Genomic DNA, 121,896 nt, shown 5'->3' with positions numbered 1-121,896 from the left:
TGTATGCGCACTTACTTGAGAGTATGGGGTGTGTTACTTAGCACAGACAGCAGTTAAAACCAGTTATGTAGATCCCATTAAAAACTTGTCCTAGTTTTTGAAGAAAACACGGCTCATAAAAGTTACTTGTGATGTAACATTGATGCTATTATTTTAGGGATAAGGTTGTATAGTTATGAGATTTTGCATGCATCTAGATTGTGTAGCTGCTGCACACATTTCTTCTATAATATAATATGGCTTATATATTGGCTTAACTTTTATGGTTTAATTTTGATGTGGTTTAAACACTGGAAAACATATAAGCAGTCTTTAATCTTAACACTTGCATTGCAACATGTAAGGTTACTAAGAAGACTATATTTAAGTGCCCTCAACCATAACTGATATACCACTTTTATTTCCGGAAAAATGCCAAATGTTGAGAATTAGGACTTGTTTTCTTCATACTGCACACTACATTACAGGTCACGTTCTGCAGAGATTACTATTTTTTAAAGAATCTACTGCATCAATTTTAATTGTACAGCATAGCACTTGAGCCACTGTAGCAAGCGTTGTGCTTGCTACAGTGGGTAAAGGTAAAGTAAGGTAAAGGTAAAGGTACCCCTGCCCGTACGGGCCAGTCTTGACAGACTCTAGGGTTGTGCACCCATCTCACTTAAAAGGCCGGGGGCCAGCGCTGTCCGAAGACACTTCCGGGTCACGTGGCCAGCTTGACAAAGCTGCATCTGGCGAGCCAACGCAGCACTCGGAAACGCCGTTTACCTTCCCGCCAGTAAGCGGTCCCTATTTATCTGCTTGCACCCGGGGGTGCTTTCGAACTGCTAGGTTGGCAGGCGCTGGGACCGAGCAAGGGGAGCGCACCCCGCCGCAGGGATTCGAACCGCCGACCTTTCGATCGGCAAGCCCTAGGCGCTGAGACTTTTACCCACAGCGCCACCTGCGTCCCTTACTTACAAGTAGGCCCCATCTATTTATCTACTTCCATTTTATTTGTTCTTTAAAAACATTACTATAACCTGTAAGCAGCACTAAATAATTAGGAGCACATGTCTCTCATCATAATACATTTTTCCAAAATCATCCAAGTAGCCTTTCAGAAGAGCCACAATACCACCAGCTAGCCACTGTAAGATTTTTTTTAAACAAAACAAGCAAAACAATGTATTGTTTTACTGTGGTGACATCTCATTAGAATCCCAATTCTGACACTTTTCATGCCTGCAGAGATGCAATATTTTACATATGTGCAATGGAGTAACAAAGTCTCTGTCTCAGTGCCAAGTACAAACCCATTTTTAAATTGTTATATTAATTGCAGCCTTTTACCAAACTTGTTGTAAGAGTTCTTCAAGCCAGGTTGACATAGAGTAACTGCAGGCATGGAGCTAGTCCCTGGGAATGAAAAATTGCCAACTCTTTGTACATATAGAAGCTCTTTGTCACCACAGATGCATATAATAGGCATGGAAATGAGCAAAGAGGGAGGCTGTGGAAGAGAAGGGTGTTGGACTGGCATGCTAATGAGGATTTTCATTCCTTCATTTAGGAAACTCTCATTTGTACTTCACATCTGATCAGCTAGTAAATAAATACTGTGGTCAAGATCCTTTATGTTTGCCCAGCAACTTGTACAGCGTTTCTCTCTTTGCTTTTATCTGCAGCCCCTTCTGAAAGTCTCCAGGGGCTCAAAAACAGTTTCCTTAAGGCAGGATACATGGAGCACATCATGTGACTCTTTGGATTGGGACTTGCATCAACAAAGTTTTGGTCAGGCCAAGCAACAGTTGAAAATGCATTTGGGCAGCATTTTCCATGGGCAAAGTATTCTCTAGTCACCAATGTCAAGTTAAGCACACTTGAGACTACAGTGGTACCTTGGGTTACAGACGCTTCAGGTTACAGACACTTCAGGTTACAGACTCTGCTAACCCAGAAATAGTACCTCGGGTTAAGAACTTTCCTTCAGGATGAGAACAGAAATCGTGCAGTGGCAGCAGGAGGCCTCATTAGCTAAAGTGGTACCCAGTGGCGTAGCGTGGGTTATCAGCACCCGGGGCAAGGCAAGTAATTTGCGCCCCCTAACCCATGGATTTGCGCCCCCTAACCCGTGGATTTCCCTAACCCCCAGATGTTGCGCCCGGTGCGGCCGGCCCCCCCTGCACTCCCACGCTACGCCACTGGTGGTACCTCAGGTTAAGAACAGTTTCAGGTTAAGAACGGACCTCCAGAACGAAGTTCTTAATCCGAGGTACCACTGTATTACTTTTGATAGGCTTTAAACATGTTGAATTTTGGCCCGTTATGTTGTAACTCCTCGCACATCCTGTGCACTTTACTGGAGACAAGGAGTGGATGTTGATATTTATACAGTTTCAGCCACACAATGCAGTAAACCGTGACAGTAAAAAACAGTGGAAAACAAGGACACACTAGTTGGCATTACGGTACAAGCCGATTGCAAACCGATTTAACAGTTGTGGTTGTCCCTAAGGAACTTAGGGCACTATAGTTTTGTAGAGGTTAAACATCTGTTGGACATCCCAGGGCCTCACATATAATAGTGATTAAACTGCTTTAAATATGCAGTGTATTCAGGTTCTTACAGAGTAAACAGGGTCATTATTGTAAATGAAGAAAAGCAGTGTGTGGGAGGAGCAATATTCATCATGATGCTTTAAATTTTAAATGTTGGACTGCAGTTATCAATTCACAAATCCAGGAAGGATCTATTGAATTTTGAATTTAATGGGGCAAGCCTGAATTACTTAAGTTTGAGGATTATCCTTTAGTTTCTAGCCTTCATGGATCTAGAAAAAAGTGCTGACCCATAACCTAAAAACTAGGTTAATGATCCTGTGGGGGTTTTTTTGGTAGCACTAGTTTGAAATAGTACAACTTTAAAGTGGGAGAGAATCTAGGACAGTCTTAAGACAATTTAGATCCTTTACGAATAAAGAAGAATGTGTTCCTAATTGGACTGCTCCTGTGATAGTGGATTTAGGATAAATTGGTTGTTCTGGCAGCTGTGGCCAGGCTGCTTATATATTCAATGTGGCCTTTTGATGTATCCTGTTTTAATCACTATGGCAGACCATAGCTATGTATTACAGTTCAGTTAAATATGTGCTAATGTGGCTTGTATTATATGTATTATATGAGCCCCAAAGTAACTAAAAGTGTGAATAGTTACAGATAGGTAGCCGTGTTGGTCTGCCATAGTCAAAACAAAAAAAATTCCTTCCAGTAGCACCTTAAAGACCAACTAAGTCAGTTCTTGGTATGAGCTTTCGTGTGCATGATACACTGAAACAGAAGTTTCCAGACCCTTCTGTTTCAGATACACTGAAACAGAAGTTTCCAGACCCTTCTATATAGTGAGAAGGTGGGGAGGGGTGTTACTCAGAAGGGTGGTGGGAATGGGTGATTGGCAGATAGCTGTGATGAGCCTGTTGACGACTCTTAACGACTGCAATAGGTCTTACAGGAAAAAGCTAGCTGTTTTACTACAAAGGAATTTCAGAAATAGACTGGAAAGAGAAGCTGCTGAATTGCAACTTATCACCAAACTTAAAACCATGGAGAGACCTGGTCTGAACAAAGACATTGGATTCTTATCTCATTATACATGACAAAGCCATTTTTCACCTTCTCACTCCTTGCTTTTTCCTGTAAGACCTATTGCAGTCGTTAAGAGTCGTCAACAGGCTCATCACAGCTATCTGCCAATCACCCATTCCCACCACCCTTCTGAGTAATACCCCTCCCCACCTTCTCACTATATAGAAGGGTCTGGAAACTTCTGTTTCAGTGTATCTGAAGAAGTGTGCATGCACACGAAAGCTCATACCAAGAACTGACTTAGTTGGTCTTTAAGGTGCTACTGGAAGGAATTTTTTTTTTGTTTTAAAAGTGTGAAGTTCAGAAATTTAAGGGGCATCATCAATAAGGAACAGCAGCGGGACACGGTGCTGGGATAAGGGAGTTTCCCGCCAAATAAGGGACGGTTGACAGCTATGCACCTTGGGCAAAAAGATTCCTGCATTGCACGGGGTCGGACTGGATGACTCTCGTGGTCCTTTCCCAACTTCACATTGTGAGCCGCCTCGAGCATGCTCTGAGCAGTGGAAAGGCGGCAAACGAAAGGAAACCATGCGCGTATGTTCTTAAGCGACTGCTTTCAAGAAACGAGGGCTGCCAACTTTTGCTCACTCAGCCCACGTGTTCAGGCCCACCAGCAACAGAAGCAGCGCTGGTTTAAGAATAAGCCAGCAGCGAGCGGCCGCCAACGCCTTTGCAAGGCGGGGGGAAGGAAACCTCGGGGTTCCCAAATAATTGGCCATCACTAAATTGGATTAGAATTTGATGATAAGGGAGATTAAGAGAAACAAAATTTGTAGGAGAATTATTTTATTGTATTTAAATAAGTGGTTATAAAATTGAAAATAAGATGATAATTTGCTTGACAAAAACTTATTCATGATGTAAGTGGGAGCGGGGGATGTGAGGAAGTCTAAAGATGTTATGAAATTTTGTGAAAACAAAGTAACGCTGTTAATTATTTCTGTATTTCTTTTATTAAAAACTCCAATAAATATTTATAAAAAAAAAAAAGGAAACCTCGGGGTTCCCTCACCTGCCGCCATCTCTAGGCCTCCCTCCGGTTGCCTAGCGACCATCCCCCTCCGGCTCCCCGCCCAACTGCGCATGTGCGCCGAGTCCGGGAGCTCCTGCTCCTCAGCCGGCGCCCGCTGTCGAGGCCGGCGAGGAGCAGCAGCGGGGCCGATGTGCCGTGAGGCGCTGGGCGCGGCGGCCCCACGACGACGGCGGCGGCGGTGTCCTCGGCGATGAGCTCCCGGAGAGGTACCGTGGGCGGGCGGTCGTCGTCCCCAGAGGACTTGGGGGGGGGGGGTTGGCGGGGTCTCCCCGTCCTTCTCCTCACGGGGAGCGTGAGGCGCCGCCGCCGCCTCTCCCCTCACCAGCCTCTCTCTCTCGCCCAGCAGTGCTGGCCCTGCAGGCCCGGAGGCGCCGCGCCAAGCACCCTGCGCCGCCCGGCAGGAAAGAGAAGCACCCGCCGCCGCCGCCGCCACACAAAAAGTGAGTTTCTTCTCCCTGCGGGGGGAGCGCGCCTTTTGCGCGGCCCCGACGCCTCCTCCGGGAAGCGCACCTGGGCAAACTCTTCTCCCGCCTCGCGGTGTCAAGTCGCGCCTGCTGGGAGCCCGTCCTTTTTTTTATTATTATTTTCTGCCGCCTCGTTGACACGCGTTTTCTTTTTGCTGGGGATCTTTGCGTGTTTGCAGCAGGGCGGGCACGGAGGATTTTCTGTGTTTGTGGGTCAGGCTCGCAAGACGAGTTGGTGCTGGGATTTCCAGGACAAACCCTTCTCCCTCTTCTATACATATTGCAAATTGTGCATACATGTTGCTTTCCTGCCTTGGACGACAACTACTTTTCTCATGCTGCTCCATGCAATCGGATGCTACCCTTCCTGATGTTCTTGCATGTATGCATTAAGGATTGATGCGTATGCCACCCTGCATCTGAAATCCTAGGGTGGTTCGTAGCACAAAGTACAAAATGGGAAAACAAAAATACATAATAAAACAAAAACAAAGCAATAACACCCCCCTTCGGACATCATGCTATACTTATACCCAGCCTTAAGGCTGATGACCGGTTATAGCACTTCCTTATTTCAGTCTGAAAACAATTCTATGAATTAGGTCACTGTTTTTGTGGTGAACTAAGATGGAGCAAGAATGGCTAGCCTTCCAAAACAATCTGTTGTTGTGCTTGAGACTTCTCAGTTTTGAAGTCTAGCTCTATATCCATTGGGCCATCAGTCAAGTGGTACCAAAACTTATTTCCCATGGACCACTGTGTGAGCTGTGTTAGATGCTGTATAATTTTTAATTATATTTTTACTCCTTTTGGTGTATATGTATTTTATTGCATTGCATTTATTGCATTACAACTTGAATTCTGTAGAATAAATATTTTAATAAATAAAATAGAAGACACAGAAGAAGCAATAAAATACAATTGAAATCAGTATAGATAGATAGATAGATAGATAGATAGATAGATAGATAGATAGATAGATAGCATTAGATGTGCTGTTTTCAAGCAGAATTAAACTTGTGGAGCATTTGAAACCAGTTTAGGAACTCCTTTTCAAGTGCATGTTTACCGCACAGCTGAATGTACCGGACAATTTTTTCTTAGTCTGCTTTAATTTTTGTATCTTTTGTATTTGAATAGAGGTGTTTCATAGTTCTTTTCAGTAGTATGTATTTATACACTAATTGCTACATTATCTATGCACCTTTCAGTCAAATAATTCAAATAAGATACTCATATTACTAATAGGATAACTTTTCATATTTCTGTGGCCTAGTTCTTGCTGAAGTTGTCAAGTTGTATCCCGGCTGCACAACTTCAGACACTATTGAAGGGATTCAATTACTGATTGCTTTTCCTCCACAGAGGGAGAGGTGGTGTAGCCTAGTCTTCTCGTTGACATTATAGCTTTCGAGATCAATCTTTCTTTTGTCTAGAGAAGCATTCAGTAACATCACCCCTTTCCTGCAGTTTTTGTTTATTTCCTGATGGTGCTGGTAGAATTTCTTTTTTGATACTGGCTGTTGCATCTTGGTATCCCATCTTGTTGTTTCAGGCAAGTCAACATTTGCATGAAGCTTCTGTCTCTCCTGTGCATCTCAATCCAGGGAGATTGTTGTAATTGTGTGCCTGGAGCTGGTAATGGACTGGATGAGAGCAAACAAACTGAAGTTTATCCAGACTACCAGAACTTTGAAATCTTCCATATAGGCCTTTCTCTGACCTGCCAAAAACATGAAAGGGCCTTTTCAGTGGCTGCACCTGATATTTTAAACTTTCGTCTTTCAATAGGTTATTTAAGCTCTCTCTCTTTTGTTGATTCCCAACCGAGCAAGGTCATTTTTATACAGACAAGCCTATGGCCTAAGGTTAGAATGGTAGAGTTGGAAGGGACTCCAAGGGTCATCTAGTCCAGTGTTTCCCAACCTTGGGCCTCCAGCTGTTTTTGGACTACAATTCCCATCATCCCTTGCCACTGGTCTTGCTAGTCAGAGTTGTAGTTCAAAAACAGCTGGAGGCCCAAGGTTGGGAAACACTGATCTAGTCTAACCAGGTTAATCTGCCAGCTGTACTGTTCAAATTTTAGCTGCTGTTTTATGTCTTGATTTTTAATGTTTTGACTTTTTGGATGCGCTTATGTTTAATTTTATTCTTTTAAGCTTTGTACACCCAGTTAATATGTACATAGTGTACTTTCATCCCTGGTTGGGGGAGTGGTGTATACACATTAGGCACAATCCATGTCTATCCTGTGTCATTTCTATTTGTTTCTTATGAAATATGGCATTCTTATGCTTCCCCCTCAGCTTCAATCTGAATTGAGAAATAGAACAATTTATGTGCATTTTAAGCTAGTAATGTGTACAGAGCTTTTTTATACTGTTGAGTGCTATTTCCAAAAATCAGAATAAATAAATCTCTGTCTTATTTTATAAGGAAACTTTATTTTACATAGATGCCTGATGTACCATTTCGCCTTCTGGTTCTTCTTTACCATCTCCACTGTTCTATCCCTTGTCTCTTGGGTTCTTTTGAGATATTTCTATATTTGTATGAAATATATTGTCTCCCTCTTAATAGAGTACTTCTGCTTTTAGGAAAGAGTCATTCCTCTTGAGTGCGTCATTTTTACATGATTGATGTTTTTGTTAATTTATAATTCTCCACTACTCCATATCAGAATGTTTACAACTTGTTCTTTGGGGAAATTTGCTTGTCCTCAATGTAACTGTGTTTTCCCAGGACAAATTCTGCTGAGTTTGTGTTGTCACCTTTCCTGCTGGATTGACCACTGCTTAATTCTTCTTTTTTAGATGTTCCACAAGATTTGGAATCCATTGGGTGGTCACCTTATAGATTAATGCAACATGTTATCACAAAATTTGTATTCTCGACAGTTGCATTTTGCTTTTTGAAGTTGTAGTTATTATCCGTTATGCTATAAACAGTACACCTATTCTCTTGGATTTCTTTACTTTTTCTCATTGTCCCAGTACATAGCATTTGTTTTTATTGTCTTAGAGTACCATATCTGGCTATACTACCCTTGCCAGTGCAACTGTGGCATAGAATTGGCCCTAAATGTTTCGCTCAGCATAAGTTACAAGAAGGCTGACTCCCATCTTCTAGTGAGTATTGCTGCTGAACTAAAGAGGCTTTGCAAAACACATTTTTTCCTGAGAAACAAATGTATTGATGTTTAGAGAAAGACTCTTGCTATTGAATACACAGGACTAGCTTATTTCTTGCAAACAAAATATAGTTGTTGTCTAGAGGTCCCTGTCACAAGATCCATAGTAGGTTTTTTGCTTGTATTACATTTTCATTTAAGAGATTCCCTCTACATGATCCTTAGTTTGAAAAATAACATTAGCAGATTGAATCTGACCCAGTATTATACCAGTATAAATGTTTTGACCACAAAGCAAAATAATAGCAACACTAATGTCTAAAACAAGTTTCCTTGTGCAGTTTTGTTACCATGTGTCTTCCTCAACATGTTCCATTAATAATGCCTCTCAGCTTCTGTGACCATGCCAGAGAATGTATAATTCTAAGGCTCTCTCATATAATGCTAAATTATGGCAGTACATGTGAACATGGCTATTAAATATCTGTGCATTGTCAATTAATTTTATACATTTGCCCACTCATTTAATACATTTAGTTGTGTAATTTGTTTTTTTGGATGCCTTTCTATGGAATGTTATGAGGTTTCATCGGAATACTTACAATGTTGATTTTTAAAAATTCTTTTATTTTAATGCAATAACTCCCTTTATGAAAATTAATATACCGCTTTTAATATGAACTATCTTAATAATGTTTGCCATGTTTTGAGATAAATTATTATTCTCGATAATCAGTTCCATTTTATTGACTGAAAATCACTTTAAATTATTTTCTTGTATTTCAAGAACTGAATTGTACTTTGTCACTGCTTTGTTCAACCAGTTAGGTTCCTAGGGCTTGTTCATGTGTTCTGTTTTGCAGAAGGGGAAAGCATGTACATGCAGGTCCTGCTATCTGCACACTCTCTATCAGAAAATTCATTTATTCATACTTATAGATTTCTGCCCAAACTTCGCTATAAACTCCACAGATTCACTTATCTGAACAGCTGATTTCCTTGCTCCCTTTTTTGTGCTTTGCTAGTTGGCAGCAGCCATTTTTGGACAGAAACCACAGAGTGGGGGAGCAGGATTGGACAAATCAGAGAGCAGGAAAAATCAAACAAATCAGGGAGCAGTAGAGAGAGGACAAATCCGTTTCCCCCTCTGTTGCCTCTCTTTTGCTGATTTGCTGCAGCCATTTCAGGAAGGAACCATGGAGACGGGGGGAAAGAGAACAGACAAATCCCCGATTAGAAATATTTTCATAGGAAATAATGGAAATCGCAGACTTGTTATGTGAACGCTTGCCTAACAAAATCATTTCCAGGGAACACATTGCATTTGGTAAACTGGATCTATGTGTATTAGCAATAGAAAACTTTGCAGTTTTTCTGCAGTGTTGGCAGGTATTACTGTGCGTGTTTGTGGTTCAGGGCTCAGCATGCCTACAATCCTTAAACATTCATCAGAGGCAATCATACATTACGTGTATATTGAGCTCCCATGTGATATATATCAAGCAATAGTGAACATAAATTGAGATACATGTGATCAAATCCTTTTCTCCCACAACGGTGCCTTGCTCCAAATGTTGTGAGAGTGCATAGAAAATGAGGCAAGGATTAGTGCTGAGGTTTCCTGCTGGGTGTATTAGTGGAAGGATTAAACTGCAAATGACTTGATTCAACATATATTAGTATTTTTTCTTCTTGCCTCATCTGCACAAAAGGTGCTGCCTGTCTGCTGGAAAACTGTTCTCCATAGGTTTGACCTTGGTATCTCCATCTGAATTCTAATGCTGTGTGTAAACAGAAAAGTCACTTTCTATGTTTGTTTACACCACTGTTTGAATAATGCTGGATGTCTCAATTTTGTGGTATTGCTCTGTAGAGACTGAGAAGATTCTGGGTCTTGGACAATGCTTAAATAAATTTCTGGTTTAAACACTAGAAATTCAAAGTAATAAAAGTCTGAAGAGACATAATTTTTAACATGCATATATATAATTGTTGCTTGCATCTTGAAATCTTGTTGAATCACTTTGATTGCTTTGTATTACCTAACAAGTTTAAATTAAAATTCTGATTAAATGGGTTGAGCAGCAGACATTAAGGAAATAAGTGTTTTAGTTACATGAGGAAAGATTGAATGGGTCTTTTCTTAATGGAATGAGAGTGAGCTCTGTTGGCCCAGTTTACACTACAAGGTTGGTGAACTGCTGTTAAGTATATTTTTCTTGAACTATGCCAAAATAGTTTTATTCAGCATGAAACAATGTTTTTATGTATTTGTTAGCTATTTAGAAGCCAAGTGGAATACTCTGATATATTCAGTAATAAAAAGAAACAGCTTTCTGTAGCTGTAGCTGTAGCTCTTTTAATATGAATTTATTTTTAAATATCCTATTCCTTTCACATTACAGTTTGAGTTTTACAGCGAAACCTGTTATTTATAACATTGGCTTACTCCTGCTGAGTACTGGCACATTTCTTAGAGTGCATTTGAATTAATGCACTTTTCTTGTTTCACATTATCTCATTACTAATAATGCTATGGCTTCTGTGTAGGATTGAAGATTTATTCTTAATAAATACTGCATTTGGGCAAATACCCACAGGCATTCTAGAAGTCTAGAAGTTTGAGCAGATCAAGTTTCCACTGTCTATGCTACTATCTGTATAAATGATCTAACTCTGTGGCATTTCTCCTCTAATGCAGGTCAACATTTTAAATAATTAGGCAGTTATACATCCTCTCTCCTGTTTACTCCCATTCTCTTATACAACACTACTGGAGATTCAACTTCTCTGTTTACTGACCTTTAAAAAACAAAGAGGGAAGGAGTTAAAAAGTGGGTCTGATGCACTTTGTGCTTCTGTGGAATATAGTAATCCAGCTTTCTAGTACCTCTTTAAAGCTAGAAAAGAGAATGAAAGGGTGCTGTGTGCCACTTTTATTTAATACAGGTCAACCGTAAAGAGCAGCGCCATAGGTGTGAGTGTGTACATTTAACACTTCCTACTGCCTATGGGGTCAATAGGGCTGCCTTGTCATTTGCGGGGTAAGTGACTAGTTGAGTGTTACATTAAAGTAATATTTTTTTAGAAACCTGCAAGGTAATTCAAACTTCAGCTGACTATCTTGAGTTGTATTTGCTTTAAAAGCAGTTATGGTCCTCTTCCAGCCATTTTATTGAGTCAAGTAGTATCAAGAAGTCCACTGAATTTTCTCTCTCTCTCAATAGTTCTAACATTAAGGTTATATTTTAATTTAGATTATGATAGTTTAAGCAAGTTCACATTCTGTTTAGACCTGTTTATGTATGGAGTAAATAATGCATTTATTGTCATTGCATATACTTTTGGAACCTCTTCTAGGAGTGTAAATGTGGTTTTTCTTTTGAAAGGCAGTAAAGTGAGAAATTTAGGACATACATGCTGGAACTGGATTGCCTTTAAGCTACTAAAGCATTGGTCTTAGAATTCCAAGTGTTGGACCAGAATGTTCGAATTATGATTATTAAAAAACCCTATCCATTTATCAATACCTATCAGTCAGTCAATATATCCATATATTGTTGAAGTCAGGCTGGAAAAATGAATCCCTCTTTGGTACTTCATAAAATGCTGCAGTTTCCTGTTTTCACAATTTGGTTTATGGTTCTGACAACAATGAAGGCAACTGAGGCCTGTTGGGCTAATTTAAATATTTTATCCAATTAGTATAGGAGGTGTTCAGCAAAGTGCTTTTTCTTCTGCAAGGATTTCCACTTGCATAGTGGAACTTCCCCTTCCTCTCTTCTCTTCATGTGTCCCACCCCCTGGCACCTCCCCAAATTTGCTTCATAGGATTGGGGAAAACCTCAGAACAGATTTAGGGGATGCATGAGGAGGGGGAAGGGAAATTCCGTCACTCAGCTAAAAGTCCTTGCACTAGTTGAAACACTTCATTGGATACTGCCCAATATTTATCTTCATCTTCCCTGTTTGGCATACAGATTAACAACTTTTGTTAACAACAACAACTTTATCAACAACAACAACAATTTTATTTGTACCCTACCTAGTTGTCATATACTCTGTCATATACAGAAACATAATAAAATATCAAACATTAAAAACTTCTCTATACAGGGCCACCTTCAAAAGTCTTCTAAAGGCTGTATAGTTACCTATCTCCTTGACTTCTGATGGGAGGGCATTCCACAGGGTGGGTGCCACTACCGAGAAAGTTTGTGAAGTTGATTATGTGTAATCAAATGAAGTAAATATATTGATACTTGCAAATGAAATACTTGTGGCAAGAGAATCTGCTTATAAGAAGAGTTATTTCCTGATATGCTTTTGTTTTAAAGAATAATGAGCAGCTTAATCTGAATATTTCTCGTTTAAAATAATACACTATATAAAAGTGGTTCTGAAAACTATTCTTTCACTGCAACTACCGTACAGATTCATATCCCATTCAGGTAAGTAAAGAAAGCCAATATTTCACTTGTATTAGGAATCTCTGGTGGCAGTATGTGAAAAACTCTTTGGTGCATATGTAATGGATCACCACCATGGTGCTTTTGGATACACAGACACCCACAAAGTTTTTTCCTGGCGTCCGCAGGGTCCCATTTTCCCCACCCCTCCCCACTCTGAAATTAGGCTTGGACATAAGCCTTGTGCTGTTTCCACTAGAAGTCTTTTTTCAAACTTAATTGTTGTGATGTGGGCTGATCTTCATAGAGATTGCAACTGGGAGGGAAGGTTAACTCTTGCCTCTCCAGCTGCATTCTCTAGGAATATTTCCCTGTGTCCCAAAATTAGGCCTGAAAAAGCAATTAGAGAGAAAGAGAGAGAGAGGAAAAAACAACAACATTTGCTGGTGGGGTGAAAATGTGTGCATATGTATGGTTGTGGTAAGTGTGTGCATAGTTGCAGAGAGTGCAGGATACTCACAGCCGTTTCCCCAGGTTTCAAATGAGCCCATTGGCTCCAACAGGTTGGCAGCTTCCGGCATATTAGCATGTTTGCGAGCATAGGAGCCACCTTCCGAAGAAGAATGGGCGGCTGGAAGCGCGTGGCATGCGATGTTGTGTGCATGATGTCCTGACGTGTGTCCTGACATCAGGGCATCTGAGGAGCTGGGCGGCGGAGCCGAATGTGGCAACAGCACAGCAGCAGCATGGCTTTAAAGGCCGTGGCTCCGCCTCCTTTTGCTGCTTCCCCTCTGGGGCAGTAGGAGGAGGAAAAGGAGCCTTTGCTCAGCTTGGCCTCCTCTGGAGGATCGAGCCCTTCAGCAGCCCCATGCCACCTCCTCCTTCTTCCCCTGGCCTGGGGCTGCTTTCACCACCATTTAACTTTTTTGTGGGGACGGCTCCTCCCAGAAACTATTGGGGCCCCCAAAAGGGCCAGCCCCTAGGAGATGGTGCCCCTGTTTGGAAGAAAGGTTTAGCAACCAACATGTTGCTGTTGTCCCCACCCCCTCTAATATGTTGTAGTGTGCAATTGGATTTAAGTACTTATTTTTCTTGCTTTAATTTATTTTTAACTGGGATTCAGGGAAGGCTTGCTGTCTGGAACACTTGTGATGGATCTGGTAGTAAAACTGGCAAGCTTTTTTCCTGTGGTGATTATTTAAATCTGGGAAACAAGCTCAAGTGTCAAGTATTGATTATATTGGTCATACTGTCTTAGTGATGCTTTTGATTTGCTAACTTACATATTAGCCTTCCTTATGAGCTACTGTTTTTCATTCAAGACCTTAGAAAGAAGGTAATCCCCAAGTGCTTAATGTTATTTGAAATCTATATGCTATCACATATTGGGTTTTTTTTTAAATGCTAGGTTTAAAGACACTTATTTAATCTCCACATTGGTCTGATGCAGCAGAACCAAAAATAAATTGATTTGAGGAGTAGCAGTGTAAAGATTTGAAGACTTCGAATAGGCATTCTGTCTGTAAATAGGCACTGTCCTGCTTGTTTGGAGAGCAGATGTCAAAACAAGCCACTAGGTGGCAACATATTAATTTGAAAGTCGCTGAATGAGATTGAAAAACTATTAAATAAAACTAAGCAAAACCCTCTTGGAATGTATATCAAATCCCTGGTCACAACAAGACATTTGCAGCATGTTCCTGTATAACCAAATCTCTGTCTGAGAGGGGTTTTTTTGGGGGGGGATTAGCATTAGGTTACCAGACTTTTTTCAGTGAATCCGGGGGACACTTTAAATACATACATACATACTACACATTTGTTCTGTGGCAGAGGGGCGGCCACCGCCTTGACCTCAACCGCCACATTTCCCCTTCCTCCGAGGCTTCTATCTCCTTTCTCCATGAGCCTGGGCAGTCTCTGAGTTGTTGGTTCTTCGGTGGTGGTGGTGGGGAAGCGGTTCGGTGGGCCAGGCATGGAAGGTAGAGAAGGAAGGCCGAGAGTGGCGGCAGCGGTGAGGCTTGGGCAGTGCAATGCCTCCCTTCCCATTGGAGCAGCCCCAATCCCATTCTTATTTGTGTGCAAGCAGGAGGGGGCAGGGATCCCATATCTGGGAAAGGAGGCTTCCCCTTGCCTAACTGAGACATCCCCGCCCTGCTTGCACGCAAGTAGGAGTTGGGAGGCTGCTCCGATAGGCAGCATGAAGCCTCCCTTCACAGCTTAGCTGCTGGGGTCAGGGAAAGTGGAGGCAGCCCAGAAGCTGCGTCTTAGAGTCCCTGCGCCACCATCATATGAGGACTTCCGAGCAGCTTCTGAAGCCAGCCAGAGCCGACTGCTCTGGGCTGCTGAGACTGCTGCTGCATTTCCCCGGGACATTAGATGAAATCCGGGGACATTTTGGGGATGGAATTTGTCCAGGGACTTATTCGCAAATCTGGAGACTGTCCCTGGTAAACGGGAACGTCTGGTAACCCTAAATTATCATCAGTGTTCTAATTTGGTTATTCATATGCAAAGTTTTTTTGTTTTTTTTTTAAATAGTGCATCCCTCTGCATGTATGTTAATGAGCAATCAGTCTTCTGAGTGCAATTGAGGGATTGATTTGGTCTAGGAGGAGGTCTGATGGGTCACTTTGAGTGAATTGACCTTTGCTGCAACCTGAAAAGCATGAGGGATATTTTATAATCCAAACTAGCCTCAGCCTCACCTCTAACCTGCAAAATTAACAGTGGCATGTGCTGCAAGGCTACTTTCTCTCAGTAAAAGGCAAAGGGACCCCTGACCATTAGGTCCAGTCGTGACTGACTCTGGGGTTGCGGCGCTCATCTCGCTTTATTGGCCGAGGGAGCCAGCGTACAGCTTCCGGGTCATGTGGGCAGCATGACTAAGCCGCTTCTGGCGAACCAGAGCAGCCCACGGAAACACCGTTTACCTTCCCGCCAGAGCGGTACCTCTTTATCTATTTACCTATTTATCTACTTGCACTTTCATGTGCTTTCGAACTGCTAGGTTGGCAGGAGCTGGGACTGAGCAACAGGAGCTCACCCCGTCACAGGGATTCGAACCGCCAACCTTCTGATTGGCAAGCCCTAGGCTCTGTGGTTTAACCCACAGCGCCACCCGCGTCCCTGCTTTCTCTCAGTACAACCCTCCAAATTTCAATAGGGGTATAATACTGATTAACACTACAGGAGTGTTGTGGACTACTGTACTCTCATCCCAGCATTGCAGGCTGGGCTAAAAGCAATGGATAATATCGCAGGGTTGTTGTACTCCCTAATCTTCAGGCCATTCCCCATTGTAATAGGAGTTCGATACCATTGAACAAAAACAAAGTGCTGTAAACTACCCAGAGCCAGACTTGCAGTATTCACTGTAACTTATACTACACGGCTGCCTGAAGACACTCTTTCTGAAGCCACAGTGTCTTTCAGCCCGCTGTTCAGGGACAATTAATTGCACTTGCTTTAAAATTAGCAGTATTTCATTTTCAGATGTTTCACACCAAAAAGATAATTGAGTTAGAAGGAGCAAGAACTCTTCTCTTTGCTTGCTACCTTTTAGGGTCCTCCACCCTGGGGTACTCAATTCCAGCAACATTAAAATATTGGATTTCTTTATTGGTGTCTCTAGACAGCTCTCGCTATTGTCTCTAGGGATATATTAGGAACTGACCTGTACAGACAATGGTTCTTTCAGCTCTGAGTGCTGCTCTCTTGTTCCAATCCAACCACTTGTTCTCATTCATTCTCTCTCTTCTCTCTGTCTCCCCCCATTCAAGTTGTCAGTTTTCTCCCCACTTGGCCTCACACCTCATGGCGCAGAGATCTTAATTGGGGTATTTATGCTTTTTTGTAAGACGCTTTGTACCCTTGCAAACTTTGGGGTTCCCTCCAGTTTAACGGTCCCTCCCTGTTCTGGGCTGGTGCTGCCATTTTGGCTACATAATGGGAGGCATTACCTCCTGAAGTTCAGAAAAGTGAACAGTGAAGGATTTTTCGGGGAAGACTTTAATCACATTAAATTCATGACCAGGTAGTTAAGATGACAAAGAAATATGCTCTCTTAATGTGTAGTAGTGAGTCTAAACACAGTTGAAAGAGCTTGATAATGCCATCAAATATATGTTCGGGGTGGTATTCAACTAAATAGTTGCACTAGCACAAGGATTAGTGCTAGCATAATGGGGCTCCCCCCTTTTGCATGCATCGCTTGCTGTCTCTAAATCAGTTTCAGAGGGTTGGGAGAATCCTAGAACAGATTTAGGGGGTGCATGGGAGAGGAGAAATCCTTGTGTTGGAAGAATGATCTGCTTAACCCTACATTTAATATAACTCTCAGTTTATACAAAGTTATTTCTTAGTATAACATTAATGTGCCTTATGATAAAAAGACATAGGGCAGGAAACTGATTATACTAAAACACACACACACACACACACACACACACACAGAGAGAGAGAGAGAGAGAGAGAGAGAGAGAGAGAGAGAGAATATTACATTACATGATATTATGGCAGTGGACAAAGCTGTATTGTAACTTTTGAATAAATGATTAAAAAAATATTATTATTATTTTTACAATAGGTTATCTGTTTTCAGTCCAGTTCAAGACAGAAAAAAGAACCATTTCAAAATATATTGAGTGCAATAGCTAACCTCAAATCCATAGATATTATAACCTTACCTAATTTTTTACTAGCATTCTTGTCAAAACATGCCAGTATTAGTCATTTGCAGACTTTAAACAACAAAAAAAGTCCTGCTTTCTGTAAATTTTCTTTTGCTGATCATCTGGAAGTCACTGGATAGGCTTATCTCTTGAACAGATAAATAGTCTATAAAATGTAAAGTGATTTTAATTCTTATTAGTGCCTGAAAGCTGGACTTGATTGGGTGATATTTATTATAGATTTCTGAATATGTAAAGACTAGAGAATTATCTCAAAATGCTGCCCCATAGAGAGTGTGTACCTCTGATTACAGCAGTCCTTACAGTGTTCTACAGTGTGATCCTCCACATGTCTTCTCAGAAGTAAGCCCCCAAGTTGAATGGGACATGCTCTTGGATTGCTGTATATAGGATTGCAATAATAAGCTTGGTTTTCCTTAACTAACTGGAGCTTCATTTGTGCTGCTTATAACTGGTATTTCCATTGAAACATTTCTTTAAGCCTTTATGGTTTCTGCTTGTGCTGCAGAAGAAAGTGAGGGTCGGTATTTCTTGTCAACCTGGGAAGGCAGCCATCTGATTCTAAACCTCTGCCGTCTTTTGGGAAATCACCAGGAGTAGTAGTGTAGGTATCAAGTGGTACAAAATAGCACCTGTTCCAATGTGTGATCTCTCATCATTGTTCAAAATACAGTGGTACCTTGGGTTACATATGCTTCAGGTCACATGCGCTTCAGGTTACAGACTCCGCTAACCCAGAAATCGTACCTCGGGTTAAGAACTTTGCTTCAGGATGAGAACAGAAATCATGCAGTGGCGGCGCGGCAGCAGCAGGAGGCCCCATTAGCTAAAGTGGTCTACAGGTTAAGAACAGTTTCAGGTTAAGAATGGACCTCTGGAACGAATTAAGTACTTAACCCGAGGTTCCACTGTATAATAATAAAAATAAAAATAATAAAAATAAAAATAAATTTTATTTATATCCCGCCCTCCCCAGCCGAAGCCGGGTTCAGGGCGGCTAACAACAATAAAACAGTACAACACAACACAACACTCTAAAATCATTCATTATAAAATTAATTCAAAACAAACCACTGGCAACCATTGGGCCAGAGCTCCGCGAAGACTGCCGAGGGAGGGAGTCAGGCTGCGCCCTGACCAAAGGCCTGGTGGAACAGCTCTGTCTTGCAGGCCCTGCGGAAAGATGTCAAGTCCCGCAGGGCCGTGGTCTCTTGTGACAGAGTGTTCCACCAGATCGGAGCCGCAGCCGAAAAAGCCCTGGCTCTAGTTGAGGCCAGCCTAACCTCTCTGTGGTCTGGGACCTTCAAGATGTTTTTATTTGAAGACCGTAAGTTTCTCTGTGGGGCATACCAGGAGAGGCGGTCCCGTAGGTATGAGGGTCCTAGGCCGTATAGGGCTTTAAAGGTTAAAACCAGCACCTTAAACCTGATCCTGTACTCCACCGGGAGCCAGTGCAGCTGGTATAGCACCGGGTGAATGTGATCTTGCAGCGAGGGCCCCGTAAGGAGTCTCGCTGCAGCATTCTGCACCCGCTGGAGTTTCTGGGTCAGTCTCAAGGGCAGCCCCACGTAGAGCGAGTTACAATAATCCAGTCTGGAGGTGACTGTCGTGGGGATCACAGTGGCTAGGTCAGGGCAAAATTTCATTTCTTTCTTTCTTCAGACTGTAATCTGTCTCATTCCTACTTTATTAAGCTTCACAGTAAAGGAGGAAATGCTAGATTTTGTGCTCTTGCTTTAAAGTAAATGCACAGTATGGGGTTTTTTTTGGGCGTGTTCTGTTTGTTTCTCCCCTATTTGAAATACAAAGGGGGTGAGGTTTTGCTGATTTCATTATCTTGAAGGACCAGTTTGATGACTCAGATGTGAGATTAACTGAAATATGAACTTAAAAATAGCTGCAGAAAAGCCAGGGCAAGAAACCTCTCCCCTCCATACTTTTGTGATTTACAAAAGCCCATGTTTTGATTTAATTATTTGTAAATGTTTGATTCAGAACTCATTCCAGTATTATGTTTGGTAAAATGTTTATCTGTTTGCCACTTTGCCATGTTTCTCTGTGAAAACATGCCTTGGCTGTTTTTGAAATGGGGTTTTCTACGAGAGAAGCCTCAGAGCTGGCCTATGCATTACTTCCCTGATAGGTTATCACAATATGTCATTTTGGGGCTTATCCTAGCATTTTCTAGTGGGAGATAATATCCAAGGTTTTTACCTGAGACTTCTTGCATCTCAGACTTGTGGTATTCTACAGATCTAGGGTCTCTTGTGGAAATCACTTATGATCTAAGTGACACAGTGCTTGTCTGTCTGCTATCATGGCTGAAGGGTTAGAAATCTATGTGAAGTGTGGGTTCTAGGCCTGCTTGCCCATCCTCTTCTGACTCAGACATTGATGTTGCTTGTCAGGTAGTGAAGTGGGACAGAACATTTTCTGTTTATAAAAATGCATTGTTTCAGTAAATTAATTAGTAACAATAGATAAAATACCACTCAGATTGGGCTGTTTCAAAGTTGTAATTACACGTTTTCAGGTAAATTACCTGTATTAAACATGCAATACTAGTTGAGTGAATTGTGGGAGTGGTAAATGCCTCCTTATGAGAAGGTGAGGTCTTAGCAAGTTTGAAAGAGGTTATGATGATAAATTTATTGTAGAAACTCCCTGAATTCCACTGTAATGGAGAATTTCTGGCCTGTCTCTTAACATTCTATTTTTGGGCAAGGTCTTTGAATATGTCGTGGTCTTTGAACTGCAGGTTTTTTTTGAATGATATGAACTATATATCAATTTCAATCTACAGGTGACTCCCTGTTTATGCGGGGGTTCCGTTCTGAGCCACTGTGCGCATACGTGAAATTTCAAAAAATGGGGAGCACCCTGGAGAGTCTTTCTTAACCAAGCCCTGCTCTCCCTTCAGCTCCTGGGATGGAAATGCAAGCAGATATACGCCTTTATGCAGTGGGACATGTTCCAGAAGGGAATGACAGGCAGGCAAGCATTTGCACACCAAAATGCACTAAAGAAGCAGCAGGAGGGAGTAGCATGGCCATTCCTACTATAGTGATGGGAAACCTGTGCCCCCACCAGATTCTGTTGGACTTTAGTTCCCAGCAGCCTCTGACAACATGACCGGTAGTCAGGAATGATGGGAGTGGTAGTTCAGTAACATCTGGATGGTCACAGCTTCCCCAACCTTCCAGTAAGGGAACCTGCCCTTCTGCTTCCTCCTGTTGCTTCTTTAGTTGCTGGGCTAAAGAGCAGAATTTCCCTCCTAACCTGACCCCATCCTATTTGCATACTGAGAAAACACCTCCCCCCTCCCCCCACCGCTTAAAAAAAGATTACCCTGCCTACTTCCACCCCTTGCTTCCTTTGCTGGAGCATTAAGAAGCAGAATAACACACACACACACACACACACACACACACACACACACACCCGCTTTCTATATGCACAGCAAATTGTTCCATTTGAGGTCTCTCTATCTCTGTTCATCTTCTCCCTGTTACTGCCTTGGGAAGCACAGCTTCCTTCTCAGTGCACTGTTCAGGCTGTTTTTGCTGCTGTGGTAGCAGCTGATAGTATGAATAATTAGGTGTGCCAAGAGAGTTTAGGCATATCTGACTTTGTATGGGATCTGGCTGCAAGTCTTGCAAAATATAAGCCATCTGATCACCAGGCATTTTTACTTGCTTGGACGAAAGACATTCTCTGCCATCAGAGACTGCGGAAGGTTGGTTAGAGGGCACTATGGTATATCACAGCCTGGCAGTTTGTTCTTTGTGTGGCTGCCCAGAGCAATTCAGAGGTTTTTTCCCTATCGCCATATGTGAATTGTCTCTCTCTATGCTAATGTGGGGGTGCTATCAGCATGGTGCTGTATCATTGGTGGGAGTTTTAAAATAAGTAGGCCAGAGGAGCATAAATGTCTCCCTAGAGATTACCATGGCAGTGCAGTGACATCATGCAGTGTCCCATGGCAACTACAACCTTTACTTATCTTAGCTAATCTGTTGTTATTTGAGATTAAGTTGTTGGTTCAGACTTTCTCTTCGCAAATTTTATGCAACACAGATGGCAGGTTTATTTAGTTGAAATATTGTATGAACCACACGTTCTTTTCCTGAAGGCAGCTGAGATGTTTTACTACTTTAAAAAAATGCAATGCAGATATGAAGAGAATAAAAAACACCCAATAAAAATCCAATAAATCAGTGGTGGAAAATGTTAACATCAATAGTCCCCGATAGTCAGCTCCTGAAATTACTATCTGGCATATTTCCACTCAAGCCTTGGCAAAGCTTTTTATTTTTAAACTTCACTGATAAAGTAATGCCAGGGAAGTACAGTAACTAGGCTGAGCTCCCTTGGGGAGTACAATGCAAGTGTAGCAACAGACAGTGAAGTGACGTATGGGAGAAAATGTCTCCCAGATATGCCAGATGTAGGTTTTAAAGCAGAGGTGGGGAAGCTGCCATTTCCCCCATGTTGTTGGCCATGCTGGCAGGATTTTACAGATGTTGCATGACATCTAGATAGCCTAGTGGATAGTGCTAGGAAGGAGTCAGTGGTCATGGTGCATTTTAGCACCAGTGATGTGGGGAATTGTAAAGCCCTGGAAGTGAAATTTAAACCATTAGGAAGGATGTTGAAAGCCAGGACCTTCAATGTGGCTTTCTCTGAAATGCTAGCAATACCATGTGCAGGGCCAGCTAGACAAGCACAGCTGTGTCATCTCAGTATATGGATGAAATGGTGCCAGGAGGAGTGGTTTGGATTTCTTAGAAGCAGGGGAACATTTTGGGACAAGCTAGGTCTGTAGAAAAAGGACAGGTTCTGCTCAAACTGGGTTAGAACTGGACTGTTGATGGTGAATTTTTTTTTTTAAGTTAGAGCAACTATTAAACTGATTGCAGGGGTTAGGCAATGGGAACTAAGGAGCAACCAGTTTAGAACAAATCACCCCCCAGGAATTATAGGGGAAATGAAAAGTGGGGAGGGGTAAAACTGGGCATGGGGGGTGTAGCAGTTATACCTTAGGGTAAAACATATGTGCTGAAAATATTTGGAGAAAGAGGCTGTTTATATAAGCCACAGAACCAAGACAGGTGAGCTGGAGAGCTTGGTCTTAGAGGAGAGTATATCTATCGTCAGCATAATGGAAGCCTAGTGGAATGGAAAGAACGAGTAGAACATTGCTATCTCTGTAAATCCAAAGGCTTTTTCTAAACTGTCAATTATCTTGAGTGGCTGTATCACAATTTTGGATGTGAACTATCTGGGCAAGGATGTCCCCTCCCATTTTGGCATCTGAGGTGAAATGGAAATTGCTTCCTCCTGTGCTCCACTTCCACTGCTGCTACACTCTGGCTCTTGCTGAATCCGGTAGGAGCCAGGTGCTCCTCAGAGTGTTGCTACTCACTTGGCTCCCCCCCCCCCGGGGGTGAGGGAGGGAATGCCTCCCTCTTGGTGGCAGAAGCAGTGGGATGGGCAGAGTGCTGCCTCTTACACTTCTGCCACCTGAGCGGGTGCTTCATCCCAATTGTTGTGGGCAGCCTGGTAAGTTAAAATTGGTTTACTTACAAACTCTTTAAAGGTCAGGTTCATGTGCATTTTTTAAACAGCATTTGGAAAAAGTTACACAGGCAGTAAAACTCGAGAAAAAAATAATGTATATATGAGATGGATGTCTAAATACTTGGGGATCTGTAGGGTTGCTAAAAGAAAAAAAGTCACTTGTGGCTATAAACAGGACTTTATTAACCTCCTTCTTTGGAAGAAGAATAAATATCATGTTTCTGGGTGGTTGTGTCCATTTGCGTAAAGGTAATAATAATAATAATAATAATAATAATAATAATAATAATAAAAAAAAAAAAATTTATTTATACCCCGCCCTCCCCAGCCAAGGCCGGGCTCAGAGCGGCTTACAAGCAGGTACCCTGATAAGGTAAGATATGATGGCCTTCACAATTGAAAAGGAACCCCTACAGCCAACACATCAGTCGAAAGGACAGAGAGAGTATAAGAACTTTGGGGCGAAGACCTTCAGCACCCCAAGGACCAATGTGAAGCTTCACTATCACCCTGCTTCATCCCTCTCTGCTACTAGACTGGCCATCAAGTTAAGACAGAGCAACTATCTTTGGTAGCTGTATCCCTGCAGTGTGTGTTTGGACATGTTGTATGGTTGAGAATTTGTGAGTAGATGAAATTAAAAAAGCACTTTTGAAAACTGGTGCCATTGCCTTTGTCTCTTTGCCCTCCTCCTCTGGTTCTGGTTTGCATTCTTGACACGACAAACCACAGTGGCTGAGTTCTGCTTCTTCTGTTGGAGGTAGTGTGCCTCTGAATACCAGTTGCTGGGAACTGCAAGTGGGGAGAGCGCTGTTGCACCCAGACCTTGCTTGTGGAAATCGCATAGGCAACTAGCTGGCCATTGTGAGAACAGGATGGGCTAGATGGGCCTTTGTTCTGATCGAGCAGGGCTCTTCTTATGGAACCCTAAACAAGCGAACTTACTGTATTTTTCTGTGTATAAGACTAGGTTTTTTTTAAAAAAACAAAAAGTTAGGTTTAAAATTGGGGCTGGTCTTATACACGGGTAGTGCTGAGGGGTGTTTTCTTAATTTGGAGTCCCCCAAAATAGGGGGCGTCTTATACATGGGGGCGTCTTATACATAGAAAAATATGGTGTTTTAGAAGGAATATACAGTGGACGCTCAGGTTGTGAATGTGATCCGTGCGGGAGGCACATTTGCAACCCACAGCGTTCACAACCCTTAGCGCCGCGTCTGCACATGCGCGGGTAGCGATTTAGCACTTCTGGCCATGTGCAAAGCGCGATTTGGCGCTTCTGTGCATGCTTGAGCACCAAAACCTGAAAGTAACCCGTTCCGGTACTTCTAGGTTCGGCGCGATGTGCACCCCGAAAACGTACAACCTAAAGTGTCTGAAACCTGAGGTATGACTGTACTGCAACTTTTGGTTTCAGTTCCCACTATTTATGAGGTAGAAAAGGTCAGTATTCCTTCTTGGAAATCTGCCGTGACACCTGATTACTTTATGATCGTCAATCAGCAGTTTATAACGGGTCCGGCACACTTCTTCAAAGCTGCGCCACTGTTGCTCCCTTCAGGTCACGGCTTAGCAGAGTAGAACACACAGCGGTGTAAAGCAGACTTACTTCCTTCTTCTGGCAAGCACACACAGACAGCTCCGTCTATTTACAGCTCTTTATTGAAACATTTCAGCTACAAAGACCGGGGCTTCTTTCAGCCATATCCAAAGGCACGTCTTTCTCTCTCACAGATACACAGAGAGAAGTGAAAGTACAGGGTAAAAGCTCCTCCTCCTTAGCTTCTAAAAGCTTCTGTCTCCTCCCGGCTTACGTCTGACGTTGGAATGTGACGCACACTCAGAACCCTTAACCATTTAAGTTCTGAACACTCACACCCCCCCTTGCGTTGGATTCCGACTGCACCTGTGGAACATCCTCAGCAAAACTCTGTGAGATCAATGTCTTGCGCCCTCTCTTGGCGTCCCTGTTAGGCAACTGTGGAACCACCTCACAACTCTCAGAATCGCACTGTGCGAAACTTACCCACGCACCTGTGGCCTGGTACCTCTCTGGTGGAATACCCTTTGTTGTGCGACTGGACCTCCTAGGCACAAACTCAGGTGTTCCCTCTGACTCACTTTGATCAGCAGGTGTGTCCTCTGCATCATGGGATTCTCCTTCTGACTTAAAGCGTCTTCGAATCCTTTCCATCACGCTCACAGGAGAACTAGGCTCACTTTTGGGCACTCTCTTTACAACTTGTGGAGATGCCACATCCTGCTCTTGACCCTGGTCAGTGACCTGGTCGTCATCAGCAGCCTCAGCCTCTTCTTCCGCCTCATCAGAACTGTCTTCTGGATCAGAGAGACATTCTGATAGAACATCACGCCTGACAGGAGACTTTGACTTTACATCCTCCTCACAGAACTCAGCGTGTTTACTGATCAGCACCTTACTCTGATCACCTGAAGGGTAAGCAAACCGCCATGCACGGGCTTCTGGCTCATACCCACAGAAGATCATTTTCTGGAATTTGGCTCCATCTGGCCCTCGCAAAGCCTCAGGCACAGAGACAATCGCAGGAGACCCAAACCTGCGCAGAAAGTGAACCTGGGGTTTGCGGCCATTCAACAGAGAAAACGGAGTGTCACCTACCAGCGAATTGTAGGTCCTATTCCAGGTGAAGCATGCAGCTCTAGCCGCCTCCAGCCAAAACTGTGGAGGTAACTCAGACTCTGTAAGCATCACCTGTGCTGCTTGAACCAGAGCTCCACTCCTCAGCTCTGCCACCCCCCTCTGATTGGGTGAAGTAACTGTGTGACGTATCCCTTTCTCGTGAAAGAACTTCTGCAAAGCAGAACCAGTGTACCTAGCATTTCTGTCACTGATGATCGCTTGCACTCTGGTGGAGAACCTTAGTTCCACCCCCTCAATCCAGCTCTTGATCAGCTGTGCTGCATCCTCCTTGGATCTGAGACCATGAGTCCAGGAATTCTGCGAAAAATCATCCAGAAAAGTCAGCAGATACCTGGCCCCCCCTAGACTCTGTTCCCTGACAGAATTGGACAGATCTATGTGAACCAGCTCAAAAGGTTTGGTGGTAACCCGTTCCACCTTTGGGTAACTGCACCCTCACCTTTGCTTGCTTGCAAGTGTCACAATTAATGGCACTTCCACAATTTTGATTCCTACACCCCTTGGCAACCTCGGGCAGAGTCTGCAAGTCCTCTACCGACCCATGAATTGTTCTCTGATGCCATACGCATGCACATGAGGCATCATGAGCGGGAACTGTAGTACGCTGGTTGGGAACTGTAGCACGCGACGCTTGTGCTTTCTCAACCTTCCCCTCACCCCCAAGAGACGTTTTAAGAACGAAAAGATCATTCTGTCCCCGTTTCACTTCAACAAGTCGTCTTCCTTCTCTGGAGATTGTGCAGGAATCCCCCTGGAAACAAACCTGAAAACCCTTTTTTAACAAATAAGGCACAGATAACAAACAGTGATGAACCCCTGGAACAACACAAAAATCCACCGCCTCCTGCAAAACAGAAAGATATACATTAGTACACTTATCGATTTTCGATCTCTGTCCATTTGCGAACTTTACAGACTGTCCCTTTGAAACTGTCGTGCAATTCCACATCTCGACTGCAGGGGTCTCTGGAACCATGTTGCGGTTAGCTGCAGAGTCAATAACAAGGCTGAGCTCGAAATTTTCCACTCGGCCGTCTTCGAACAATGCCATGCTTGCAGAAACTTGATAAGACTCTTCCTGCTGCTTCCCCTGGTCACCTGCACGCTTGCCTGCCTTCCCAGGCCTGTTGCCATGGAAACCCGTCTGGTTCCCATGAGAAGTGTCCTTGCCAACATCCTGCCTCGGCTCTCTGCTCCGGTGGGGGCTACTGCCACACAGACGTTTAACTCCAGTGGAAAAACACTGCCCGGGGCTCCTGCCAGCTGGCCTGGCCTTCCTCCTTCTGGAACGGCGCCTCCCACCAGCCTGGCCCCCCCTGAAGCTGCTCTTCGCTTCAGCACAAGTGAAAAGTCCTTTAAACTTGCCTTTGGAACTCTTCGCCCCCCCGATCTGCTCACTAGCGCTCCTAGAGGCCAAGACATCGGGAACAGGGCCTGCCAGTCCAGCCTCTCCAGGACCCAGTCCATCACACAGACGTGTAGAAGCATTACAACAGCTCCCCAACACTGTCCCAGCCCCCATTGGGCTTTCTGGGCATCCTCCAGCCTCTCCTGGGCTTCCTCCAGCCCCCTCTGGCCTGGCTCCCGCTGAGCTTTCACACACACTCCTCAGCGCCTGCCAGGCGGCATGGGCCGATTCAACGCCCTCAAGATGAGGCTTCAGCGATTCATCAACGCATGCTCTGAGCATATCCAGCTCAAGTTGCATTCTCTGCTGGCTATCTTCAGCCCACGCAGCCCCACAGCTTGCAACGCCTGTTCCAGCTGCTGGCCAGCTAAGGGGTGATTTTGGCTCCCATTGGCTTGCTTCCCAAAGCCCCTCGACTAAGAACCATCCCCTTATTTGTCTGCTCCATATTGCCCAACTCTTTAGAGTGAGAGGCTCCAACGGTATATTCTGGCTTTTGGCCATCTTCTCCCGTTCTCCCAAGGTGCCCCAAGCTGTACTTACTCCGTACTCAGTGCTCAGTACCAGCTCCTACGGCTCTCCCTTGCTTGGAGTAACGATTCCAGCTGCTTTTAGCTCCAGCTGCTTCTCAGCTTCCGCCAGCTCTCTGTATCAGCAGCTCCTTGCCTCTGAAGCAGGCAAATACTCATCTGCTCTCCGGCATCCAGTCAGCTCCCGTTGGCCTCCGACGGCCCCTCAGCCTCAGAACGCTAACTTCAAAGCATTCCTGAGGCTCACAGCGTCTGCTTTACGAGCGTTGGCTGACCTCCCATAACCTCTTGGAAATCGATCTGCCGTGACACCTGATTACTTTATGATCGTCAATCAGCAGTTTATAACGGGTCCGGCACACTTCTTCAAAGCTGCGCCACTGTTGCTCCCTTCAGGTCACGGCTTAGCAGAGTAGAACACACAGCGGTGTAAAGCAGACTTACTTCCTTCTTCTGGCAAGCACACACAGACAGCTCCGTCTATTTACAGCTCTTTATTGAAACATTTCAGCTACAAAGACCGGGGCTTCTTTCAGCCATATCCAAAGGCACGTCTTTCTCTCTCACAGATACACAGAGAGAAGTGAAAGTACAGGGTAAAAGCTCCTCCTCCTTAGCTTCTAAAAGCTTCTGTCTCCTCCCGGCTTACGTCTGACGTCGGAATGTGACGCACACTCAGAACCCTTAACCATTTAAGTTCTGAACACTCACATTCCTTACTACATGTTACACATAGCAAGATGCCATATATCATACATCCTAAAATACAGACATCTCCCAGAACTAATGATAAATGATTGGCAGAGAGAGAGAGAGAGAGAGAAGTCACTGTGAAAAACATAGAGGGAGAAGTGAAGGGTAGGCCAGCCTAGATTTAATGGAAATCCAGAAGCTTCATTGCTGGAACAAATCCAGAGATACCCCCTCCCCAAAATAAATATGTTTTAGGAATTTTACTTCTCTTATATGAACTTCCTCTTGCATGCTGAGTTCCAGAATTCCTTTTACTCTCTTCTGATCAAAGGTAGTAAACAGGCAAGACACCCTATGTTAAAAGTATCGTTGCCTTTGACATCAGTAGAGCTTGCTGAATCCATAAAATAACTTTTAAAGAGACCTTCCATAAGGACGTAGCCGAACAATGACAGAGAAATTATCTAGAGCTAGCTCAGCAATATTAATACAATCTTCCAATTCATACAGAAATCAATAACCTTAGGGTAGCTTTAATACATATGCAAAAAGCCTGCATGTGGGGGGCCTACATCTTCAATAACTGCCCCCAGCACCTTCTGATGTCACAATATGTCCAGTGAACAAAAGGGTGGCTTGTCAGTTAAGTATTCAGGCAAGGTAGTAAGTTCAGGAAGAATTCACATGGTTACAGAACAGTGAGAGAGAAAATACATGGAAAGAGGGAGGAAGATCGAAGGAAGAAATGGCTGGGGAGAAGGACATCCACAACAATACAGAAGCACGTTGAATCCTCAGAGCCCAGGAATCATGGAAAATTCACAAAACAGCTCCGTATTCCTTGATATGTTCTTAGGTAAAGCTAATTATCATTATCAAAATGTATTTCATCAGCAACAAGGAATTAAACTCTCCCAAGTTCTCCTATAACCTCACTACATATTACATATGTTTCTCCATCTGGAGATAACCTTGGATGCTGATCTAGTTACCTTTTTTTAAGCTCTTACAGACATTTGATTGCTTTATTCTGTGCTTGTTACTCATCACTATTGAAAGAATGGTTCATGCATGCACACGTTAATCATTTGGGTGGTGAATTATATGTGTAAATGCCCTATCAAAGTTCAGACACAATTATAAATTTGTATAGCCCCATGTTCGCAGCCTTTCCCAAAAACCCACAAGAACCCTGTTGGATCAGACCAAGACTCCACTTAGTGTAGCATTCAGTTTCCAACAGTGGAAGCTACTTATGACCACTGATGTAGTTTCACTGTTAGGTGAAGGACCCACTTCTTTGCCCAGACTTTTGGAGCAGGGTGAGGTGTATTGTTACGCATTTGAATTTCTGTCACTGCTGCTACTTTATGTCTGAATTTTGTTTTATGCTGTTTTAGCTTTACTGTTTAATTGTGGTTTAGATCGGGGTAGCCAAGTTGATGGTTTCCATGTGTTTTGGAGTATGTTTCCTGTAACTCCTGAGCATTAGCTGTGCTGGCTGGGACTGATGGATCTTAGAAGGGCACTACGTTGGCTACTTTGGTTTACACTGTGTATATTCTGGAACTTGCATGTTGAGGGTAAAGTAAAGGTAAAGGTAGCCCTGCCCGTACGGGCCAGTCGTGTCCGACTCTAGGGTTGTGTGCTCATCTCACTTAAGAGGCCGGGAGCCAGCGCTGTCTGAAGACACTTCCAGGTCACGTAGCCAGCGTGACGAAGCTGCTCTGGCGAGCCAGCACCAGCACAGCACACGGAAATGCCGTTTACCTTCCCACTATAACGGGGTACCTATTTATCTACTTGCACTAAGGGGTGCTTTCGAACTGCTAGGTGGGCAGGAGCTGGGACCGAAAGACGGGAGCTCACCCCGCCGCGGGGATTAGAACCGCCGACCATACGATCGGCAAGTCCTAGGCACTGAGGTTTTACCCACAGCGCCACCCGCATCCCGTCATGTTAAGGGTAGATCTTCCCAATATTATTTTTATTTATTTTTGCATTGAATTGCTTTCCCAACCCTTCCTCTTAAAGTAGCTCAGGGGAGCAAGCAGTGAAACAGTGCAACTATACAAATAAAAACAAACAACATGGAGCTGCATTATAAACAAGGGACTTAGAGTGTGGTGTTCCATACATTGGACTTCATGAGCATCATTAGCTTTTGCACCAGCTTGCAAATGCAAGAGGCTGTAATGTGGATCCAGTCCTTGAGATCAATGCTTTGTCTTCTATCTTGGTTATGTCTATAAGGTATTGTTCCATTTTGAAGGGCAGGGAACAGGAAGTGGTTCCTGGGATGGTGGTGACACTGGGAAAGAGATGTGAGGGTTCTGAAAGGATCCTAGAGCTCTCCTACCTCCTTTCTAAAGCTGGAAAAGTGCTAAGTAGCCTTTGGGAAAGAGGTGAGAGGACTCTGGGACCCTGTCATAGAATCATAGAGTTGGAAGAGACCACAAAGGCCATTGATTCCAACCCCCTGCCAAGCAGGAAACACCATCAGAGCACTCCTGACATATGGTTGTCAAGCCTCTGCTTAAAGACCTCCAAAGAAGGAGACTCCACCACACTCCTTGGCAGCAAATTCCACTGTCGAACAGCTCTTACTGTCAGGAAGTTCTTCCTAATGTTTAGTTGGAATCTTCTTTCTTGTAGTTTGGATCCATTGCTCCGTGTCTGGAGCAGCAGAAAACAACCTTTCTCCCTCCTCGATGTGACATCCTTTTATATATTTGAACATGGCTATCATATCACTCCTTAACCTCCTCTTCTCCAGGCTAAACGTGCCCAGCTCCCTTAGCCGTTCCTCATAAGGCATCGTTTCCAGGCCTTTGACCATTTTGGTTGCCCTCCTCTGGACACGTTCCAGTTTGTCAGTGTCCTTCTTGAACTGTGGTGCCCAGAACTGGACACAGTACTCCAGGTGAGATCTGACCAGAGCAGAATACAGTGGCACTATTACTTCCCTTGATCTAGATGCTATACTCCTATTGATGCAGCCCAGAATTGCATTGGCTTTTTTAGCTGCCGTGTCACACTGTTGGCTCATGTCAAGTTTGTGGTCAACCAAGACTCCTAGATCCTTTTCACATGTACTGCTCTCAAGCCAGGTGTCACCCATCTTGTATTTGTGCCTCTCATTTTTTTTTTGCCCAAGTGCAATACTTTACATTTCTCCCTTGATTCCTCCTTCCCAATGCCACCACCAGAGCCTTGATGCCTCCTTCCCAATGCCACCACCATCCCAGGAACCACTATTTCCTGTTCCCTGCCATGTCTGGGGCTACCAAAAAAAGGCCATGTGAGGTTGGACCACCCTGTTTTATTATATGACATGAATGTGACAGCCTATGTCTCCATAAGTAAACCCTACTTTTTTCATTGTGTTACTCCTAAGTAAGTTTGTTTAGGAATGCAGCCATAGTCTTGGAAACCAATAATAATTTCTCTTGGGTCTTCATTCTGCTTGAAGGAGAAATGAGAACACATAGGGGCTAGGCCAACCAATGTTAATGCAAGCATTGTGTTCTGTCTCTTTTCCCTGCATGCATCACCTGAATTTTATTCTGAAAGAAGCCACAATTCGTTCACATGAGCAGCCTTATCCATATGGCATTGTGTTCTCTACCTATTCATTTTCAGCATAGTCTTCTTAGATTTAACTTGTGCTTCGCAACATTGTTCTTATCACAAACTTTTTTGAATTGTTTTCTGTACCCAAGTGTTTGACTTACCAATAGATCTCAATTTTACCCAAGAGCTCCATAACTAGCATTATTTTCCTCATACATTTTTAAGTGCTTCAGTAACAAAATGAGCATGATTGTGACAGACTAACCTCTTCTTATTTCTACCTTTGCTAACTCCAAAAATGTGTGGATCTTATCTAATGATAAATGCTTTTAGTAAAAGCAGTCGCTTAGTCTATTCCATATTGTTTCAGGATATACCTTTTTGGAAGTTGGAACGCTTCTTTCCAACATGTTATTTTCTTCTTTATTTTTCTGTATCTGTTTCTTAAATATCAGTGCCCCTTCTATTTTATAGGTCAGAGTTCTCTTCAGATTGTTTTAGCTGAATGTTTGAATGTGTTACAGAACCATAAAGAGCACCTTACAAAAAATGAGTCACCATCACCTTTTCCTTACGGATAAGACCTTAATTTCAGATCTTATTGCAGAATTGTTGAAACTGTTAAGTATGTAAGAAACTTATGGGTGTGATATTTATGGGGTATAATTTTTTTTTAAAAAAAAATCATGATCTTGATAATTTGCTAAATGCTTATTTTGAAGTTTAAACTTTCTAATTTCCCGCCAATTCTTTTGGAGCTGTGGGCTCCAAAAGCCAAAATTGAATACCCTTAAATTCTAAGCATACTCACCTGGGTTTGAAGCCTATTAAATTGTGGTATTTCCAGGTAAACATGAATCATAGAATTGTAGAGTTGGAAGGGACCCCAAGGGTCATGTAGACCAACCCCCTGCAATGCAGGAATTTCAACACACAATCCCCCATCCAATTTGAAACACTGCTTAGCTTTGCAAACATGCTAGCAGTTTTATTGCTGCACCACTAGGGTTACTAGGACGTGGGTGGTGCTGTGGGTTAAGCCACAGAGTCTAGGACTTGCCGATCAGAAGGTTGGTGGTTCGTATCCCCGCAACGGGGTGAGCTCCCGTTGCTCGGTCCCAGCTCCTGCCCACCTTGCAGTTCGAAAGCACGTCAATGTGCAAGTAGATAAATAGGTACCGCTCCGGCGGGAAGGTAAACAGCGTTTCCGTGCGCTGCTCTGGTTCGCCAAAAGCGGCTTAGTCATGCTGGCCACATGACCCGGAAGCTGTACGCCGGCTCCCTCGGCCAGTAAAGCGAGATGAGCGTCGTAACCCCAGAGTCGGTCACGACTGGACCTAATGGTCAGGGGTCCCTTTATCTTTACCTTTTTATTAGGGTTATTATGGTTGTGATTGTGCTGATTCCAATTGGAGAGGTGAGGTGAGAATTAAATAGATGAGATTTTAAAGAGTTTTAGGTGAACCATGCAAATTGTTTGCAACTCCAAGCAACTGCTACCTCATATCTAGTTAAACCACCAAAACACTAGCTGCAAATTTTCCTCTGGCATTTTCTTCCTATTAAAAAAATAGTTTTAATTAAAAAGGGTAGCTAAGATCAGGAAGTCTATAATGAGATGATATAATTATGAACTCAATATACACAGGTTTTTTTTTTACTTCTTAGACATTCTGTTTGGGTTAACTATGCATAATCGATTGCTTAAGAGGAATAACAAGGACTATACAAAATGCCCTGTGGGTTTGCTCCAGTTACAGTTTTTGGTCTGCTTACTAGAGAAGCTAAACCAGAGAGGCAGAGGCACGATGCAACCCAAAGCTCTTGGGAGGTGAAGGGCAAATTAGTTTTTCTGCATGGGAAAATGTCTCAAACTTTTATGACATTTCAGTGTTGTATTAAGCCAGCATGTGTTGCCGCTTTTTGTAGTTAATTCAAATGAATAATTTTGTAGGAGCCAGGCTTGTAATCCAAACAAACATCTGCTTCCAATAAAACATTGACATTGTCAGATATTTCCTATTTGTTTATCTACATAGTATTTATTAATTAATTTATTAAATTTCTATACTGCCCTTCATCCAAGGAACACAGGGTGGTTTACAATATAAAATCAATAAATACATACCGTAGGAATAAACAATGTCTGTACAGTTTTAATTATCCAAAGCCTGCAAGAATAGGAATGTTTTATTTCTGGAGGTTGTTTATGTGTTCTTCTTGTAACTTGTTTTTTCCCCTCCAGAGTGGAGAATAGGCACGTTTTTTTCCTGTTTAATGTTTAATATATATATCTTTAGGTAAAGTACTTACTACTTACTTACTAATGCTGTCAGGAGCTTTCTGTGGCCATTTCCTGTTTGATTTGTGGTCTCATGTATAAACAGAAGCTGCAAAACAGGTCCAGGCATGGTTATCAGTCATTATTTTCTAATAGCCTGCCGGAAATCCTAATTCCACTACAGCATGGCATGCAGCAATAAAATTGGGTAGAGCTTATTGTCAAAAGCAAAAGCCAAACCCACAACTTCATATGCAGAGTTTGGTTTGTACCAGAAAATGTACATATATTTTTGTATTTGAATGTTATTAAAAGCCATATAATTACTGTACAAAAGGCCAGAACGATGACTTTACATTAAAAAAGGGAATCTGCAGCAAAACGTTCCTGTGTAGAATGCTGCTACTCAAGTTTATGTCTGTCAGTATTTCATGTCCACTGAGTGTTTTCAGTGCTCATTGTGGTGTTTCGGGCAGGGGTTGTACTTCTACAAACCAGGTTTCCTTGTGTCTTCTGATACCTATGCAGAGTTACATTGGAATAAACCCTGTTAAATCAGTGGGATTTTCTTCAGAGTCCATATGTACAGGATCCCGATCAACCTGTTTCTAATTTAAGGGAGCTTGCTGATTAGGAACATAAGAATCATGTTGCTGATCAGACCAGAGACCCTCCAGATGATAATAGACTCCAGCTGCTATCAACCCTAGCCAGCATGGTTGATTCATTCTTGAGAATGATGAGAGCAACAAATCAAAAGTCTTAGTCCTACCTTCACAGTAGTCAACCAGATGTCTATGAGAAGCCCATGAGCAGGACATTTGTATAAAGTAGACCTAATATTTGCAGACAACCTGCAAATAATCTACCATAGTCAATGCTACTGTTCAGAGATTTAGGCTTTTTCTTTGTGGTTGCTTATTTAGGAGCAAGTATTTGGGATGCAGGTGGCGCTGTGGGTTAAACCACAGAGCCTAGGACTTGCCGATCAGAAGGTCGGTGGTTCGAATCCCCGCGACGGGGTGAGCTCCCATTGCTCGGTCCCTGCTCCTGCCAACCTAGCAGTGCGAAAGCACATCAAAGTGCAAGTAGATAAATAAGTACCACTCCGGCGGGAAGGTAAACGGTGTTTCCGTGCGCTGCTCTGGTTCACCAGAAGCAGCTTTCTCATGTTGGCCACATGACCCAGAAGCTGTACACCGGCTCCCTCGGCCAATAAAGCGAGAAGAGCACCGCAACCCCAGAGTTGGTCACGACTGGACCTAATGGTTAGGGGTCCCTTTACCTTTACCATTAAACTCATCTGGGTATCCAGTTTTACAATTGGACTGTATGTGAATTAAAAATCTACACCAGATTTGTTATTCAGGAATTATTCAGGACACCAGCTAAGTGACACTTAGCGCTCATGATAACTTTTTGGCTGTCCCTTGTGCCAGACATGCAGGCACCTTCTTGTAGTGGGTTGCTCTTCTAAAGAGCATTATGGGTGAGCAGCCATATGTGTTCTGTGACACTTCGTTCTCAGGGTTCTGCCTCCTGCTGGCCAGTGCTGGGATAAATGGCACAACCTGTCTCCTAAGAGGACCCATCTCAACTCTGAGCATGCTGCAAAACCCTCAGTTATATATTATGAGTATGGCTTTGCAGTTTTAGATTATGCTGAAAAAATAGCTTCCATCAGCATTTTGTATAACTATCAACCACTTTCAAACTATTTTCTGCTATTCACTGTTATCTTAAATAGTACAATTTGTAGATTATGAATAATCTACAATATGTATTCATTTATCCCATTCTCTATTTGGACTCTTAAAAAGCAGTCACACTGTATATCAACCCATATAACATGTTTTAGTTCAGTATTTAATGGATTCAAATAATCATTGCGGAAGGCAGTAGCTTGTAAAGTAACAACTTGAGTTCAACCACTGATAGGGTACATAAGACACTGACTTATTTTGGTGTTCCCTTGAAAGATAGCTGCAGTTTGAGTTGTTTCAGGAAGTGTGAATTTCTCCCCTACTCTTTAAGATACCTACCACAATGCTTTCTTCTTTTTTATTTTTTTAAATGCATCCTAAAACCTTTTCAACCTATCTCTGAAAACTAAGAGAAAGTCAGATATGTTACCAGCCTTTCTTTCTTGGTTCTCCTACTGTTAGATTGTTCTATCTTGATCTTGAGACTGAAAACTGGTTTTTATATGCATGTTACTACTAGGTAAATAAAATGCTTTTATATGTTTCCAGTATACATGTATACTGGGACTAAGGAGCAAGTTATAGGTATTACTTGTTTTACAGTAGTTAAGTGTTGCTCTGGGGGTGTTTCGATGATATGATCAGTAATGATCTAGAGTTAGGGATGAGCAATGAGGTTGCCAGGTTTTATGATCCCCCCAAATTTTTCAAGGTTGTTGAAAGAAAAAGAGATTGTGAGGAGGTAAATGGGCAGTAAAATGACAAATGAGATTCAGTGTAAACAAGTGTAAAGGGTTGTACACTGTGTGTGTGTGGGTGGTTGTGGTGAAGATCCCCACTTCACATATACACTTGTGGGGTCTGAACTGGGGGTGACTCACCAGAAACAGGACCTTGTGGTCATAGTGGATAGCTCAATGTAGTTGGAACAGCTGTGAAAAAGGTGAATTCCATGTTAGGGATCATTAGGAAAGCGATTGAAAGTAGACCTGCCAATATAATAGTGCTGTGATAAAAAATCCATGTTAAGACCACTCTTGGGAATGTCTCATCTCATAAAGGACATTGTAAAGTTGGGCAGAGTTCAGAAAAGGGCAACCTAAATTGTAGTGGAACAACTTTCTTGTGAGTAAAATTGAAAACATTTGGGTTTTCTAATAGAAAAAAGGCAAATAACATGGTAGAGGTGTAAGATTATGCATGCTGTGAAGAAAGTGGACAGGGAGATGTATTTTCTCCCTTTTTCGTAAAACTAGAACCTGAGGCCATCCAATAAAGCTTATTTCTGGAAGATTCAGAAGAGGCAAAGTGAAGTATTTCTTCACACAGTACATAGCAAAAGTATGGAATTCATTCCCATAACATGAACGTAGGTCCACTAACCTGGATGACTTCAAAAGAGAATGAGCCTATCAGACGCTTCTAGCTACAATGGTTATATTCTGTCTCCGTTGTTGGAGGCCTTATGGTGCTAAATGCCAGTTTCTGGGAATCACCAGTCGGGGAAGTGCTTTTATACAGGACCTGCTTATAATCTTCCCACAAACTTATGATTGGCTGCTGTGAGAACAGAATGCTCGACTAGCTGGGCCCTTGATCTAATCCAATGGGGTCTCCTTATGCTTGTCCCTTTATTAGGTTAGAAATCCACTTTTGATAAGCAGTTCATAGATTAGGGGAAGGCAGACTTCCAGGACCTGTTTTGTGTGGTGTTAAACCCTCAGGAGCCATCAACTGGGCCGAGGCACAAAATAAATTAAAGAACAGGGTACCAATGAGCAGCTGCTGAGACCAGGAATTTGTTTTGGGTACCAGAACTGAGCTCACAGTCCTACCTCAGAAAAATCTGTTGCTGGTTGCCTTCTTTATTTCAGCATTCTTAATTTAAAGGGAAAGGCCATTTTGTTGCTGCCATGGTTAAACAATTGGCTGCTCAGAAAGCCTTTCTGATCTACTGCTAATCACCAATAGATCCAGATCTACCTTTTGTGCATCCCTGATCTATGTGAGTGAAGGAATGGCTACATATTTGTAACCGCTCTTTTCCAAGTTCTTCTGCTTTGTTCACACATTCTCTCCATTTTGCTTTCTTAATCCTAGGATTAGAGGGTGATAGCCCGTGCTGAAATCAGTAGATCTACTCCGAGTATGACTACTGTTAGATATTGCCCAATGAGCTGGAGCGAAATGAATAAATCCCTATGCTCTAAGCCAGGTTATCCAATACAAAAGAATTCCTAACAAGACTGTGGATAATTTCTGAAAGAGAATCCATGGTTCCTTGACTGCTGGGATAGCTCAATCCGTAGAGCATGAGACTCTTAATCTCAGGGTCGTGGTTTATGTTTATGCATTGCAAGGGTTTGGACTAGATGATTCTCATGGTCCCTTCGAATTCTATGATTCTATTTTTAGTTGCCCTAAAAATTTGAAATGTAAAGGGTAGTTTCCTGTCTTTTACTGAATGGAATAAATTATTATTACCACTTTATTTCTCCCTCATTTCACCATCTTAAATATTTTTGAGCAGACAGAATTCCTCCCCCCCCCCCTTGCATCAGCAGACTTCATTCATTCAACTTTTCCTTGAGTGGAATGAAGCTAAACCCTTATGTGTAGCTTTTCTATTAGTGTTTTCCAGCTGCCTATCATTTTAAATGTAGCACTTGAAAGTGAACACAGTACAGTGGTACCTTGGTTTAAGGACAGCTTAGTTTATGAACTACTTGGGTTAAGAACGCTGCAAACCTGGAAGGTGTTTTGGTTTGTGAATACTGCCTTGGAATAAGAACATGTTTCGCTTCCTGTTAAGTGTGTTCCATTTGTAAATTGAGTGCCCTGCTGCTATGGGGAAAGCACACCTTGGTTTAAGAACGCTTTGGTTTAAGAACAGACTTCCAGAACGGATTAAGTTCATAAACCAAGGTACCACTGTACTCAGAATGAGGCTTGATAACTGTTGAGTTGAACAGTGCTTTTTGCTGAATCTACGGAACAGTACTTCTTTGAATGTAATCTAAAATGTCTTTTGCACATCAACAATTAGTTGGTGCCTACTAGATTTCTTAAATGTTCTTTAGAACTGTTGCTACCTAGTCATTTATTCCCCATCTTTGGTCCAAACTGAATCTTACCTTAAACAGATAGGTTACTGTATGAATGTTTTTAACTTTTAGAAAAGGGGCTGTGGGGGGAATCAGGATTGGCTTTAAAGCTCCCACCCTAATAGATTCCCCCGCCCTGTGGGAGGGATGCTGTCAGTGGCACCAGTAGCATTCCCTCCTACGCTAAGTAACTTCAGGGTTGCAGAGGGTGTGTGTGTGTGATTATTTGTTGGGACTACCACACAGGAGAAGATAATGGACCCCGAGGCCTAGAGTCCTAATCCCAATTGTCCTCCCTCGGGCTTCCATTTTAAAAGTAAAAAAGAATTGTGCCATGTCAAACTTATGTGCTTAACATAGGCCACAATCATACCATGCATTTAAAGCTCTTTAAACAGTCATGGGTTTCCCCAAATAATACTGGGAGCTGTAGTTTAAGTGTGCATAGAGCTGTTAAAGGTAAAAGTAAAGGGACCCCCGAACATTAGGTCCAGTTGCGGACGACTCTGGGGTTGCGGTGTTCATCTCGCTTTACTGGCCGAGGGAGCTGGTGTACAGCTTCCGGGTCATGTGGCCAGCATGACTAAGCCTCTTCTGGCGAACCAGAGCAGCGCACAGAAACGCTGTTTACCTTCCCGCCGGAGTGGTACCCATTTATCTACTTGCACTTTGACGTGCTTTTGAACTGCTAGGTTTGCAGGAGCAGGGATCGAGCAACGGAAGCTCACCCCTTTGTGGGGATTCGAACTGCCGACCTTCTGATCAGGAAGCCCTAGGCTCTGTGGTTTAGACCACAGCGCCACCTGCGTCCTCTTAGAGCTGTTAGGAGACCCCTATTCCGATCACAGAGTTCAAGTCCTAGAAGGGTTTAATAAACAATCTCTCTTTGCAAGGAACTCTGGGAATCACAGCTCTGTAGGTCTCTTAACAGCTCTCACCCCAGTTACAAAATACAACTTCCAGAATTATTTGGGAGAAGCTATGACTGTTCAAAGCGGTATCACACTGCAATAAATGTATGGTCTCAGTGTGGCCACAGTTGGCACAAAGACTGGTTCTCTTCTTTGCCGAAATTCATTTTTAGTTAGTGTTGTTTTTATAGGTATCTAGCATATTGAGATGTTGCTGAATGTTTCAGTATGTTTTGCAAGAAAACTGTTAACATTTGAAGCATATTTCATACATATTAAGTGTGTAGTTCAATGCTGCAATTTTCATACAGTTGACATAAAACTAATGAGAAACCGCTTAGAAAAGAGAACATTTGAAAACATTAAAAAATGTATAAGCTTTGATTTTGATATGGAATTCACAGATGGTATGGCAGTTCCCTTCCCCTTACAAAGAGAGTAAAATTGATTATCCTTTTCACATCTAGTTGGTGTTCTCAGACAATTTCAGCTTGGGGAAATATAATATGCCAGCCCAGGTCTGAGGGTGTTGCTGTTTGTTGGTTGAGAGCATTAGAAGGGGGAAGCTTCAGATAGGAGAAAATATTTCTTTTTACTTTCATGATTTGGTGCCCTATAAATCTGGAAATGCAGGTTATTTAATACTGTACTGCTCATATATCCAATCCATATATTCACATGTAAACACCTTCCTTGTGACAGCGATTCAGTCCCCCTCCCCCAACCTGGAATCTCTTGAAGCGATGACATATTTCAACAAAAAGATTTCTTGCCGTCTCGCTGTGTATCTCAATAAACCATTTGTTGGATTTTTCGTAGTAGCTGGAATGTGCCTCTGCATGCAGTCTGTTCTCAGAATCATCTGGTAAATGTCGGTTCAGCCTCAAAAGAGGAAACACCCCTCTGTGTAAAAGAAATGGTACTTCCTGCTTTCATAAACAGTCATGTGCATAGTTTAGCAAGGCCTGATGCCTCTGGAGCTTTTTCTTTTATAGCACCATAGAATCTGCCTCTGCAGAAGTACAGTGAATCTTGTGGCTTCGTTTGGAACAAAGGGGATTATTAGGGGGAAAGATCTCTCTCGAATAAGGCATTGGAAAACAAGGGCAGGCAGTCTTTGGTTGTGAATATTTTCTGATTTTTCCAGAAATCAAGCAGAAGATTGAGCTGCTGATGTCAGTTAACTCTGAGAAGTCGTCCTCTTCAGAAAGGTACAGCTACATTTCCTGCATGAACAATTAATGGTGTAGTAATGCTAAGACGCAGTATAGGGTATTTTTCCTTTCCAGTGTGCCAATTGTGTTGATGTATTGCATGCTTGCCATTGTAATCTATTAATTGAATCTGTTGCTGGTTAAGCTTTGCGACAGTGGCAAATGCTTATTATTTCATGTTTTTTTTTTTAAAAAATGAGGGCTAATCTGTGCAGCATGCAAATCCATAATACATCGTCTGGTACATACGTGTTTATACTGTTGCTGCAGTGTGTGTGTGTGTGTGTGTGTTTCCGTGTGTGTTTCCACCCATGAAAGCATCTTGATTTTTAAATCTAGATTGAGAGATGTTGCACGCACGCACACACACACACACACACACACATGTACATACATACATAGACATGCATATATCAGATAATGTCACTTAAAAAGAGGATTGTACTTGAATTTAGGCTAGGAGAAAATAAATTCTGTTAAAAGCAGTATGTTAGGTTGAAAGGGAGTGTCCTTTGCTAATAGCTTAGGAATTGCAAACCTATGAATTAGTCACATTCCGTGTGAGAGATGTGATGCTGCTTCAAGTCTGTGCTAGGAAATGGAGCAGTCACTGCATGCAGTAATGGTTCATGCCTGCAGGTAAGGACAAAATGACTCAGAAGTGTTTTTAGAACAAATCATTTTGTCTGTCAATCTGCTTCTAATATCCATTAGTAATTTAATTTTGCATTATTTATGTAACCTTTTGGTTTTCTTGGTATGTAGCATGGGTATCAAACCTGTTCAACCATCTTTGCTGTAAGATTAATTTTTGACAGTAGAATGTATACTAAATAAATTATGTTTCATATATAGCAACACTAGTTCTGTTACTAAACCTACATTAATCTTTCCATCTCAGATCTATATTGTGATATCCATTTCTTTTATAGGAGACGATGGCATAATGATTGATTCAGTAAACCTAAATTCTGATTTTATGTTGAATATTCATCAAAATGGACATAAGAGAGCACAGTTCCAATGCAGTAGATGTATCTCAGCTAATCAGGAGGATATAGGGCATATAATTAAAACAGAACCTCGACTGTATGCTTTGTATAGCTTTACAATAATAGCCATTTAATTGGATTTGTAAATTTTAAAAGGGAGAGCAAGCTACTGTAATCAACCAGGATTGCTTTAATTTTATCATAGAGATGCAAGATATTCACAGCAAAGAAAAATGCATAAAATGGTGTGTGGGGTGGAGTAGGGGATCAAGGAAGGCACATTTTCATTTTGGTGATTTTTTTTTAAAGGGGTATTTTCAGAATTGAGAAATGTAATGAAAGGGTTTAGTCGTTTTGCTGTAGAAATAGAAACTCGGAATTAAAATGCTAATTGGGTTGTGTTCAGCTTTTCCATCCCTAACCTGGTTCTATATGAGCTATAAATGTTTTGCCAATAAAATGGAGGTGATGACGTTAGGGAAGAGGATGGAGATGAAAATAGCACAGGCAAAGAATGCCAACTATGATTTTAGGTTTTCTCTTTAAAAGAATGGCACTGATACTGGGGTGAAATGAATGAGAGCATTGTTGTGTTTGATATATATGTGTATATATATATAATATATATATACATACATATACTGTACATAATGAAGGAGCTGATAACTCATGCTGTTCAGAAATACATTTTAACTGTGAAATGAAACTGGCATCTAATTGGAATTAATCTTCTTCTTTAATGCATAAATACACATAATAAGATAGGGAGGAAGTAAATTTAAGGGCAGACATTGTGCTAATGGACCATGAGAAATGTCCTTGATTGGCAAGGAAAGCAACAGCATATATCATAATACGAATATAAATGAATGTACCATATAGATATATCTTTACAAACTGTAAATTTTAAAGACCACATTGTGGATTAGCTGTGGTCAGACAGGAAGTCCTAGATATTTTAGCCTTTTGATATAATTTCATAGACATGTACTTTATAAAAACCACGGAACTGCAGAAGTATGTCTTTCTTGCATTGCTCCCAATGTAGGGAGAGTTAGTTACATCTAAACGAGACCAACTTTTTCTAGATTGGTCCTGTGTGAGTTAAAAATGTATTTTTTATGTTACTGACTACAAGGAGATAATAGTATTTCAGAATCTCTGTGCCATTTTTTTAAATAAATTACTTAGGAAATGTAGATTAGCACTATTATTATTACTATTATTTATTTATTTTGCTAGCAGGTAGGAAATCTAAAGTTTGGGATTAGTGTAAAGCGAACATAAGCCCTGAAAGCTGCAAACTCAAATGAAGGTGTGTGGAGACTCTATACAAACTGACAACATCAATAAGGATAATATTTGTGGTCTGTGGGTCAGAACACACATGGAAAACCCTACTCCTGCACTGAACATCTTCAGAACATTCCAGAGCATGGTTGAGGAACCTGTGGCCCTCTAGACCAGGGCGGTCCAATGAGCGGCCATGAAGCCCTTTTTATCTGGCCCTTGACAACATTTGATGCCTCCTGCCAAGCCTTCATTTTGCCTACCCAAAGATGGATATGTGAGCCACTGGGCTTTGGGAAGGCAGTGTGAGGGTCCTGATAGGGTCCTAGAGTCCCTCCGCCTCCTTCCCAAAGCCTAGTTAGCGCTTTCCCAGCTTTGGGAAGGATGTGGGAGGGCTCCAGAATGCTGCCAGAACCCCACTCCTCCTTCCAAAGGCCAGTTATTTGGCTTTTGGAAGGCAGCACGAAAACTGGGTATGTGTGTCAAATTTTGGCCTTCCCCCTGCCTGCATATGACCCACAGGTTCCATGCTGAAGTACTCTTGCGACCCACTTAGTATGAAAAATTGGATGCCCTGTCCTAGATATTGTTGGGCGTAACATCCGCCTTCATCCATAACCATGGATCATGGTGTCTGAGGGCCGCAGGTCCCTCACCCTTGTTCTAGACCTAGAGCTAAAAATCTTTGACTTTTGCACATTCACGACTATTGGACAATGTGTGAAAACCTGCTCCTGCTGTTCACGCTGCTAGTTTGTACATACTCTCCATTCTTTCATGTGAACGCTTGCAGTCATTGGTGTTGTTCACACATTTATTTAAACTCTCATGAATTGGAACAGTATACAGATGTCTGATCATACAGTGATGGGGTTTTCCAGAAGTGCCTTTGATGTCCTAAATCAATTGTGTTTTAGGCTCTGATTTAGCACGTTTTGCTTATATTTAGCAAACAAAATGTTAAAATACACCACGTTGATTTTATATGCTGTATAAATATCTCAAAGGTTTTTCTAATAGCTGACGTTGAACTGATATTTTTCATTTGGATTTTTTTTTTTTTAAATAAAGCACATATAGGCCCAATTCACATATCTTGTTAAAATTGTGTCCATACTGCTATTCCCAAGTGGCTGGAAACCTACAAACCAGTGCTTGTGGTTCATTTATATCCGAATTACCGTATTTTTCGCACTATAAGACGCACCAGACCACAAGACGCACCTAGTTTTTGGAGGAGGAAAACAAGGAAAAAATATTCTGAATCTCAGAAGCCAGAACAGCAAGAGGGATCGCTGCGCAGTGAAAGCAGCAATCCCTCTTGCTGTTCTGGCTTCTGAGATAGCTGCGCAGCCTTCATTCACTCCATAAGACGCACACACATTTCCCCTTACTTTTTAGGAGGGAAAATGTGAGTCTTATAGAGCAAAAAATACGGTAACTATGAGAAGAAGCTGCATTTGATAGTTCACATGTGTGAAACCAACACTCGGGTTTTCTCTGCACTCTGGGAAAAGATATGCTTGCGTGTTCACAGTAAGCCAGAGTTTGACATACCTGTGCTGTGCAAATCAGGCCCTGATGTGATTTATTTTGAACAAATTGATACTATCATAATTGGAATATTTGGTAATAGTTCAAGAAATGCAGATAAATGGCATACACATCTCTAACATGTTCTAAATTTTAACAACAGAAAGAGAACACATGAATTTTAGCGGAGAGCGAAAGCGGTAATGTAAATTGCATGCTTCATAGGGATAGTCACCTCAAATTGCCTGGTTTTACTGAGATTGTGTCCATTATGTTACCTTTCTAAAACAAGACATTTTTTAGAAATGGAAATTTTTCTGTGGAATATAGTGTTGGGAAAATTTCCATCTTGAAAAATGTTCTGCTCAATATCACTGCACACATGGTTGCCACTTTGCAAGCTTTCACATTTAGGCTGCGTTTCTATGCGTACTTTCCTTGAATTAAACTCCATGAAACACACTTGGATTTTCTTCTGAGTGAACATGCATAGGATTATGCTATTAGTTATGCCGTAAAGGGAAAGGGACCTAGTAGAGTAATGATAAGAAGAGCATTGGATTCGGAAGGCTTCAAATTTGTTAGAGTTGAAGATTGTAGTGCTGGAAAGCAACTAATCCATGTCATCCAAAATGTTGATAAACACTCTGACAGCACCTATGTTCCTAGAGAAAATGACTCATCAGGATTGGCTCTCTAAGAGTCTCTTCTCCATCTATCTATTTTCTTTTTTTGAAAGCCATGTTTACACTTACACTCTAGTGTTTAACTTGCATGATACTCTTTGCTTCATTTGATCATGCTCTATTCTGGTTTTAAAACTGGGCTTGATCAGTTTGTCAATAATGGGTTTTGCTTCCTTGATTTGCATCAGCTTTTTGTTTGGTTGATAGTGAAATGAATTATATATTTTTTTAAAAAATTGAAAATACAGAGCTTTGGACTCTTGCCTGCCAGCCATTCTATAAAAGGTGTCCACAAAAGATGATTAATACCTTAGCGAGAATTGTGAGATTCCTGCACTGCATGGGGTTGGACTAGATGACCCTCGGGGTCCCTTCTACGATTATATCAAATAGAAGATGAATGCTTTAGATAATGGGGTGGGTGGGTGTCCAATATGTTTCTGTATTTGGGATTAGTGTGATGGAGTTTTCTTTTGGCATTTCTGTTGGAAGTTAGTAGTAAACTATCCCTGCAAATAAGTACAGACTTCCCAGCTCCCCCAAAACTTTACCAGTTGGCATTCATGCATGTACCTAAATATGGCTAGACACCTTGAGCAGTGATCCGGAAAACGCTTTCAGTTACTCACTCGCCCCCAGGGAGTAGCACAGCTAGAAGCAGCCTTAATGTCTTCCTCTCTATGCAAATACAGTGGTGCCCCGCAAGACGAACGCCTCGCAAGACGGAAAACCCGCTACACGAAAGGGTTTTCCGTTTTGGAGGCGCTTCGCAAAACGAATTTCCCTATGGGCTTCCTTCGCAAGACAAAAGCCCATAGGGAAATCTTCGGGACAGCGGGGAAGCGCAGCGCGTCTTCCCCACTGTCCTCGGACCTCCTCTGAAGGCTGGCGGTGGGGCGGAGAGACCTCCTCCCGCCGCCAGCCTTGGGATGGCTGCTCCGAAGGCTGGCGGTGGGGCGGAGAGACCTCCTCACACCGCCAGCCTTTGGAAGGCTGCTCCAAAGTCTGGCGGTGGGGCGGAGAGACCTTCTCCCCGCGCCAGCCTTCGGATGGCTGTCCTGAAGACTTGCGGTGGGTGGAGGATTTTCCTTCCCACCGCCAACTTTCAGAATACTGTTCTGAATGTTGGCGTGGGGAGGAAAAACCCTCCTCCCACCGCAAGCCCCGGGAACAGAGGAGAAGCACCGCGCGCCTTCCCGTCTGTTCCCGTACCTGTCCTGAAGGCTTGCGGTGGGGAGAAAAGCCCTTCTCCGCACCGCCAGCCTGGCAAGCGGTCTCCATAGGAACGCATTAATTGATTTTCAATGCATTCCTATGGGAAACCGTGCTTTGCAAGACGAAAAACTCGCAAGAAGAAAAAACTTGCGGAACGAATTAATTTCGTCTTGCGAGGCACCACTGTAGATTATAATGTTGGCTCCCTGAAGAATGCACCCATCGTAGATCTGCCTCCTCCAAACATAGTGAAGAGGATTTCTGGCTCTTAATGTAGCTTGTTGCTCTCCCAGGGCGGGAAAGAGTGAACCAGCGTGGTGTAGTGCTTTGAGTGGGAAAGAGTTATGTACAGTACCGTGAGCTCATTGGAGGAAAGGTGGAATATAAATGTAATTGACTGACTGACTGCCCTGGGAGAAAACATCTAAGTAGCATGGAACTTCCTCTTCCTGATATTGCTACCACCCACCCTCTTACTGTTGCTGGGACCATTGCCTGCCTCTGCAATTGCTGTTACTTCCCCCCACTGTTTCTTATCAGAAAAGTATGATAAAAAAGGCAAGGGATGGAGTAGGAGGCTGTGGAGTTGTAGAGAAAGGAGAGTACGAAGAACAGGGAATGTGAATTGCCTGCACCAAGGGAGCATTCAGTTTGTTTTCCCGTCCCAAGTTACTCAGAATTCCAAATTATTGCTGAATCAAACATAAAAATAGGCTGAGTAGGGATTTGCATCTGGATCTCCCAGATAAAAAAAAACAAATAGGGACCACTACGCTATGCTGGGTCACAGAGTGATTTAAAGTTGTGCTACAAAACTAATTGGTGGTTCAGAGCTGAAAAAATACTCAGACCAATACTCAAAATGAGCAAAAAGGTGTGGATTTCATGGTGCAGGATGGGCTATAACTACATATAAATGAATAATAATAAAAAGGAGTTTGAGAGAGAGTACTTTTTTCCTGCTATATACATTTACTTACTGTCAGTGTTCCCTATATGTTCCATATTTCCCCCCTTTGGAAGTAATTGATCTTTCAGAGCAAATGAGATGCTTGCCTTCCTTGCTTCTTCTACAACTCAAGTGATTGCCCCATCTTGGGACTCGAGTTGAGAAAGAGGTAATAAAAATGATGCTAAAAGCGTAAAACAGGATGCGAAGCAAAAGAACTCTGAGGCAGTTACTTCAAGATGCACTGTCCGTGGTCCAGTGTCCATGTGATCTTACTAGTATCTAGAGCTCCACCGTTGAACCTTGTGTTGCAGGAGCTGTAGAGTTGTACCTGCTGACCATTCTCCAACATGGAAGCAAATGGAGCAGCTTTTCTTATGCAGAGTTTCCTCTGCATTTAGGAGCTCCTGTGTGGTGTGCAAGTGCATGCACCAGAATTATAGGTTTAGGATGTGTTTTTGAAACCAAGAAGGCATTTCATACCCTACTTCTGCAGTAAATTGTCTTTTGGGTAAATATATATAATCTTTAATCCTTTGGCAGTAGGCATAATTTAGTTACACTATATATTTGGGAAGTGTGGTATAGGTGTATGAATATAACTGGTGGAAGGGATGCAAATGCACCCAGAGATTTGGGTGATTTTCAAAGGTACAGATCCAATTGCCAAATAAGCAGCTTTCAAAACTGAGCAGCACCTCGCTTTGCAGGCTCCTGTGGGCACCGCAACTGGTTAAACTGCCAGTAGTCCCAGCTGCATCTCTCTTGCTCGATTCGATTGTGGCTTGAAAGAGCAAAATACATTTTTAGAAAATAATGGCCTGTTACTTTTTTCTTTACATTTTACATGATTTAGCCTAGCTTACTTTCATTACTCCCTTGGCCAGTAAAGCGAGATGAGTGCCGCAACCCCAGAGTCGTCCGCGACTGGACCTAATGGTCAGAGGTCCCTTTACCTTTACTTTCATTACTTTGACTGGATGACCCTTGGGGTCCCTTCCAGCTCTACTTTCCTTGATTTCCCCCCAGCCCCCAATTTCCCCCCTCAGCATTTATAGTAGAAGATAAATTCACCTTTTCAAAACAGCTTTCTATCTTCATGCGTGTTTATTTCCACTTTGTTTTCAGTGGCTTTTTAGTAGAATACTGCTTATTTTTGTGTTTTGTATTATTATCAGCGCTGAAGAAAATACCTACTTTAGACACACAGCTAGCTTCTTGTTTTTTTATTTGTCCTTTTTAAAATGGCCATATTAACAGAAATTTTCATTCCTTTCTGACTTTCTGCTCTGTTTAATGCTAACATTGAAGCTACTGTGAAGATTTTGATGAATGAAAAGGGGTAATTAGTATCTCTGAACCCAAATTCAGAATATGCAGAATCTCTTCATTGTACTTCCATGAAAAGGAGTGGGGTGCTACACATTCACACATAAAGCCTTAAAAATATAGGGATTCACCTCCTTGAAACAAGTGATATGAACATATCCATATTTGAAGTGTTTCCACTCAATAAAATATTCAAATATAAGCAGTATGGTGTGTATATTCAAAATAAAAATTTACATGGAAAATACTAAAATTTTGGTGATTAATGGTGTAATCCTATGCACATTTATTTGTGAATGAGTTGTATTGAACTTAGTCGGATGTCTGAGTAAATCTGCATAAGATTGGACTCCCCATGTAATTCTACCCTCGGGAGCATAATTTCATGCCATCTTTCCCTCCAATTTAGGGAGAGAAAGTTTCCCAGGTGTGAGAAATTGAAGCAATGTCTTTCACTCCTTTCCTCCTGAAGCCTAACTGTTCCATGAGTACTTAGCACTCCAAAATTTTTGTTCGGACTGCCTGAAAACCTGAGCCAGAGCACACCTGCTAAGGACTAGGAATAATACTGCAACATTTTGTTATGGGTTCCCACTTGTCTATATATAAAAGGCAGTTCCTGTTAAAAAACTCCTGTTCTCTTTGGTATTTGAACAGCCAGACTTAAAAGGTTGCATGACGTAATAAACTTAGATTTCTGTAAACATTTAAGACTCCCCAAAATGAAAATAGTTCATGTAATCAGTTGGCATATAAGTTAACAATTATTTCCAAAATAATATTTTAAAAGAAGTGAACATTTAAGCAGGGTCTTCAGCAATTGTGTCTACACCGTCAGCTTCTATTAATAGTAATCATGAGAATCCACAATGTGAGGTGGATTCTGAGCATTTTGCTCATTGCTCTTTCCTTCTGTGAAGGAGAAATTACACAGATGATTCTCCCATTATTATCACAGTCATTTCCCTGGTACATTTATTCTTGAGCAGCTGCTGAGTAAGTGATGTTTTCACAGTTGCTTATGGATGCAGCAATTACTGAACCAGGACTAGTGCTAATACTTGCCGCATATTGTCATATGTTGGGATTTGCATTGATGGTCTTCCTGGCCTCCGTGTGGTAGTCCCACAGTTGAGTTCTGCTTGTAGTAATTTGTATGTGTGTATACACTGAGTGGCTTTGATAACTTTTATGCTGCTGCTATCAGTTACTTGTAGTGTTTAAGGTGCTCATGTTACCTTGACAAATATCAAATGCCTTGTTGGCCTAAAGTGAAACAATACTAGAATTAGAAGTTGTGGTGTTGGTTGGCATTATATTCAATTTAAAAGGCAGTCATTTTCAAAGTGTCATGTAGATCTTCTTAAGACAGCATGGCCTGTCTATCACTGTTCTCAGTTGATCAGCTTAGAATTCTTACCTCAGGGCCAGATTGGAAATAAATAAATGAAGCAGGATATTGATCCACATTCTCTCCCATAATAGCAGCTTCATGAATTGGGGTGGGAGAGATCTTGACAGGGGCTGAAGGAAGGTTTTTGACCTCTTCAGGGGAGCCGACTTGGGTGCCCGGTGTGCATGACGTCATGATGTCACATTGCATTGTGATGTCAAATGCACACCCCGCCCCCAGCCTCAGAACCCAACTTCTGGTACCACCCAAAGTCAGGTTCCAAGGTCTTGGAAGGTCTTGGACAGCATCTCCAATGCCTTGTGAGACCTCCGACAGAATGTCCGAGGCCTTGGAGATGCTGTCTGAGGCCTTGAGAGACCTTGGAAATTGCATTGGGGGCACTTCAGTGTGGGGGCTGAGCACCCACAACAATTTTTGTGGGTGCTCAGGCACCCAGAGCCTCTTATAGTTTGATCCCCTGGACCTCTTCCTGTCTCATGTTCCAAATTTAAATCTCTCCTCAGTTGCTGTTTACTTGCTCACTGAGGAAAAGAGATAATCCAAGGGGGCCACTTTCATTTTCACTTAAGACACGGTAGAAACACTGCGGGGAGCTACCCAAAGTGCCGTAATGAGAAATCCTGATTTGTATTGAATGCACAAAAGTTCATTGGAAAGAGAGCCTCAGTTTCTCATACATGTGTAAACTCTTGAGTATCTGGCATTGGCCAGGGGGCAACCGAACACTATCTTGGGTACCTTAACATATGCCTTGATTGGGTTCAGGGGCATAGGAAGGGGGTGCAGGGGGTGTGGTCTGCCCCGGGTGTCATCCTTGAGGGGGGGTTGACAAAATGGTGCCCTGTGGGGGTTGGCACTTACCGCGGGGCCTGGCCTGCGGCGCACCCAAGCACGCATCTCTCCTGGGAGTGCTGCGGTGCTTCGGGACCCCGCGCTGCCTGAAACGGCAGCGTGGGGCTTGCATCCACCAGCCGACTCCGTGGGCAGCTCACCGCACCACCCGCCCGGGCAGATCACCCTGCCCCCGTGGGTGACTCGCCCTGCCCCTGCTGCTCCGGGTGCCAGAGCAGCTAGCTACTCCCCTTATTGGGTTAGGCAGAATACTCTGTCATTACTTCTAAAGAGGTACACTGTCTCATCTTCTTGATTGAGTACTGGGGTCAATGAAGCAACTACTTATTTTTCCAATAGCTTTGCCTTTGTAGCATTCTTTCCTCCAGCACTTCATGCTATGCATTCATGTGTCCTGACTTCTTTTTTTAGCGTTTTTCTATTTAATTGCTTGCCATGTAGCTGGGGGATGAAAATGAACAATGACAGCTCAGTTGTCTTCTTCTGCTTTAAAGTCAGTGTTCACTTTAAATTTTGCAGCTGAACGCTTAATAAAAGGCTTCCTGTGTAGTATATAGGGGCAAATATTTTGAGATGACTCACTTAAAAATACTCAATACTCTAATAATAATACTCTAATAAAGAATTTCAAAGGGGTGTGTACACACTACCTTAATACTTGATAGCTGGCTCCTATATCATGTACTCCAGCATCCAAATACAGAATGTAAAGTGAAGTGAACTTACTTTAATTTAACTTACTTCAAACAGTTACTTCCTGATTTGGGGAGGCCTGATGTGACACATCTTTAAGAACACCTGCATTAAAGTGTTGTAGTTTGAAGACCTTCCATATTGTAAACCCAAGAGCAAGGACTGTCTGGTTTGTAATGATCTGCATGCCATTCTGCGAGCCCTTTTTTGTGGAAGAAAAAATGAATAAATCTGATTAGCTTGGTTGGTTAGACATTGGTACTGCTAATGCCAAGGTCACACGTTTGATTCCTGTATGGGTGAATATTCTGGCATGGCAGGGGTTGGACTAGATGACGCACGGGGTCCCTTCCAACTCTATGAGTCTATGAAATAAGTACAGATTTCTGAATTAGCACAATTACAATGAGCTCAGTTTTCAAACTCAAAAGAAATAGCGCAAATGGAGAATGGAAGGAGGAAACAAGCAAACTCAGGTATGAGATATAGAGCACTAAAATAAATACAGATGCTTAGAATTGTGGCTGTTAAATCTGTGTGAAAGCAAGTCACCAGCTTTGACTGTTTCAATTAAAAGAGCAAAGTAATTGTTCATTTAGAGAGAGGGTTTCATGGGCACATGGAAACAGCTGAGAAATGAAAGTAGGTTGGCCATGCTCAATATTGATCAAGGTCAAATAGCTATTTACAGTTATGATATAACTTTTGTTGGTGCAAGCTACATTTAAACCTCTCCTCAAGGAAACTGCTTAATTTTGAGGGGCTAGGAAGTAGTGATTGTAAAATAAAATATAATCAAGATGTTCAGAGGTCAGTTCGTATGAGTTGTCTTGGTTGGCTGATTTCCAAGACGTTTTACTGAAATGTTTTATTTGTTTTTTGAATTTATTTATTGCATCTTTCCATGGAATCCCAGGGCAGTGTAGAAAATATATAAAAGCAATCCTCCATATATATCCCAAAACACATACACAATTTAAACCCTGCTTGCAATGCCTGAATAAAGAAGATGTGTCTTTAGCTGATGCTAGAAAGTCAGTAAAGTTGGATTCAGCTGTACTTTTATGTTGCAGTCTTTGTGATCTTACAGTGTTAGCATTGCTACTCTTAGCCAACAGTGCAGTGAAATGGGCTTTCAGTGTGCCACTCACGGCACAAGTTTTCCAAAGGTCAGAAATGTTGGCTATAAAAACAAATGTTCATTTTTTGCTTAGTGCTCAAACATTCACCCTTGAAATTTTCTGTGCACGTTGTAAGTTCTTAGGAGAGGGTTTACAGAAAAGTAAATTATAAATTATTATGAAACATAACAGCATCCTGACATCCTAGGGCAGATGAGCTGACATAAATTTAGGGTTGGCATTTTAATTTGGAACTTTCTAAACCAACTCTAACCAGCTGTAAATGTAGCAAATATACTGCATTTAATAGATCTGTACCAGAGGGTGATTGATTTTTTTATTTTATTTGCTCATTATATTCCGCTCACCGTAAAGGCAGTGAATCACTGTCCAACGTAGTGCAGGGTTGTTCCCTCTGGAGCTTATCAGTGCTGTGTTTGAATTGTCTTGAGGGCTTTCTATGGTGCAACACAGATCTGCTCTCGGTACCTGACATCCCAGGAGCTGTGTTTGATTGGAATATTGTCTATTGTAAGCTATGTTGTGATGTTTTTGTTTTTGAGGAGTTACGTGAGTTGGAGTAGCTGACGCCATTAAACGAATGGGACAAAAATATGAAACTTAATTGATTAAAAATAAATTAATCGGCTGCAATGGGGTTTTCCCAGTACTTCTGCAGGATGTTTAAGATTGGGCAAGCTCCTCTAGGAGAAGGGAGTTCAGTAGTTGTGGAGTGGCTACTGGGAATGCCTTCTTTGTGCTTTTGCCTACATTGGCTTAAGGCACATTGAAGTTCAGATGTCATTTCTCACTGTAGTTACTGTGTATTTGGTCTATCCTTGGGTTGGGGTCTAGGATGGTGGCGTCAGATAGAGTCTGGGGCACCCACATTTTTAGGAGAGTTGTTAGGTCTTGAAGAGAATCAACCAAGTAAGAGTGGGCGGGGCAGAAGACAGTTGAGCGGAATCATGGAGAGCTCCCTGTAGGCCCAAACTTACCAGGAGTGAATTGTTGCCTTGGCAGCATGGTTCAGTCTTATGAGAGCTAGCTGACCTGATGCCCTACGCTCTCTAAGGAGCTATGTCTTGTTTTAACAGGCCATTGCCCAACTTTGCAGTTGCTGGCTTCTATGACTTGAGGATGAGTGCTGCCTAGATGCAGTGCCTTCTGAGCTAGAAGAGTCAAGGAAGGGCACACCTTTTGGCCTGGGTAGTCTGGACATATGGCGCCCCAGGCACTGCCTCTTCTTCCTCTGAGCTGGATTGTGGCCCAAGAAAACAACACTATGATGAGGAATATAAGAACCGATAGTGTTCTAGATAGTCTTGCTCAGGTCATTGTTACCAAGAAAGCAATTGGAAGCCAATGCAATCATGTAACATACATATATGTGTGCCAAGATGGCTACCCCTTAATGTTAATGTTTGACATGTTTGTGTAAAAACCTTAAATAAAATGTTCAAAGGTGCACGCGGGGGGGGGGCGGGGATACTCACCCCAGTAGCAGGTAGCTGTTGACATTCTGCACCAGTCACATTTTACAAAGCTTTGGAAAACAGTCTTATGTACCGTGAACCAGGGTAGTCAAGAATCAAGGTTTAGAATCCATAAATAGCAATTGTTAGATAGGCCTTCATGCTAGAAAGTACTGTTGAGAAATAATGTTGATGAGCTGGCTCCCAGTAGTTTTTAACTTATTGTATCTCCTGTGACATTCTGGAATGTATGGGTTATCATCCCAAGCCTGGATAGGAGGCTGGTGTGTAGAAAAGAAGAAAAACTGTTTGTTTGTTTGTTTGTTTGTTTGTTTGTTTGTTTAAGAGAATTCACAAGCCACCTTTCAGCAGAAACTTCCAGGATGGTCTGCAGGTTCAATAATGAGAGAGTGATTCATTCCTACAGTTTCCTAGCTGACTTTTAATGAAGCATACTATAACATTCTGTACCTGCAGAATGTGCCTGTGTTGCTTCTAATCCAACATCTTCCTTAAAATCTGTCCTGGATCTGAGGATCTGAAATGGCTTGGCAGGCCATAGGATGATCATCAGTTTGCTACCATATGTCCTTGTCTACACAAATATTCTGCTTCAAATGTATACCCAAGGAATGTGTGTTAAGTATTAAAACCAAGAATTATGATGTGCCATGTCAAAACCTAGATTTTCCAAGACACTATTTTATTTATTTATTAAGTTTATATCCTCCCCCTCCTCCCCAAAAAGCCCAAGGAGATGATGAATCAGAGTTTAAAGTAATTAAATATTCATTTTATTACAAAATACACATATTAGATACATGCACAGCAATCACATTGGACTGATAATTGCTTCACTAAATCTATAGAAGGAGGAGATGGAATGGACTGAGACAGAGCAGCAGGTGAAGAAAGGAGATGGGAAATTAATGTTAAGCAAGAAAATCTGAAGGCGGTGGGCACCAGATACACATATGGAGAGCTGACTCAGGTTAGAGAAAGAAGCCAAATATAAATGACATTGCCTGGGGCAGTGTTTGTGACATACTTGCTTGGAGGGTTAGAAAGTGACAGGAGGCCCGAGTGGCAACATTATCTATTTCTGGGTTCTACTTAGATCTTGAGATCTTCCTTTGCGCTGGGGCACTGTAGTTGCTTGGATTGTTCCTTATGACTTCTCAAAGGTCTAGGCACCCTTAGATTACAAAGTGTAGCATGCTGTCAAGAAATATCAAGGAAAATACTGTGATGGAGAAACGGGGCTAGGCAAATCCTTCCCTTGAGCTCCATAACGTTTGGAACTTTCCTTGGGAGAAAGTCATGGAGGTTGAACAAAAGCACAAGGTCCCTCAGAACCTCAAAATAATGAAGATGGAGGGGTGGGAAAACCAAGGAAAATGAAGGCCACCCGCAAAAGACTAGAATAAAATAGAACCTTTGTTCTTGCATGAGGATTCCTTTTAAAGCTTCAGTTAACTGGGAGGGGGCTTTTCCCTAAGACAAAAGAGGAGAAAGGTATTGATAGCCTTTTTTACCATACCTAAAGCAAGCAGTGAATGCTCAAGTGTGATTGGGACGCCAAAGGGTTTTCGTGCACATCCTTTTAGGTGTGAGTCCTAACCTTAATGGCTGTTCATGCATTTATTGTATTAGTATTCTCTGGTTGGGTTGCTCAGTGTTTCCTGTACGGTTCCCCCCCCTCCTGCCCTCTTACGGGCTGTAAATCAACAGGTATGCCATCAGGCTGAATTGACTGGAATCAATACACACTCCAGAGGTCTCAGGCCTGCTGACTAGAGGGTAGGAACACTACCCTTGTCCATGTTAATTATATGGGAGGTTGAGAAATTCAATCCAGTTTGCATTTAAAGGTGAATCAGACTTTACAAAATAGTATGTGAACTGAAACAAGGACATCACAGTCCCATATATTGTGCTTCCTCTCCTTTTTATGCTCACAACAACCCTGTGAGGTAGGTTTTGCTGAGATTGCCTTACTGGTCCAAGGTCACTCAGTGAGCTTCATAGCTGAGTGGCAATCTGAACCCTGGTATCTCAGGCCCTAGTTCAGCACCACACTGGCTCTCTGCCCATGAATAATTTCACCCTTGACATCCACAAAACAAAGGAAGCCATGTAGATCCATGCAAAAACCCCAATGGTCTGATTTTCTTATGGTCCAACACAGCTTACTTGCTTTTTGTGTCCTTAAGAATACAAAGTTTAGGCATTCAGGATCGAGTTCCTAAAATGGACTGATGATCTTTTACTTCAAGATGGTATTTTTATTTTTTTGATGATTATGTTATCTCCAGCCACAGGGTATTGCTACTTGGCTTCTGTCAATCTTACTTTTTACCTTCTCCACATAAAATTTAATTCCTAGCTTTGCTACTATAAAATACCTCCGTGTTTCTCTTTGTTTCTGTTCTCTTTCTTACAGGGAACCCGAGTTCTTTGGTTAAGGCTACAGACAGATCTGTCAAACTGCTGGATTTTATAATTTCAGCAATTTATTTCTTTACTGAATTTATATCCTACTGTTCCTCCCAAAGGGGCCTGTGTGGGATTGGCTGTTTTTTCTTCTTTGTCCCATCAGTCCCAGGTGCAACTTGAAACCTGCACGACACCCACTAGGTTCTCTCTCCTCCTACATACATGCCACACTATAATTGTGATTAAATGCAGTTTTTTTCACCCAATTTTTCTCAGTGCTGCTTTTCATACTATTAATTGTAGTGTGGGTGCTGTTTGATTACTGGCTGAGCCAGTACAGCTGGAGTGTGGGTGTAGTCCAGACCTTGTCCTAGGAGGTGGGATCATCCTAAAGGTTTCATTGCTTTAGGTCAACACTTCACAGAGTCACAGGGCAGGGCCTCACCCCCCCTCCCCGAGTCAGGATGTAGAATTGTAGGCAGGGGAGACCAGTCTCTGACCTGGGATGAGTTTGGTTTGGTGAGGTTTGGTTTGGTTTGAGTATAGGAGTAGTGTAATGCATTCTGTTGTCATGATTGGACCATTATCTGGTGAGGCTTGGACTGTTCAGAATCCACATGTCTTTGAGGAGTATTTCCCATTCCAAGGGAAATCTGTGTAGCCTGCCTCCCACTAGGCTTGTCGAAGGAAGCGGGGCTGTGCACAAGTCAGTTGTACTTCTTGTTGAAAGAGCATTGCACCTCTGTGGTTCTTGTGATACTAATAAGTAAAGCAACTGGAGGAGCAGTAGCTATCCGGCCTATTAGGGGCACAAAAGGAAGGGCCCTTTTATTTTCTTCTTTTCACCTAGCATCTTTGGGGTTTAACTAAAGGATCCTTAGGCAACTACTTGCCTGTTTATGCTGTCCAAAATGGAACAGGAATGGTGGGAAGATGGCACTCCAATCTGAATCATAGAATCATAGAATCATAGAGTTGGAAGAGACCACAAGGGCCATCGAGTCCAACCCCCTGCCAAGCAGGAAACACCATCAGAGCACTCCTGACATATGGTTGTCAAGCCTCTGCTTAAAGACCTCCAAAGAAGGAGACTCCACCACACTCCTTGGCAGCCAATTCCACTGTCGAACAGCTCTTACTGTCAGGAAGTTCTTCCTAATGTTTAGGTGGAATCTTCTTTCTTGTAGTTTGGATCCATTGCTCCGTGTCCGCTTCTCTGGAGCAGCAGAAAACAACCTTTCTCCCTCCTCGATGTGACATCCTTTTATATATTTGAACATGGCTATCCTATCACCCCTTAACCTCCTCTTCTCCAGGCTAAACATGCCCAGCTCCCTTAGCCGTTCCTCATAAGGCATCGTTTCCAGGCCTTTGACCATTTTGGTTGCCCTCCTCTGGACACGTTCCAGTTTGTCAGTGTCCTTCTTGAACTGTGGTGGCCAGAACTGGACACAGTACTCCAGGTGAGGTCTGACCAGAGCAGAATACAGTGGCACTATTACTTCCCTTGATCTAGATGCTATACTCCTAACCAGGAGAGCATCCTAGCCAAAATACCTACACAAACATTACAGGAGCAATCTAACAGAATGCTAGCCAGTGTAGGAACATGTAATCAGCAGCCAATAATAATTTTGTCTCTTTGAAAGTAAGCTTTGGCAAAATAACAGTTAGCTGTAGCACTTTGAATGAAGAAAAGATGTTCGTCTTGTTCCTAGAGAAGGGGGAGAGGTTGAGTAGATTTACAGATCCTGAGAGATTTAGCTAGTTTTTTTTCCTTTTTCCTTTTAGTGACCGTCTCAGCAGGGTCAAGCGGAAAGCCAGTTCATGTTTGGAAGTATACAATTCCTTATTTCTGCTTGGGAGCAAAAGGAAATATTTCAATCCTTTGAAGTATGCAACATATTATTATTATACTCACACATTCTTCTTCCATAAATTCTCCCAAATGCCCCTGGAGCTAAAAAGTTCATTATTAAGATCAGAAAGAACTGTTTATCGGCAACAAGTAAAACACATTGGCAAATTTAATGTAAAGATAAGTATGCCCTGCATTGGGGTATCAGACTAATATACAAGGGTTTTAGTTAAGCTGAAGTAGGTATTTGAGGATGCAAGAAGATCCAAGATTATAGACAAAGTCAGCAAGCATTTAACCAAAACTAATTAGAGCATTTTTTGTTGGTGGTGTTTTTCTGTTAATCACAAGAATAGCTGGAGGGGGGAGTTTTTAATGTTTGTAAACAGTGATAATAGTGTGGGAGTATGATAATTAAAGCCCACTAAAAGGCTGAAGTATTAAGTGCAGCTTAACACTAATGCAATGTAGTGAAGAATTAATTCTGAAGAAAGTAGTCACTGTAAAGTAAAATTGAAAAGTAAAAATGAAAAACCAAGGGAAAAGGTTATTTTCACCCAGAAATTTTATGGTTACTAATACAAAGTGGCAAGCTCTAAAGATGTCCACCTATATGAGCAGTGAAAATCAGCTTGTACAGCAGAACTTACCATTTCTCTTCTTCCTCCTTTGGTCCATTGTCCATGCTCTTATCCCCCAGAGCAGTTTTTGGAGTCCACTGGGCTGTAGGGAGAGGAGAGAAAAGGAAGGGAAAGTGCCATTGCACTAGCAAGTGCCTGCATATGCTGTGCTGGATGTCACCCAGTGAAACTGAATTACATTGTCCTGTTTGCTCCTTAAAACATCCATTTATGAGATGGTTGGCTGCAGTGACTGACATTTCTCCTGCAGACATGTACTTATGCTTGCAACGTGTGCTTTGGTTTTGAAATGTAGTTTAGATTCAATTTCCCTAGAGAATAAGGTTTTCCTAGTCTATTTTAATGCAATTCAGATTCTACTAGCACGTATTTACACTACCTGATGTGTTTGTGTGTGTCTGTCTGGGCTGGTGGAAAAAGTCATAACATTTTAAAATGTTTTTAATATTGTGTTTTAATGTTGTAACCCACCCTGATGATAATGGCCAAAAATCCTGTAACATGTCAATTTTTTGATTTAGAGTTTGATGATAACAAAATACATGGGAACTATAGAAGAGTGCTTTATCTTTCAAGACCCAAAATTCCAGAGCTTTAATTTTTAACTTTGCCTGGTAAAGTTTTTCTGAACAGATACACTTAAAGCCATTTTTTCTCCTTACATAGAATTGTCTTTGGCAGTTGGTGATGGGAATAGAAATCTGAGCCAGTTGCCATAGGAACACTGGAGTATAGCAGGCAATATTAATACGGTATTGCTATTTGGATATACTATTACTCCTGTTTTTGTGCACAGAAAAAATTCACACCTTCTTAAAATACATGGAACAGCAACCTACTGAAATATATTAGCATTATTATGTAAAAAGCATTTTTAAATATGGCATTATATACTCTTGTGAAAATTTAAGTTTGTGAGATTGTCTCCAGTGTTATGCAAGATTGGTTAAATCTGAAACTGAGTTTTTATTTATTGGTGGGCTGGGAAGAATTGTTGAGCAATTTTTTCATGTAGTCATTTTGTTGGTTGGTGGGATTTTATGAATGGGTGTGTATATTATTGAGTTGATTTCTTCCATAATCTATGGGAAGTTGCTGCCATTGTGCTGTTTTGACAATATCTTCCTTCTAAGAAACTGATAACTTCAGATCCTTCCTCAGGCATGAGATGCTGAGGTGGAAGAGGATTAGGTAGTTGAATGAAGAGAGATTCGCTCTGTACTCAGCTGTGATTTGCCCACAGTTGTGGCATCAATGAGAAAGAAAGGTGTTTCACACTAGTCTGCTCCAGGCCTATATAAGGAAGAACAGGCATAGGCAAACTCGGCCCTCTAGATGTTTTGGGACTACAACTCCCATCATCCCTAGTTAACAGGACCAGTGGTCAGGGATGATGGGAACTGTAGTCTCAAAACATCTGGAGGGCTGAGTTTGCCTCTGCCTGAGGAAGAACTTCCCCCCAAAAGAGTCTTCAAGTATAGTTTGCCCCAAACTAGGAATAGAGTGAAGGCATCATTGGTAACATAGGTGGCGTCAGTCAAAGGCTCCTTGTCATCTTGGTTTTGTGTGACATCTGAAACATAACTGGCCTGAGCATCACGATTCCTTCTGTGCTTTCTACCCTCTGTCCAAATTTAAGAAGGAACCAAGTTGTGAATTTATTAGAAGGATACAGTTGCAATTGAAATCATTCAAGCCCCCTTGCAAATCAGGTTTAAGTTGCAGTATAAGTTGCATTTTCAGCTGAATTTGAGGAAACCACTTGAAGCATCCTTTGGGTTGACCTATTTCAATTGCTTTTGCTTTATTTGCTCATTCCAAACTGCTGAAAGTCTGTAAATTTTGATAATAAACCTGATTTGTAGTGGGGGTTGAATAATTTTGATTGCAACTGTATACTAGATTGTCTTTAATCCATTGTCATAATTGATGAATAAGATTTTGATACTCTAATTCAATTGCAATGTGTTTATATTCTAACATGCTCCTCAAGTCGTCATCAGGTTTGTCAGGCAAAACCATAGAATATGCTTTACTTTCTAAAATGTATAGTTAATTATACAAAATAGCTTCAGTGCCTCTCAACAAGTTTTGTTAGTGTTGCTTAATTGCTTTTTAAGGAGATCCTTGTTTTGAACATTATCTAAGAAAGCAAGTTTGACTTGGCTTTATCTTTTCATCACAAAACCTACTGACATTTACTGTATAAACAATATAGGAAATCTAACATGTTTTGCATTTGGGATGCAGTAGGTCCATTTGAAAACATGACTTGCTGTAGATTTCGTCTCATATAAATATTTGGCTGATTTAATAAAGAATTCTGTATTTGAAACATTGCACAGAAATCTTGAGGGTTTTGTTTCTTTTTTGCTGCTGTCTTAAATATTTGGCTTATTTGATTTTCGTTTTGCTGGATGAATCTCTTAATTTGCTAGCTTGGTCTTATAAAAATCTGTGAAGGAAATCTATGAATTAGATCCTTTTTCAGATTTAAAAATCTTCTATGCTGATTTCTAAATATTGTTAATGCCTTGTTCCTTTTTAACATACTCCTCAAACTTTGTAAAAATGAAGATGGAACTCATCTTCAAAGGCCCATTTGTATCCTACTCTGGTGTTTGTAACAGATTTTTCTTGTACACTACATTTTGCAATATTCCTTAGCATTGTCAGGGCCATTGTTTGTAGCCAACATGCAGTAATAATAATAATAATAATAATAATAATAATAATAATAATAATAATAATAATAATAATAATTTATTATTTGTACCCCGCCATCTGGCTGGGTTTCCCCAGCCACTCTGGGCGGCTTCCAACAAAGATGAAAGATACACTAAAATGTCACATATTAAAAACTTCCCTGAACAGGGCCGCCTTCAGATGTCTTCTGAATGTTAGGTAGATGTTTATCGCTTTGACATCTGATGGGAGGGCATTCCACAGGGCGGGTGCCACTACCGAGAAGGCCCTCTTCCTGGTTCCCTGTAACTTGGCCTCTCGCAGTGAGGGAACCGCCAGAAGGCCCTCGGAGCTAGTGGTGCTCACAGCCAGGTTATGTTAAATATGTACTAGTTCTTGCTCTTTCTCATCCTGGCGGTGAGATGGATTTGGATTTTGAGATGTTTCCAAATGCTGACTCCGTTGAATTTAATAGGACTTACTTCTGAGTAGCCATGGTTAGGATTGCACTGTTAAATGGCAAGAAAGGAAATATAAAGTGCTCAAAGGGTAATTTTGGCAAGAATACTATTTACTGAATGTACCATTTTGCCTTTGCAGGCCAGAGCCTCAACAGAAAGTTCCCTCTGCACCCCCGCCACCACCCCCGCCACCTCCTCCACCACCTTTGCCAGAGCCAGCCCCTCCAGAGCCAGAGGAGGAGATTCTGGGATCCGATGATGAAGAGCAAGAAGACCCTGCAGATTATTGCAAAGGTTAGTGTGTGAGAGCAAACTGCACAGCCTGAAGAGTTTATTATTTTTTCTGTCAACTCTTGTCTTTGCTAATGTTGGTCCAGCTCTGGGGATGTCTCCCATTCATCCAGTTCACAAAGGCAGGAATTTCCAGCACTTGCCAGCTAAGAATACTGGTACATTCATGAGATGCTCTGGAAGAGTAATCTCTGCTTTTTCTATTCCTTTTGCTTCAAGAGCGTTCAGTCGTCATATGAAGCATCACATTATTTTCAATACAGAGCTAAATTGCACAACAGCTCTTTATGACCTTTGGCGTGCCAGATTTAAAGAGACACTTTCAGGTTACCAATGTTGTTGTTTCCAAACAACTCGTTCCCCGCACCCCCTGGTGCACATTCTGGTTCTTTGTATGCTTTGTAGGAGCATAAATTCTACACATGAAGTAAGATACGAATGTGAAAAATGACTCTTTAGAACAGATAGCCAGAAATTAACATGGTGGGTAGTGTAAATAGAATGCCAGCACTTGAAGAAAACACAGTGGTATAAAGAATGGCCCAGTGTAGATGTAAAATTAAAATTGAGATTGGAAACTGTGCCACAGAGTTATGCACTCCCTATCACTCTGTGTCTCCTCCCTTGTATGTGAATTCTTTGGCTTCCTCGTTACCTGGGTTAGCATTGTTTAATAAGCCCTTCACCAGCCTGGAATAAAATGAAGCCAGGGAACCCCAAAACTTTTATTAAGAACTTTGAAGCACGGGCTTCTCAAACAAATTTAGGAGTATTTATGGAATCATTTTCACTTGGGTTGGCAATGTCAGCACATATTGGCAATCTAGGGAGTCTCGGGAATTTGTATATAAGGCATGGGGATATGGAGTGCTGCTGCTTGTTTGTATATCTGCAAGGTTTGGTGTTACGTGCTGCAACAAAGCATATATAGTGAAGCAATCAGTGTAAGACATCAGTTGTGTCACATGTAATACTAGGCCAAACCAAGAACAAACCTGATTCATGGTTAAGGAGAGAAAGCTTAATTATGAAATGGGATTCAGATGACACTTGGTCCCGCTGCTTTCCCCCAGGAAAACCTGTGGTTTACCACTGAATCGGAACAAACAGCAACCAGGTTTTCCACGGATTGCTGTTTGTTCCAGTTTAGCACTAAAGAGCACGTTTTCCGGGGGGAAGCAGCGGGGTACAGGCCAAACTGTTCTGACCTGTGCCTAGAAAGCACAGGACAAAGCCAAACTTTGCTGTGCCGTGCTGAGATAAAAGGACTGTGGGGTAGCAAAGTGGCCGCAAGCTGTTCTCCAGGAGCCATCTTGTTTGTGTGGCCCTGGTAAGCCATAGTTCGGATTAGTTTTCTTTAAATGTACTGTATTTTTCATCCTATAGGGCGCACCGGCCCATAGGACGCACCTCGGTTTTTTTGGGGGGGGGGAAATGAATAAAAAAAATTTATTTGCCCCCCAGCTGCGGCTGCCGCCCCAAGCCTTGCGGACACTCGCCCGAAGCACGGGGAGTCCTCCGGAGGGATCCCCGTGCTTCGGGCGGCAGGCTATTGCCTGCAAGCCTTGTGAGCCCGTGGGAACTCCCGCAGGGCTTCCAAGGCTTGCGAACAGCTTCCTGAAGCCTGGAGAGCGAGAGGGGTCGGTGCGCACCGATGCGTCTCACTCTCCAGGCTTCAGCGAAAGCCTGCATTCGCCCCATAGGACGCACACACATTTCCCCTTCATTTTTGGAGGGGAAAAAGTGCGTCCTATGGGGCGAAAAATACGGTAATCCAGGCCGCTGTGAAGTGTGGCCAGTGTGTTACAACTGGGCTTCTGAAGTGTTTTTTCTTGGAGGTAGCTGCATCTAGTTCAAGAGTGGGAAACTACATCCACCCACCTGTTAATCATAGTGGCATTAGGTGAAGTGTTTTCCTTTGCAAACTGGCTTGCTAAATGCTCCTCTACCCACATGGCTTGGTTTAAAACTATGTTGGCAAAAGAAGCAGGATTCACAGCCACTGCCAATTGGCTGTGGCTTCACACCCCGCTTTTGGCAGAGATCGGCTTCAGTTGGGAGCTCCTGAGTGGAACTCATCCCAGCAGAGTTTTCTTCTTCTGCTAAATTTAAAGGCCAAATACAGTTTCTGTTTGCCAAGGAACAATGGGGAGCATACTTTAAGGTTCTTGATTGTTCCTTTATAGCCACATCTTTAATCTGCTCCACACCTAATAGCATAAATGATGTCTGGTGTGGGGCAGCTGGACCCTTTGCTGTGTCTAATCAAGCCTTCAGGCCAGAGGTTCCCCACCACTGATCTAGGTCCTTGATCTGTATATTGAAATCCTTGTACTTTTTCAGATTCTGTTCTTTTTCACAGTACCAGGCACTCTAAACCCTTAGTATGTAACAGTGTTCAATTTAGGCATTGTGCCAAATGTTGGTTTGAGGCTCCAAGCATACATTGTTCTTTGTCTCAGTTCCGTTCTACCAGAGTCCCTGGATGTGATCAGAAAGCACTCTTCCTTACTTTGCAAAGTGGTGGCATGTGTACTACCGTGTTATCATTGGCTAGTCTACTCATGAGAGCAGACTAATTGTCTCCTGAAACACTTAGGGCAGCTGTCAGCATGTTCCTGTTTTTTTTGGCACTGGTCTCTGGAAAGTTTCTGCCCCTCTACCTTAATTTCTTTCAAAGTCCCCTACAATTATCACCTGAGCATTTTGTCCAGAAACGTCACTTTCTTTCCAGTACTATCTCTCCTCATCCAGTGTAGTGTAGCTGCGCCCATTCATAGCTGAATGCTGGCAGAAACCTGTTCAGGCTAGTAACAGATAGATGATACCCGTTGAACTATTTAAAGACAAATAGCATCAAGCTGAATTTTTTTATCATCACAACTCCATAGCTTATAAAAAACCTTTCTCATCAGATTTCCCTTCCTCTTAACTGTGGGAAAGAGCAGTGTTTGTAAAAGCAGATTGACATTGCCATGGAAAATTGCAGAGCAGGGTGGATAAAAATCAAAGATTTTGGATTAATTTTTTTAAAATCGGATTTTTAAAATAAAATGCTTTTGGAGGAAAAATCTTTCTAAAGATAGTTTTCTATTTAAGTTACATTATAGTTCAAAGGCTATTCATCAGGAAATAGGGATTTGATTTAAGTTTTTCACCTGTGCTAAAACTCAGTCTGGTGGTTGTTGTTTTTTTTTAAACCATTTAACTACATCAGTTAACAATCATGGATACATATGCTATAATGTTTAAGTTGTTACAAGTTGTTTAAATGTTATTAAGGAAATGATTTTTTCCTCCTTCCAATAAAGTACAGCAGAAAAGTTGTCCAAATATAAACAATAATTTAATAATTGTCTATGTATTTCTAATAGTATATCCAAATCAGTAATTTTTGGTATAACTGTAAAAACTACACTGAAAATTTATTATTCCAAAAATGAAACCTACATCTGGTTGTAAATATTAAGATTATACCAGCAAGAATGAGTCTTTCTGTAAAAAAATGATTTAAATCAAGTCTTACTGTTTATGGATGGCAGCAACTGGCATTGAAGTATGAATATTGCTCTCTGGTAAAGGGCCTGCATGCAGAAAATCCCAATCCATGGCATTTAAAAGGAGTTTGGGTAGCAGGTTTTGGAAATCTGCCCTCTCTCACTACTGTCTCACCACAGTTGCTTACTCAGAATCCTAAAGTGCCTGTATGCAACCTTTGAACTTGTACTCAGTTGAGGGCTGGATAGAAGAGTGGAATGAAACTTAAGAACACAGTGGTTCACAGCTGAGTTCATCATTAAAAGGCTTGAGCAGAATGGATTTAGGATTCCATAATTATTATGCATGTACCTTTTCTCAGTCTGCATGTGTTGGTAGCAAACATGTTGGCATTGTGGCCATATAGTTTGGGGTCTCTTTTTATTTTAATTTCTTTCTTGTGTACTGGAAACCTTTTTACAGTGTCTGCCATGCAGGAAACAAAAGCCACGGCTATAGCAATATTAGACTATTGAAGATGAGTTGTGTGTCGGGGGTGGGGGTGCTTTATGTGGTTTCTCCATGTACTTATCATTAATGTGTTTACATTGCAACTGCCTGTGGAGGCGAGTGATGGCCCTAACTGTGGCTTTTGAATTTGGATGTCATGTCAAACCATAGCTTGCAGGCATGATGTAGAATTGTGGTTTTTAATTGTGGCTTGTCAGCTAATACTAAACCACTGTATATTTTACATTACTCAGACAAAGCGCCAAGTGATAGATAAGCTTCGCCAAACTATTGTTTGGTGAATTGAGCTGCTGAAGCTCAACTTTGGACATCTGAAGTACAGTGGTGCCCCGCAAGATGAACGCCTCGCAAGACGAAAAACCCGCTAGACGAAAGGGTTTTCCGTTTTGGAGGCACTTCGCAAAACGAATTTCCCTATGGGGTTGCTTCACAAGACGAAAAAATCTTGCGTCCCCCGGCGGTTTTTTTTTGCTTTTTTCGCCCTTTTCCTAAGCCGCAAAGCCGCTTATCAGCTGTTCCGCTGATAAGCCGCTTAACAGCTGATCGCTGGAAGCCGCTTGACAGCTCTAGCACTAATCTGCTAAGCTGTCAATGGGCTTGCTTCGCAAGACGAAAAAACCGTTAGACGAAGAGAATCGCGGAACGAATTCTTTTCGTCTAGCGAGGCACCACTGTAGTTAGTTTAAGGGCTCGTCCACACTTTGCTTGTCGTGCTCCTAGAAAGCACGGGACTGAGAGGCTTTCTGTTCCCCTGGATTACCCGCTCTTTACCACTCAGTACTGCAAGGAACGCGGGTGGCACTGTGGGTTAAACCACAGAGCCTAGGACTTGCTGATCAGAAGGTCAGCAGTTCGAATCCCCGCGACGGGGTGACCTCCCGTTGCTCGGTCCCAGCTCCTGCCAACTGAGCACTTCGAAAGCACGTCAAAGTGCACGTAGATAAATAGGTACCACTCCGGCGGGAAGGTAAATGGCGTTTCCGTGCACCGCTCTGGTTCGCCATGCTGGCCACATGACCCGGAAGCTGTATGCCAGCTCCCTTGGCCAATAAAGCAAGATGAGCGCCACAACCCCAGAGTCGGTCACGACTAGACCTAATGGTCAGGGGTCCCTTTACCTTTACCGCCCAGGGGAGAGTGCTTGGACAAGCAGAGTTGTGGATGAGCCCAAAGTCAGAAGCAGAAATTCCTTTAAAAAAATATTGGCTTGAATTATACTTGATTCAGTGTTGATGTAATTTAATAAAAGTGTGATCTCTTGTGAAACTTTGGATACAATATGTTCTGTGCTCAAAATTGAGGTGGTGCAGCAGAAAATCATCTTGATAATTAGGTTGTACAGCAGGGATGGCCAGTTGGCAGTCTGCTGGCCCACTCCAGTTCCTGGTGCTCTGCCAAATTTTACTACAGAGGGGTGTGGGGAGGATGGTGGTGGTGGAACTGGCTGCAGCTGGACTAGCAAGGGAAAGGTTTTATAAAATATATGAGAGATTCCATACATTAATATTATAAGCCTTGTGAGTGCAATATGTCAATCAGAATTCTTGTATCTAAATGCAATGCTTGGGAGCATGTGATTCAAAGTTGGGAAGCCCAATGTTCTTAGACGGTGCCAGATTTATTATGACGCCTGCACATAATTAATTTCTGGACCACTATTTGGACCCTGATAAAATTGTTCATCCCAGTTGTAGGGGAAGAAAATCAGGTTTAAATGCAGCTTTAAACTGGAACATGGTCTGAACACAATACTCTTAGTTGAAACTGAGTTCACAGTCCTATTAATTTCCTGGTTCCAACAGGATTTTCTTCTTTTTGACGTCTTTCTATAGAAGCAAATATAGATTGATCTATACAAGCAACTTCCTGACATATCTGATATTTTTTCTAAAGTTGAAGAACAAGTTTGACAGTGCAATCATATACATGTTTACTTGAAATCAAGTTCAGTGAGACTTGCTCATTAGGATGGTATTCAGCAAAGTTTTACTGAAATTAAACATATTGAAATTAATGGACCTAACTTAGTCATGTTTATTAATTGTAATGGGCTTACTAACGGGCCTGTTAATTGCCATATTGGACACTACATCTTGTAAGTACGTTTAGGATTACAGTGGTACCTCTGGTTACATACTTAATTCGTTCTGGAGGTCCATTCTTAACCTGAAACTGTTCTTAACCTGAAGCACCACTTTAGCTAATGGGGCCTCCTGCTGCCGCCGCGCTGCCGGAGCACGATTTCTGTTCTCATCCTGAAGCAAAGTTCTTAACCCGAGGTACTATTTCTGGGTTAGCGGAGTCTGTAACCTGAAGCGTATGTAACCTGAAGCGTATGTAACCCAAGGTACCACTGTACTGCTTAAAGCTACTTGGAAATGCTAAGACACTGTTGTATAGGTAATCAAATTAATGCTAATTTTGCCTCCCACCCCCCACTCTTCTTTGAAAGGTGGCTATCATCCAGTGAAAATTGGAGATCTTTTCAACGGTCGGTATCATGTTATCAGGAAATTAGGATGGGGACACTTCTCTACAGTCTGGCTATGCTGGGATATGCAGTAAGAAACAGCAACTTTCCTCTTTTGCATGTTAGCTCTCTAAAGCAGGGGTAGCCAACCTGGTGCTCCCCAGATGTTTTAGACTACAGTTCCCACCAGCAATAACAAGTGTGGCTACTGGCCAAGGATGATAGGAATCATAGAACCATAGAATTGTAGAGTTGGAAGGGACCACAAAGGACATCTAGTCCAACCCCTTGCAATCCAGGGACATTTGCCCAATGTGTGGCTCAAACACACGACCCTGAGATTAAGAGTCTAATGTTTTACCAACTGAGTTATCCCATCTAGAGAGCACCAGGTTGGCTACCCCTGTTCTAATACATGTAAGTGGTGGCTTTGATTTATTTTGAATAACTAATGGGTTGTAGTCTAGCTAAGGTTATATAAATGTTTCTATTCTGTCTCCTATATAAGTACCATTGTATAGGGATATTTATTCTGTCTTTGCTTTGAGTCAAATGTGTCTTTAATAACCCTTAAGAGACATTGCTCTCTAACTGTTTGAAAAATAATAATTGAGAAAAAAGTTAAATTTATCATTCACTTACCTGAATATTATTGAAAATTGCCACAAATTGTTTTAAAGTTGTACTTATTCTCCAGTAGGATATTGGATGTCTGTCTTAAATAGGAAAAAAAGTATTGGCTCTGATAGCTTGTTTACTTCCTGTTTTAAAGGGGGAAAAGGTTTGTTGCAATGAAAGTTGTGAAAAGTGCTCAACATTATACAGAGACAGCCTTGGATGAAATAAAGTTACTTAAATGTGTAAGTATTATGATAACACTCCCAAGCTTAGTGACTGAGTGTAAATGAAATTGCTTGTGTGTGTGTGTGTTTAATTTTGTGATTCTGTAAAACAAACATAGTAAGTAAAATTGCAGTTACCATGTAATATTTTTTAGCTGCAGTATCTTTAAAAATAACTTTACAGTTTTTTTTCAAACGGTAGTTTTAATTTAAGTGACTTGTTTCATTTCTTTTTTTAGGTTCGTGAAAGTGACCCTAGTGATCCAAATAAAGACATGGTTGTACAATTAATTGATGACTTCAAAATTTCTGGCATGAATGGCATACGTATCTTTTTTTTTCTTGCTGATTGCCCAGTGTCTTGATTTTAAAAGACAGGAAAACCTTTATGCTTTTTCAAGTAAAACACTAGGCTAGCAGGTAATTTTTTAAGACATTGGGTTGGCTCCAGACATAATATTCTGCAAATGGAAGGGCTTCTTCCATTCACATAGGGGATTCTTATTCAACACAGCCTTTGAACTGTAGGAAATGTGTATCTTCAATTATTTTTTATTCCAATGAGAAGTGGGAATTGGCAAAAATCTCACCCTGCCTCATTCCTCCAGCACTAATGGAACTTGGCTGAGTGCAAGTCTGGATCCAACCCAGAAATATTGTTGTTATTATTAGTGCATAACAGTGAAGGAAATACTGAAAATATTATATGGATATTTAGAATGAGCTGCTGTGGTAGACTTGAAAACAATGTGTATTTGAGAGGTGCTTCATGTTTGTTTATAAACCTGTAAGCTCTTCTCTTTATGGGGTTGTTTTTTTAAAAAAAATTAAGGCGTATCTGTTCTTTCTGTTGCTTTTATAGTAATTTATCTGTATATTTTTGTTGGTTTGGATTTTTAAAAAACATATTTCAGGTTCTGATCTGAACATAAGTTCAAACTCTAGTCTAGGATATTTGGCTTCTTCTGACAATGTTGACTCTGTGAAATTCGTATTAAATAAATTTTCCTTCCGCTCTGTAAAAATGGCCAACACATTATTTTAATAAATAAAAAAGTTGACTACAACCCAAAAATATTCCGGGCTTCTCTATTTTGCTGTTGCAGTTCCATGTTAAAATTAGCTATAAAAGAGTACACCCATTGAAGTTAATGGTCAGGTATCTGTGACCTGCTTAATTTTAGTGGGTCTCCTTTGAGAATGAGTTAGCAGGCTTACATTGATTTGGTTTTTCTGTTGAGTTCAAAATGGAATGACTGACCACTGCTAAAATATGTACAAGGTCAGTAAAGACATAATGTAAACCGGGATTAAGGAAAAGTGGTTGGAACTGAGCATTCCCACACACACGCCTTTCATTTCTCCAGGACAGTTCAATGTTACACTAGACCATTGCCTACCATGCTCTGAAACAGAGGGTAGGGAAGAGGAGCTTGATCCCAAAATAGGCTCTGTCAAAACTGGATGTGCTGATTATCTGATTCAACTGGTTTATGTATGCATAGCCCACCCATCTATGGATTGGTGAGACCATAGGAGATGCCCCAATTGCTAGTAGAAGATGGAAACCAAAATGCTTGAAATATATTCTTGGAAAACTTTCATTACCCAAGAACAAAGGATAATGTTCTCAGTTGAAATGTGAAATATTTTCTTGTGCGGTGGGCTTGTAAGGATGGTTAGAAAGTCATTAAATTACTTACGATTTATCCTTAATTGAATCTCAGATGTCTGTATGGTTTTTGAAGTACTTGGACATCACCTTTTAAAATGGATAATTAAGTCCAACTACCAGGGCCTTCCTATCCGTTGTGTGAAAAGTATAATTCGACAGGTAAGATGTTTAATGCAACAAAGCTACAAATGTGCTAATACTTCAGTGCTGCTTGCAAAATTGATAACTACCCAGCTAGGTTGATAGGACTACATTTTTTTAGAAATCTCTCTAAATCTGCTGTTGCATGTGATGCCTTCAATTACCTGCTTGATTAAATTGTTTAAGTCTGAACAATTTAAGTAGCAATTGCTTTAAAATATATCCTATGTGCATTTCATCTCATCACTTAACGGCACATAGCTGAAGTGAAAAATGCTTTTTCCACAAGAAGTTAGTTGCTGGAAAAGTGCCAGTTATTTTACTAAAACATATGCCATCTGATTGAAAGAAGAAAAAGGTGCCCTAATATTTTTATTAAGAATATTTTAGTCATCGTTTATGTGCATAATCCAACAAAGGGGTATAGCTAACAAGGCCAGTGGTCAGGGATGATGGGAACTGAAGTTCTGTGAACTAGATTAGTCATTTCTTTTCCCATATATATATGTATTTTAAAGTGATGTCCAAATGTAGCCTTTTGAGTTCTTGTGACGCAATGAGTGGAAGAGGCTTTCATTGTAATGAAATGATTCTTCCTTTTATTGGTTTGCAACCAGGTGCTGCAGGGTTTAGATTACCTCCACAGCAAGTGCAAGATCATCCATACAGACATCAAGCCAGAGAACATATTGATGTGTGTGGATGACACCTATGTGCGTCGAATGGCTGCGGAAGCAACAGAGTGGCAGAAAGCAGGGGCTCCTCCTCCTTCTGGCTCTGCAGGTAGGGCCGTACTTTTAAACGCTCAGTAAGTAAAAACAGATCGCATACTTGCCGCAGCAACATTTAATTAGTTTTAGTTAACGGGAATATTAAATTTAAACGTGGTTAATTTGAATGTTTAAGAATGTTATTAGCATATGAATAATGTATAAGAAGTGTTCATTTTAACGTAGCAAAACAATCCGAGTGCTGCAATTCTTCATATACTTCTGCATTTTGGGTAGGCAGAAAAACCGTAATTACAAGCTTTATTTATACTGGTTTCCTGCTGTTAATGCAACATTCATATGAGCTAACGTGAACATTTCCCCAGTTTCAAGTTTTAAACTGTGTTTTAGGTGTGCACTTTTATATAGTGAAACATTTTTAAAGACATTGCCCCCTGTATCCCACTTCCTCACACATGAAGGGGATTTCTTATATGTGCAGAGAGCGATATGTGCATCTATCTATCTATATCTATCTATCTATCTATCTATCTATCTATCTATCTATCTATATATCTATATCTATATCTATATCTATATCTATGGCTACATACAAATGAGACACCAAATAGGTCCCTTAGATTTCATTGCCTTTGAGCTGTGAAGCTGGGTTCAGTCCTGTCTGAAATGCATGAAGTCTTAATTAAATAAGCTGAACAAGCTGTACTGGTTTTCTTACTATTTTGTGTATTATTCAGGACATCAGTCAGTTACACTTTAAAAAGAAGAAGCAATTTGTCAGTTTGTCAGTGCCACCTTGCAATGGCCATCTCATACTGTGGACCGTATTAACTCCTCACACTTAATACATTATAATGTATCACATGGAGGTGGTAGTCTCTCAGAAAAGGCACGCATTCTGTAACATCTAAGTGTCATGTCAGGGTGTGTGCAGCCCTTTAATGTCTACTGGTAGCGCTGTTGTCTAAACCACAGAGCTTTGGGCTTGCTGATTGGAAGGTCGGTGGTTTGAAGCCCCGTGACGGGGTGAGCTCCCGTTGCTCGGTCCTGGCTCCTGCCAACCTAGCAGTTCGAAAGAATGTCAAAGTTCAAGTAGATAAATAGGTACTGCTCCTGCGAGAAGGTAAACGGCATTTCCATGCGCTGCCCTGGTTCGCCAGAAGTGGCTTAGTCATGCTGGCCACATGACCCGGAAGCTGCACGCCGGCTCCCTTGGCCAATAAAGCGAGATGAGCGTCGCAACCCCAGAGTTGTCCACAACTGGACCTAATGGTCAGGGGTCCCTTTACCTTTACTACTTATTTACTAAACTGAAGCCCCCAAAATTTAGCTTTGACTGGTTTGTAAGTGGAATATTTTAATAAGACAGTGGTACCTCGGGTTACGTATCCCTCTGGATATGTAATCTTCAGGTTGCAAATGCAGCAAACCCAGAAGTGTATACTTCCAGGTTTCGCCACATGTGCAGACGCGATCTGCGCACCCCATGCATGTTCAGAAGGGCGCCTCTGTTTACAGACTTTTTGGGATACAGAAGGCCTCCGGAACGGATCCCGTCCATAACCAGAGGTACCACTGTGCATTGTTTCCATGTTTCTTTTAGGTGGTATTTGGTAGTATTAGAATCTTAAAAAGTTTTTATAGTCTGTATCAGTAAAATGGATGTACTAGGAACTGGATTACTTACAAGCAAATAATTTAACATTGTAAGGTTGGAAAAGATTAATATTTCAATATTTTTCATCTTTTGTTAGTTCATGATGAAGAACTTTCTTAGGGCTTAAAACCTAAAACCCATTCACTGGCCGTATCAAGGTTGTAGAATCTCATATAAATTGTGCAGATTTTTCTTCTTCCTCTCCTCCTCCTCCTCCTCCTCCTCCTCCTCTAGACACTTTAGGTTGGATAAAGATGATCTAAGGTAGTATCTGTCCATCAGCCTCTCCTTAGAAGATGTTTCTGATTATTGCACAGAATTTACACATATCACTTCATAAATTGGACTCTTAAGTGTTTTGTTTCTTTCCTCTTTTATTTTCTTTTTTAGTGAGTACTGCTCCTCAGCAAAAACCCGTAAGTAGTCTTGTCTTATTCTTCTTGAGTATTCAGGTTTCCTGTTTAAAGAGTTGAAAGTTAAAATTGTTAGGATTTTAAATTTCATCCATGATCCTTACTTAACTACAGTTTTGGTTTATAAATAGGATCTTTTGTCTAAATTAATCTTGCATTACCTTTTCCTCCTGCATAACTGGGAGGAGGAGTTCTGAAACGTTCTTGTTTGCTTCTTCTTAACCATTCCATCCAAACTGACAAACTAAGGAAGACTTTAATTATGGTTAGTTTAAAAGAAGCCAAGTTCAAACCATGGTTTCTAAACCTCACTTGTTTAAGCTATAACCATAGTTTATTTTAATGATAAAATAAAGTACAGCCGTCACCTGCCTCACTTCATTTAGTGGGGGCACCTAGCAAAGGGCCCCTGAAAGTGAACTTTCGGGACTGGGCAGGGAGGCCAGTTATTTAGCAAGATACTACTTTAAAATCTTTATAAGTGTTTTACATGCTATAAACTTTTCATTGGGGGTTTAAAGGATAATCCTAGCACATTTAATTGTACCCAACAACTAACTTGTCTAGTGCAGATGGCAATATGTTCCATTTGTAGCCTAAAAGATAGGTATGCTGTGCTTGCAGTGGTTTATATAGAGAGAAATAATGGGGCCTCTCTATTCAGCTTGTATATCTTATGTCAGCAAAGCAATTATAGCTTGAGGCTACTTCATCCTCTGAATTGCCTCTTGAGTTTCAATTTTATAGAAAGTCAGTTGTGCAATACTATGCATTAGTGTTCTCACTTCACAGATGCTAGACTTTTTATAGGGTAACCTAACCTTCACATTGGAAGGCTGTAAGGATCAATAAATGGTAATTAGCTATGTTAAATTTCTTAGATTGGAAAAATATCTAAAAACAAAAAGAAGAAATTGAAAAAAAAGCAAAAGAGACAGGCTGAGCTACTAGAAAAGCGCCTGCAGGAAATAGAGGAACTGGAGCGAGAAGCCGAAAGAAAAAAAATAGAAGAAAATGTAACATCTACTGTATCGTCCAATGAACAAGAGGATGAATACCACCCAGAAGTCAAGCTAAAAACTGTTGAGTTAGAGGAGGTAGCAGATGAAGAACTTGGGAATGAGGATGGTAAGTGTTGGGTCTTCTTAAATTTTGATATAAAAGATGCAGTGTGTCCAGAGATGCTGTTGCAACGATGCTCTGAGCACCATCTGTTTTGTAGGCTGCCATCGGTCAGAGCCAAAGAACCATGAAACTCATTCCACGAGCTGCAAAAGGCTTTGCATGTCTTTTCTGCAAAGAGCAGACCCCCAATTCCATTCTGCAAGTAGAGGATGCTTTTTGATACGGAGGGCGTAAGGAACATGGAAATCAATAAGTGCCATTACTATTATGGTGCACCACCGGCTTAGCACACTAAGTTTTGTTCAGAGTGGTGCCAAAACAAAATGCTGAAGAGACATCTTTGTTGGAGAGGGCAACTGTAGAACTAACCAGCCATTGATATAAAAAAGTTTTTCCCAAGGTAATAGCATCCCTCCAGGCAAAAGCTATAGAAGACTATCTGCTCTATTTATATAAGCATAAATTTATGCAGTCCTTTACTTTGCCTTTGCTAACTCAGATGAAATAGTATTGTTACATAACATGTACTGAAACTGAAAATTCAAATGATACTTCATAATACTTACCCCACTTGGTTTTAAGAGGTCATAATTTTCTGAGAGAAAGTGTAATCTAGTCTTTATATATTTTAATCCCTAAGGTGAAACGGAAGATCAGGATGAAAAGGAAGATACAGAAAAAGAAAACACAGAGAAAGACGATGATGTTGAACAAGAACTTGTCAACTCAGAATCTGCAGATCCCACTTGGATAGAATCCCCCAAAACAAATGGCCACGTTATAAATGGTCCTTTCTTGCTGGAAGAACAGATTGAAGATGAAGATGACGAAGAGGAGGAATGCCCAAATACTGAGCAATATAATCTTGATGAGCCAAATGCAAAAAATGATTACAGCTATAGTAGCTCCTACGAACAATTTAATGGTGAATTGCCAAATGGACGTCATAAAATTTCTGAGTCGCAGTATTCTGAATTCTCGGCTTCCGTATTCTCTGGAGCTTTAGATTCTGTAGCTTGTGGTTCAGCTGTTTCTGAAGAATCAGCTGTAACTGAAAGAGACGGAAGTACTCCATCACATGATAGGAGCAGGACAGTTTCAGCATCCAGTACTGGAGACTTGCCAAAAAGTAAGTGTTTTGGTTTCAGAAATTTGTGACCATTTATCTAAAGCGTACCCATTTTTAATTTTTGCGTTGCTGTACTTGGCAGATATTTATTCACTGTAAAATGAGAGGGAGAGGGTAGAAAACATGTGGTCTTAAAAATATTTCTGTGTGCATATTGTTGAACTTTGCATTACATAACTGTTCTTTTGCCATTTTTAGAAGTGAGTTGCTCTCTTATTAGCACAGCACTGCTTGTTAAGCCTGGGAGCCACAAAACCATTTGTTTCCTATGTACCTAGCCTGCCTTTTGGGCTTGTATTTCTTAAACAACCTACCAAGTCATGTGGCAAATAATGGAGGGGGCATCGAGAAGCAGTGACATGATGTGAGGGCCTGCTGTGGAAATAATAAAGAAATAAACGAATCTCACTGGGCTTTTCCAAGCTCTTGGGCCTGCCTAAAGTAGCTCTTTGTTTGGATCCCATCTTACCGTTTGAGAAATATATCAGACAATAAGCTTTGCTTGTGCTGGTCTCCCATGATGTTAATTGATTTTGCTGCTTTGCAGGCTCTTCTAAGGCAAGGTTTTGTTGTTTTGAGAGTCCCCTCTTCTACCACTGGAAAAATATGCCCTCTGTGATTCTGGTTCACAACTATTTTAAGACAAGGATATACATTTAAGGCTGTTTATTTTCTCCTTGTTGTTTATTTCTGTCCTGACAAGTTTCACCAGTGTTAGATATTGGAACCATGCTAAAGAAACAGTATTTTAAAAAATAAAAATAAAAATTGGAGGCAGTAAAGCGAGCATTGCTGGGCAACAGAAGTGGTCAGATGTGGACGTCGGAACCCTTAGTGCTAATTGGAGACATACAGTTATCTATGAACCTTGATTTCCAAAAAGAGATCCTATTCAAAAAAATATCTGATATGCTGAGAAGCGGGATGTTTGCCAGATTACCAGACAATCTCAGCAGAAGGCTAAGAATCTTTGAGTGAAATATCAAGCTGTGCAGCACAACAAGACACTCCAGGAATTTCCAAAAGGCTTGCCTTGTGATTTGCACGCTATTCTGGATGTAAGTGCTTATGTGGTTGCTTTTTTGGGCATAGGAGGAAATAATTTTTTGTGTCCCTCCACACCTACAGAGAATTCAGAGCCACGAATCCAGTCCCAAAGCTTGAAAAAGAGTTCTGGACACAGGGAAGTCCATACACTTAATTTGCAACCTCAGTGCTTGACAGTTATAGTCTTCCTAGCAAAGAGTATCCTTAGCTGCACCTTGATGCCTCATGCTGGATGGATAATGTCCCCACTTTTTAAATACTCACTTCCAGTCTACAATTACAAAATAAAAGGATTTGAAGTAGTGAAAACATTGTAAGAAACGTAAACAGTTGTTCCAGTGATTTAATAAGGCAGCCAGTGTGCCTACCTCTTCCGTTGAGCCCTACATTTATCTAGTACTTGGGACAAGGATGTACATTTGTCTGCTAATGTCCCTATAATTGACCCTGACACAGATAAATGAGCAACATAGTCCTGGATAATCAAGCCAGCCTAATCCCAAGCACTGACTCGAATCTGCACTCCAGCAGGAAATCTAGGTAAGATCTTGTTTTTCAACAATTTCAGTTCCTCTTTGGTAGTGTTATACTTTTGGAAGGCTAGGGTTTTTGACTGGGAAGGGGATTTCAGTGGGGAAGTGGAGATGTTGCTAAAACGATTGCTTGGGGAGCTATTAAATATTCCCCCCTCAGAGTTTGAATAAACCTAATGAGTACCACTCTGAATAAGAGACAATAGAGCTGTTTTCTGTGGCCAGAGCTGGGATGAATTTACCTTTGAGGTTTGTTAGTCATGTAGGTGCGCTCTTGAATGTGTGCTGTGCTTTGTTTAAAAATAATTGGGGTGGAAAAGGATGGTGGGGGAAGAAGAATGCTTTAAAGATGTCTCAATAACTATCTTCATTACATCTAACACATGCCGTTTTCCATTTTCTTTTCCCTCCTACATGGTTCAACAGGTTGTTCAAAGGATATTAGTTGTAAAAAAGAGGAGCTTGGGCTGGCATGAGAACTGAAGTGAGCTAGCTAGGAACTGACAGAAGTCCTCTACCATGGAATAAACAAGTTTCACTAGCAACCCAAGAAGGAGTGTTGAGAACCGTTGGTCAAACAAAGGAAGAGAATAAAAGTAGAAGGAGACCTGGAACATGAATGAATGAATGAATGAAGCAGCAATGTTTAAGGACCTGGGGACTTGGTTTACATTCCACCAATCTTTCTTGGATCAGATGATAGAGGTCTGTGGCAAAGTACCTCCCTGCGCTTTGCAGCTTTAATTTTGGAGATGTGAGGAATGGATAGCCCTAATGAGAACACTAGTCACTCCATGTCTCCATATTCTTGTACAGCTGAGCCTCTTCGTGGGATTGAAACTGCTCTAGTAGCCCAGATCATAGTGTTGCACCACTGCTTTCATAATCGGCATCCCCGAAAAAGAAACTAAGGATACTTGGTGAAATACAAGAAACCGGAAGAAAAGGGTGGCATGGTCTTCAACAGTTGTGCATTTCATTCATTCAAAACACTTGAAGAATTATAAACTCCAGCTTTGTAAGCCACTGTTGCCTCAAATCAGCACGGTGCTAATGGAGGGCATATCATCAAGTGCATTTGTACTGCAACTTCATATTTATGTGTTTGTTAATGTGAGCTTAGCAGATATCCCAAATTAATAAGGTGTTTTTTAAAAAACAATGGTTGGAATTTGCAAAAAGTGCATAATATGTGGTCTTTGTTTGGACTTTGTATAACCTGATGGTAAAAGGGAAGCTACTCAGAATCTTGTTTTGAGCATGAAACTTGTTTTTATTCAAGTGACTGACACTTTAAAGAAAGATGAGATAGCCAATAATACAGTATGTAATGGCTTTGGTTTAGAGTGCTGTCGTCATTGTCATTCATTCTCAGCCAGGAGACAGAGATGGAGATGGGTTCTTTAGAACCCATTCTATCAACTGTGGTATGGAAGTGAGAGCCGCCTGTAGACAACAATGGAAAAATGTAGGAAAACCCAGACATAGGAGATAGCAGCATAGAGACCAGTTCATGCATTTTCTAACTCGAGTCCTATAACATATAAAAGACATATAAAAATGTGGTTTTAAAAGTGCTCAAATATTTTAAATTGCAGCACAGCTGCATGCAATTCAATGGAGCACAAAGTTTCTGCAGGCAGGTTAGATACGGGAGTTGGACTGGAAGTGTAGATTATTATTTGTTGTTACTTCAGAGATGTTTTCTACGGGAGATTTTGGGCTGCAAGGTCAAATTAGCTTCAAATCCATCTCTAACTTTCAGTATTAACAATGGAATAGATTGTTGAAAGCTACTCTTTCACCCACAGCACTTGTCCCAACTTGTAATATGGAGATTAGGGATTTTGGGAGAAGGAAGTTTTCACACAATTTTTGTGACACATCTGTAAAACTGATCCGCTGGTAATTTTTAGGATTATTTTTACTGTTGTTGTTTTTAAAATCGGGCAAATAATATTCAAGTTCATACCTTTTGATATTAAACTTGTGTTCTTAATTACTGTAAACACTTGGGCCAGAATAGGGCCCTACCAGCGCACAAAATTTTGGAACAGCTCTGGTGATAGTTAAGCCTATGATAAGCACACTATCTGTTGTTGATAATGAGGTAAAGGATTGTGTTTGCATTTGTTAGGCAATTTTCAGAATATTTGTAATTTCATCAAATTTAGAGGATATCTCATGAGGCGAGGAAAAGAAAAAAAGAGAGGGAGAGAAGGAATTTGCCCTATCAAGCATCTAACCCAGCCTTTCTCAACCTTGGGTCCCTAGATGTTGTTGGATTACAACTCCCATTATTCCTAGCATAGCCAGTGGTCAGGGATGATGGGAGTTGTAGTTCCAGAAATCTGGGGACCGGAGGTTGATAAAGGCAGCTCTAACTACTTATGGTCAAGATACTAGAACAGGAGATTGGGACTGGGAGATGCACCATGGAGTTTAAAACTCCCTTTGCCAGGATTGAAGAAGGACATAAACGAGAAAACATACCCCCCTCAATTGTCCAGAAACCCAATCACCCCTCTACATAGTAGTAAATGCATTCAGATTTAGGACTGGCAGCCTGGTAGGATCAGTTCTGCTTTATGAATAGTTTTGTATGAATAGCTGATAACTGGGGAGGTTTTAGCGCTTGTTTGGATTTTGTCTTAACAAGCTTTGCTTGAAAGGTGTATGTGGGCGTTGACAGTAGCTGGAAGTTTGTGAATAATGATTACACACATGTGTGGGTGTGGAATGTAGTCGGGTTTTGCAGCCACTGATAATAATTGTCAGTGAGCAAACAGATTCTGAAAATAGATATCGTCAGATTGATGAATTCTGAGAATTAGAATAATCAGGGAACAGTTGATCTAGTGTTAGGTGATAGAATAATCCCACTCAGAAGTAGTTGCTCATCAAGGGTAAGACAGATCAACATTGTAAGTTCATAAATTTAAAACTCAAGTTTTGTTCAGGGTTCACCACGCCAGGGATCACCAGATTCTCCTTGGCTAAGAGCTAAGATGATCAGAAACTAAAGTTCTCTTTCTGTAAGCTCCACCCCAAGCTATTACAGTGGTACCTCGCAAGACGAAATTAATTCGTTCTGCAAGTTTTTTCGTTCTGCGAGTTTTTTCGTCTTGCGAAGCACGGATTCCCTGGGTATGAACGGTTTTAAGAAAAAGGAAACAAACTCGCAAGACGTTATCGTTTTGCGAAGCAAGCCCATAGGGAAATTCGCCTTGCGAAGCAACTAAAAAAACGAAAAACTCTTTTGTCTTGCGAGTTTTTCGTCTTACGAGGCATTCGTCTTGCGCCAGTTGCTCAATAATTTTACTGAGAGGAGCACCTGCATGGTAAGGGCCTGACAGAGGTCCCATGCATCTCTTGGGTTACCAGTTGGTTATCCGAAACTTAGATGGCAAAGAGAGAGGAAAAACAAAGAAATCCTTCTCACTCTATTCTTCTTAATATATTGCCTTAGTTTGCACACAATGTAGTTATTAAACAGTTGCTTGGTTCTATATGTGAACAGCTCAGTATCTTAACTATGGTTTGCTTACTGCCAACAAACTATAATCTGAAGCCATTGTTTGCTGTTGGCTTACAAACATTGGCTTGTTTGAACTATGGCTTGGTGACGTGTGAACTTTACTTACCCATGGTTTGTTTGGCCATCCTCTTCCAGAAGCTCACCAAGCTAGAGATGCATGAGGCAAGAGCAGCTTGAAAATGAATCAAACTTTGAAGAAGCAAGCCATAGTTTGCTTGATTGTCTAAGGGACAACTTGTGATTAACTGCTGGTTTGTTGAACAAACTATGACTTAGCATTACATGTGACCCAGGCTAATGTCTACTATACTGAATGACAACAGCTTTCCAGCGTTTCAGATATAACAAGCCTTTGCCAGTCTTACCTGGAGATACCAGAGATTGTACCTGGGACCTTTTGCATGCAATTACGTGCTCTACCATTGAGCCACCTATGGATTCAGTACTACCTTCTCTCTTCTGGATTCCTAAAATATCAGGAGTCGCAAAAAGTTTTTTTTTCTGCTACAGGGTGTCTTTTCATTCCATGGATACTTTAGAAATATGAAACACGCGGGGCTTAACTTTTGTCCTTGCAGTAATCATTTAAAGCTGACAAGTTGCAGAGCAAGATGAACGTGTTGTATCTTGTACAAGATATTGCTTGCCCCTAAATCAATTCATACGCTGTGCTGTGCTGCAGCAGACTTTCAGGATACTAGTGTGCTATATCTGTGACTAACCTGATTTTTGCTTAATAAATTTCCCCTTGAATGCTGTGTGTTGGTTTACTTTGTAAGGGGGGTGGAACAGTGTGAAATGATAAGCAATATAAGTGTTGTCAGAAGAGGCTATTCTAGGCAAGTTTTCATTCTGCCAAATTACAGTGGTACCTCGGGTTACATATGCTTCAGGTTACATACCCTTCAGGTTACACACTCCACTAAGCCAGAAATAGTGCTTCAGGTTAAGAACTTTGCTTCAGGATAAGAACAGAAATCGGGCTCTGGCGGCGCGGCGGCAGCAGGAGGCCCCATTAGCTAAAGTGGTGCTTCAGGTTAAGAACAGTTTCAGGTTAAGTATGGACCTCCGGAACGAATTAAGTACTTAACCCGAGGTATCACTGTATATACGTTACTAGCCATTTTGAAAGTGTCTTTAATATTATAATGTATAACAAGTTACCACCCTGTGTAAGTATGGGGTGTAAACAGTGAAATTCTCCTTTGTACAGGCATAATTAGCTGAAGATATTGATGGCAAGTGGGATAGAGCTTCATGGCTATTTTCCACTTAATAGCATAAATTGCCACTCTTTGCTGTACCTGAAGAGCCCAGTAGAATCACATTAAGGTGGAAACTGAGTTACATGCCATTGATACTAACTCTTACTGCTTCTTTGCTTGTAATAGCAAAAACCCGTGCTGCCGACTTACTGGTGAATCCTCTGGACCCAAGAAATGGAGATAAAATTAGAGTTAAAATTGCTGACCTGGGCAATGCTTGCTGGGTGGTAAGTATAACTTATTTTGTGTGCCTTAAGACTTTGCTCTTTGGTCTACCACCTACATGCTAATGTTTCCTTACCACTGCTGTCTTTTCCCTTTTAGCATAAACACTTCACAGAAGATATCCAGACACGGCAGTACAGATCAATAGAGGTTTTAATAGGAGCAGGTTACAGCACACCGGCTGATATCTGGAGTACGGCCTGCATGGTAAGAACGAGATTGCAGTGCCTCATTGCTACGCTGCTCATTTGAAAATACAGCGAGATTATTCAGATTTCTGACCAAGTTGTTAAATGGAAAAAGACACGATGGTAATAGCTCAAGTGATTATAATTGTGAATTGCTGACTGGTTATGTTCTGAAGCATTGGCCTGGATCTAAAGAGCTACTTAAGGTGTGCCCAGCTGAATATTTCAAATGTCTGCTGTGCAGCGGATTCCCCTGCCCACATGACAAATGACATTTGAAACCCCTCTTCCGTTTTTGCTTGGTTTATGCTGCAAAGTTTCAAGTCCACAGATGGTGCTTTATAAATAATTACATTGGCTTGCAATGCAGTAGCATTATATTGGAGTGTAAGCTTATATTTTCAAAGCTAAATGTAGAAATTAAACTGCAATTTGTTTGGTTCAGAATGATTCATAAATTGTATTTCATGTATTGTTCTGTTCCCAGTGATTTCAGTGTCACCTATAACAAATGTAGGCTTGCAGCTAAAATTATGTAAGTGGATTTGTTACCATATCTGTGTTTCCCAAATGTAATGTCTGGTAGGCAAATATGTACAGTTGTGCTAAGTCAGGCCGGAAAGATCTAGGAGTAGACTTAAGGCCTTCCATTTATGTTAGGCCTTACCTGCATAAGTTTTGCTTTTTACCCACAAGTGGCTGTTGAATTTATTCCATCTCCTTGCATGGGATCCTACAATCTATGTAAATATGCAGTGAGAAATGCAAAGGGACAAACTCTTCTGCCCACCATCTGCTGCATAACAAAAAGATGTGTTGTGAGTTGGACGTAGGGCAGGTATAGACACAATGGCTAACCTTTTGCTCACGGAGTGGAATCAGGCTATAGTCTCCCTCTCTTCTGAAGTGTGCTGCGTCACTGTGAAGAGACCTGATGCTCTGAAAGCTTCTCTTTTGACAGGGTTCTTCACAATAGCCGAAGAGTCAGCACATCAGTCAGCAGACTCTCAAACTCTTCTGTTTACCACAGTGTTGCCCTGTGCTGTGATATAGATGCCAATTTTTGTGCAAAGTCGGAGCCATGTTATCCATATAGCACACTAGATTTTTGTGAATGGTTGCGTTGCCATTGAAAATGCCTAGATGGAGATTTGTGGCAAGCATTGCTTAGTTTCTCCTAGTTCATTTCTCACCCTCTTAAGAAGGAACATGGTTTACCTGAACGGGCCCTGGTTACAAAAACCTGTTCGGTAACTGGGAATGCACATAAGGTTGGTTTGCCATGATACAAGTGCAGACTTGGATCTCTTCTGCTGTTTCTACTCTGTACATGTGGTATGCGCCTTGTGGGTGTTACTGGGAGCCCCTGTCTGCTTAGTGGTCAAAGCAGAGGCCATCGATCTCTCCCCACCCTGTCGGGGAGGAATATAATGGCAACCGCTGTGACAAAAAAGCAGAATTGGGCTGAATGTGTCAGAAACTACACTGTCATTGACTACGTCCCTGTTATTTTATGAAGCTGTGTTTTGCTCATATGAAAGAAGGGGAAAGAGGTGTTTCCCTGGGGAAAGGACTGCACAGTCCTGTGAGGTATGTCATTACACCAGCTGGAAATCCATGATGTATAGGAATTCGCCACATCTGCCAGTAGTTTGCCTGTGCCACTGCTGGGAACGGGAGTGAGAACTGTGAGAGTGAGAATTGCCTATCTTTATTCAGACTCTTTGGACTGAAGCCAGGGCAAACGATTGTGATGATCCCAGCTCCGCCCTCAGACTCTCGTTGGTGCATTAATATATTCATTGGCCATTGAGAAAGAAGATAACGTACTGTACATAGCTATTTTCGTTGTTACATTTGTGCATCTGCCTTGGCTCCTAAATAATTTTTCAGATAATTGAAAGATAACTTAAAGAAACTAACACAACCACCCGCGTAGGGTATATTTGTTTATTTTTAAGTTACAAACAAAACACAGTTTAGGCATGCACCGGTAAAGAAGATACTAAATTGTGTGGTCCAATGCCAGTCTGCCAACGGGATGGCCAGACAAAGGGAGAATGCTGTTGAATAGTGAATTCGCGTCTTGTTTTTATGTCCCCAATACTTTGCATAGGCCTTGCTTCACAGTAACTGCACAGAGCACATGTGTCTCAATGGCTGTGCTCAGGATGAAGTTGTGAGATAGAAAATAGCCTTGACCCCGAGGTTTCTGGTATTTTAATAAATGAAGAGAAGGAATGCTCAATTCTAACCTAATGAAAATGGTTGCTCTAGCTGCTGTTGTTATTTTCTTTTAAGGTGGTTTAAGTGTGCTTGTTTCTCTCATAGACTCATAGAATTGTAAGTTCCTCCCTAGAAACAGTAGGAACTTTAAGGGGGCTAAGGGTTTGTGGCGAAGGAATCTCAAAACTGCCACAAAATAGCAATTTTTGTTTGGTTCCTTGATACTAATATTATTACTATTATTTGTTAATTTATGTACCACCCTTCATCCAAAGATCACAGGGAGGTTTACAATATAAAAGCACAAAAATACATAACATAGCATAGCAACAAACAAAATAATACCCCCCCCAACACAGTTTAAAAGGACGCAGATTGTTTAATTAGCAAAAGGCCTGGGAGGGGAGGAATGTTTATTCCTGGTGCCTAAAGATATGTAATGAAGGAGCCAGGCAAGCTGCCTTGGAGAGAGCATTCCACAAACAGGGAGCCACTGCAGAAAAGGCGGTTCTTGTGTTGCCACCCTCCAGACATTTTGAGGGGGCACATGAATAAGGGCCTCAGATGATGATCGCAGGGTCCAGGACGGTTCACATATAGAGAGGTATCCTTGAGTTATTGTAGTCCTGAGCCATTTAAGACTTTTTAGGTCAAAACCAGGACTTTGAATTGTGGCTGGAAACTGATTGGCAGCCAGTGCAGTCCGGCCAGGATTGGTGTTATATGCTCAAACTGTCTTGCCCCAGTGAGCATTACGCAGTTAAGAGTGTTGTGTAAAAATAGTCTTAGCAGGCAAAGTGTTTTCCAGATTCTGTTGTTTTGGTTTGGTTTTGTTCTTTTGCTATACAGAGACAATGGGCATGAGTGTGTGTGTGTGTGTGTTAGGGAGAGCTTTGCATCACTTAAAAGTACAGAGTGGCTGTTATGTCCATATTTCCATGCTACTGCAAGGGAGACTCCCAGAAGGAGATTACAATATAGCAATTTCAAAGGGAATTCCCCCTCTCCCTGTTCTGTGCATTTAAAATCATTATCACCTGTAGAAATAAGTCTGAGGCTGTCTCACCTGGACCCCCCATCAATATCTTGTTTTATTGTAGGCATTTGAGCTCGCGACTGGCGATTATCTGTTTGAACCGCATTCTGGTGAAGACTATTCCAGAGACGAGGGTATGTATCTTTTTAACGTCTTTGTATTTCCCTGCGCCTCTTTATATACTCAGAAGAATGTGAAGAGGCCTTTGTTTATTTGCTCAAGTAGTCTACTGACAGAAATGTTCTGATTTTGGAATATAAAACACCACATTTTTTCTCTTTAGTTTAAAGTCCCGCCAGTAGCAGTAGGTGGGCAGTCTCCCCGCAGCAGACACAGCCCCTTTCCCTAAGCCTTGGAAGAAAAGATTAATCTCTTGTAAGATCTGCATCTGAGTGTGGGACCTTTGAAACACGATTGCAGCATTTTGGAAACAAAACTGACGCGTGTCTGTTTGTGAAAGCTGATTACTAAATTAAAAGCAAGGCAGCAGCTACAATTAACTCCGGCTTCCATCTGTGTACCTGTCCATTTTCCACGCTTGTTTGCTTGTTACGTCCTTCGCAGCAGTAACAACACTGGCATCAGTTACTTGGCTTTCCTTTCAAAGTGCTACGAGCGATGCCAGTCTTTTGCTGGCCGTGAAACCTCCGCATGGGTTTTCTGCAAACATTGTTGTGTTCGGAACTTTTTTTGGAATTTTTAACTAATTCCAGTTTCTTTCCTCCTCTTTTTACCCCGTCCTCTCCCTTGCCCTTCCCATTCCTGTGCCCTTTCTTCTTTCCTTCATAGACCACATAGCACACATCATAGAGCTGCTAGGCAATATCCCAAGGCACTTTGCTCTTTCTGGAAAATATTCTCGGGAATTCTTCAATCGCAGAGGTAGTACCTCTTCTTTTTGAAAGGTGCCGTGATGCAGACAGAAGTGGACTGGCAGTTGCTCAGTGTAGCCTGTACAGCTGACATACACTTTGCAAGATGACACTGCAAACAATTTCTATTTGCAAAACAAAAGCTGGAAAAAAGCAGCAGCGTTGACAGATTGTTTGTTTCACTTTGCGAAAAACAAACAGTGCAGTCACCTTGTAATTTATTTCTTTCGGCAAAAAGAATTCCCCCCCCCCAAAATTGTGAATAGCTTTCACCCTCACACCGAATAGCATTTCTGCTTTCTTTCAATAAGGACTCATCTGTTTCTGTCTGTACCGGGCCAGTGTTGGTGTGTGCATGCAATGTATTGATTAAACTGTTGTATGTTTCTGTTTTGCTGGAAATGTTCTCCAATGCAGATCACATAGCATTGATCATTGAACTGCTGGGGAAAATCCCTCGAAAATACGCTATGTTGGGGAAATATTCCAAGGAGTTTTTCACCAAAAAAGGTAACAGTAGTTCTGCAACCCTAATTTAAACTGTTGCTCTTTTCAAAGAAGACACTGAACACTTTTTAATGGGTAATGAAGAGTCTGGCTGCTTTTAAACATCATGTTAAAGAAGATGTGTAAATGTTCTCCATTTTTAAGAGGAGCAGGGAATTCATATTTATTTATTTTATCAGGTGTGTTGAATATCCAAAATATTGGGCTTATATATCTGCTTAGTGTTCCATTTATTCTATCTGAAATCAATAAAGGAAAGAATTTCGTTTCCTAGCATCACTGAAACAAAAAGAAAACACATTTAAGATGCCCTGTGCCTTCTTAACTTGAATACTTGAATAGCTGTAGCAAGTTAAAAAAAAAAGTTCAAGCGCTAACCACAAAAGATATACATTCTGCTCATGTCCTGAAAATACTGTATCTAGAAATGATATAACCATTTGAGAAGTCCGTGCTCAAAGCGCTGTTGCTTTTCCACAAGAACAACAAGTATTTTGACATCTTTTGCATTTTATGTTGTCATTTGGATGCTTTTGGTTTTAGAGGTTCTGATGCACAGGAGGTACAAAAGTCAGTAGAGGAAGTTTAGCAGAGGAGAGTCAAAAGTTCAGCCTAGGAATTTGGCAATTAAATACAACTAGCCAGGACTCCACTCTCTGTTTGATAGGTTGGGAGAGGGAAGTAAAAATACTTCAAAAGCCTTTTCTCAAAAACCGTTAAACTCAGATTTTAAGTAAAATCATAGCTGTTTGCTGTGTTAAAAAAATACTGATACAGAAATGCATAGGCCTTTGAAGGATACCCATGCATGGCCCTGTGTAACCCTGAGCTGAATTAGCTGTTCTCAGGTCCTCCACATCTGCGTTGTGTAGGTGTCCTACATAAAATCAGATTACATAGGACATGTGAAGAATGAATAATTTCAGGGAATTAATGTTTTTATTATCAAACTGTAGTGCTTCTTATATTTCTTTCTGGCAGTTCTTTGAACTATAAAAGGCAATCTTTGGCACAATCCACTGGGAACTTGTACATTATATAATTGATAAAGAGCATAGATGTGCTTTGCACATATTGCTTTGCTCTAGAATCTAGCTGTGTGGAAGGTGGTTGTTGGATAGTGAAAACTAGAGGCGTAAGAATTCATGTGGTAAACATTCAAACAGGGTTTCAGTTAGGCAAGCAGGCAGTGTCTAATTTGATTCTGAGAACATAAGGGGCAAGGGGAGGCCTGGATGTTCTCTCTTCAAACCAGGATCAACACTTATCAGATAAGGTAAAAAAAAATAATAAATATTAAAGGACCCCTGGATGGTTAAGTCCAGTCAAAGGTGACTATGGGGTAGTGCACTCGCCTTGCTTCAGGCCTAGGGAGCCGGCCTTTGTCCACAGACAGCTTTCTGGGTCATGTGGCCAGCAGGACTAAACCACTTCTGGTGCAATGGGACACCATTTTGAGTGCCAGAGCGCACGGAAACTCCTGTTCACCTTCCTGCCGCAGTGGTACCTATTTATCTACTTGCACTGGTGTGCTTTCAAACTCCTAGGTTGGCAGAAGCAGGGACAGAGCAACGGGAGCTCAGCCCGTCATGCAGATTTGAACCTCCGACCTGCTGATCAGCAAGCCCAAGAGGCTCAGTGGTTTAGACCGCAGCGCCACACTCTGTTAAGTGTGTTGAAGCAGATTATATTGTTGTAATCCTTAAAACATTCTTCTTGCAAAGCAAATCAGGATGATTATCTCAATATTGTTGATGTGGGGGGAAATGAGATCTATCGAGTTCATGGCAAGGTTTTTAGTTTGGGGCTTCCTCATTTGTAGTTTTATCACTTAGCCACTTAGCTAACGCTTATGATGAACGCCCCCCCCCTTTCCTGTCTTCAACAGTGTGTTTCCTCTCTCTCAGTTACACTGCATTCTGCAGTGACATGGCGGATGAGAGGGGTGGTTGAGAGGAGAGGTTGTGAAGCCATACATAGAGATCAAAATTCAAATGTCCTTCTGGGCATACTGTACCTTGAGAATAAGCTCTGCTGAAACAAATTAATCCGTTTTATGAACAGAGCTGTTTCCGCTTTGAACCAAGCATTTCATGAGTTTCATGGGTAGCTCAGAGAAATTTGAACCAAGAAAGAGGGTGGAAAAACAGGTGAACCACAACTAAGGGTATTCTTTGATACCTAGGTAAATGGGACTGTCATTTTCTCCAGAGAAAAGTAAAAGAATGAAAGAGATGTATTTTGCTTGAAATAAGTTGAAGACAGAAACCTGGTTGTATATTGCCCCCTTGTGGCTTTTATCTTTTCAGCAAACTAAATTTCTTGAAATGCTTTTCTATATCTTATTGCGTAATTGAAACATGTTGTTGTTTAGTCTTTTAGTCGTGTCCGACTCTTTGTGACCCCATGGACCAGAGAACGCCAGGCACCTCTGTCCTCCACTGCCTCCCGCAGTTTGGTCAAACTCATGCTATATACAATGACACATTGCCAAGAATGCCGAATTCCCTTGTATAATTATACCCGGAGGGATGTATACCCAAAGGTTATCCTGTTCGTTACACTTCCTTAACCTGTTGTCAAAGAAGAGATGAGCAACAATACAATACTGTCTTTTCAAGGGCCTTGATTTGCCCCTGCAGCCTAAGGAAAGATGCTTGGCTCCCTTTAACCATGTCCCTTTGTTAAGGTTTCACACCAGTGCTGAATTCTTCCCTGTAATGGAGTCCTGAGATGCAGCCAGGTGGACGGGGTATTAATAATAATAATAATAATAATAATAAAGTGAAACCTATTTTGAAGGCCATGCACTTACTCATTCAAATGCTCTAACCCAGACTGCCTCCTGCTGCCTCCTTGGGTCTTCCACTGCAGTCCTCTGCTGTTTATATTAGTGCTTCAGCCTCTACCCCACCACCAATCCGAAACAATCTAATTCTTCGCTTCTTCAGCTGCAGTGCAGCTGTTCCTTCAACTTGCTAATGACTTTTGATGTTACCTACTGCAGAACCCCCTTTGGCCTGCCAGGGTGTCCATTTCGGCCCACGGGGCCATTTCCCCAAACCATAGGTGCCTGTCAATCAGCTGATGTTCTCCAGTGCCTGATCTTTTTAAAGTCTACAGCTTACACCTGGGGCAAATGCCAACAGTGTCCTTCAGCTCTCTATATTGGACATACAGGCCAGACCTTACGCCAAAGAATAAACGGACATAAATCTGACATCAGGAATCACAAGACAGAGAAACCAGTAGGAGAACACTTCAATCTCCCAGGACATTCTATACAAGATCTCAAAGTAGCTGTTTTACTACAAAGGAATTTCAGAAATAGACTGGAAAGAGAAGCTGCTGAATTGCAACTTATTACCAAACTTAAAACCATGGAGAGACCTGGTCTGAACAAAGACATTGGATTCTTATCTCATTATACATGACAAAGCCATTTTTCACCTTCTCACCCCTTGCTTTTTCCTGTAAGACCTATTGCAGTCGTTAAGAGTCGTCAACAGGCTCATCACAGCTATCTGCCAATCACCCATTCCCACCACTCTTCTGAGTAATACCCCTCCCCACCTTCTCACTATATAGAAGGGTCTGGTAACTTCTGTTTCAGTGTATCTGAAGAAGTGTGCATGCACACGAAAGGTCATACCAAGAACTAACTTAGTTGGTCTTTAAGGTGCTACTGGAAGGAAATTTTTTATTTTGTTTTGACTATGGCAGACCAACACGGCTACCTATCTGTAACCTGGGGCAGGCAATTTCTGACCCTAGGCCTAATTTCAAAAGTTCTCTGCAAACAATAGAATAATACAGGCTTCCTCAACCTTGGCCCTCCAGATGTTTTTGGCCTACAACTCCCATGATCCCTAGCTAGCAGGACCAGCAGTCAGGGATGATGGGGATTGTAGTCTCAAAACATCTGGAGGGCCGAGGTTGAGGAAGCCTGGAATAATAGAATTGTAGAGTTGGAGGGTCATTTAGTCCCACCCCCATAAGCCACACACTCAATAAGATGAGTCTTCTGCCAAGAGCGATCTGTCCTTTCCCCAGCAGCCCATTTGGCAGGCAAGAAGAGTGGGAGAGACAGAAGAGGGCTGGTCCCACACACTCATGGATCTTAGCCTACCCATTACTGGCTTTGGTCCTGCCACAATGCAGATTTCACAAAATGGCCTTGAGGAAATGCAGTCCTCAACAGAAGAAAAAGAATGTCCTCGCATGTTCACAGGTTTGGGGAAAAAAAATCCGTTCAAAGGTGTGTATGTATGAAATATGTGTTTTTGATCAAACGTTACCTAACTTGATGAATTGTATATAGGATGGTCCCAACACCCCAAAAGAATGAACATAGGTACGAAAGCGTCTTTATTGTTGTTGCCTACTGAATAACATTTCCATGGCCAGGCTAAATCTTCCTGGATGTGCTCCCTGAGAATCGAGACTAGTATCAGCAGATCTAATTATTTTTCTTCCTTTCCCTCCCCTCCCCTCTTTCTTTAAAAAAATAAAAATACAGGAGAACTTCGACACATTACCAAACTGAAACCTTGGAGCCTCTTTGATGTTCTTGTGGAGAAGTACGGCTGGCCTCAGGAAGATGCCGCGGAGTTTACAGATTTTCTGGTTCCTATGCTAGAAATGGTTCCGGAGAAGAGAGCCTCAGCTGGCGAATGCCTTAGGCACCCTTGGTTGAATTCGTAGTAAAATCTCCAGACACACCGCTGGGCCAGCACCCGCTCTCCCCTAACATCAGACTTAAATGGTGACTGTTATAAATTCACTTAACAGGATCATAAATGAGCTGGCTTCAACCCAGATCTTTATTTTGCTTTGAGGTACTGTTTGATATTTTGCTTTTTGTGCACCTGTGCTCCTGGGAGGAGGGTAGTCTTTTTGTCTTCAGCTAGTAGTTTTACAGACTCTCTGCAGAAAAAAAAAACACTAATGTGTCTTTAAGCATTGTTTCTTGTGTTGTGTGGCATTCAGACATCAACTTTTTCAACAGAACATCCTTTATTCTCCCTTCATGTGTTTTGGCAGGTTTTGTAACTATTTATGGAAAATATTTTAGCTGAGTATTATATAATTTACAAGTGTGAGACATTATCAAGTCAGAATTGAGAAAAAAACATACAGTTCTTTGGGCAAAGGGACATTGTTCTTGTAAAATAGTGTATGTAAATGCACCTTGTAAATGTTTATTTCCATTAAAAATGGGACGGGGACACAATTTTCAGAGTAAAGCTATTAAATCGAGAGTGACTTGTAGTGTACAAATTGCATGTAGTGGATTTCAAACTGCTTCGGGAGTTGCAAAAACTTTCCTTTCTATAGAGGTGACCACATTTTTCCTGGAAAGGAAGTGGCTCTAATTTGCAAGATTTCATTCTCCAGGAGACATCTTGAAGGAAGGCTAAAACTTTCAATTCAAAGGACAAATGGACAAAATAGATCTAAGTGCTTTTTAGAAGAAGTGTCATTTGCTTTACAGTTGTGAGGTAAGGGCATGGAAACTTGGCACTGTTTTTTTCATAAGGATGGTTTTTGTGCTAGGCTTAAGAATTTGAAGAGCACATGTACAGCATTTTTCATGCAGAATTATTAACATTGGATGAAAAAAGGTGCTCCGCTTGAGGAAAAGGGACAGAATAAATGCAAAACCTACATTACAGTGAAAGACCATGCACCTTCCATACATAGCTTTACATGTTTCTAAAACAAATTGCACTAGCTTATTTTCCCCCATGAATTGACATACCGAGGAACTAATATTCCTTTGTAAGTTGCACACAAAATTTTAAGTGTTTTCATACGAAAAAGCTAAGTAGATTCCAAAAGAGAACTCATAGGCAATACAGATTTTAGAATGTAAAATATGGAGGTGTATTTTAGCCTCTTTTAGAAGTCAGTGGAATGAATGTAAATTTATTTCTGGTTTTACACTTTGATTATGGTGCCACTTTTTCTTGACTTTGTCCATTTTAAATTTATTCACATGCCTTTGCAATAACTAGATTGTGAGACAATACCCCCGTGTTGTAACAATAACCAATTGTTTGAGGTGCTTGCAGTTGTCTTATTAAAGTGGTTGTTTTTCCAGAACTGTGCTGCTCCCTGGAATGTTTTGATAGCCGTGAATTCAAATGGTTCCCTAGAGTCATCTATTCCCTGGAAATGTCCTCCAGTGCCAACTGCTGCATAAGATTTTCCCCTTTGCCTTTTCAAATGCTTCATTTTGAAGAAAAGAGCAGCCTAAAATGATAACAGGCATGTACTGCAAAATCGCTGCTCAAATCACATGTGCCAAAACCAAAGAGCTGGCCTTGTTTAATGCAGCGGCTGTATATGCGTCACTAGTAACCAAGGGATACTTCCAATTGCAGAGGTCATTTGCAAAAAGCATTTGTGGCAAGTCTCTTAACTTATTTCAGGTTACAGGACAAGGAGAGGCAGGGCTGTTCGCAGATGTTCAAATAAATGGTTTAATTTAACTGTTTCATATAACGTAAATCTGCAAAATTTAAAAGTAGATCAATAGCCCTACATTCTTCTCAATAGGTGGAAGAAATCCTAATCAAAGAAGTTAACTCTATAGACCTGTTGACAGAAGTAACAGCACTGACTAATCATAGAATTGTTGCAAGGGACCACAAGGGTGATCTAATCCAACCCCTACAATGCAGGAATCTTTTTGCCCAATGTGGGACTTGAAACCACAATCTTGAGATTAAGAGTCTCATGCTCTACCAACTGAACTTCCTTCAGTGTTAGGCTCATATATGGGACGCAAGCAGGAAAGATTTATTGGAGAGCTGCTTTACAAAACCTCTAACATTACATTCTGTATGCAGCCCCAGATCTATTTGCATCCTGTACGGGATGGTGACAACATAGCTCCTGTAGACACTGGGGTGGAGGAGGAACTTTTTTAGCTTGCAGTCTCTTCCATATCCTCATTATTAGTTTGCATAATATATTCTGCTTCTCCCAGTATGTGCATTGATGCATAATTAATCTTTGATACAGAATCTGAATTAAGCATAAAACCTCCCCAAGCACAGCCCCTCTCCCTTATAATCTCCTATGTTGAGAGCCCTACACTCCAAAACACACTTTGAACCTATAGCTGCCCTCTCTCCTATTGTTGCAGTCAGCTGGAAGGAATTTTAGCGTAAGCCCCACCTCCAGCCCATTACTGGGATCAGCTCCAGACCGCACAATCAATTTCAAAGTCTGCCCTACTGAGTTTTTGAATTGGAAGTTAACAATACAATACATTGCTAAATCTGTAATCTCAAATCCCTAAAATGACCATACCAAAGAGTACTATCATTCTACAAGCGAGTGTGATGCTAAGCTAATGCTGTGATAGGTGTGAATAATGTATACCAGTGGTGGCCAAACTTCGCTCGCCAGCTGTTTTGGGACCACAATTCCCATCATCCCTAGCTAACAGGACCAGTGGTCAGGGATGATGGGAATTGTAGTCCCAAAACAGCTGGAGGGCCAAGTTTGGCCATCACTGATGTATACTGCAGCATTATAAATGTTTTGTGTAGTCTTCCACTCCCAGCTGTTCGCAGCTGCTTCTTCACTCCTTTCTATACAAACTTCCTGCTCCCGGTTTTTCTTCTTCTTTTAAAGGGCTCTGCAAACCAGGAGGTGGAGGCTGCAAGAGTGTCTTCCAGCATTAACATGTTAGCCCTACAGCATGTGTGTGCATGGCACTGTCTCACTTAAAGGACAACTTTGTAAAGTGTGAATACCATGCAGCCTCTAAAACTCAGTTCTGTGGTACAAAAACTAACTGATGGGCATGGAGTTAGCAGGGCTAATACTGGATTGAATCCTTATGTGGACGAAAAAACACCTAGAAGTAATTTACAGTTGCTTACCTTTCAAAGCAGATGTTTTATATTGTTTCATCTTAAGTTACAGCTGTACTGCCTTTGATATTTATGTGCAAAATATTTAAATTTCTGGGGCATGTGACATTACCTTGTGTATAGCAAATGCCTTTAGTCAACTAGATTCAACTCTTCTCCTGAGGTTTATAGGAGGTATCCAATATAGGGATGTATAGATCAGTGTTTTACCAATGTCTTTGGAAAAGAACTTGGGTTAAATTGAGATTTTATTTTTATTTCTTAAAGGCTGCTAGTGTCACATGCCTCACATTGTATGTTGCCTATTTCCTCTTATCTGTTCAAATCTTTTAGAGATTTTAATATGCTGGAAGCAGGGTCTTAGAATTAATTATTCAGACTTTTTCCAAAGCTATTTTAAAATACTTGCAAAGGGCAAAAATTACAATCGGCTTATTGCTCTCACAAGCTCGTTTTACCAAATTATAAAACAAGTGAAACTGAACATAGCTTCTGAAATTAGGATGTTCCACCTTGTTAACTGTAACTTCAGATTTTACAGCGTAAAACTGGAATGCATACAGCTTCTTCATTAAAGTATTTTTTCTTATTAATTTGCAATCATTCTTATAACTGCAAGGCTTATCACTTGCTAAATCTTGGCCCAAGCAGTATTTTTTCCATATGAACATCTGTCTGCTCTCCTGGGGGCGCTATAGGCTGCTGTGTAAAAGGAAGAAATCTTGCCTTTAGTCATCTGCCTGCATAACCTGCATTTATTCAGAAGCACTTTTTCATGTTCATCTGTTGGTGGAGCAGATGAGGGGACGAAATCTTCATCCTGCATTTGAGAACTGATCATGGGTGAGAGCCATTTCTGTTCTACATTTTATCAGCATCAGGATCTCTGGACTGTGGCAGGTATATGAAACCTGTGTATTATTTGCTAGCTTGCCCATTACTATCTATGGTGTATCTCTGTTTGTGCTTGTTCCGGTAGAGCAAATGTTGTTAAACTTTGTTCCTCCGGATATTGAACTACAACTTCCATCAGCCCAGGCAAGCACAGCCAATGCATTGCCTGGGATTATGTGTGGTGTAGTTCAGCAGTATCGTTGAGGCTTAAAGGTTCGCACCTGCAGTAGACTGTAAGACAGGCATAGGCAAACTCAGCCCTCCAGATGTTTTGGGACTACAACTCCCATCAACCCTGGCCACTGGTCCTGTTAGCTAGGGATGATGGGAGTTGTAGTCCCAAAACACCTGGAGGGCCGAGTTTGCCTATGCCTGCCATAAGAGTACTGACAGCAATGAGACATGGAACAGAGAACAATAGCCGGCAGTCTACAGTGGTGCCCCGCAAGACGAAAAACCCGCAAGACGAAAGGGTTTTCCGTTTTGGAGGCGCTTCGCAAAACGATTTTCCCTATGGGCTTGCTTCGCAAGAAGAAAGCCCATAGGGAAATCTCCGGGGACCTCTTTTAAATGCTAGCGGTGGGGAGCAAAGCCTCCCCCCCCTCCGGCCTTCAGAAGAGGTCCAGGAAGGCCAGCGGGGGCCGAAAGGCTTTGCTCCCCACCGCCAGCATTTTAAAAGCGGTCCGGGGTAGCAGGGAAGCGCTTCCTGCTATCCCGGATGGCTTTTGAAGGCAGGCGGGGGGGAGCAAAGACTTTTGCCCCCCGCCAGCCTTCAGAAGAGGTCCAGGACCTCTTCCGAAGGCGGGCAGGGGGCAAAAGTCTTTGTCCCCCCTGCCTGCCTTCCCGGGAGAGCGGGAAGTCAGCGCTGCGTTTTCCGCTCTCCCGGGAAGGCAGGCAGGGGGGAGCAAAGACTTTTGCCCCCCGCCAGCCTTCAGAAGAGGTCGGGGGACAGACTGTCCCCGACCTGGTCTGAAGGCGGTTTCCATAGGAACGCATTAATTGATTTTTAATGCATTCCTATGGGAAACCGTGCTTCGCAAGACAAAAAGACTTGCGGAACGAATTAATTTCGTCTTGCGAGGCACCACTGTATTTTGTAAAGGGCTGCTGGTTAAACAGCTGTGGGACTACCCATACTACATTTTCACAATTGCTCCCATAAGTAACCCACTTCCACCCCACTGCCCTGTGAGATGGCAGTAGATGCAATGACCCTGACCGTTAATATGGTAGTGTTGCAAGCTGCTGGTGGACCTTTGCGTAGCATGGTAATGGGGCTTTTAGAGATGTTGTAGGAATGGTCAAGAGGCTTAGAGAAATGGCTTCCCTGGCAAGATGAGACTTTATCCTGTCCTAAGAACATCAAGAGCTTGCTGGAGCAGATCTATGGCCCATCTAGCCTAGTATGTTCTCATGGTGGCTTGCCAGATACCTGCTCAAAACCTGCAAGGAGGATTCCCTACCTGCAGTTTCCCTTTCTAGAGTAGTGTTTCCAGCAACTGGTATTCAGAAGCGCTGCTGCCTCCAAATGTGGAAGCAGAGCAAGCCATCAATAGCCTTCCCCACGATTTTGTCTAACCCTCTTTCAAAGCCATCTTAGTTCATGGCCATTTGCTGCCTCCGATGGGAGCAAGTTCCATAGCTCAACTTATATGCTGCACCAAGTACTATTTTTCTGTTGTGACTCTTTCCATGTTCAGCTTTGGATTTCCACAAATTCTAGTGTTGGTGGGGGGGGCTTGTCTCTCCATGCCATGTCTAATTTTATTAACTTCTATCACATTGCCTCGTCTTTCTTCTCAACTAAAAAGCCCCAAATGCTGCAGCCTTTCTTCGGAGGGGAGTTGCTCCACCTCCTTGATCGTTGCCCTTTTCTGAACCCTGTTCAACTCTACAATGTCCTTTTTGAGATGAGGTGACAACTGTACTCAGTATTCCAAACATGGTCACACTATAGATTTGTATAATGGCACTTTGGTAGCAGCATTTAATTTCTTGATTCCTTTCCCAGTGATCCCTAGCATGAAATTCGCCACTGTGCATAGAGCTCTCTATTATGGCCCAAAGGTCTCATTTCTGGTCCATCACTGCCAGTTTACACCCCATCAGCGTATATGTGAAATTAATATTTTTTTGCCCCAACATGCCTAGCTTTGCACTTTTTTACGTTGAATTAACACTTGCCATTTTACCACCTACTCACTTGAGTTGAGGAGGTCTGTTGGAGCTCTTCACAATCTTTTTAAAATAATAACCCTGAACAATTTCATGACACCAGCGAACCTCAACTCCCAACTCTAGATTGTTGGAAAAGCACAGGTTCCAGTACCAATCCTTGTGGGGCTCCATTTTTTACTCTCCTTTTGGAGAACTGTCCATTTTTTCCTACTCTCTGCTTCTTGCAACATAAGCAGTTCCTGAACATAAGAGCATTACTTGTGTTTGGCCAGGATTTTAGGCAGTTATAGAGAGCAGCTTCTCTCCTATATGAATTGTGGTTCTTCTTGGATTAGTGTTCCTCAAAATATTACTTATCACAATGGTTTCAATATCATTTTTCTTAAACAGCAAGTTATCAGGAACTATTATTAAAACTGACATAATTGTGATTTATTAACATGAATTAAAATGCCCAACCAGTGCTGCAATGTGACAGTATATTAAAAAAAATTAAAGTTCATATACTGTACTACTTCCACAAAGATCACACGCTTTTGCAAAAGACTTGTATGTACAATACTATATCAAATGAGAAGCATTAAGCAGTTTTACACGCAAAAGAAACAGTATTTACAGCACTTGTCAGAGACATTAGAAACAATCTATACATTAAATTACAATGTCTGCAAAGAACTGTTGAAATAAGAGCCATGTCCACACCAAACTATAAAAATCTGTATTGCATCTTCTATCTATATGCACACAAAAACTGTTTGACAGATGGAAAACCTGTTAGTGCCATCACTTAGCTGTGTACTTTAATTACATATGTATAAAAAGTAAATATAGAAAACATTCACTAAATGAATTTAACTGCAACAATAAAATTTAAAGTTACGCAGCATCAAATCTACTGCCAGAACGAACAGCTGGAATGTTCACATACAAAATAAAAAATGCCTAATACTGGCTCAAGGGCACAGTCTCAGGAATTTTTAAAAGCAAAAATGGAAAGAATACAATGAGAGTGCGCGCACTGGTGTTTGCTTTTATACAAAGTATCATGTACAAGCTTTAAAAAGTACCTTCAACAGGTACATATGAAATATACAGTTTTTTACAGAACATTTTTAAAATGTTTAGAAGCAAGGGGTCCATTTTAATGCCACCCTGACCCATGATAATTGTTTTGAAAAGTTGGTGGCACCTGTGCTCTGTGAATAGGTATTTGCCCAGGCACCGGAGATGCCTGCTGAGGTCCTTGCACACCGTGAGGAAGGGATACAGAGCCAGGATGAGGACAGAACCCGGAAGCGGTCGGTGTTGGAATACTGCTTGGTCCTTGAGGCTGGATGTGAGGCCCCTGACCCGGGAGTGGGCAATGAGGTCCCGTCCCAGCAGGCTGATGCTGAGGTCCAGGTCCCAAAGGTGTGTGATGAGGCTGCGAGGGGTAGGAAGTGAGTGTTGAGTGAGCGCTGGAGGGGAAGAGTGGGGGCCCCTGGTGAGGCGCATGGTGCAATCCTTGCGCTGATGCCGTGTGATGCCCAGAGCCTAAAACAGTGGCAGGTGGCGGCGGAGGAGGCGGCGGCGGAGCCGAATTGACTACGTGCTGGTGTTGTGCTTGCAAACCTTGGTGACCTGTGGTGGGGTGAGTCGGATGGTGGTGAGGAAGGGGACCAGGCGGCGGAGGCGGCGGCGGCAGATGGTGACCGGCAGCTTGAGAATGGATGTGGGACCCCGGAGCCACGGCCACCGCGTGCACGGGGCCCACCACGTGGGCCACGGGATGTTGCTGATGAGAACTTTGCTGCTGCACAAGATGGGGTCCTGGAGCAGGGGGCGGCGGCGGGGGCGGCGGCGGAGCCCCGACAGCTGGAGTCTGGTGGTGAATACTGGGGTTCTGAGATGGCAGGAAATGCCCACTGGTGACATGGTGCCCTGAAACTGGCTGCTGGCAGGTTGTGCCGGCAAGTGCTTGGTTTGGTCCAGAGGGGAACACAGTTTGTTGGGCGGGTATGCTACTTTTTAACTGGCTGTAATTTTGAAAGTTTCCTGAGGGGGTTTGCTGGTTTTGATAGTAAGTCGAGGAAGGGGGCGGAGGCGGGGGAGGAGGCGGGGCGCTTGCGTTCAAATTTTGTTGGTGGAACTGGCTGTAAGAGACGGAAGAGGTTTGGGGAAACAGCGTTGCGCTGGGTTGCTGCTGGGTGCTGGGCTGAAGGCTTTGCGTCGCCGCATAGAAGCTTCTGTGAGTGTCTCTTTGAGGCGTTCCCACTTGAGGTGACTGAGGATGATGAGGTCTGCATGGCGATCCCAATTGTTGTGAAGGGGGCTTTGGTGAAAGGTAGCCGTGTTGAACAGGCGTGTGGGGCGCAGAGGGTTTGGGAGGGTTCTCTACCTGGGGCGAAGGGGGACAGTGTAGCTTCAATGGTGCAGGAGGCAGCTTTTGCGAGAGCTGATCTGCTGCACTGCGCGAATGGGGCTGGGACTGGTGGTTTTTCGAAAGTGCTTCGGCGTTGTTTGCCAGCGGTTTCTGTGGCTGTTCAGGTTTGGGGTGAGCTGTGTTCTCTGCCTCTGGAGCATCTGCTGGAGTCTCCCACTGGGCATCCTGTTTTGTGGGTGTTTTCCCAAGTGATTGGACAGGAGCTACAGGACTTGGTGAAGAAGTCTACACGAAGGAAAAACAAAAACAAACATGTAACTTCAGTTTAAAGCATATCCATACCCTTATCTTCAGAGCTATGGATGCAATGCAGGCTTGTTCAACTAGTGAGGTTTATGGGGTTCAATGCAACACTTCTTACTCCTGAGGATAGCAGACAAACACAAACTTTGAAATCAAATTTAAAGAAAAATGGGACTTTGTGGTGCTTAATATAAATAGCAGCAGAAGCAAGTGACTATCCGGCTTGTAAACAATATTGTGTAGTTACTCACTGGATTAGCTACTGTTCCTCCTTTAGATGTGCATCAATAAGACAGATGGATAAAGAGTCACTTTTAAGCTTTTAAATGCTTATATTAATTAATTTCACAAACATGGATTCTTGCCAGCATCTGGCAGTGAGTATATCTGCATTCAGGCAAAATTTAGAACATCAGTTTTAAGCTATAGTGACCAGGAAAGAAGCAGGGACATTCAAGCCATGTATGTGTGCATTCACTAACGTGAAAATATTTTGTATAGTAGTACCTTGCTCACTTTTAAAGGACTCTTGCAAGCCTTCAGAGAAGTATCTGGGGACGGACATTCACTTGTGGGCTCAGGATTTTCAGGATCTGCAATAAGAATTACTGTAAGTCTACAGACAGAAGTATACAACGGCCATGAAGATGTTTGACTGGATGGATTAAACTTTCAAGTTTGAATTTTTAAAATCAAGCTTGAAGCATTCTTAATAAAATGATATGAATACAAGATCAGATGGTGACCAATAATTACATTTCTTCCTGCTCAATCAGAAGCAGACCAAACACAACCACGAAATTGCTCAAAGTTCAATTGAGCACTTTCAGGATCAACCAAATGTTTTCTTACCAGAGTCCTTGTCTTTCCTATGATCACTAAGAAGCAAAGCTCGCTGATAACTTCGTTCCCTCACTTGCTCCACTGAAGTTGAAGAAGTCCTTCAAAACAAAAATGAATGAAGTCTTAGTTTGCTGGATAATTTTTTATTGAAAAAAATGTATCTCCCTACTGCTCAGGAGAACACTTAGTTGCATGGTACACATCGAGCGGATTTGAACTGCCGACCTTCCGATTGGCAAGCCCAAGAGGCTCATTGGTTTAGACCACAGCGCCACCCACATCCGTTATTTTATTTTTATAGATTGTCGTACTCTTAATCTCTCCGCAAATCCATGGGAACTAAGGAACGTGGAGTACTAATACAGCCTTTTCCAGCCAAGCCTTCCTTTAAAAGTAGTTATGACTGGTGCTTTGAGGGGGAAAGGTCACAGCAAACACTTCCCATGCAAGCACAGCATGTGTTCTGCCTAATTCTCTCTCTTTTTTTTAATATAATATTTTTTAAGATTTTACAAAGACATAAATACAAAAATGCATAAAAAATAAAAAATAAAAATGCAAAATGCAAAAGACGAAAAGATAAGAAAAAATTAAAAACAAATCCATTTTTTATAACTTTAACCTCATTAGCTTGTTTCCTTGACCTCCTCACACCTCCCCTTTTTGTAATCCCATTTACATAATCAAATCAGCAAATCCTTACCCTCTTTCATTTATCTTAACTCTATATCTTAACATATTATACCTCTATAATTCCATCCATTATCAATTCCTTTTTGCATATTCTTATTAACTTTGTTGCTAATGCCACTTATTTTTAATCAAACATCATTTTAACATTGTGTTCTGCCTAATTCTACTACACAAATTGTATGGAAGATGCCCCCCAGTGCTCAAACCCTTAAAGGCTGACGCATACATTTCTTATGGTAGCAGAAGGGCACCTTATTAAATCAGTCTGAAATTTCACCACCCTATTTTGAGGATCTGAACACTTGCTTTACTCTAAAGTCCTCTTTTTCTTTGTAATAGCCCTCAATTTAACAGCAACTTATTTAGAGGAGCTTACCACTGAACTTCTGGATCGTTCTTCTCGCTGGAAACTTCTTTCGATGAAGAGGAGTTTTCTGTTTCTTCTGAAGTGGTGCTATAATCGGTGGCTGGCAATGGTAAAGGGAGGCTAGCCGTGTGCTCCCGCTCAACTGGCTCCCCGTTCTCGCTGCTGTTATACCCGTCGGCAGAACCACCGTTGTTTCCTCCACCAGCAGAGTGTGGCGATATGGTTAGAAGGGCAAAGCTTTCTGCCTTGGAGCCGCTTTTTCTGGCTTCTCGTTGCCTCTTGCGGTATTCTAGAAGCGACACCTATGGGAAAAGTGGAAAGAACAGTTGCGGGATGTCTCAACTCAAAACTGTTTGGACAGTTCCCCCAGATTTCTTTCTAGGCTATTCTAAAAGTGGAGTTTAATTTAAGAGAAAATTCAACACAGAATCTAGTTGCAAAGTGGCTGGCATTCGTTTTGAGGATAACTCTTTTGCAAAAATAAATCTAAAATTAGAATGAGTAAGAGAATGAGCATGTTTGCACATAACGATGACCCAGACTTTCTGATTTATTGTGGCCATTGCGATTTACGAAGCAACAATCCACGGTCCTTAGTTCAGACATAGCATGAACCCAAGGCTTCCTGGTTGTTTATCTTGCTTGAGCCTAGCAAGGAGTGAAAAGGGAGCAACGAGGCAGTGTGCACCAGTGTGCACCTCGTCCCTGCAAACCAGAAAGTGCAGGCAACTGACGGGCTAGTTCCTAGCACTGTTCTGCAAATACTTGTGTGAGAGTTTGCACGGTGAGGGTAAGCGGTTAATTCAGTGACCGTTCTTCCACTTCCGCTGGTGCAACCAGAAAAACATATTTGGCTGCATTTTATTTTTTTACAAGGTACCAAACACTCCTTCGGTGGGCTGAAGAGGACTTCCACAAGTGAAAGTGGACCCTTTTGTTCCAACCTAATGGCCAGCAGCAATCGTAATAAAATAATTTTGGGATACTGCATACTGGACTTCCTACATTAGAACAAATGGTGAAGCATAACTACTGAAAATGTCCTTTTACAGTCTGAGCGATTCCCCTCCTTTCAGATTAACTGGGGCAGTAACATAACTATTTGGCTTGTCTGTCTTAAAATACTTGCCCCAGCATTAATGGCTAAACTTTCGGCTAAAAACGAACCCTTTCCACTTGTGTTTCATTTTTATCAGGACACACAGGGAGACAATGCTCCCATTGCTCCCTTCCTACAGCAGCTTCCTTTGCCACCATTCCAGAGGGTTTTTTTGGCCCTCATTAGCTTTTCGCGGGGCTGTAGCATGAAGGGGGAAGTTGGAAAACCCTGTTCCAAAAGTGGAACACTCTGCTCATAGAATTGAGGATCAAAGCCACTGCCTTTATATTCATATCATAATCATACGCCTCTTTGGCAAATTCAGAATGGCTTACAGAAGGTCACCTATCCCAGGCACCTTCTAAGCTTCAACAATGCTGCATTTATGAGATGATTCTAGACCATTCACTCCTAAATTCCATGTCACTGGGAGAAGTTTTGATCAAAAGGTATTATTTTTAATTATACCATATCTGCAACAGTTATGTATTGTACAAAGAATTTCCTCTAAGCTAAAAAGAAAATCAAGCCTCCTCAAAACTAGTAAATACAGACTATAAATTTTATTTTTGTTCTCGAAGCTGAACAAACACTAAATGGCATGATCTAGACAAACGTAGGCATCCTTAACGTTAATTTGATAACTTAGTATTTTAAGTTCAGCACTTAAAAGTTCTAAGTAAGGCTGCAATCATAAACCCATTAAATGAAAGTGTGAATTTATACTTAAAGGTTGTAACCTTTTTCTTTTGTGGAGGATTCTGGGGTGTGCAATTTCCGTCCATCAAGCTGTCACTACTGACAGTTCTTCCAAAGCCAGCTGCGAGTCCATCTTCAGAAGTACAAAAAACAGGTGTTTCCATGAACATGCCACCTCTGGCATCATCTGGAATCAGGCACTTTGATTCGTTTATTCGGAATCCACCTCCTACCTCCAGCTGGTGTGAAGGAGTTAAGTCCCTCAGATTAGAATTCATTGAGAAATTGACACCTGTCCTGTCGGGACTCTTTACCCAAGTTGGATAAACTGTTCCCCGTCCACAGTGAGCAGTTTCCAGCTGGCTGCTAGCATCAGTCCTATCATGGCAGGGGTTGTCCAAAGTTTTATGCAGTGCACTTTGCTCAATTGCTTCAAGTCCCAACTGGAGGTCTGAGGCCGTTTCATTTTCTCCGGAGCATTGCCTGGCGCCATCAGTCCTATTTCTTGGACTGGAATATCCAATAGTCTTTATTTCTTGCAGGCACATTTCTGTTAGATTGGAATTTCTGAAAGGGTTGAGTGCGAGCATTGCTGATGATGACCGGTCAAATCCCTGCACACCGAGAGAGAAGCAATTAGATGTAACACACAGCGTCTGAGAAAAGTAAATGAAAATGATACCCCCGTATGAACCTAGCTAAATGTTATTTCATTAATGGCTCCATTGAAGTATTTTTTTAATCTATCCATTTATCTATAAAATCCTAATGTGCCATCCAACTTTTGGTTATTGTGCCTTTAACACAGATGTGGTCCATATATGGAAGGTATGTCAATTCATAAAAAATATTGGAACTGAATACTGGTGTAGATTACAGGAATTACAGAAATGAGACCCTGAGTAATTCTGGGATATTTGAAAAATATGGGTTTAAGGCAGGAGATTGAATTGCTTATGCCAATGAACATGGTGGGATGGAGATTATTATTATCATCATCATCATCAATATTGAGGAAGGACTTAATAGATCTGGATTATTTAGTTTGGCTACAATGGTGGGTTTATCAAGATGCATTTTTTCATGTTCTACGCAATACTACATGCTTTCTGTAATAGGTTTGTCAGCAAAATGCAAGAAAAAATAATTTTGTAGTACTGGGAAACTGAAGTGACTCTCCAGGGTTTCAGATAGAACTCTTCCTGTTTTGCATAGAGATGCCAGGGATTAAACGCAGGACCTTTTGTGCTCTGCTTCCAATTCTTCCCCAATTATTAGCAGCTGTTCATAGCTGGGAGGAAGATTTGCAAAACGCATATAAGCCTTTTCCAGTAACTTCTTACAGTTCTCCTTACCTCTTGATTATACGTTCGCCTCTTAACTTCTGGGGAACTTTCAGGTGAAGATATATTCTGCATTAAAAAAGTTAAGCATGGAAGTTTTATTTTAATGCAAATCACAAATGAAAGCACCTCATTTTTTAAACAACATCTAAACTACTTTATTTCATTCTGCCTCCCTGGAATATATGCTAGGAGTTAAAACTTCTCTGAATTTTGTCTAATCCCCTTCTAAAGACTGGATTGGTAGCCATTACCACACTTCCCACCATTTGCTAAACTAGCTGTTATTTTTTTAAAACAAACAAACAAACAAACAAACAAACAAACAAACCTGTCAATGCAAGTTGATTAATCAGGTAAGAGTATAGAATATACAAAAGCTCACCTCAAAGTGCATTGCATTTCCATGTACACATGGAATCACTGGCGTAACAGGTGAGTAAATGGGCTTATAACCATTCCTACAGGTTTCATCTTCTGCTTTTATTCTAGGAGGAGTTGCAAACAGCAATGGATCTGAGGCAGAGAGATCAGCATGGGTTGGTGTGGCATATGGCGAAGGAATAGGTGTAGATGTTTCTGAATAGGCAGAATCCGACAGCTGGTAGACTCTTCGTTTTTTTAGCGGTGTTGTCAGGTCTGCATGTTATGAAGGCAAACAAAAAACAACAATTGATGCTTTCTTGTTAAGCCATCAAGATTTGAACACAATTATTAGGTTCCATCAATAAACCGTTTTTGTCCAATCCCCTGCAATGCAGTAATCTCAACTAAAGCATCCAGAGTCCATGTGCACACTTGGAAACCTGGGAAACTGTCTGTCTAGTCACAAAATATAGCAACTTGCCCAAGGAACCTTGAGTACAATACAGAGATTCGACATGAGTCTCAATTGCCAAACCAGGTATCTGCCCCCACAAACTACTCATTCCACAGAAGGAAAACTAGCTATGCTTGGAAAAACACACACACCCAACCAACTCTACCTCCTCCCACCAAATGCAGAACAGGCAAAACATTTGCAGTCCATCAGGTGGGTCCCTAAAACTTGATTGGTTGGCTAGAAATCAATACATTGGTTTCCAGATGCTTCACTCTGTTCTTTCCATTTCCACAAAGAATGCCTTTCAGAACACATAGGTACTTTTCCTTAAAGAAGGAAAGCGGAAACCCAGCCAGATGGGCGGGGTATAAATAAAAAACTATTATATTATTATAACTAGAGACCTGCAATTTACTTTCCAACAAGCCCAGTTCTCCACAAGGTGGTGGTGAGGTATAGATCCTAGCTTGAGAGAAAGGCATATATGTCAGATTTCACGAACTGACTGTGATAGCAAAATATCTCAGGGCAGCGCTCTTCTATTTAATCTTGGTCACACACAGAGGGTATGGGGTGTTCTGTTGGTGGAAGCAACTGAACTTTCAAGCAGTGTGTGAATATATTCTCCAGCAGGAAAGATGCCACGAACCATAAACATTTAGTACAAAAGTAAGTAGAGAGAAGTGGTTGCCCAACTGGGTGCTTAAACATGAGATCCCCTGCAAGTTTGATGAAAAGGGTTAAACCATTTCAGAGGATGGCTTGCACCATATAACAAAAATCCTTACCTGATAAAGAACAACTGTCATTTAATAACAAGGGACTTCTACTTTCACCATTGACTGTGGGACTTCTAGATCTTTCATGAGATGGTGAATTAAACCTATCTACAACTGTTGTGTTTTCTTCTTCCAGAGCTTGCTTCAACCAACGCTGGGCAGGAAAAAGAATATAATTAAACTCTAGTCCGTGGGTGCCAAGTGAGATCCATTATAATTATTGATTTAAATCATTTCCAGGCCATGTGCAATTTTTTAAAAAACTCAATAGTCTGTTTTACAAAATAATATAAGACATGACAGCATAAACTTTTACAAGGGGAACAAAAAGTGGACTAAGTCGTTATTTAACAGTTCATGGAAAATAAGGTCTTTATTTGATGACAAAATGAATAGGTAAAGGTAAAGGGACCCCTGACCGTTAGGTCCAGTCATGGACGACTCGGCGGTTGTGGCGCTCATCTCGCTTTATTGGCCGAGGGAGCCGGCGTACAGCTTCCGGGTCATGTGGCCAGCATGATTAAGCCACTTCTGGTGAACCAGAGCAGCGTACGGAAACGCTGTTTACCTTCACACTGTAGTGGTACCTATTAATCTACTTACACTTGGTGCTTTCGAACTGCTAGATTGGCAGGAGCAGGGACCGAGCAACGGGAGCTCACCCCGTCGCGGGGATTCGAACCACCGACCTTCTGATCAGCAAGCCCTAGGCTCTGTGGTTTAACCCACAGCGCCACCCGCGTCCCTCCTAATGAATAGGTAGCACTATGCAAAAGCCTTTCACCAGTAGCCACCCGCCTTATCAAGTCTGTAGATATTTTACAAGGTTTAAGAATTAGCTATTTGTCTTAATATCAAAAGGAGGAAAAACAAAAAGGAAACACTACCTTCTTGCAAGAGCCAATGTTTTCCACAGGTTCTTTTCTGCGCCTCTTTTCCGAAAGGAATGGCGATGTAAAACGAATATAGTGCTTAGGAGTCGTATATACATGTGGGCTGTAAGTGAGACCGGGCAAAGAATTCAGCTGTGTAGCCAAAACCTCAGGATCTGTCGTTATACGCAGGGGCCTTTCTGAAAGGCTGTCCGTCGGTTTTCCTGTCTTCTCGTTCTTCTCACTTAACCACTCACTCACCAAGTGCTAAACAGAAAAGGGAAAAGTCAACATAGCCCTTCTGCTGAAGGTAGTTATCAACTGTACATTAAGACCATGTTCAGTACTATGGGAGAGTGCAAATACTATGGTAACTAATGAAGCTGTAACTGCACACAGATACACCGTTTATAGGTTCACTGGTAATCCAGGTAACTGACCAGGTTTGCACAATCAGGTTAATGACTTCTAAACAAGCAAGTTTGTAAGCCACTTTAAACCCATGGCTTTGCATCAGAGCTTGTTTGAAAGCCATTAACCTTAATTCCTGATCGAATGGGGAAACTGGGGGTTCCTGGCTTGTTTCCCTGCTCACAGGAAAGAATTGTGAGTGGGTACACAGAGCTCATACGTATTCTGACTTATTAAACCAGCATTTAATTGTGTAGACATGGCTGCTGTGTCAAGGTAAAATATACTAGACGGTAAGAGCTGATTTGCTGTCAAATCCTAGAAAGTGGTAAATTTGTGGTAAAATGCCACTGTTTAAAAGTTGTAGTCAGCGAGGCTGATGTCAGCTTTTTTTGCTAATGCTACTGAGAAACAACCTGCATTCTTAAACTAAGTGATGTGTGTACTACAAGCATCAGCAATCCTTTTTAATTTACTCGTTCCTAAGTTTTTCTGTCTAAATGCATGCAGGATGGCGGGGTGTTCTTGTAGAATAAGCCTTCCCTTATGTTTTTTTCTAATGGGTGTCACCATTTTTACCACACACAAGCCCAGCCATTCTTTGCTCACTGAGGTAGCAACCTAAAGCACACTCTTAATTCAGTGAGACTTATTTCTGTGTAAATGTGAACAGGATTGGACTGTTTGAGCCGGATCAAGCAGCCTGTCCTCTCTTGAAGTTCCAATCAATTTCGTTATCTTAAGAAAAGTTTGAATTTAAAAACGGGAGTTTCCTGGAGCTGTTCAGGTGGCAGCAGTGACCAGGAATAGACCACCCTTTCCATTTACATTACTCAAGCCTTGTTAATATCCACACTGGGCTACTGTGACATGCTCTCTGTATGTAGCTGCTGTTGTAAACATCAGAAACATATTTCCCGGTTGTTACTCCGGGCTCTAGAACTCTCTCCTTGAGAAGCCTGCCTATTTCTCTCTGGTCTTCTGATGAAAGCCCCCTCTTAATTCAGAGAGCCTCTGGTGCTATGGCAGAATCCTTACCTATTATTTACTGGTAATATTGCATTATTTAATATTGCTGTGCTGTTGTGCTGCATTCACTTCATTTAACAGTTTTGTTTTTGTTAGTTGCCTTACACAGAAAGGCAGGATAAAAATAAAAATATAACAAACAATAAATCTACAGCTGGTGGCATGCACACAAAAGAATATGCCCGGCCATTATAGGGAATGGGAGACATACCTCACAAATTTGTGTCCAGCCCTTCCCATCCTTCTGGTCAAGGAATGTGAGCTGCAAGGAATGTGTTCCCTGAATGAATTGAGAAGGGAGAGGCTGGACTGGGATATAGGCTTCCCGGAATGCTCAGGTATGCTGAACATCCATGCATATGTACCACAGAGGAAGAGGGAAACCAGACTACGATAGAAACCCCTCCATAGATGCGCTGCATGCACTGAACTGGAGCAATCCCGCAGTTAAAAGATGGCCACAAACTTTCATTTCCTTTTTTAGGATTTTGTTTCTACTTAGTGGAAAAGAAGCGCTGAAGAACAATGACTACTGCACTGGCTCTATTTCTGTGACACCTAGATCACTATTTCCTTCCAAGCTAGCAGCAACTGAAAGCAAACCCAACCCAAGAAAACTACTGACTGTTAACCATGCCATGGCCTACGGTTTCACAGAAAAAGCCTAACATGAACTCTTTCAATATCTTCACAGGGAGGCCTATGCTGTGTTTTCTCCCTCTCAGTGGAAGGCAAACTCCAGACCTAGGACTCCTCACAGGAGATGCATCCTATAGGACAAAATAAGAGATGTCAACTGTTCCTGCTTGCAGACAGACACTCAAATCATGACGCATGCCCCTTAAGGTGCAATAATTCAGTGTTGTGATCCTCCCTACCCTGAAAGTCATTGCATTCACTTCTCCTAGATAGGAGGGTAACTCCTGGGAGGTATGAGGAATTACGGAGACCTTTTAGCCTTCCCTTCATTTTCTGACTTCAAAAATTTAGTCAGCATTCCCTACCCAAAAGCATTGGAGATGGAGTAGTCCCACCACCCAGAGGTCTTCACTTATGTTTCTTGGGCCTTTGTGAAGACCTACCTTAACATATTTTGTTGCTTTTTTGAGGTCTTTCCATTGTCTTGCACCTCTCCCTATTTACCCATCTCATGATGGCATTCTGGTGTCTTGGATGGGGGGGTGGGGGCCCCCTCCTGTTAACAGGGGCCCCTGATCCTTACCCAAGGTTTCCTACCAGAGACTCAGTCTCATCTTCTACCTTCTAGTATCCAGGTTCCTCCCTATTTTTCCTAGGGGAAGTGAGTGTACAAGAGGAAGAAAGCACGCTTGCCTTCTTTAAATAATGCATCTCAGAACCATACAAGGTCTTCTTGTGGTACCCCTGCATTACTGCGCTTGCTCAAACAAGAAACCATTGCCACTCCCTCCTCCTCCTCATCCCAAAACAGAGCTGATAACCAGTATATTCCTGCTTAAATGCTGCCCTGAGCTGCTTTGCAAAGAACATCACAGCAGACATTTAATACGCAAATGAAAGTATCAGTTTAAGCTTAGAAATACATTTACCTTTTTTGTTTTAGGATATTTAGTAGGGCATTTGTTAAGTGCTGGGGGTTCTGGTTCAGGAACTATTTCAGGAACAGTTGTCTCCGTTTCAGGCTCAGCTGAAAGTGCAGTGTTTTCCGGCTCATTGTGCTGTGAACTAACTTCCACATCAGGAGAGGATGGTTGAATATCTGAACACATGCTAACAGTTCTGTGCCTTCTCCGCTGCTGTCCGATATGAGTTCTGCTCCGAGAGAAACTTTTTCTCTGTTTTGTCCTACTGACTTTGGCAGGGGTTGGCTTAGTGGCAGTTTCCTCTTTTGCTGGTTCCTTGTAAAATGCATGAAACACCAACGTCAGATAAACTGCATACCTTGTATAGCTAGAAAGAATAACCGCTATGTAATTTTTCCAATAGTAAGTACATATTTGAAAGTGATTTCTAATGTGATTTCCCCCTATCCCAAAATATTCATTTTCAGCAATGGATGAGGCAACTTTGGTATCACATAATGACAGTCTTCTTTTAACAATATGCACATTGTTCCAAGTACCATTTCAGAAGTCTGGAGTTTTATAAGGGATTTTGAAGGCACTCTTTTGGGTCAACACAAAGCCTTGATGATGTGAAAGAAAGCTGCTCAGTAACATATAGCAGCAAAGTGTTGCCCAAACATAAACACATAACAGAAAAGCTTAATCTTTCAAGTCAGCTTAAACTTAATAAAGTTATATGTCACTACCTGTACAAATTCTGTTTCGTTGATGATCTGCGTTTCCTTGCATTCAGGTTTAATTTCAGTTTTAGCTGTACTAATTCTTTCCAAAGCCTGCTCTCTTCTTTTCTCTCTTTTTTCTAGCCTGGCAAAAGCTTGAAGAATGGCTTCCATTTTCCGTTCTTCTCTGGTCTGAAGAATTAAGCAACATTAATTTTTAAGCAATGCATGCTGAAGATAAAATAAAAGTACATAAAACTTAGCCATGTTCCAACTGTTTCTGCACAACGGCCAAAACAAGTTACAGGATCAGCACTATTATTATATACCAGCTTATATACTGATGTTTGACACGCAGGCACGGCACTGTGGTTTTTTTTAACTTGGAGCAAAAGAAAACAAATTAGCTACAATAAACAGCTATGTATTAGTGCAAGCACCATATTTACTCATAAATTTCAGTCAATTCCTTATACGGTACAGAAAGAAGAATATCAACTAGAATTAAAATACTATAAGCTTATTAATGTTTTTAACAGAATAAGATGTAATGAAAGTATATGATGTACATTTTCTGTGCATGTCTATATGAAAAATGTCGTTTTAAAACTATATTGCACCCAATTTTAAATCAGTATATTGCTATCTTCCCGTTTGAACCTGTGTTGAATGAAAAAGCATCTTTCCATGATTTTTTTAAAAAAATACACTATTTTATAAACACCTATTTATAATTTACAGCTAACAAAGTGTAATTTTGCTCCTCGTCAAATTCTGCTGAGTGTACCAGAGCCTGCACAGACAAACAACATTAATTTGTGATGGTGGGATACTGGGGTTTAGACTTCTTAAGAGCATGAGAAATGCATTCATTTAAACCTGCTAAGCAACGTTTTCACATGTTAGTAAGGCATAAGGTGCCCAGTCAAAATGCCAACTTCTGTTCCTCAAAATGGTAAAAAGTAATGCATGGTGATAAGGAGCATTTTAGTGCACTGGCTGTTCTCTATTCATGTGTAAAAATCAATTTTGTTCCAGAAAACCTTATCATCCCAATTTCTATTTAAGTGCCATCTAATATGACAAAGCATTCCATTTTTTTATCCATTATATTGACTTTACCATGTTTTTTTAGTAGTCTTAAGAATGAACAATATTATTCAAACTATTATTTGATTATGTAAGCCAGGGGACCTCCAACGGGCACTTTATGCATCACCAATAACTCACCAGATCCCTGCATTCATGGATCCAATTTTAATGAGTCTTTGCTCTTAACTTATCACTCTTTCACCACTCTTTCATAAGACAACAAAGTGAAGGGAAGGGAAAAATGAAAGTAAATCATCGCTGAACTACCAGGGATCTTTCAAGTGATGAGAAGCAGTGGCATATGTTCCTGGGAGAGATGGCATCACACTACAAGGAATCAAACAAAATTTCCACTGTAACTAGGGACCACACACAGGAACAGGCCCCGTGCACCCTCAACAGAGCCTCAGGAGTGTGTGTGTCAAAACACTTTACTTCAGCAATATTTCTATGTGGTTTTATACCGACAGAATTGCAAAGATCTCCACCAAGATCGGCGGGATCTGTACCTGCTAAGAACGGTCTTAAAAGTTCCAGGAAGCAGTTCTTACACGTCACTGCATGAAGCCGAGGAAGTATCGGCCTCAGGTACAAAAGTTGCCTTAACACTTTTGTTTCTTTGTCCTAGCAAGCTAGGAAGTGTTGTGTGCCCCCATCTCACTTTGAAATTTATCAGCAAGTACCTTCCAATTGTTAATAGTCAAGGCAGCTAAGCTATGCAGCTGGCACACCTAGCTACAGGGAGAAGAACTAGCCAAGTCTGCTCTATTTCTCTAGACTAGAGAGACAGGTCACAACTTAAGATAACAGAGTTTACCTACTACCTCACAGTGTTTGCATTCTCGCATTCTGCAGTCAGGGCTCCCATTTCTCCAGTGGTGAAGGATAACACTGGTTCTGTTTCATCACTTTGTTACAAGGCTATGCTGTGCCCTTTAGGGCTCCCAATTCATTTCCAGATAATAGATGCATTATATAAAGGTACTATAACTGGAAATTCTGTGTCATGCTTGGTAGTAACATGATTTTCATAGCTTTTCACCGATAAAGGTGGAGGACTTCCTAACTTACTCCCCTTAAATTGCATCTGGCCTATTCATAATACCACTCCTCCATATAAGACCAAAAATTTCATCACAGAACATGATCCCTCTTCACCCTTATACAGGTGAAAATGATTAACTGGAACTTGGTGGGACATTAAAAAAAAGGGTTATAGCATGTATTATCTTCTGTTGCACAAAGCAGTTGAAGACCCAAGATTTGCCTACTGTTTTTAATCCTTGTGCGACTGAAACATAGAGAAAACAGGCTACTTTCATCACAAGTTTTTCTTAGCACCAGTATTTTTCCTTATGACAAGGAATCCTTTAAATATTAATGGTATATTAAAAGATAACTCAGAAGCTAGAACTTCTAGAAAAGGTAGTATATGAATCAATTTAACATAATCAAGATACAGCATAAAATAAATGCTGATGTCACAGGTGAATATAACATCCTAGTATAGGCAGTATGAACTTTCATCAGAAACATGGCACTACCCTGCAATCAGATGCCATGCACTCTGGTCATAAGAATAATGGAATAATGAAAGACCCACATAACACCCAGCGGCGTTCACACTTTTGCAATTCCTATTAACGTCCCTTCGTATATTACATTATAAGCCTCTCTTTCCAGAGACCTAAAAAATGAGGCCTCCTCACTCAAGGAAACTGCCAACAGAACAGAAACATCATTAAATTATCAAACTACTAGTTTGTGTGCTAGCTCAAAACTGTTGTGCAAGTGACTTTGGCGATTGGTAATAACCACCCTCACCCATATATATTCCTACACAAACTTAACTGACAGATCTTTAAAGCTGATGCAGTAGAGGGATCTTTTACACACATGTGGTGGTTGTGTAAACACACCCAAGAATATTGGGAGATGGTCTATGAGATAAAAAAGATCTTCAAATTTACATTCCACCCAAAACCTGAAGCCTTCTTATTGGCTATAACTGGCGAAGACATACCAATGAAGGCACGTAATCTATTGTGTTATGCAACAGCAGCCAGAATAGTATATGCTAGAAATTGGAAAGAAAGAGGAATTCCTACGAAAAAACAACGGCTGCATAAATTGACAGAATTTGCAGAATTAGAAAACATGACACCCAAAATAAGGAACCAGAACAACAAACAGACTAAGGGCAAGTGAGAAGGCTTTGGGGAGTATTTAAAAAGATATGATACCAAAATAAAATTCCAAGAAGCGGGAACCTTATGAGCAACAGCTAACTCCAACCAAGGAATGAAAGAGAAAGGGGTAAAGTCACTGATAGGCAGAAAAAAACAAGGTATATCTAGAATGCATTGGAGTGTTAGGTTGGGAAGTCTGTACAGAAACAATGTATGATAGGAAAACATGATGTGTAATGGAAAACTGGAAAAACGTTAAAAATTAAAATTAAAGCTGATGCAGTTAATTATTTCCCTGAGCAGAAGCAAGATTACCAAAGGAAGATTTACCAAATGAAGATGTTTTATGGATGCTATCCCAGCAGCAGCACAGCTCCTTCTCCTTCCTGCATCCCTTAGGAAGGAAAGGGGAGGTGTCGTTCCTCAGAGCAAGGCATTCTGGGAGCAGTGGCCTGAGATAATGGGGTGGCTAGACATGTAACCAATTACAGCATGTGATCATGTAGAAAAGTGGCAGCATGTAGTCATTCTCCTAGGCCACCTTTCCCAGAGTGCCACCTGCCAAGGAGGAACACCCGACCTCAGAGTGGGGAACAGAGGAGAGAGAGGTGTGCTGTCTCCACATTAGTAGCAGCAAAACAATGAAATTAAGGGGGGGGGGGGAATAGGAGGTGCATCAGCAGCTCGCTTTGTGCTAATTCTGTGAACAGTTATGTCTTCCTCCAGACTTTCTCAACTGCTCAGTCGACCCTCATATTTCATTACGTCAGGACAGTGGTGTAGCATGGGTTGTCAGCACCCGGGGCAAGGCAAGTAATTTGCGCCCCCTAACCCGTGGATTTGCGCCCCCTAACCCTAACCCCCAGAAAATACTGGGATTTTATCTTATCTCAAGGTAGAGAAAGTTCATTCTTTGATCTGCAACAAGACTTCAGCAGCGCAAAATCAAGAATATGTAAACTCCCAAGAAAGCGCACGCAAACACACACACGCACACACACACAGCCCTTTTTCAGAAAGTAACACTCAAGCCAAAAATAGAAACACACAGGCTCAAGTTTTAGATATTGTTAGCATGTATCAGGAGCAGATTTCAAATATTCTCAAACACTAAACACCTAAGAGAGGCAGCAACGATTAGCATGGGAAGAGCAGCTGTCACCAATCTGTAGTGACAGCTTTAAGCAGCTACTAGCTTCCCAACTTACCATCTTCCTTTTCCTTTCTGCAATCTGCTCCTCTGATTCCATTTCTACTTCATTGCTAATAGGAGTTTTTTCTTCTATATCATCAATAAAATCTGGCTCCTGAAAGATGGAAATGACTGCTTTACAGAAGCTCTACTACTACTGCTGCTATAACCGAGGGAACTCCAAATACTATATGATACTTATGCTGCAATTCTATACTCACTTACCTGGGAGCAAGTCCTACTGAATTCAGTGGGGCTTACTTCTGAGTAGACATGTATATAGAATTGTACCATAAAAAGCCTCGCATCACCACTGCAAAAGCAGCCAACCAATTAGCCACAGTAACATGCAAAAGCAACGATTCAAACTTTCATACATCTAGAAATAAATATCCAGTGACTAAAGCATCTTTTTTTGCCAACAAAAGAAATGACCAAATATGTTTTAGTACTAATTTGTATGAAGACATGCAAGCTAGTACAGCCAGACAAGTGTCCTGAATCTGTCAGCTGCTTTAACAATAAAAAAGAAACTAGGATTTAATGTAGGCAGTTTTGCCTCCAAAATTGGCCTGACAATCTTTGGGTTAGTTCTAGAACATCACCTCAAAGTTAATAATATATATGCAACTTTGCTAATCCACTATTAATCTAGGTTTTTTAAAATATTTGTTCCTTTACAGTACAATCCCATACTTGTCTACTCCGAAGTAAAGTCCCACTGAAACCAGTAGGGCTTACTCCCAAGTGTGTCTAAGACTGCATGCCTAGTATGTGCATAAAATTGCCTACTGAAAAATTTCTATTTTATCACAGAGCAGTCAATAATACTAGCTGCTTGATCCTTTAAAAAAGTTTTTAAGTACTTGATGTGATGAATCGTACCCTCAAAAGCAGGTTTTCAGACACGTAAAGCCAATTTTCACAACTACTAGATGTTTTAAGGGTGCAGAAAATGATTACAAATACAAGATACTCCTGACGGGAATATTACTTGGGGCACAGATGACCACTCTTCATTACAATTCTGCGATTGAGGTACCGGGCTTCCCAAAAGTTGAAAATATCTGAGTGCAACTCCCCCCCCCCCAAAAGTACAACTGCCAAAACAGAATTTCATTTTGCTGTGTTATGCTGTGGAATTCTGACCATTTCAGTAGCAGTGCACACTGTGGGTTGAAACACCTTCCTCTCTTACCTCCCAGTTTTAATCACTGTCCACAGCATTTTAATCAGTAGCATTTAAAAGAAAGGCAAGAGGATTTCAGGTGTCTTGGGAGATTGTGCGCTGATCTGCATGGCTCCCAATAGCTCCCTTTATGTTCCCCTTTAGTCTATCTCAGATTGGGGGTGGAATGGAGGGAGAAAAAAAATATGTTAAAACAGAAACTAAATCTCTCATGTCCCACTAGACATATGACTTAAAAAGAAAATTGATGCAGCGTCAAGTGGATCTTACTCTAGAATGATTTTCCTGGCATGCACATAGTCTCCCAAGGATTTTGTTGTTTTCAACGGGTTTGATGGAATATAAAAACCAATCTAAACTTTTTCTTTTAAAAAAAAGGTGGGACACTGAATATCTCTGACAGCTGCCACAGAATAGCTAGTATATCCATGTGGCAAGAGAACGGCTCCTATTCAATAGATATGTGCAGATATGCCCTAACCAAAACAATGGTAACTCGACTCTGCAGATCAGTATCAGTAAGGAATCATTTGCTGTGCCTTGCCAAGAAAATGGAAAAGCAACAAGTACAACTAAGGATCGCTTCAAATTCATCTAATCCTCAGCCTACACATCATGCTCCTGTTCCATTCCTTAGGTGGAACTGAATTTTCAGCCATGTGCGAGGAAAGAAACATTACTGTGTAAACAATCCCTCCTGCATTTGCCAATCCAACAAATAAATGCTTTGTAAGGATGTGTTTTTTTTAAAAAAAAGTTAACATCCTATGAACTATGTGACACAAATAATGTTACTTCTTTTTAACAGCTGCTTGTATCATGAGTGGGGAACTTGTGGCCTTCTAGATGTTACTGCACTATGATTCCCACCATCCCTAACCACTGGCTGTGTAGGCTGGGGCTCATGGGAGTTGGAGTCCATCATTTGGAGGGGCCACAGTTCCCTACCTCTGTGTTATATCTGAACTATGAAATATAAATGCTACCAGCCTACAAACCCTGGTAAGATCCTGGATCCCAAGGCACAGCATGATGTTCTTACATTTGTGATCTGCAAAAGTATTCTGATGCTGTTCAACAAGTTAATTTTTAAAAATTCAAGATGAGGTACCTTCTACTAAGCCATCCAGTTAAAATAACCCCACCCCCATGCCCCAAGCCAGCAGTTCCTTGAAGGTCTGGGAGTTTTATATTTGCATACGGCGTCTTGGCCCACAAAATCTGTGTTCTTGGGAGTTGCCCCAACCACCACCCTGAAGGAAATGGGAAGCTTCAGAGTCATGGGTTTAATTTTAAATATGCTGGAATACCTGATTATTTGAGATTGATAGCCTAAGGGGAGAAAGCTTTCTCTGTCTGTTGTCTGGAAACTTTGTTTTGGTGGCTGCTCCTTCACAATCCAAGGTGATGTTCTGGTTTTGAGTCTCCTTCTCTTTTGAAACATCTCTCTCTTTTCTGCCCTTTTTTCTTCTAGTATCATATCCAGTATTTATGTTTTCTGTAGGTTCAGAGCCTCGCTTAAGTACTGGGCATTCCGGATTTTCTTTCAAACAAGCACAGTCCACTTTGTATTTGCTAAAAAAAAAAGAAAGAGAAATATGGAAAAAACTTTGTAAAAAGCATTTGCACAGTACTGCTTTCTATGTAGCCCGATCCTCTGTAGGCTTACTCTGAATTAAACTCCGCAATGTTCGGTGGAAAGATAATCTTACCAGCACCATTCATAACTAGTACATGTGCTAGTTACATGTACATGTCTGATCCTGCAATTCTAATGTGATATCACAGCAACGTCAGATTCTCTGTTAAACTGTGGGGTTTAAGACCACTGCATTTTAATGGCATCCTATTATTGTAATCTTTAAAAATGTATAAGAATGGAGACCACTTGATTAACAATAACAAAGCAATTTCATACCTGACAACTCAGCTCTAATATTTGGTGCCCAACCTGACTTACCAATTTCCGTAATCAAAATCGAATGCAATAGTTATTTCTGTTCCCTTTGGAATGTTTTGGATGGAGTAGATATAAAGATGAATGGTTCCATCTTCAATGGCATGTCTAACCTAAACACAGAAAAATAACATATTTAAACAGTTTTTAATATATTTGGAAACAAAAATTGTAGATTTGGTCCACCGAGGTACTTTAATCAGTTACTGTTTCTTTGGTAAAGGCCTCTGTTCAGAAACACTCAACTGCAATAGTAATCATTAATATCAACTTATGTAAGTTCTAAAGATATATATAGCCCATTCCATTGCTTATAGACAAATTTACAGTATTCCAATAAATTTCTTTAGACTTTGCACATGAATCTAGGGAAACAAGTTTTCTGGATATAGTGGGATGTTGCAAAAATCATGAATCACTTTAAAGTGGTTGCCTTCTATATTCTAGTGCAGAGATCAAAAGAGCATATTTTGTCCCACATATGCAAAATCTGTCCAAGTCAGGTACTTTAAGTTAAAAAATTAAAAACAGACCTTCTGTTTCCACATCCTTACCAATACGATTACGTGGAAGCATAATATATGAGGATTTCAACTAAGTAATATGTATTCCTCTTTTAGACTTAATTGGAGAATCCTGAAAATAGCACCTTTGGAAATATTTATAACACTTTACAATTACAAAGGCATACTGTGAAATGACAGCAACTGTCCTTGCCTTCATTTTAAACTAGCAACACTAACGTTCTGGAACTTTATGTTGAATATATTCACTGAATTTTTTTAATTTACTGAGCCGCTATTTCATTACCAGAAAATATGTATACACAGTCAAATTGTATTCTGCC

At 41.5% G+C, this 121,896-nt stretch overlaps 2 protein-coding genes across 19 annotated transcripts in view; one reads left to right on the top strand and one right to left on the bottom strand.

The window, feature by feature from the left end:
• The first annotated feature begins 4,728 nt into the window (after nucleotides 1-4,728).
• Nucleotides 4,729-94,688, top strand: SRPK2 (SRSF protein kinase 2). 8 transcript variants are annotated; one of them, XM_081927698.1, is made up of 17 exons: nucleotides 4,729-4,866; nucleotides 5,007-5,100; nucleotides 62,804-62,958; nucleotides 69,416-69,524; nucleotides 70,206-70,293; nucleotides 70,515-70,602; nucleotides 72,003-72,109; nucleotides 72,709-72,874; nucleotides 74,870-74,895; nucleotides 75,774-76,020; nucleotides 76,658-77,146; nucleotides 83,656-83,756; nucleotides 83,854-83,961; nucleotides 87,269-87,338; nucleotides 87,994-88,086; nucleotides 88,494-88,586; nucleotides 93,103-94,688. In XM_081927698.1, exons 1-17 carry the CDS (start codon nucleotides 4,851-4,853, stop codon nucleotides 93,285-93,287), a joined length of 2,235 nt encoding a protein of 744 aa, XP_081783824.1. In that variant the 5' UTR covers nucleotides 4,729-4,850; the 3' UTR covers nucleotides 93,288-94,688. The 8 variants fall into 8 exon arrangements, with proteins under 8 accessions (XP_081783824.1, XP_081783823.1, XP_081783826.1 ...); XM_081927697.1 differs by having other exon boundaries at nucleotides 4,836-4,866; nucleotides 5,004-5,100; XM_081927699.1 differs by lacking the exon at nucleotides 4,729-4,866 and adding an exon at nucleotides 40,968-41,031.
• A 5,263-nt stretch (nucleotides 94,689-99,951) lies between these two features.
• KMT2E (lysine methyltransferase 2E (inactive)) overlaps nucleotides 99,952-121,896 on the bottom strand; it is a 56,389-nt gene continuing 34,444 nt past the window's right edge. For 8 of the 11 annotated variants that reach the window (XM_081927594.1, XM_081927598.1, XM_081927593.1 and 5 more), the window contains 15 exons: nucleotides 121,053-121,162; nucleotides 120,403-120,667; nucleotides 117,920-118,018; nucleotides 113,458-113,622; nucleotides 112,736-113,044; nucleotides 111,379-111,447; nucleotides 109,743-109,994; nucleotides 108,865-109,009; nucleotides 107,639-107,892; nucleotides 107,266-107,322; nucleotides 105,952-106,524; nucleotides 104,122-104,414; nucleotides 103,062-103,150; nucleotides 102,717-102,802; nucleotides 99,952-102,191 (listed from right to left, as the gene is read on the bottom strand). In XM_081927594.1, coding sequence (XP_081783720.1) covers nucleotides 100,686-102,191; nucleotides 102,717-102,802; nucleotides 103,062-103,150; nucleotides 104,122-104,414; nucleotides 105,952-106,524; nucleotides 107,266-107,322; nucleotides 107,639-107,892; nucleotides 108,865-109,009; nucleotides 109,743-109,994; nucleotides 111,379-111,447; nucleotides 112,736-113,044; nucleotides 113,458-113,622; nucleotides 117,920-118,018; nucleotides 120,403-120,667; nucleotides 121,053-121,162 — 4,272 coding nt within the window. In that variant the 3' untranslated portion in view covers nucleotides 99,952-100,685. The remainder of the gene's footprint in view (nucleotides 102,192-102,716; nucleotides 102,803-103,061; nucleotides 103,151-104,121; nucleotides 104,415-105,951; nucleotides 106,525-107,265; nucleotides 107,323-107,638; nucleotides 107,893-108,864; nucleotides 109,010-109,742; nucleotides 109,995-111,378; nucleotides 111,448-112,735; nucleotides 113,045-113,457; nucleotides 113,623-117,919; nucleotides 118,019-120,402; nucleotides 120,668-121,052; nucleotides 121,163-121,896) is intronic. The other 3 variants (XM_081927599.1, XM_081927600.1, XM_081927591.1) reach the window with 3 other exon arrangements.

The sequence above is a fragment of the Podarcis melisellensis genome (genome assembly GCF_964234715.1).
Source record: "Podarcis melisellensis genome assembly, chromosome: 10".
Lineage (NCBI taxonomy): Eukaryota > Metazoa > Chordata > Lepidosauria > Squamata > Lacertidae > Podarcis > Podarcis melisellensis.
Note: the sequence above shows the minus strand (reverse complement) of the source record. Positions and strands in the feature narration are given on the sequence as shown.

What these genes read in the sequence shown, in the direction of transcription:
- SRPK2 (XM_081927694.1), top strand. Translation starts at nt 28,963, where the DNA reads ATGGAAAGAGGGAGGAAGATCGAAGGAAGAAATGGCTGGGGAGAAGGA. An exon ending in TTCTGGCATGAATGGCATAC is followed by an intron (nt 70,603 to 72,002) that starts GTATCTTTTTTT and finishes ATTGAATCTCAG; the next exon opens with ATGTCTGTATGGTTTTTGAA. An exon ending in AGAACTTGGGAATGAGGATG is followed by an intron (nt 76,021 to 76,657) that starts GTAAGTGTTGGG and finishes TTAATCCCTAAG; the next exon opens with GTGAAACGGAAGATCAGGAT.